The 130,987-nt window shown below is 35.3% G+C and overlaps 1 protein-coding gene across 1 annotated transcript; it reads left to right on the plus strand.

Annotated features, from left to right (window-relative positions):
- Window positions 1–8,357: 8,357 nt before the first annotated feature.
- Window positions 8,358–104,891, plus strand: LOC150092888 (neuferricin). Its single transcript, XM_090413706.1, has 4 exons — window positions 8,358–8,715; window positions 18,028–18,168; window positions 75,008–75,194; window positions 102,824–104,891. The coding sequence occupies exons 1-4, from the start codon at window positions 8,358–8,360 to the stop codon at window positions 103,029–103,031; spliced, it is 894 nt and encodes a 297-aa protein (XP_090269832.1). The 3' UTR covers window positions 103,032–104,891.
- The last annotated feature ends 26,096 nt before the right edge of the window (window positions 104,892–130,987 follow it).

The raw sequence follows: 130,987 nt of genomic DNA on the forward strand, positions 1-130,987 counted from the left end.
CAAGTCACTAAATAATATTTAATAGACCAATGAAGATTTATTATAAGGAAAAAAAATTTCAGTGATGCTGAACTTGAAGAATAGCAAAGACGGATTGTCTTGGAATTCTACTAAGAACTTGAGGCAGCTGCAAGGCCTATGGAAGAAACACTTCCACTAAATTTCTTGAATCTATATAATCCAAATAATAACTAGCAAAATTACTTAAATGATATGTAACATGAACTGAGAGATATTATTATTATTATTATTATGCCTGATACCCCCAAGGAGTCTGAAGACTAATCGCGGGAGGACACTTACAACTGTCACAACCACTACACCGAACCTCTACTACAAATCATCTCCATCAACGCCATCTACCGCCCACCTCCACCACAACTAATATTTTTTCTCTGTAAATTGCGCGTATTCTGAATGGCTGATTTGTCTGTATGTGGGATGAAAACCCGAGTTTCCGGGATTAAAAACTCCGCTACCTCCGTATGAGATCGGCTAACTCACCTTCGATTGAAATCGTCCAGATAAAGATTCCTCACGTCGCGATGAGAATCGAACTTAGGCCTATTCCAATCGAAAGGCGCAATGTAATATCACAGTAGAAAAAATGCAGAATATCAGAGAAAGACTGCAACTACTATTCCCCAAACCAAGCTGAAGACAAGATCTAGCTGCAATATTGAACAACATCAACTTGGCAATAGAAACAATTCCTGCAAAAACATTTGGAGAACCAAATTGGCTGATTTGGTTCTCTAATATATCTAGAGGACATCCTCTTTTCATCCATGCACTCTGAACCTTCATTTTGGGTTGGATATATATTGACGACATTTTAGCTGTGTGGCCTCACACTAAAGAAACTCTACCAACGTTTTTAGCTACTATGAATACTTTACATCCTCGTATCAAATTCTAGATAACGTCTAGAAAAGATAACAAATTATCTTTTCTAGACATTCTTCTCATCCAGGCACTGTGACATGATTTGACCACATCTCTTTATCGAAAGCCTACTAACATTGGACCATACGTTCTTCAACAATCTGCCCAACATCCTTCTCAAAAGACATGAATCATAAAGTATTTAATTCAGTGAGCTAAGACTAATTGTTCGACTCCTCATCAGTTACAGTAAGAACTATCAAATATCATACAGTATATGATATTAAAGAAAGGACTTCTCAGAAAGGACTACACATCATCAGTTTGACTCCTAAAAACCAAACTTAAACAACAAGGAACCATTACGTCGTCTTCCAATCCCATACATTTCTGGCGTTTCAGAACTGATTTGTAGAATTCTTCAGAAATATGATTTAGTAGCTACTTTTATACATATCAATAAACTATCAACGAATTTCCGCTCTTCAAATGATAAACGCTCTCCGATGTCTCTCCCAGGTGTATATCTCTCTCCTCGTGACTGCCTCTATACTACTTCGGGCAAACTGGACGATCAATAGAAAACAGATTACAAGAAAATCAGTCATATTTTTTCCATAAGAAATCCGATTAGTATGAATTGTCTCAGCACGGAGTAAACACAGATGATAACATTTTTCGGTCTGAAACAGGCCAACTACATCTCTGCTGATACAAATTTAAACGTTTAAGTAAGGAAAGTGTTAAAGCCTTGCTTCATAGCCAGAATTTGAATCAGAATGACTGCCTATGTTATCAAAATTACGGGAAAGTCTGATTAGAATACATACATACATACAACTTCAAGGCCCACCTTTCCTAATTGGGTTGTGGGGGCAACAGCTGCAAGAGGAATTTTCAATGGTCACGATCCGCTGCCACCAAGCTCAGGTGTCTGGTAGGATTCCCAAACGTGTTCACCCAAGGTTTTGGATATAATCTATCCAGCGAGTCCTTGGCCTTCCACGTGGCCTCCCACCCTCTGGCTTGGCAAAGAGGTCCTGCTGAGGGAGCCTCTGTTGTGGCATTCTCACCAGGTGCCCGTACCAACGTAACTGTGATCTCTCAACACGGAGAAGCAGCGGTTGAGTATTGAGGGTTTCCCGAATTGCAGAGCTTCTGATTCTGTCGAGTCTTGTCAGCCCCGCAATCTCTCGAAGGAACCTCATTTCAGCCGCATGGATTCGTGTCCGCATTCTTTCGGTCATTACCCAACTCTCATGACCAAAGGTGAGAATGAGAACATAGGCTGTAATGAAGATAGCCAGCTTTGCCTTCTGGCTTAACTCCCGCTTCACTATTACCGAACGGCCAAGCGCCCGCAATATTGAGCTTGCCAAGCCAATTCGAGTATCTAGCTCTAAGTCCCATTTTCCATCATTCGTGAATATGGACCCAAGGTATTTAAACTTCTCCACCTGCCTCATTGGGACTCCACTTACATGTAGAGTGCACTGGAATGGTTGTCTTGAAACCACAAATGTTTCAGTTTTGGCCACACTGATCTTCATTCCGGCGTCTGCACAAACAGCTGCAAACCTATCCAGGGTTCGCTGGAGGTCATCTGTGGAAGAGCTAAGCAGAACTAGGTCATCTGCAAAAAGTATACGTCCAGTGCTACATCTTCCAATTTTGACACCCTCACTGCCTCGGCTGTGACTATCAATCCAGTCCATAAATATTATGAAAAGGAGGGGTGACAGAATACACCCTTGGCGGAGGCCAATAGAGACTGTGAAAGGTTCTGATTTTGTGCTGTTTACCCTGACACAAAACTCTGGGCATTCATACAGGGACTTGATGGCAGCTAATAGTTGGCCATCCACTCCATACTCCTGTACTACTTGCCAGAGCTTATCCCGAGGAACCCGGTTATATGCCTTCTCCAAGTCCACAAAACATGTGTAGACATTCTTGGCATATTCCCAAGATTTCTCAAAGACTTGCCTTAAAGTGAAGATTTGGTCAGTTGTGCTTCTACCAGGACGAAAGCCACATTGTTCTTCCTGGAACTTTGACTCAACTATGCTCCTGCACCATCTGTCCAAGCACTTTCCCAGGCAGGTTGCGCAGAGAGATGCCACGATAGTTACTGCAATCCTTCTGGTCTCCTTTCTTGAAGACTGTTATTATTATGCCTGTCTGCAATTGCTTTGGTGATCGCCCAGATATCCAAGCAGCCTGACACACTGGAATCAGCCAGAAAACACCGTCTCGATTTAAAGCTTTTAGCATTTCTGGCCGAATTTCATCATCGCCAGCAGCCTTGCCTGATTTTAGCGATTTTATTGCTAAATGGACCTCTTCGGCTGTGATATTAGCCATTGCCCGGATCTGCACCTCTTAGATGTCCACTACTGCTGGGCCAATTGAGTTAAGAAGGCTCTCAAAGTATTCCCTCCATCTGTGGAGGATATCCTTCCGGGTTGTTAAAAGTGCACCATCAGAGGCCTTAATTGCACTTGCTGTGCACGATTTCCTCCCTCGAAGGGGGCGGGTTTTTCGGAATACTTTGTTCGCATTTGCATAGGATGAGTCTAATCTTTCTCCAAAGGATTCCCAAGCCTTCTGCTTTTCTGTCTTTACTGCCGCAGCAGCAGCTTTTCGTGCCACAGTAGGAAGGACTCCTTTTTTGCCCGGACAGTTTGTTGGACTTCTTGGTTTCACCAAGGTGTCCTTTTCTCACTGCCCGTTGCCACGCCGAGCCGCTTTCTGCCACACCATGAGAGTGCAGAGGCAGTAACAGCTGTTCTGAACAGCTTTCTCTCCTCCTCAACATCTGCAGTATGCTTGGGAATCTCTCTGAACCTGGAGGAAATGTCATCTGCAAAATTCTTCCTCACAGCCTCATTTTCGAATGTCTCCCATTTCACGCGGTATAGCTGCTTAGGCCTACCAACGTTGACGGTAGCATCTGGTTCTGAAGCTGTAGAGTGCACACAACAAGGTGATGGTCAGTTGACAGTTCTGTCCGTCCTCTCACACGAACGTCCAACACTGAGGAAAATAGGTCTGCTGAGACTATAAAAAAGTCAATCAGAGACCTTTGTTCTAGTGTATCCCTGTACCAGGTATACTTATGGACTTCTCGGTGCTGGAAGAAGGTACTCATTATGGACAAGCTGTTAGTACAGCAGAAGTCCAAAAATTTCAACTCATTCGCGTTAAGGTCAGGGGCGCCGTTCCCCCCAACCACACCCCTCCATATCTGGTCATCTGTTCCAACATATGCATTGAAGTCACCCATTAGCAGGACTGATTCCACGTCTGCCACCCTGTCAAAAGCAGCATTCACTTCCTCTAGGAAGGCAGAGTATTCTAACTTCAGATTAGGTGCATAGGCTTGCACCACAGCCAAATCATGGTTTTTCATCTGAAGCCTTAACACACATACCCGTCCCCAATGGGATCCACTCAGCAACACAGTCTGACAGCTGTGGGCTTGTGAATATTCCCACACCCGACTGAGCAGACATTGTCGGGCTCACACCTGAGTAGTAGAGCTTCAACCCCTTATTCAGGTCGACAGTTTCAGAGCCTCTCCTCTTGGTCGAAGAAAGCCCGACTAAGTCTAGCTGATAGCGCTTGGCTTCCTCGACCAGTTCCAACTCCTTCTTTGTCAGAGAGAAAATGTTCCATTTGCCTAAAGCCATAGTCTTGTGCCGTTGTCGTTGCCATTTCCATCCTTTTGCAGAACATTTCTTTGCGCTGCCCCAAAACACCTCCCCAAACGAGTTGCGGGCCCATTGATGGAGTTTACTCTAGCAGAGTGCTGAGTAGTGGTGTCTAAGGGAGACGGTAACATATTTTTCGAACGGGTCCCTCTGCCTAAAACCTGAACGCGTACCTTGGTAACCCGCGCGACGGGCGATTCGGTATGAACATTTTTTGATGGCCTGATCATGTTACAGTGTTTGATAATGTCCTGTTAGCGCAAGACGAAATGACACAGCAAAATAGGAAAGATTCCCCTCGAATACTCTAATAGCGTTCGGTGGAATGAGCAAGAAGAGAAGAAAGAAAGAAGCAAGGGAGGAAGAGGAGGGTCCAGTCTACAGATAATATAACAGATGTATATTACATGAAGTAACGCATGGTACAGCATCAGGTACCTCGGGTTTGCCACGCCCGTACTCACTAAAGTGAGCACCTGAGTTTTATCTCTCTACAACTCTGCTGATACAAATTTAAACGTTTAAGTAAGGAAAGTGCTAAAGCTTGCTTCATCGCCCGAATTTGAATCAGAATGACTGCCTATTGTTATCAAAAATACGGGAACGTCTGATTAGAATAACGTATCATTAATTTTTTAATACAGTTATAATTAACTTTCTCCTGAGTTAGAACATAACGTTACCGGAAATATAACATCATCAGTCTCACTCTACTTCAAATATATCCATTGTTTGTATTCTTCCTTGTATTAACTGTTTCTTTTTTTTTTTTTTTTGCCACTGAAGATGTTCTGTAATTTTTAGACTGAAATATATGGCCTTAAAATAAATTATTACCTTTACCTTGTGTTTACGGGTGAATAATTCATAAGTAAACAATCTTTGTAGATGAAATAACTTCATGGGCTACTTGTGTATAGAGGCTATTGACTTCATATGGATTTTCTTAAGAAATATTAAGACAATTATCATTATTCGCACATGCCACTAAGACTAAAGTCATTAGCATCTACATACGAGTAGCAAATGGTAAAGATACTTCACATGCAAACATTGTTTGCTCATACTTCAATAACGGACCAAACCAAAACTATACTTTCTTCGCATGTTTGGTATAGTATAACTATTGTGAAAATCAATATACAATGATTGGATGGAATTCAGTCTGCACACAAACATTCAGAACCGCGGGTAAGACAGGGATTTCCATGGTTGGATAGCAATATACAAGCAACACATTACCCTAAAAATAACGCAGCGTCGACTTCAGTAGCCCAAAGAACATGTACAGTGAGATGTGGAAGCTTGGAAAGATGTGTTATGTAGTGACGAATCACGCAATGAGATTGCTGCAATCATCGCAACAAAAGGAGGTCCTGCATCTTACTAAGGTAGATGCCATGGCTGTTGGTTCCTCATAATATGGTGTCCCTTAAATTCTTTCCATGCAGTGTATTAATCAACTACTTTCATAATGATTACCGTAAACATAGATACATAACGCATAATGGTATGATACCTACTCTGATCAACAATCTTTCACAGAGCTTAAATCACCTAACCAGTTATCGAACACTCAAATAAGAACTATGGATGGGTTTCAGTACAATTAGCACAAAACACACACACACACACAACCGAAAGGCCACATATGATCAGTTATCTAGGAAATAGACTTTAGGGTAAACACACGCACGCAATACATAAAACACTTACATTAATTAAGCAATAATCCCACTGTCTTCACAAAAGCTGCATCTAGCATCGAAGACGGTGGACTTACACTGCCGCATTATAACCTTAATGCCACAATTGACATCCAGATCTCATTACCTTAACTAATATCATTTATAGAATGTCATCACTGTACTTGACCCTTATTATATTAGTTATTACTCTTGTAAGAACGAGTCTCGTCTCTGCTTGAATATACTGTACAGTACTCTCTTTTCACATCTGATAATAGGTTTTGTCTTAGGTCTCATTTATAAGTATTCTTTAGAACTAATCTTATCTTTAGTATTTTTTAACACCTAAATTTTTCACTACATGTTAATTCATATAATAAATTAATACTTGTTCTACTTCTTTGCTGATAGTATGTATATTCATCAAAAGTGTATTTTATAATGTAGATTTTTAGTAAACAGAAAATACAATATGCGAATTATTATTATTAGCATCATCGCCGTCGTCGTCCTTTTTTTTAAAAAAAAAAAATAGCAATATTAAAAAAGTGGAACGAATTCATTTAGCATTTCCTACTGTTAATAAAAAAAAAGAAACTGTAAATATAAATTCTGAAATAAAATTAACTGCAAATTATTATTATTATTATTATTATTATTATTATTATTATTATTATTATTATTATCAACACTCGATCCCCATGGAGTCAGAGACTCATCGTGGGAGGTACTCACCATTGCATACAATGCTTATCCAACCTCGTCTTACACTGATTCAATGTGTTCACATTCATAACACACTCAGGCAATGCATTCCACTCACTAACCACCCTCCATGCAAAGAACCTGCTTCTCACTCCTTTGCTCACACTCTCCTTATACAGTTTCCAGCAATGGCCTCTTCTTCTACTTCCCTCTCCAATTCTATGAAAAATCTCTTCCATATCTATCTGATAACAACCCCTGAAAATGAATCAAAATATCGAAAATATAAAAGAGATCTCTCTTAGCACATTAAATGAATCATTATCAATATGTGTGTGAAAAATATGATATCAGGATTGTGGAATACTGATTATGAAACAGATTGAGAATTTGTAGACTGCAGATACTAGCAATGAGGATTGATATGATTCAGACTTACAAACTTCTGAAAGAATCGTGCAGGCTTTCAGTTGATGAGGAAAGGACAAGAGGCATCCTTGAGAACTGAGAATGAATGCTGATTAGAAGGGGTGAGGGCAAGATTTTTCTATCATAGCGTGGTGCGTGATTGGAATCGATTGCCATTGAATGTTGTTAGTGTAAACAGTGTGAATAACTTCAAGAATAAATATGATAGCTGGCGCGTGTAGTATGTAGTCTCCCTCGATGAGTTCCTGACTCCCTGTAGGTCTCTCTTAATAAAAAAAAAAATAATAATAATTGTCCTGAGTTATTCGATCTCTGGCAGGAGATTGAATAACTCAGGAATCAGTGGAAGAAAGGTTTAGATAAAGTTTCTGTAGTTGTAAATCTTATAATAATAATAATAATAATTTTTCTGTGGGGCTGGGTTAAAACACGAGTTTTCGGGAGGGAAAAAAAAGTAACTCTACATACTTTCGCCAAAGATAAACTAGAAAAGAGGCTAAAAGTATACCAAGAAAATGCTCCTTTATTCGGCGACTAGAATCGAAAACTTTGCAGCAGTCTGGAATTTTTGAACAAGAACCGTTTCCTTAAGGCTACACAGTCACTTAAGGCTAACTAAATCACTTTCCCTATGTTCCCTGGGCATCCACAGATGTCGTATGGTCACTCACTAAATCACTTTCAAGTTTAAATGACTCCCTATTTCGCCCACCTTTTATGGAATGATAAAATTGAAACTTTTTCAGAAAACCTCTCATATAGAAAAAAAATTTTTTTGGTATTTAATCCAACAATATGAAATTCTAAAGGGGTATATTTCAATATGAAAAACCAAAAGAGTTCATAGGTTTCCTTTTGTTATTGTTTTTCAGTCTTGTTTCGCCGGATAATTCAAATGATTTTGTTTTCGCTCGCCAGGTAGATTAGGAGAAGGAAGATGGGTGTCATGAAGTTGGTGTTTTTAGCCGTTGTTGTTGCTGGGTTTAGTGTTACTATTTTATATATCAATCCTGAAATATGGGATAAATATCAAATAATAGACAGATACTTAAGAGACCTGTTGCAAAATGTAGAGAAGGTAATCATCAAACAACAAAGTACGCTAGAAGAACCTTTAGATGATGCTGGTCAAAACCGTCCATTTGTCGAGCGTTTGTTTACAGTTGAGGAGTTACAACGATACGATGGAAGTGCCGCTAGTCCTGGTCTTTGTTTGGCAATATTAGGTAAAGTCTTTGATGTGCAGAAAGGAGCTCAGCATTATAGACCTGGAGGCGGATATTCATTTTTTGCAGGTATGTATATGGAGATTTCTTATGACTATTATACCCCAGAGTGCACAAAATAGCGTAGAGTATTCTGTGTATAATTAAAAATGAGCACTACTAGTTTCATCCTCCTAATGTTTTTGGAAGAACATCAAATTATGTTCTTCACAGTTTATTCAACATAAATTTATTGTACAAGTATATAAAAATAAGTACAATCTATATGATAATTTTAATAAAACTCATGTTTTTTTTTATATTTATGCAAATATATATTAAAAGTATATATTATTATTATGGGCGACTCCAAGGAGTCCTTAGACTCATCGAGGGAGGCCCTAAACATCATGTCCATCACAACTATTCAACATTCACACAGTATCTATCATACTTTGCCTTGAACTCATTCACTGTCACTGTCATTCAACAGACTGGCAGCTTATTCCACTCATTCACCACTCTAAAAGTAAAAAACCCAGCTATAACATCCTTACTAACCACACTCTTGCCCAGCTTCCATGGATGTCCCCTAGTCCTCCCACCACCAGTCCTGTTCTCAAAAATATCCTCTGAATTAATCCTATAGAAACCCATCAGCAATTTGAATGTCTCAATAATATCTCCCCTTTTCCACCTATCAACCAATTTCTGCAACCCACAAATCTTCAACCTGTTTTCATAAGGTTCATTCCATAGACCTGCTATCATCTTGGTCACTTGCCTCTGGATCCTCTCAACCTCCTTCCCATCAATAAGAAACCTAGGTGACCAGATCTTGGCACAGTAGTCGAGATGGGGTTTTATCAAGGCTCAATACAGAGGAACAATAACTTGCTTATCTCTGCTCGTCAAAGTATTCTTCAGCATCCAAGTGATTTGATGAGCTGATTTAGCCACTTGCAATGTGTCCGCTAAGCTTCATCTCCCTATCCACCAACACTCCCAAGTCCCTGGCCTCATCAATCTCCTGGAGTACAGTTCCACCAATATGATATACTGCTGCTAATCTTTTCACCCCAAAATGCATAACCTTACATTTTGCCACATTAAATTGACATCCATTCTCCTTAGCCCAGACCTCCAATCTATCCAAATCATCCTACAAAATTTTGACTTCTTCTGCATTCACTATTGCCCTACCCAACTTTGCATCATCAGCAAACAAATGAACCGTTCCTCTCAGATCCTTCCCTATATCGTTAATGAACAAATTAAACAGCAGTGGTCCAAGAACAGAACCCTGATGCACACCACTAGTCACAGGCCGTCTTTTGGACTCTACTCCTGAGTAAACTACTCTGATATCTCTCCATCAACCACCCTCCTATCTATCTCACCAACCCTATATCCATTCTCATATGTTGCAATTTATGGATTAGAATTACATGCGGTATCCTGTCAAAGGCCTTAGCCTGGTCCAGCAGTATCACTGTAAACCCATTACCCTTATCCAGTTCAGCCGTCAAATATATTAGCAATCGACATAGTGAAAAATGTAAATTTCATTAAAAAGTAAGCTTATTTGCATAAGAAGTAAATGTGTAAAAAATTACTGAATATTATGCATTTAACTATAACAATGAGGCTGCATTGTCCTATTGATTTATAGGAACATATTAAAAAATTGAAGGTCTTGGTCAAGTACATTTTTTTTTGTGTTGCAAGAGTAGGATTTTTCATAATTTGTCGAACACTTGTCTTTGGGGATAGTAAAGATTATATGGTATTCTGCTGGGTTGATGGAAAATGTGTATCATCACTAACTGCACATACCTTAGCATTTCTTGCAGCATAGTCAGTGGAAATGGCGAAGTCAGTTTGAGGCATTGTGAAGTCCTCCATGAGGATCATCTCATTGTTTGGGTATTTGGACTGCAAAAAATCAAGCTTCAGAAATAAGTAATCAAAATAGAGATATCAGAATTTGGAGTGGGATAAAGACAGCAGATAAATGCAACAAAGTGCAGTAAGGAATTGAGCCAGTGCAGACCAGTAAAGAAAGGATTCTAAGTTTGGTGTTCTCTGATAGGTGTTGTCAGATGATACACAAGCAGGATAGAAGGAATTATGCAGAGTATAGTTGAGGTGGAGGTGTTTATATATAACATTTGTATATAAGCACATCTGTAGTACAAGTTGGAAGAATGATCAGACATTGTGTCCTTTAAACTTAATTTTCATCATGAGAGGAATTGAAGACAAGTTATTCTGGTAATAAGGCTTATGTGCTGGTTATTCAAACAGTATTACTTAAGGAAATTAACAACATATACTATATATTAATTATAAAAAACTTAATATTTCCAGTATTATGGCAAAGTTAAATTGCCATCATCAGGAAACAGTGAACAAATTGATACTGCATGTCACCACTACATAGGGTCTGTATGACTGAAACAGAACAACACCACAGGTAAGTCTAAAGTCCTAAATAATGCCTCCTAATGGGGGGGGGGGTTCTTGGCTGGTTGGGCTGAAGTTCTCAGGATGAGTGCTTCCCATATTTGAGACAGTTTCGTATAACCAAATTTGTTTGAGGCTGAGGCAGATCCCATATAAAGTTTTTCATATTTAAATTTGCTCCTGTGTTTGATAGTTCTAATTTTAACTGTCCTGCCTGTTTTGCTATAGTAGGACAGCTTGTCTACCAGGTTCCATGCAATTGTAAGTTGTCATACTATGGCCAAACAGGCAGCACAGCCATCATCAGAATAGCCGAACACAAGGACTACATCCAGTTCCACCACTACAGCCAATCAGGGATTACCACCCATGCTTTGGACCCATCAAAAGATACAATGGAAAAAGGCCACCTTACTTCACAGGAACAAGTTTAAATATGAAAGTCTTTACCTGGAATCTACATCTGCCTTAATGAATGACCCAAACCTCAACAGATTTGATGTATGAAACTGCCTCAAATCTGTGAAATACTCATCTGGAGAATTTCAGCCCCAACAGCCAAGACACACCTATTCCAGCTAAACCCACTAGGATGCAATGTAAGAGGACTGAGAAAAGCAGTTTAGGTAGGTTAGCAGTTGAACTGTAAATGGATATTATACAGTTGCTGCTTATGTTATTATAGACTTAATGAAAATTGGAGGAATGATGGATGCTAGTTCAGTGGTTGGAGTAAGTCTTTGTGTGTGTGTGTGTGAGAAAGAGAAAAAGCACACTGGTTAGCTAAGCTACTCTTGGGTTCGAGGCTGTCATTGAAGTTCTGTAGGAAATAACAAGTTTCTAGTTTAGATGGCCTTAAGTGGTGGTGTACATCATTAAGGTTACTGTTAAGGTCATGAATGTTAGTGGATGTAGAAGTGTTTGGATTTTTGTTGTTTTCCATGATATTTTATTATTGTTTTTTGTGGAAGATTATTCCTGATGATTAATATTACTATGTTTATTTATGATGTCCTTCATGGCTGGTGATGGTAAAGAGTTGGGTCATCCACTATTCAGACAAAAGATGTATGATTCTATTTCCCACCCATGTGGGACTTTAGTGCCCACATACTGCTATAGATTCTCTCCAAGGGTCTGGCAGAGTAAGTGGCACCTAGTAGAATTATTCATTAACTAATTGGGATGTCTCTTGTTGTATTACCATCAGGTTTGGTCACGTGTGCTGCTATGTAGAAGCCAGTCTGCAGAGCATCTCTATAATGCAGCCACAAGGATTACAGAGCATTTGCCTTTGGAGTTACACAGATATGGGTTTGAATCCTTCTTTCGGATACAATCCATTATAAGGGACTAACTAAATGAAGGTAAGTTAGCTAGACTTATATGAGGTGACAGTTTCCTCTTCTGAAAATTTGGAATTTTCAATGGCCAAAGAACAGATGATGGCCTGTTTCTGATTAGTCTCTCCTCCTCATCCACTGCTCCCAAACTTTCCATGATGTCACATTCACAAGGATGAAGGACCTTTATGAACTGCCCATTCAGTATCTCACTACATAATTTTTTTTTCTTCACTAGTTACTGCTGCCAATACTGCAGTTGTGCTATCCTTACCAACTGAGTCACCTTCTTTTGCTGTTCTTTGTACTCCTCATGGAACCAGTTATTACTACTCATCTTATGTTGCTGAACATTATCCCACTTGGTTATACAATGAATTAAAGATGCCAAAAAATTATATTCTTGGTTTAATCCTTTATCCAAAGGTTGCATATGAAGTAACTTCATGACTGGGCAGCTTGTATATATAAGCTAATGATTTCACTTTACTTATCTTAGTATCGCATAATTCGCATAATGCAAAGCACATATCCTTACAATGTATAATGTATGCATTATGAGAAGGGCCACTACCCAGACCCAGATGTGAAACCAAAGTTGAAGTAATGCAGGAGTCATATTTCCATATAAAAATAACCGAAAGGTGTCACACCTTATTACTAAAATACCCGGGATTAGAGATAAATGTTGAAAATTTTTCCACTTGGTTATACTATAAATTAAAGATGCCAAGAAATTATATTCTTGGTTTAGAGTATTTTAGTAATACTCTGTGACACCTCTTGGTTACTTGTATGTATATGGAAATATGACTTCTGCATTACTTTTGAGTCTGGCTCCCATTGATGAGACCCCAATAAAGGTTGAAACCAATCTGGGTAGTGATCCTTCCCACAATGCATAGCATTATACATTGTCTGTAAGGATATGTGCTTTGCATTATGGGATACTAAGACAAGTGATGTGAAATCATTAGCCTCTATATACGAGTTGCCCAGTCGTGAAGTTATTTCACGTGCAAACTTTGTTTGCTTACACTTTGGATAAAGGATTAAACCAAGAATATTATTTCTTGGCATCTTTAATTTATACATCTTATGTTGCCTCCATAATGATTTCTTTCTCTGTACGACATGCCTAATCTCTTCATTCATCCATTCCACACCTACCTTATTTAACTCCTGGAATACATTTAGACATGACTTTGAATAGCATCCAAGCAGTATTGATTTCCTTTCCACTCAATTCCTCATTCCACACTACTGCTGCAAGCTGTCTCTGAGCTTCTCATAATCACCAGCCTTGTTCCAAATATATCCTTTCCTCTCATTGCTGGTGACTACCCAGGTAATTACTTCATGGTCACTCTCACCAAGTGGATGGAGATTTGACACCTTTTTTATTCATTGCTTCAATACTGAAACCAACCATGAAGCAAAATTTCAGCACCTGGTGCACAGTAAATTCAGTTTCAAGCATGGACATACTGTATGTGAAAATATGAAAACCCATAAAAAGGGTTTTCATATTTTCTAGTGACTACCCAGGTAATTACTTCATGGTCACTCTCACCAAGTGGATGGAGATTTGACACCTTTTTTATTCATTGCTTCAATACTGAAACCAACCATGAAGCAAAATTTCAGCACCTGGTGCACAGTAAATTCAGTTCCAAGCATGGACATACTGTATGTGAAAATATGAAAACCCATAAAAAGTTTATTTCATTATGTCTCCCTGTCATAAAACTAACATAACTGACATGCTGCTGGATTGCTGAGCAATCCACTGACATGGTTCTCTCCTCAATGCAGTTAGCAGAATGATCATGGGTAATAGTAGCACTTGAAAATAATATATTTGCCTATATTTTAAACTAATTACATTTTGCCAACAACATCCTTTCACTATTCATTGCATTTGATCCATTATCAAAAATTTTAATGCTCATACAACTCCTGGTCATGACTTCTAGTTCTCTCTCCCTCCATACTATGATTCCCAATAATCTGATAAAATATTCTCATCAAATTCCTGCTATGTACCCTCAAGGGTTGTACAGGATATGATAGTACTACATGAAAAATTTACATCATTGCTAACTTCCTATCTGCAATTTTCCTCCAAATCAGTCTATTATCTGTCAAGACTCCAACATTATCAGATCTTATATTTCTATCTTCTAAGATTCATGGTCACTCTCACCAACTGGATGGAGATTTGACACTTTTTTTATTCATTGCTTAAATACTGAAACCAACCACAACGCAAAATTTCAGCACCTGGTGGCACAGTAAATTCAGTTCCAGTAAATTCAGGGATGCTTAAGGGTCAAGGCTATGTAACTGCGAGGAAACTTCCACATAGCCTTTAAAGGAATGCGGAGAACTGACCAGGACTTCTGATCTAATGTCCAATCCTCACCTTCTCGTGGTGCACCCTGTTAGGTATCTACCTAGATACTGAATGAACGAGGATGGGCTGGCAATTTAGGATTTAGCCAACCAAATTGTATTCTTATTGGCTTAAACCAAAATATAAAATGATGGTACAACATGACAGAATATTTCAACATAAATGTTGCTATCATATCACTTCCCTCTACTTATCCAATAAGCTTTGTAGTTTATATTCTCTCAACCTTGCTTCATATTAAAATTCCATAAAATTACATGTACCACATCACTATAAATACTGGCAAACAAATTTGTGTGCAAAGGTGTGGTGCGATTATGGACTTACATAGTGGAACTAACTGTTTTTACTTGTCATCAATCTTCATATCATAATTGAAATAGTGGTCTTTACAACTCTTGCAATGTTGTCTAAAAATTATAAAGAACTAGTTATTCATTTTAGAATAGTTGATTGTTCACTGCACAAGGTGTTGTAAATCCACCAAATGATGCAGAATTATACTTGTGCACTTAGTGAAAAACCTTGTATTCACCAACGTTCTGCAGAAAACAACGAATATCCTCCTTCAAGCCATGTGTATTATTATTAGCTATGTGCATCACTTTGAAATAAGTTGAACAGCAGTGGCCCAAAAAGCATAACCTTTTGGCATGCCTCTAGTGTGTGTTGCTTCCCTACAAAAGGTTATTTGCTAACCTAAAGTATATTTTCGATGAGTTAACGATTTTTTTTCTACTTTTTATTAATTTTATATATATTTTTATATTTTAAAATTTAATTTTACATATTCTGGAAGCCCTGCTCTAGAGACCAAACATGGAACTTTTTCAAGCCACTTCAGGCTTCCAATAAGCAGGGCCGTGGTCTCATACCAGGCGATGAAATTCATCTCCCACCTAAAGATAATCGCAAACATCCATGTCCATGATGGGATTCAAACCCACAGCTTGCTGGAGAGCAGGTACACTAACCACTCAACCAACCAGATTGGCAGAAGGCAGTGTTCCTTCACATACAAGTTGTTAGAATTTATCAAGCAACCAATCTTCTATCACTTTCACTAATCTGTTATCTTATTCAAACTGTTCATCTACTTATCATGTGGCAATCTTGTCAAATGCTTTCCATTATATGACTGCATATCAGTCTCTCTTATACAGTACACTGTTGTCACATTATCAGAAAATTAACTGCTGAAGAAAGGACTTCCTTTCTGTAAACTCAATCTGATCACCATAGAGAACCATATCTTTCAATACAATCTTGTGCTCCTGTTCTCAGATGAATTTCATTGCCAGTGAAATGTTACTGCCTTGATTAACTGCTGAAGGCAGTTACATTGTTTTATCTCCAGAGCAGGATCTCTGGCTTCATAAAACTCTTCATTATTAAATGAATTAATTTCATTTTTATCTGGCCCATAGAGGACACCTTGTTACAGCATTAGTTCCTTTTAGTTAAAATTTGAGCTGTTTTTACCACTATTTAATTAAATTCTGTGTTTAACACATTTGCAATTTTGTGCTTTGAGGATGCTGGTTGAAACACAAGTGAAATATTAGTTAAATTGATTTATTTGTTTTCCTCTGGTGTTGCTTATACCGTGAAGCACTGCTATGAATAACAATCATCACCCAAGCCTATCTATATTGATCTCTGGTTTCTGTTATCCCCCTCCCTCCTTTTTACATGTAATATAAACCATCATCCTTTAAGGACAAGTCAGACATACTGTAGTGGGCCCAGAATTTTCCCACTTCAAAAGTGGTTTCGGTTTGACACATTAGTATACTAGATTTTGCAAAGGTTTGATAAATTACCACTTGATAAGTTGATAATCAAACTAGAGTAGATGGAATTGGAGATTGGCTATCTGATAGATATCAGCACGTTGTATATGGGAGAGCGATATCCAGGAAGAGGAAAGTCCCTGGTGGTGGTGTGCCTCAGTTTTAGGGTCATTTCTGTTTAACCTCAATTCAGTTGTTTGCAGATCATTGGTGCAAAGTTGGGAAGAACTATGAGGAGTAGAGTAGATGTTATGGCTTTACAAGAGGACTCGAATAGACTGGGTGGGGATGTCAGTTCAATGTTGCAAAATGTAAGGTTTTAAAATTTGGAAAACAAAGATAAAATGTAGAGTTTACACTTGATGGTGATATATTGTTGAAGGCGGAGGAAATAACTGATATTGGGGTAATGGTGAATAAGGATCTAAAATTTAGAGGACACATTGCTAAAATTGTGAACAATGAGTTCTGGCGATTGCAAACAACACAGTGAATTCTGGCAATGATGCAGAGGACACTGACTTGTAGAAATAAGGAGATTCTAATTCCATTGTATAAGGCCTTTTTTAGGGTACATATGGACTATTGTGCACAGATTTGGTCTTCTGGTTTTCAAAAAGATGAAAAAAGATTGGAAAGGGTCCAGAGATGATTCACTGAGGTCGTCTCTAGAATGTTAAATATGAAAAAGGTTCAGAAGATGCAATTTACAGAGTCTAGTGGATAGGATGAGGAGGAAAGGTGATATGATAGAGATGTACAAGTTGGTAAAAACCTCTTCAATATTAATCCTACAATAAGTAGGATTAATATTGAAGAGGTTTTTTTCATAAAATGGTGGGAGATAGGGGTAGAAGAAGAGGTCATCCCTGAAAGCTGTATAAGGGTATTAGCAAGGGAGTGAAAAGCAGGATTTTTGCATGGAGAATGGCGAATAATTGGAATGCGTTGCCTGAGACTATGGTGTCTGCAGAGAATTTGAATGTACTTAAGGCATGATATAATGAGCTGTGGGTATGACAAAGGGACCTCCCGTGATGAGTCTTTGATGAGTGAAGTTCCAAAGAAGTGGAAGGAAGGCAAGTTTGTATCTTGCCTTTCATACACTTTATTATAAACCATGTTACCTATCTATGTAATATGCAAGCCTAAGTGAGTGAGCACTGGAATTTTGCATGATGTGAGTAGAACCCCCCAGTAGGATATATCAATCGAAGTATTTTGATTGATATTATATTATATTATCAAAATTATATTTTGCTACATACCTTTCTGCAATGAAAAATGCTTGTATTAAAAATAGGGAAAAAGAATATTATAAAAATTTACATGACTATGATATGTTATTAGCATATTTAGTGTATACTTTCATTGTCCCATTTAGGTCGTGATGCAACAAGAGCATACGTTACTGGAGATTTCACAGATGATGGCTTAGTAGACAATGTGGATGGACTGGATGCTGATGATCTGTTAGGAATTGATGACTGGGTCAACTTTTATGAAAGTGAATATACATATTTAGGCAAGTGGTTACTAAATACAAACATGAGTATTTGGTTTGTTGTAAATGTTAAATTAAGATTTTTTTTTTTGTCTTTAAATGGGAAAAGATTTGAAAATTAGCATCACATTAAAATGTGAGATCACTTAAAGTAATTTATTGCATATATGATAGGACCATATCATATCATATCATATTCTAAGATTTTGCAGATCAGAAATGATGAATTCTATATATTTCGGGGTAGCATTTAAAAATGAAACTTATTTTTTCCCTGCACATCAATGTTCGTTAATATGAGCTTGGTTAAATATTGTTCACTGGTTGTGATTGCAGAGGGGGTGGAGGTGTATGTTGATCTGACCCTTAAAAGTTTGTAAGCCTGTTGTATATTTCAGTATCATGGATGAGTTATACTTTTTTGAGCTACTTCAGGCCTTTAATAAGCAGGTTAGTGGTTTCACAACAAAAATCACCACCCATGTTAACTACTAGATGATGATTAAAAAAAAAAAATGTAAACCATGCATTTTTTTTAAATGAATATAAACAACCAGAATTCCTGAACTTGTGTATTTTGCCCTATTTACATTAAAAAAAAATCAAAAAGACACTCAACTTTAAAAGTGTACTTATAAGTATTTTGTAAGTGGCACTTGGTGTCTCTTTTTTATATTTTCCCTGATATAGTTGCCCAATTATCAGGATGTCGTAGTGGAACTGATTACTTTTTTCATCACTCACTTCACTCAAGTTTTCAGAAAACCTTGGTACACTGATCTTATTTTCCCTTTCAGTCATTTCCGACCTAGGTGACTTTCTAGGCATTGCCTACAAAGTATTCCTGGTGAGATTTTTTTTTTTTACAGGGTAGTTCACCATTGCTTTCCCCAATCCCCCCCCCTTTTTTTTTTTTTCTTCCCAACTTCCTCAAATTTGCCTTTTCTGGGGAACGAAAAGCCCAAGTTTCCGGGTGAAAAAACCTTCTACACCTTCTACCTCCATGTGAGACCGACTAACTCACCTTTAGTCGAAAAATACCAGATAAAAGTTCCTCACATTACTGACAGGAATCGAATCCAGTTTTTTCTGACCAAAGCGCTTCGTCTATACTGACTGAGCTATGGAGACTCAGTGCACTGATCTGATTTTCTCTTGCAGTCGTTTCCAGCTGTAGGTGACTTTGTAGGCATTGCCCACAAAGTATTCCTGGTGAGATTTTTATTTTTATTTTTATTTTTTGAACAGTCAACTATTCTATGTTGAACAACTAGTTTATTTTTAATAATTTGTGGTCTCATAGCTGTTATGGTATTTCCCAAATTTGAGAAGAGAATTTACATTCTCAACAATTAAAATGATAACTTCAGCCAGGTATTCAATTAAAGTTACAGATAATTTTCTGCTTCCTCAACATTTTGGCACACCTTTTTATATATGTGATGTTGTTTTGTGATATATCAGTTATTTATTAATGAAGTGGGTAAAATGGTTGAAGAATAAATTGTCAGAATCATTTGAACATCACATAATTGTTGAAGATGAAATAGAATATAAAAGAATAAGAGCCATAGCTAAAAGAGAAGTCAGATAAAGACATAGAGAATCATGGAACAAATTTGTTTCTAATTTAGAACATGATTTATATAAAATAAGACCCAATGTATATAAGATTTTGAAACACTTAAATGCAGATACCATAGAAAACATAAAATTAAACACCGAATTGAAATTAGAAGAATTTCTAAATTACTACACAGAATTGTGGACAGACAAATATTTTAAAAAGGACAACTGGCAAACAATTAACGAAAATGAAAAGGAAATAACTAAAGAAGAATTAGAAATCAGCCTGAAAGAAACAAGAAATGGAAAATCACCTGGAGAAGATACGCTAGTTTCAGAATTATATAAATACGCAGCAACAAGATTCAAAGAAAGACTCTTATTATTTTTAAATAAAATTTATTCAACTGGTATCCCCCTCAATAGAATGGAAAAAAGCAATTGTGATTCCTATCTTTAAAAAAGGTAATAGAGATGACCCTAAAAACTATAGAGGTATCAGTATACTAAATTCCTGTTACAAAATATATAGCAGAATCTTAAATAGCAAACTAATGAAATATTCCGAAAACTTTATTTTAGAAGTACAGAATGGATTTAGAAAAGGACGATCATGTATAGACCCGGCCTTTTGCCTAAAATTAATAATAGAGAAAAGAAGAGAATACAATTTAGAAACACATATTGCATTTATTGACTTTGAAAAAGCATTTGACAAAGTTAAAAGAAACATATTATTTAACATATTAAAAGAAAGACAAACACCAAATAATATCCTAAAAGCTATCACAAGTATATATGAAAATAATCAAATACAAATAAGATTAAATCACGAGCTATCTTATACGAGAGATATAAACCAAGGGGTCCAACAGGGATGTCCCCTCTCAGCAACTCTTTTTAATATCTACTTAAATGAAATAATAATAAAATCGAATAAAAATTTACATCAAGGAATTAAACTTTCTCCTACAGTGAACTTACACACTCTCCTTTTTGCCGACGACCAACTAATAATTACAAATTCTGAAGATAACTTACAGAAAGCTATTTTAGATCTAAATGAAATAGCCAAAGATTATGGTATGATAATATCAACAGAAAAATCAAAAACTTTGGCCTTTAAAGGACAAGATCCAGCAAGAACTAAAATAGTAATAGATAACAAGATCTTAGAACAGATGAATTCATTTAACTACCTAGGATGTATGATCACATATGAAAATAAAAAAGATATAAACGTAAAAATTGCAAAATATTTAAAAATAACAGATGTAATTAACTTTATATTTAAACCAAACCTAGTTCAAAAACAAATCAGACTAAAAGTATACAATACATTAGCCCTGCCAGTCTTAATGTATGGAAGCAAAATCTGGACAATAAAAAAAAAGATAAACAAAGATTAATAACAGCAGAAATGAAGGTTATGAGAAAAACTGCAAAGTATATCCTATTTGATCACAAAAGAAACGAAGAAATTATGAAAGAATTAAACCAAGAACCACTAATAGAAAAAATTAAAAAATATAAACACAAATGGATAGAACACGTTCAAAGAATGAAAACAGAAAGATTACCAAAACAAGCCTTAAAAGTACATGGCATTAGGAAAAAGAAAACCAGGATGTCCTCTTAAACAATTCAACGATGACTTCTAAGGCGAACAGGCCATGCTAGGCCTAAATCCTTGAAATGCATGATGATGATGATAATTGTAGCAAAGTTTCTGGTATTTTTTTACTTTTATCTCCTTTATAAACCTGCCAACCTATTTTAGTCTACTGTGCAGAAATTGTACAGAGACCAACAATGTTATGTCTGAATTTCTCAGGAGAGAATCATAATGGGAATAAGGAATAGTCATAAAATTCCTGAGATTAACCTTCAAGACAGTACAGGACTATGATAGTACTACATAATAAGTTTACATTATTACTAATTTCCTATTAACAATTTTTTCAATATTAGTCTGTTATTTGTCAGGATCCCATATTTTGAGATCTTATACTTAAGTCTTCTAATGCATCTCTATTTGCATCAGCCCACCTGGATATTGATCTTCCTCTGACTTCCCTGCCATCCTATCATCAAACACCTGCTTTACTAACCTTCCTCCTCCTTTCTTATGTAGAGAGATTCCAGTTTTAGCATGTGCACTACTTTTTTTTAATTCAATTCCTATTGTTGTTCATTATTTTCAATTCCTATAGTTGTACTGATGATGTTTAATGATACATATGACAAAATATTTACATAATAAATGTGGCATGTGTGTTATTCTTTAGTTACTTCCTTTTCCTGTTCTGTTTAAGTGATTATACTCCACTTTAAATTGCCTTTGCTCACACATTCCTGAATGCTAACAGTATCAAGCTCTTTCCTAATATCTTCATTTTGAATATGCTATTCCATTGAAGCCATCTTCTCATTCCCCATTTCTCAGAATTCTCCTATCTGTTCTCTAGTCTTTGATAAACTGTTTTATTTCTAATCCAAATACATAAGTTAAAATTGGTTCAAACAGTACTGTATACTGTTTAAACTAAATATATTTGGTCGTTTTATAATTAAAATACAAACTTATTTATTACTGACCATTTACAAAATAAACTTACATTAGAGCCTACCAGTTTCACCAGCAAACTGTCTGGCTTTTTCAAGGCATTTATGGAACATAAAAACTAGTAAATGCAAATTGAAAGGAACATAAAAAATGTTGTAAACCAACTAGTAGCTAAGGTTACACGTTCGCGTGACAGAGAGGACTTATTGTTCTTATTCATTACCACGCATGCGTGTTTGTTGTAAACGTGTAATGTGATTACTGGCTAGCTGTAGTTCAGATTGATTTAGAGATAGGATCAGGTTTTTCCACGAACTGTTTAGGATTGCACCCTGATTTTTGTTGAGGTTTCCACTGGTTATTAACACTATTGTGGCTTCCTTGAATAAACGATGTCTGTAGTCGTCATCCATATATGGCATGGAGCTGTTTTGCCACTCTATCGTGTGGTTAGATGTATAGAAATGATGTGCTAAGCCGTAAGAGATACTTCTGTTGTAGTTTACATCACCAACATGTTCTTTTTGTCTGATTTCTGAACTCCGTGAAGTTTGTCCGATGTAGGCAAGACCACAGGAGCAAGGAATGTAATACACTCCTGGATATTTGTAGAAAGGCACCTTATCTTTTGAGGATCCTAAAACTTGTCTGATGCTGGTGGTTGGTTTGAAGACCACTCTGATGTTGCAGTCTCTTAGTATTCTGGCTATTTGATAAGAAATTGACTTGATGAAAGGGATCACTACAGCAGAAATGTGCTGAGAGCGTGATTCTTCTTGTCTGGGGTTGTCACCGTATAGATATTTTTTGATAATGTTTTGAGGCTATCCATTTTGTGATAATGCGTTGGCTATTAGTGAGAGTTCAGTCTGTGTATCCTCCTCTTCTGATATAAACTTTCTGGCCCTATATTTCAACATGTGGATAATGCTCAGTTTGTGTGTCTTGTGATGGTTTGAAGTATAATGAAGATATCTTCCAGTATCTGTGGGCTTTCTGTAAATAGATAATTTGAAACTATTTGATTGTTTCTTTATCGAGATGTCTAAAAAATGCAGTTGGTTTGTTTTCCACTTCCAGAGTGAATTTTATCTTGTTATGTATTGAGTTGATTTTATCCACAAACGATTTTAGGTTTTCTAAGCTGTCTTCCCATATAATGATCGTCAACATATCTCCACCATGTAGATGGTCTAGTGGAGATTGTGGAGAGAATTTCTTTTTCAAGTTTTTCCATGAAAAGGTCTGCACAAGATAGTGATAGTGGGCTTCCCATTGCTAGGCCTTCTAATTGTTGGTATATGGTGTTGTTAACCTTGAAGAAATTAGATTGAAGACAGTGTCTAAACATCTATGTGATGTCTAGAGGAAAGAGATCTTGGATGATGTTTATTACCTCTTCTATTGGTACATTGGTGAAAAGGGATACAACATCTAGACTAGCTAGCATGTCTGTTGGTGCAATCTTATTGGCTTGGAGTTTATTTACAAAGTGTTGACTATTCTTGATATAGGATTCTGTTGATCTTATTTTATTATTTAATAAGTTTGCAAGATGCTTTGCCAAAAGGTAGGTTGGTGATGATCTTCTATCAACAATTGGACAGAGAGGTATATCCTGTTTATGTATTTTAGGTGTCCCATATAGTCTTGGAGTGATAGGATGTGAGGATTTTAGTGTTCTCTTCACTTCTTCTGGCCAAATGTTACAATTTCTGATTAGTTGATTTGTTTCATTATGATTTTTTTATTGTGGGGTCTCTGTCTAGGATCTTATAAGTGGAGTTGTCTGATAGTAATACGTTTAACTTATCATAAAAATCTTCAGAGTTAAGGATAACTAGAATTTCCCTTATCAGCCTTTGTAATAATGATATGTTTGTTTTTCTTCAAGTTGAGAATTGCCTTTCTATCATAAGGAGACGTTGAGAATAGGTTGTTTGGCTTTGGCTAGGATTATCATACTTTTGAATCTAATAGTTGGCTATGTTTTGCGGTAGTGGATAGGCCTTTTTCAATTGCACACATGAAATCCATTTTAGGAATGTGTTTGGGCGTAATCGCAAAGTTAAAATCGGACACAAAACAACATCCCGGACAACAAAGTGATTTTTAATTTGTCAAATCATAGTCTCGCAAAAAAATGAATCTAACATTCTCAAAAAAGGTTTTAACTTTTCTTCGCTTTTCTTCCACAATTCTTCTGAACTGTTTCTCAAGTATACTTGCATAGATCTTGCCAGGAACACTCAGTAGGGAAATACCTCTGTAATTCTCACATTCAGTTTTATTTCCGTTTTTATATATGGGTACTATGAGAGCTCTACTCCAATCGTCGGGAATTCATCCCTCTTTCCAGGCTTTTTGAACTATGCAGACTTTTCATCTATTTTCATCTACTCCTACTGCCTTTCCACATTTCAAGCCTTTGATGGCTTTTTCTACTTCAAGTATGGATATGTATTCCTAACTGTATGCCTGTTGAGTGTTTTTTACCACTGTACTATCACTGCTTGTTTCGTATAGCAATTTTTCAAAGTAATTACTCCATACTTCAAGGATATCTGTTTTCATATCACCTTTATCATCTCTAACTCCTTTTACAGCACTCTTTCCTCCATTTCTGAGCTTTTTCAACAACCTCGAGAATATCTTGCCACCTTCTTGATATTTATTTTCTATGTTCTTGCCAAAGTCCTCCCATGACTTTTGTTTAGCTAGTTTTACACAGTGTTTAGCTTTCTTACATTTGTACATTACTAACCACCATGGAGTTCTGATTTTTCTATCCTTGCAGACAACCTCACCACATGCCCCTCTGGCTGAATCATTCGGGGATTTCTTCAAGGCTTGCCACTGAATCTCCAAGGTTTGGTTCCAGTTCTCAAACTCTTTCATTTTTTCTTCAATAATCTTTGTGTATTTTAGTTCACATCTGACAACTGCTCAACTTTTATTTGCTTTAAAACTTTCTTTCATGTTATTCTTTTCAATACGAAATTCAGTTTTATCCTGCTCAAGACTAAATAGTGATCGCTTCCAATTTCAAATCCTCTGTACACTCTGGTGTCCTGCACCAGGGAGAAAACATCACTATCAACAATAACATAGTCAATGAGACTTTTCTTATTCCTTGCCTCTTCTCTCCATGTGAATTTGTGCACATTTTTATGTTGGAACATGGTGTTAGTAATAACCAGTCCATGATCTGAGCAGAAATCCAACAGGTATTTGCCATTATTATTGGCTTTGCTCTTTTCTCCAAATTTTCCCAAAATATTTTTGTATGTCTGACAATCATTTCCTATTCTGCTATTTAGATCTCCAACAAGGACCAACTTTTCCTTTTTCGTTGTGTCAGTTGCTTTTTCTAAAGCATCAAAAAATTCCTCCACTTCTACCTTAGTAGAACCTTCTGTGGGACCATAGGCACAAATAAGTCTCATTGTCCAATTCCCCATTCTGATATTTGCCCACATCACTCTACTTGAGACTGCCTACCATTCAAGAGGATTAGCCTCGTATTTTGTGTTGAATACTATGGCTACTCCTTCTTTTCTTTGATTGTCATTTCCTGAATATAACATTTTGTATTTATTGTTCAGAAAGATCTCACCAGTTTTTGTCTTTTTTGTTTCAGTCACTCCTATTATGTCGATCTGGTACTTATCTAATTCCTCAGCTTGCTCCGTTTCTTTGCCATTCAGGCTTCTTATGTTGATGGTACCGATCTTTAACTCTGGTGATGTTGAGTTGGGGTGTGCTTTCAGATTTGTTCCAGTAGCTGACTTTTCGCTGTTCGCCCTGGTCCCCTGGCGAAAACAACGGGGCCTTGTTTAACTGGGCGACGCCCCAGCCAGCATGAAATTTTGTTATGTTGTACCATCATTTTCTATATTGGTTTAAGCCAATAAGAATACAGTTTGGTCGGCTAAATCCCAAATTGCCAGCCCCTCCTCGTTCGGTCAGTATCCAGGTAGATACCCAACAGGATGCACCACGAGAAGGTGAGGATTGGACATTAGGTCAGAAGCCCTGGTCAGTTCTCTGCATTGCTATAGAGGTCTCCTCTCAGTTATACAGCTTTGACCCTTAAGCACCCTGGGTTTTACTGTATATTCTATAAATTAAAGATGCCAAGAAATTATATTTTTGGTTTAATCCTTTATCCAAACAAAGTTTGTGCCTGAAGTGACTTCAGGACTGGGCAACTCATATATCCAAGTGGAAAGACTTTCAACATCTATCTCTGAGAATGTGAGTGTAAGAGTGACAATGTTATATAACTCTGTTAATGACAGGAATGGGCTTTGTCATGGAAATGTTGAGGAGGAGAGAATGATTTTGACTTTGTTTTTGTCCGGTTCAGACCCATCAAACATGTGCAAAGATGTCTACATGTACAAGGTGCTAGAGAAGAATAGAGATCTGCGAGTTGGTTGTCCAACTGTGTCATGCAAACTGCAGACAAGAGTTTACAAAAGAACATGCAGATAGATTATTATGTCTGTACATGAATGCTGGGAGCATCAGAAATAAAGGGGTGGAGTTTGCTGCCTTAGTCAACATGTTGGGACCTCGGTTTGTAGACGTTAGTGAGATCTAGCTAACAGAATTACACATACTAACTGGTATCGAGTGTCAAGGTTACGGTATTTTTTTTAGGAAGGATAGACGAGAAGTGGGGGGGGGAGTGCTGCTAATGGTATCAAATGCCTTGAAACCAGTTAGAGTTGAAAGCTATGACTGCAATACTAGTAACAATTTTTCATGTGGTAGTGAGTTTGAAGCCATCTGGTGTGAGGTGGAATTTAACGAAATCAATTACATGGTGAGCGTTGTTACAGACCTGGTGGATTGGTTGCTAGTGATGAAGAAATGCATCACCAAATAGAAAAGGCGAGCACAAGAGTAATCATAATGGGAGACTTTAATTATCCAGATATGGACTGGGTAGCAGTAGAATCTCATGAGAGGAATGAAAATGTATTTATTGAGCTGTTGTGAGACAACTTCCTCAAGCAGCATGTGACAGAAGGAACTTGAGGTCAAAGAGTGTTAGATTTGATTATAGTGTCAGAGGGCATTTCAGTTAAAGACGTAACTGTTCTGCCTCTGGTTGGCAAAGGTGATCATGCAGTACTCACTTGGGAAGTGACTAAGTTTATGAATGTTCCATTCAGAAAAGCAAAGTCTGAGTATGAAACAAAACTGGCTTTGTCTGCTAAAGACAATCCACAAGAATTCTGTCAGTATGCTGCAAGTAAAAGAAAGAATGAATATGAAAGAATAACTCTTCTAAATGCAGAAGAGGTTGTTCAACTAATGAGTGCCCATTTTGTTAAAAGCAATCAACCTAGCTTACGCAACATTGAGCTCACTGCTACCTCTTTACTGGATGAAGAATCTCAGGTGTATGAGAACGAGGTATTAGAGCTATTGCACAAACTGAATAAGAATTCAGCAATGTGGACTGATGGGATATCAGCACGTGTGCTAAAAGAGTGTTCAGCTGAACTGGCTATTTCTTTGACCAGGCTGTTTAATATGGGTCTCAGAACAGAGAAGATCCTGCAGGAATTGAAAGAATGTATGGTAATTCCATTGCACAGGGTAGTCCAAAGACTGATGTATCCAACTATTGACCAATTAGTATCTCAAGAGTGGTGAAGATTTCGGAAAAATTGGTTAGGGCTCGCATTCAGAAATAGGTTGACAGTGAATCTCTATTTTGCAATGAGCAGCATGGGTTTACTAAGGGAAGGTCATGTTTTAGCAACTTGCTCACATTTAATAACAATGTTACCATTAAACTAGATAAGGGAAATGGATACACCATGATACTTCGGGATTTTGCTAAGGCTTTTGACAGAATACTACATGGTAGACTGTTGCATAAATTGGAGAATATGAGTTTGTGTTATAGAATGTTAGCATGGATAAGAGGAAGAATGGCTGACTGCCAGATATCAAAAAGTATGTGGAATGTGAGTCTGCAAGATTTAAGGTAACCAGTGTTGTACCACAAGGATCAGTGCTTTAATATGTTATTCAATTTGTACATTAATGATATTGGGAAGGATTTGACAAGCGACATATAGCTATTTGCTGATGATGCGAAGATAGGTAGGGTAATCAAGAATGCTGCTGATATGCAGTACTTGCAGAATGATTTGAATAGGCTGGAATTGTGAGCATGGGAAAATGGATGTCAGTAAATGGAAAATCATTCGCTTTGGCGTAATTAGATATCCAATGTTGTATTATACTGGTGAGATTATGCTAGAAGAAACTGATGAGGCTAGGGATCTTGGAGTGTTAGTAGATAGGAGGTTGAAGTTCAGGAGCCATGTGCAAAGATCAAATACTGCTGAAACAAACATTTACATGTATAGATAAGGTTATCATTTTACGTCTTTACAAGACCTTGATTAAGACCTCACTTGGACTGTTGTGCGCAGAGTTTGGTCTCCTGATTTCCGTTGCGATTCTGATATATTGGAGAGAGAGAGAGTGCAAAGTAGAGTGTTTAAAAATGATATCAGGATTGTGGAATACTGATTATAAAGACATATTGAGAATTTGTAGACTGCAGACACTAGCAAACAGAAGAAAGAGGAGTGATATGATTGAGATTTACAAACTTCTGAAAGGATTGAGTATGGTTTATCATACAGGATTTCAATTGATGGAATTTTTCAATTTATGGAGGGTGGGAAAAGAACAATAGGGCATCCTTGGAAGCTAGAATGAATGCCGCTAAGAAGGGGATGAGGGCTAAATTTTTCTCTCATAGATTGGTGCATAATTGGAATGGATTGCCATTGGATGTGTGAGTGCAATCAGCATGAATAAATTCAAGAATAGGTGTGATAGCTGGTGTGTGGCCTCCCTCAGTGAGTTTCTGACACCCTGGAGATCTCTCTTAATAATAATAATCCCGAGTATTTTAGTAATAAGGTGTGACACATTTTGGCTACTTGTATATGGAAATATGACTTCAGCATTACTTCAACCTTGGTGTGACTTCTGGGTCTGGCACCTACTGATAAAGATTGAAACCGGTCTGGGTAGTAACCCTTCCCATAATGCATAGCATTATACATGTCTGAAAGGATGTATGCTTTACATAATGGGATACTAAGGCAAGTGATTTCAAGTCATTAGCTTCTGTATACAAGTTGCCCAGTCCTGAAGTTTCTTCAGGTGCAATCTTTGTTTGCTTACACTTGGATAAAGGATTAAACCAAGAATATAATTTCTTGGCATCTTTAATTTATAGTATAACCAAGTGGAAAAATTTTCAACTCATCAAATTGCAGAAACATTCTAAACAAATAAGCCTCTGCAACTTGCTGACATCGCATCAGTTAGCCCACATGGTGCAGGTTAAATGTATCTAATTAGAGTAGAGACATTTGGGACATTATTAAATAGAATAAGTGACAAGTATGGTTTATCATATAATTTATTTTTATAGTACATTCCAAAATTATTGATTGTAAATTAGAAATTCTGAAAGCAAAACTTTTGTAAGTGCAGTTACTAGGCATATGTGCTTCCTTTTTAACCAGTAAGTGCATGCACATACACAGCTTAGAGGGAACATTGGTTGTAAGCCTATAGTACATTAGTACTATGGTTGAGCTAAGGATTTTTTTATTCCATTTTTGTCTTGTCTGGAAACCTTGCTCCAGAGATCAAACATGGAACTTTTTAAGCCATTTCAGGCCTCCAGTAAGCAAGATGGTAGTCTCATACCTACCATGTAGGTGTGACTATGAAGACAGTCACATCCATCAGTGACTGTCTTTTTAGGAACGAGGCTAGCAGTTCCTCTTAAAATGAAAATCTGATCCTGACAACTCCTATTTTTCCTGAACTTTTTTCTTTTCCTAGTTTCTCTACCACAGTTGTCACATCCACTTTTATTTCACTTTTTTATAGAAGGGATCTATGAGAGGTTTATCCCTGTCATCCAGAATTTTCCAAGTAAGCAACCCCTTTTACATCCCCTTTGTTTTCTGATTAAGCTGAAATTCTCATGGGAACATAATCAAATAAGAAATCACAGTATTTGAGATGTAGTAAAAATTGGTTGAGCAATGCAATCCCATGAAGGTGTCTGCACAGAAAATCAACTCCCTTCATTTTAGCCAAGTGAAGCTGAGGGACCTTTTCAAGGGACCTTTAATAGTGTAAAAGAAGAAAGCAAGAAAGAAAATGTAGTCCGAATTTAGTCAGAATTGATTTTGAACACCTTGAGCAGTTTTTTTTTTTTTTTTTTTCATTATTTTCAAATGATCTTTTTATTTATTTGTATTTATTAGATTTCAGTATTTCAGATTTGGCAATGTTGTGTTTTGTTGGAAAAGTGGTAGATCAGCAATATCCAGCTTGTAACCATGACAATAGAACAAAATTTTGCCTTAACAAGAGTAGTCAGTGATAACTACCCTTAGCTTTGTGATACTTCTGTGACACTTATTCTTATTTCTTCCATTATCTTGGAGATGTTTTCAAGTTGCCTTAATATTTATTTTTTGCATGAGGATATTGAAGGCTTCTTTTAGCTGTTATTTAAAAAAAAAATCTTACAAATAAATAAAATTTAATAGGCTCTGAAATTGTTTTGTGTATGTTTTTAAAAGGACTATGGAGATGAATGAAATGAATCAGAGTATTAAGATGCATGTGAGAGGTGTTATGACAGACTGGAATCCTTGAAGAAAGAGAACATTGTGATAGAGGGTAAACAGAAAACACGTGGAAGTAATAATGAAAATGAAATGAGAACTACACAAGAGTTCGTGAATAAAGAGTGAAATGAAGCTTGTGAATGATGAGATTGAAACTGTTGGTGAACAAAAGTTTATTGATGTTTTGCATTCTACTACTTCCCATCTGGTAATTTTATATTCACATTTTCCTAGAATTGTGCCTGGAATATCATACTTAAAGCTTCCTGTGTGCAGAAAAGGTTTAGTAAGTAAATTTTCAATATATTCGATATGTACATTGTGCTATGAAAATTATTTTTTTTTTTTGTTCTTCTTTTCATAAGTTTGTTATTTCTGGAATTGCTTCTTTTTTTTGGTCTGGATTAGCTGCAGGATTGCAGCTAATCTACATATTTCAGTATATTTCTGAATAAATTGTAGTGTGGTTGAATGGAAAGATATCATTCTGTGGGAAGTTCAACAGGCAACACTTCAGTGGATGTAATGTATTCATCATATTTTATAGTGATGATGAAGGATTTATAGGTGGAAAGTAAATAGTAAAAGAATATGTTTAAGGTATTAACAGAGAGTGCCAGAAGCATGATCATTTTAGAAGTGAGATAATGTTTAGCTGTGAATGATGGATAGCATGTGTAAAAATGTGTTTAGAAGTATGTTGGTTGGAATGTCAGCAGTAGTGAATGAAGTTTTAATAACAGGCTTTTGATGACTTATTGTCAACAGGTAAAACAATTCAGTATAGGGTAACCACCAATTTATGTGATTTTTTTTCTCTCCACTGTATACACTTTTGTTAGCCACTGTCTATACTTCACTACACATTTGTGCACTTGTGCTGCAAGCGCAGCACATGTGCACAAATGTGTAGTGAAGTATAGACAGTGGCATTACCCAGAAGTTACAATTTTTATTCAAAATACAATTATTTTATGTGTTTTGAATAAAAATGATTTGTTTCAAAATATTTTGTACACTGCATTAATGTGAGAAAAGTAAAAACAATCAATGAAAACATTCAAAACATTCACATGGATTTCTTGGAACTCATCCCTGTTTAAAATGGGGCTTACCTGTATTATTTTCAACTAATACTTTTTGATTTTAAATGGAGGATGACAGTTTCTGAGATTTTTTTTTACATCCATATTTTTGTAGATAAGGTGTGTTCTGTAGAGCATAAGTAGATTTTCAGAATACCCTTAGTTTTGAAGAGAGGTCTTTTTTTTAGGATAATGGTTTTTTCTATCTACATGTAGGATGTCAAGAATATGGTCTACTAATTCACTTTTTCAATATTGGTTCATAATTGTATTATCATCATCATCAACCTCCATAGAGTTAGCTGATTCATCATGGAGGTTGATAATCACTCAACCAGCAACATATTTATCATATTGAACCTTACAATCCTTAATGCTCAGCATTTACTACACATTCTGGTAATGTGTTGCAACACATTCCACTCACCAACAATTCCCCACGTAAAAAAATCTGCTACTTACACCCTTCTTCACCACACTTTTACACGACTTCCTTTAAATTTAAATTTAAAGGAAGTCGAAATTTAAATTTAAAGGAAAATTAATTTAAAGAAATATCCTCTTTAACTAAAATATGTATATCATATCATATAATTTTTTTTCCGCCTGTTCACCAAACTCCACAATTTACATTCCTTTAACCTCTCTTCCTTAACTAGTACAATTCCAGAGTCCTACGACCTCTCTTCAAAACTAAGGGTATTCTGAGAATCTACTTATGTTCTACAGAACACACCTTATCTACAAAAATATGGATGTAAAAATATATCTCAGAGACTGTCATCCTCCATTTAAAATCAAAAAGTATTAGTTAAAAATAATACAGGTAAGCCCCATTTTAAACAGGGATGAGTTCCAAGAAATCCATGAAAAGTAAATTTTATATTAAAAAAGGGATAACATATTTTTCACATCTTTTGAATGTTTTCATTGATTGTTTTTTTCTTTTCTCACATTAATTTGTTTCAAAAATATTTTGAAACAAATCCTCTCCTACCTTCTACTCTTTTTATAATCCTACTGTATTAATCTAAAGAAATATCCTCTCTAACTAAAATATGTATATCATATCACTTCTTTTCCACCTGTTCACCAAACTCCTCAATTTACATTTCTTTAACCTCTCTTCTTAACTAGTACAATTCCACCATCCTGATATTGCATTGGTCACTTGTTTCTGGACTCTCTCCAATATTTCCGCATCACAGTGAAAACTAGGTAACTAAATGCATGCAATATTCAGCCCTTGCATGCAGTATGCTATGCTCATTAAACTTCAGTCCACTGTCAACCTCAGATCCTGAATCTCTTGCACTTCCTCAAGCACAGTTCCACCAGTACAGTACAGAGCTTTATATCTTTGCACTTAAAAGTGAAACACCTTGTACTTATTAAAACTGCAATCCCACTCATTTGTCCAAGCTAAAAGTCTATTCGAATCTTCCTGAAGGGAATTAACATCGACAGTGCTCCGTATAATTCTCCTCGACTTGACGTCTTAACTTTTCATATAATTTTAGTATTCATCTCTCCATTTTAACTGCAGATCTACAAGTCCATAATAAGAAAATTTATACTGGCAGTATATCCTGTCCATTTCTGGTACTGACAATGGGTGATTTTGTCTTTTGATGAAGTGATAAAGGAACTAAGTTTATAAGCCATTTGTAATTGGTATCTGAATATTTTTTTTAATTTATTTTTTATTTATTTATTTGAGACTTGTAATGTAAGGAAACTATTGCTGCTCGGAGTGATGTAATTGCTTTCTGTTATTTAGGTGCAGGTGTTATTTAATACGCTTTTATCTCCCCCAGGATTGTCATTAGGAGCGAAACTATAAAATATGCATTACAGTTCTTTTTGGAGTATGTTGTCATTTGAACATATAGCTCTGGCTCTGTTTTTATTTTGCTATATATTTGTGCAGGATGGTGATGTGATTTTTTCAGGATAACAATTTTTCAACTGTAATCCTAAACAGTGACTATCAAAGTGATAGGCTGTTCTGGAAATTTGTTTATGCACTGCAGAACACTCATAAAAATATGGGTGAAGACTTTCAAATATCTTAGAGACCGTTATTCCCTATTTAACAAAATAGGAAATAACAGTGAAAACAACCAGCAACTGTACCCAGAAAGCAAGTCAAAATATTATTATTATTATTTGACACCTCCATAGGGTCCAAAGACTCATCGAGGGAAGGCACCTGCTCTACAACTGTGTCCACAACTCAGCTGACCACAACTACACCAACACCATCTACCGCTGATCACCACTAGTATTTCCGAAGACAATCACAAACATCCATGCCTACGGCGGGATTCGAACCCGCAGCCTTTTGGCTGGAGGGCAGATACGCTAATCGCTCGGCCAGCCAGGCTGGCGATTATTTGAATAATTGCTTGAAATTCTGTATTTTCTTAATCAGTTTGCCTTGTTATCTTTATCCTTGAAAATTCCTCAATGACTGTAAGCAAAATATTGGATTAAAATTTATAGGTTATTAATAAACCATCAAAAGTCTTATTAACATGCATAAACAACACATAAATTTTAAATCAACACATTAATAAGTGAAGATGAATTAAATGTCAATGATTATGGAGTGAGGTTGGATAAAAGTTACATGAAAGAACCAGTGGCAGATGGCAAAGTAGCAATGAAATAGCTTGCCTGTGTGATGTCTTATGCTTGGCAAAACATGAGCCCAAGAGAAGACTGTAGAAACATGAGTAGTGCCATAAAGAAGAGAAGGAAAAAATATTCATGGAAAGAGATAAAGTATGAAAGAGTTTGAGAGGAAAAGAAGGGAATCAATATTGTATGGTGATTCCATGATTATGGGTGCACTTAATGAGGATGTTCTTAGAATGCAAAGAGGGAACATAAAAGAGTCAATAGTATTGTCAGATATCAATAATTTGAAAACAAGAATCAGATGAGAAAAAATATGAAAGTTATTGGGAGGAGCAAAAATGAAGAGTAACTGAGTAAAGATTGTAACCAAATATTCAGTTTTGCTTCAGTATTCAGCCAATTCAGCATTTATTTCAGATCTTCAGCTTTGGCCAAATCAGTAGAAAAATTCGGGATTTGTTCAGCCAAATCTTGAATAGTGGGGTCACCTGGGTAGTGGCCCTTCCCTTAATGCATAATTCAGTTTCCTTAATGCTTGATCCTTTATCCAATCCTTGGATAAAGATGACCTCTCCATTGCTTCTGCCTGGTATCTCCACTTCTGGGCCTGGCTCCCACTGAAGAGACCTCAACAAAGGTCGAAACTAGTCTGGGTAGTGGCCCTTTCCTTAATGCATAAATTATACATATCCGCAAGGAGATGTGTTTTGCGTTATGGAGATACTAAGATATGGGAGATACTTAGTTATGGGAGATACTAAGATAGGAGTGATGTTAGCTTGGTCCACCTTTGCTACGAGTTGCCTGGTGTTGTACTACCTTACCCCAGTCCTGAAGATATTTTCAGGTGCAAACTTTGTTTGCTCACACTTGGATAAAGGATTAAACTAAATTGATTATAGTCTAACCAAGTGAAAAATAAACTTTCAACATCTTTCTCTAGATCCAGAGTAATTTAATAAAAAGGTGGCACACCTTTTGGCAACTCCTATAGGTAAAGATGACCTCGCCATTGCTTCTGCCTGTTATCTCCACTTCTGGGCCTGGCTCCCACTGAAGAGACCTCAACAAAGGTCGAAACTAGTCTGGGTAGTGGCTTATTCAATACTGTTATTAAGCTAAGTCAGAAAGTCGTGATCTCTAGGTGAGTGCATAATAAACTGTAGAGCTGAGAAGCTTATATTTGTCTTACATATGATACTGTAATAGGCCATATTACAGAAACATCTATATTTTATAGCAAAAATGTGGAAGCAAACTAAAGTAAGAAATGTAGAAAATTTTTCTGACCTTCAAAAATTTACTAGAAATCTTATGAGAAAGTTATGTTTTTACCCGCTTTCTGGTAAATTTTAGAAACTTTTAAGTTTCTATATTTGGTTATAAAATATGGATGGAACCATAATATCCTCCATTTCAATATCTTACTTATTTCAAATTAGAACATCTTGACTCTATACTTAAAAATGATAGTTATTATATTAGGGAAAGCAAAATAAAATTTTGCTTTCCCTAATATTTCCTAAAATTTTTAGGAAATATTTCCTAATATTCCCTAAAATTTCCCTTACTTGGAGAGTTTTTGAATAAAAAAGAGAGAGTATGACAATACAATTCTCAGCATCAAAATTGCCTTTCAGAGTTTTCTTAAGGAGTGCATGAAATATGAATTTGATCTGTTTATTTTATATAATTCTGAAATGAATTATATAAAATAATTCATTTCAGAATTTCATTACTCTTATGCACCGACTGCTGTTCACTTATAAAAAATACAGTTCTCTGACACAGAATTGCTTTGGTATTGAACGAGGACTCTTGTCAGTTTCTGCCTGATCCAATAGTTCAAAACAGCTCTCAGGCCAGGGAAACTTTAATCAAAAGAACTAATAAAAAGCCAATATATAGATGCCTTGGCAATTCTCATGTCTTTTAAGTTGTGCAAGCTAAGGTAAATCCAGTGTCAAAGATTGTATTCTCATAAGCTCACCTGTCAGTTTTTGAAACTTTCAAAGTTTCTTTATACATTTATTTATTTATTTTCATTTGGTTACATGATTAGATGAGATGTTATTAGACATTTTTTAATCTTTCTTCATTCTACAATTTGAACAAAGTGCTAAATATATTTCGCTGAAGTATAATTAATTAAATTTTAAACATTGGGAATTAAATTTTATATACAAATGTTTTGAACAAAAAAAATATACACTCATTAAAATTTTTTTCCCAAAACAACATCATCAAATTCCTGATATATACCCTCAAGGAGTGTACAGGATATGATAGTACTACATGAAAAATTTACATCATTCCAACTTCCTATCTACAATTTTCCTCCAAATCAGTCTGTTAAATGTCAACACTCCAATATTATCAGGTCTTATATTTTTGTCTTCTAAGGCACTTTTTACTGTATCAAACCACCTATATCTTGGTCTTCCTCTGGGTCTCAACCTGGCAGAGAACACTTGTTTTACTAATCTTTACTCTCCCATTCTGCTTAAGTGACCATACTACCTGAGATAAGCTCTGCTAATGCATTCCTGGATGCTGACAATATCAAGTTCTTTCCTGATATCCTCATTTTTAATATGATATTGCCATTGATGCCATCTGTTCATGCCCCTAATCTTTCTCAGAACTCTCATATCTGCGGTCTCTAGTCTTTGGTCAAGTGTTTTACTTCTGACCCAGCTCTCATATCCATAAGTTAAAACTGGTTTGAACACTGTCTTGTATACAGCTAATTTAGTGTTCTGACTAATTTCTCTCTTATTCCATATGAATTTATTCATTTGACTTCCTACCATACCAGCTTTGTTGATTCTGTTGTCTATTTCCATATTTAATTTACCATCTTCACTAAAAATCGTGCCTAAGTAGCAGAAATGTTTCACTTGTTCCACAGGTTCTCCATTCACAACACAGTTGACATTTTCAATGATTCTGCGTATTTTCATTGTCTTCTTATTGCTGACCTTTATACCATATCTATTACAACTGTTATTCAATTTAGTCAGGAAATCTTGCAGACTTGTAGCAGATTTATTTAGAAGCATAACATCATCCACATAAAGCAAAGAGCTGAGATTAACACTTCCAATTTTGATATCAGGTTTAATACCACTTTCCTTCATAATGTGATCCATATAGATAATGAATAACAGAGGGGATAATGTACTTCCTTTTAATTCTAACTGCTGACTTACAACTCAAATAAAGACTAAGTATTGCTTGATATAATGCCCCATTAACACCATATAACTCTAGCGTATTGAATAGCTTCTCTCTTGGCACCTTGTCATATGCTTTTACAGATCGACAAAACTTAAATACAGATTTTTGTTATATTCCCATGCTTTCTCAATTTGTCTAAAGTGAAAATTGGATCCTGACAGCCTCTATTTGGCCTGAATCCAGCTTGTTCTTCACCAAGCTTCTCTTCCACAATCCTTCTCAACCATTTCTCAAGTATACTTGCATATATCTTACCAGGAACACTCAGTAATAAAATGCCTCTGTAATTATCACATTCAGTTTTATTTCCCTTTTTATATATGGGTACTATGAAGCTCTACTACTCCAGTCATCGGGAATTCGTCCCTCTGTCCAGGCCTTCTGAACTATGCAGTGCAGCCACTGTACGACTTTTATGCCTCCATACTTGAGCATTTCTGGTCGAATATCATCTACTCCTGCTGCCTTTCCACATTTCAGGCTTTTTCTACTTTAAGTATGGATATGTATTCCTGACTGCATGCCTGGTCAGTGTCTTTTACCACTGTGCTGTCATCACTGCTTGTTTCATTTAGCAGTTTTTCAAAGTAATTACTCCATACTTCAAGGATATCTTTTTCTCCTGTTTTCATGCCACCTTTATCATCTCTAACTCCTTTTACAGCACTCTTTCCTCCATTCCTAAGCTTCTTCAACAACCTCCAGAATATCTTACCACCTTCTTGATATTTATTTTCTATGTTCTTGCCAAAGTCCTCCCATGACTCTTGTTTAGCCAGTTTTACGCAGTGTTTAGCTTTCTTACATTTGTCTCTGTATTCTCTAAGAGCACAAGCTGGCTTATTTGCCAGTAACTTTTGATATGCTTTCTTCTTTAACTTCCTTTGTCCACCATGGAGTTCTGATTTTTCTATCCTTGCACACAATCTCATCACATGCGTCTCTGGCTGAATCAATCAGTGTTTTCTTCGGGGCTTGCCACTGAATCTCTAAAGTTTGGTTCCTGCTCTCAAACGCTTTCATTTTTTCTTCAATAATTGTGTATTTTAATCTACAGTACACATCTGAGAGCTGCTCAACTTTTATTCGCTTTAAAACTTTCTTACATGTTCTTCTTTTCAATATGAATTTCAATTTTATCCTACTCAAAACTAAATGATGATCACTTTCAATTTCAAATCCTCTGTACACTCTGGTGTCCTGCACCAGTGGGAAAACATTACTATCAACAATAACATAATGAGACTTTTCTTACTCCTTGCCTCTTCTCTCCATGTGAATTTGTGCACATTTTTATGTTGGAACATGGTGTTAGTAATAACCAGTCCATGTCCTGAGCAGAAATCCAACAGGTATTTGCCATTATTATTAGCTTTGCTCGTTTCTCCAAATTTTACCAAAACATTGTTGTATGTCTGACAATCGTTTCCTATTCTGCTATTTAGATCCCCAACAAGAACCAACTTTTCCTTTTCCCGAAATATTTGTTTATAAAATTTAATTCAGTATTCTTTGGCCATATATTCAGTGCTTCAGCCAAATCTGACTTTGGCACATCCCTAATTGTAAGTTTGTTACCTAATATGATAAAAGTGAATTGAGAAGGGCCATAATATCAAATGAAGTTTCAACAAATTTGAGAAAGGCCATAGTTTCCTTTTCAGTGCATAAATTGTGTAAGAAAAATGATCTGATCTTGTATAGATGAACTGATGTGTAATTTTTTTTAAATGTATGAAGTGAATTTGATGGATGAAAGGACTTATGCATGAATGGTGGCCTTATTTAAATGTATTTGGAGTTGAGAATCAGCACATTGCTTGTCAGAGAGAGATATATACTGCTTTAACCAACAAACGATGTGCAAAATCTAAGAAACTAAAGACTTTTAGGGGGAAAACAGGTGAGCCTGTGTACAAGTACCTTTATGGCAAGTGACTGTGTGATCAAAGATTATTGAATGGTATGACAAATCTCAAATATAAATGGGATAGTCATCAAAAGAGGCAAGGATATCAGTGGGCCAAGAGTATATTGCAATATGTGTATATATACATTAATGCTTATTCTTGATGATTCTGAGAGATTTTGGCATAAGTTTGTTTGACTTGACCTGAAAGTATAAACATTAATGAGACTTGCGTGATGGAGAAGGATATGGTTACAGAGATAGACTGTAAAGGATGTTGTATTTTCACCAAGGACAAAGTAGGATGGAGGAATGATATTGTTAATGATAGGAACAGAATTTATGACTCCTTCAGCAATAATGTGTGTTTCTATCATATACTTCTCTTCTGCCTAACGGTCAATTTTTTTTTTTTTAAATCGAGATCTTTATTCTGTCCTCAGAGGAATTGTTCCACAGCTGTGTTGTAGTTTATCTGCTTTAACCACCCTCCTGCTAAACTTCTACGTTTGTTGGTTAAAGCAGATAAACTACAACACAGCTGTGGAACAATTATGAGTTAATCTGGTGAGATAGAGGCCAACAGGACTATACATAATTAGTTGTTGATATTGACTTGGGAATGTAAAAAAAGATATAGATGGCATGCTCTTGCTAATAAGCTCATTAGGTACAGTGATTATTAGGAGATTGTTAACTGTGGGGATGTAGATTGGAAAGAGGAAATATAACAGAGGTTCCAAGATAGAAGTTATGAATTATAAACTGGTCAGTATTACTGGAAAGGGAAGTGAGAGAAATGAAATTTAATCAACTAATAAGAGAAATAATCTTGGATTCAATATCCACTTAATTTGAGCAACTAATAAGAGATAATTACCTAAAACACTGCATACTTGGGATTTGAATGTGCTGAATAAGGTGATAACATCAGAAAATTTGTCCATACTCAATAGCTTTCTCTGGACACAATGATTTAAAAGGCGACAAGTTCTCTTAGTCCAGTTACTTCTTTCTTGAGACATTGGAGTAAGAAAAGATTCAGCTAGGTTGGTAACCAGCCACTTGCATCCTAGTGGTGGGGCTGTCACCTTAAAGCTTCCAAACTTGCCCTAATTCTCCCTTCTCTCATTTGTACTTGATCAAGCTTCCCATTGGTGTTAGTACCCAATCTTCTACTTAGTTGCTTAGGTTCCAGGGTTCAATACATGAAGGTGAGAGTTGGGTTGGGGAGGATGAAATCTTAATGGAAAAACAATACGAATACAACATAGAAACATACATAGCATTTGTAGACTACCAGAAAGCCTTTGACAGAGTCTTAAGGAACAAACTGTGGACTATACTCAAGAATCTAACCATTCCAAATCAGCTGCTTGCTGCAGTAACTGATATGTATCAGAAAAAAACCAAATAGCTGTAAGAATCAATGAAAAAGTTATAGAATGGAAATCAATGAACAGAGGGGGGGGTCATCAAGGATGCCCAGTGTCACCACTCTTATTTAATATCTGTATAGATGACTTATGAGCATAATCTCTTTTTGAAAGAACATTTTGAATAATTCAGGGATAATTTTTCTTCATCCAGTCTAAAAAGAAACTTTAGTAAGGTTTTTCTATGGGGTGTTAGATCCTTAGAGCGAACTAGTAATTTATCCTGAAAACAATTTACTCCTTCACTTACTATGTCTGAAAGGACCATATTTGACAGGGATGAAGTTAGAATCAGCTTACTGAAGACCCTTGTTCCTTTAAAATTATTTACTGTTTCTTTAACCTTGCATGGAGAAAATTAATTTGTTACAGTTACCTCCTGCTTGTCTGGATTTGTACAGGCATTTCTGTAAGATCCTCAGAGAAGACATCAGGAAACAATTGGAATGCAGACTCAAAGAAGGTATTTATTAGTCTGTTTTCATCCACTGAATTTTCTAATTTTACGGCATTATCTACTATGTCTTCTTTCAGTTTTATCAAGTCTTCCTTCATTTATCGTTTCCTTTTCAAGAACCTTTTTCTGTTCTAACTTAGAGCATTTATTAGATTCCTGTAATATGTGATCAGAGCACTTATTTTGGTTATATTCTACTCCACAGAGAGTAATTGCCCTCCAAAAAGTTACAGGAAAACTGACATTTCCTTAGAAAATCCAAGCCAAAATTTACATGAATCATTTGGATTTGAGTTTTCGGGAGAATAATCAATTCCTGAGAAATTCAAAGAGAAGCATGGAATTCTGAGAGTAATACATTTATTTTCTTATGTACAAATATCAGACTCAGAGATGCCTGTCAATCTGATTGGATAATTTAAATTAACAATGTCATCACTTAGGTTCCTAAATTTATTGTAGAGTAACCACAACATTACTGAGACGTGCTCCTGTATCCAACTGAATCTCACAAGGTGCATTTTCAATCAGACCTTCTATGACTGTTAGAGAACTTTCATGCCATTTCAACACTGCTAAGTTGACTACATGAGTTGCATCAAATCTGCTAGTTTGATTATTCGGTAAGTTACTATCTACTAACACAGTATTTGAGTACTATAACAATACTTTACTCTCTATATGCCGTGTTTTGTTACAGCTGTAGCATTTAGGCGGAACTCTTTCTTTCATTACTTTCATACTTCTAGTTTCACTAGATGATTTATCTGATGTATTACAAGAGTGATTATTTAATTTGAGCTCCTCTGACATTTTGAATAGTCTCTCCTGCCCTTCTAGTATTAGTGTTTGTTGTTTCTCTACTTCTTTCCTAATGTACTCTTTTAGTGATTCTAGCTCTAGAAAATCTGCTGATTTAGTTTTAGTATTATCTAAATCAACATCTGTCACTCTCAAAATCTTCGACACTTTTCTTACGTTTCCTTCAATTTTAGTTGATTTACTTTTCTGAATCTCATTTTTAACTTTACAAGTTAAAAATGAGATGTTACTTGCAGTGACACTACTTTGTTTTAAAGCATGTACTCGTTTGGGAATTGAGGACTAATGGATATCTCCAAGTTCTTCCCCTTTTCTAACAAGTTGGTAACATTCATTTAGATTCCTAACCTTTTTCTTGTAGGCCACCTCTTTCAAATTATCCTTCAAGCCTACTCTGAATTGATAGAATATAGACCATTTTAAGTGTGACCTTTCATCTTTTGAGATACTTAACTTATTGGCTAACCTTAATAGTTGATTGTAGTAATCCAAAGTGGTTTCTTTATTGCCCTGAACACATGTATGCAATTTCTACAAATTCAGACTTACATCTCTTACTTCAGAATATTCTGCTATTAATGTACTTTTAAATTTAACATAATCTATCATATCTCACAAGAAAATATCGGAATTACAATTTAAGGGTTTATAGTTCTAAAGAACTCTATCTTCCTTTACATTAGTATCTGGCAAAGTATCGCAATTACCTTCTGTATCCATAATTGCTTAAGGCACAAGACCTTTTACACAACACACTGATACTGATGTCAAAACTATCCCAATTCAATATTAATCTTACTCTCTATCTTTATTGGACCTTATCCTGTCAACTGTGCCATTTTGTTATAATCATCTGTTATGTATTTCTACTACCCTGCTTTTTCTTTGCTCTTTCTTTAATCGTAAATTTGTTGTGAACTGTCGACTGCTGTCACTTATTTATTTCTACTAGATCTTATGTTCTCATGCTCTATAGTCTAAGAAATTTGTTTTACTACTGCACCAGTTAGATTATGTATTGAGTGAGAGATCACAAGATTTTTAACTGAAGACAAAGTAGATTTTGTTAGCATACCCACTTATGTTAATCCTTATCTTTAATTAGTCATGGCTTATTAAAATACTATAACTTGATCTTATGCAGGTTTGAAATTTTTAGGATAATGCATTGACAGAATCAGTCCAATATGTTGTTCACAAACCATTTAATTAAGTCAAAAAGTAATATTTACACATTTTGATTCATATTAACATATATATACAATTGCATTACAATGCTTTATTTTTTTGTTATTCTAATTTTCTTCCTTTAAAGCTAAATCACAATCTGTAATATCCTGCCAGTCATGTATACACAAACTGACAATAAAGCATACCTTGAGTAAGATTAATCTAATATCAATTTAGATTATCTTATTGTGCCCATAAACAGACACACTTGATGTATATTCTTGTTCAGAATTATCACATACATAAGTACTTATAGTTCTTGTTCAGCACTGCCTTTTACATGAATCTTTTGTTCACATGAAAGTGCATTTTTTTTTTTGTCCTTTCTTTTTTGCTGGCTCACTCTAGATTTCCCACCAAATTTCTTCTTTGTCCAAGTTGTTTATTATTCAGTGCCCTTTAGGATCCCTAATAAGGTGGCAATGTGCTGGTCTTTCTTAGCGAGATGTACTGACAATCAACACAGTATTTCTCGTGGCAGTGGACCCAGGTAGTAGATGATTGAGAACCCTTTGACCTATGACACTTCTCTTTTGATTACCGACAGCAGACCTCATGTAGTGGTGGACCCAAGTAAAAGAAGAATGAGAACCCTAAGACCCACGATGCTTCTCTTTCAAATACAGACAGCGGACCTCATGTGGTGGCGAAACCAGGTAAAGGAAGGTAAAATCCTCTTAAACAAAGTCTTTCTCAACATTTTGATTTACAAAGGCCTGGATTTCTGTTGTACGCATGTACACGTCTCTCAAAACTTCCATATCATGTATGGATATCCGAACATAATGATGTCATACTTTGCGCATCTTTCAAAATTGCCATACATGGAGACATGAGTTAACACGTTGACTGCCATATGAATCAAATACAATTCACACTATATTTTTTCAATGTATTGCATGAATCATATTTGATTCGCATAAAGATTTTTCTTTCAGGCCGCATAGTTCACCCGTGATTCATATCTAAATGAAATGCTTATGTGTAATGGAAATTTGGGGCCTGGTAAACAGGTTTATATAGTTAGCACAGTAGAATTTCAACTACATGTACAACAGGTGGCCTATTATAGAAGGAAAAAAAATTGTAAAACAAAGAGAAGTTGGCCTGGAAATCACATTACGGTGGTCAACGTGTTAATAGCATTACATAATATTGTCATGCACCACATTATTTTAACAAAGGCTCAGGGTTAAGTTATTACAAATACAAGATTATTACAGACAAAATTTGACATTTTTTAAAGTGCAATCTCCTTAGAAAAACATGTAAAAGTGAACAAGATAAGTTACATAGTTATATATCATGAGAGATTTTACAGTGCTGTGTATTGGCAGGGGATTAGAAAAAAAGAAAGGAATCTATTAATGTGATTCTTTGAAGAGCTTGGGGGAAAGGGAATATTAGAGCAAAGTTTTTGTATTTAATTTATGATGGTCTCTTTTCTTTTGCCTCCATCTGTGAATTCTTTCATGGAAAGCTTTGAAGAAAAAGTGCTGAACTCCTCACTAAAATCTCTCTCTCTCTCTCTCTTCAAGGCTGCTCCTATTAGTCAGAGATGTAGATTTACATCTCTGACTGATGATAATAAAAATAAATTAATTTTTATTTTTTTTCTAAATTTGATTTCAGTGAACAGAATACATACGAACTAAATGAACATTTTGTATGCAAGTATATGAAATAAATATTGAATTATTTTTATTTCAATAAACAAAACCAAATAAGTATGTATATTTTTTAATTGTATTTATTCTAGATTTGGGCATCCTTTAAGAATGGAGTTTGTTTTGATTGATTAAGATATTTAATGAATACCTTGCATACTAAAGTTTATACAAGTGCACAGCTTTGCCTAAACCAGTTCAACTTGTATATATAAATGAATATGTAAATATTTATGCAGTGAAGCATAATTTAATAGCAGTATCTGTATTATATTATATTAAAAATATTACAAACAAAATGTTCGTATTGGGTAATATTAATATATACTGAATGCCACTTTATTAGGAACGGCATTCAATAATGAGTGGGACCCTCTTTTGCCTTAAAAATGGCCTGTATTCTCTGCAGCATTGATTCAACTAGGTGTCTAAATTCCTGTAGGACAGGGTTGGGCAACCTTTTTTTAAATGTGCATGCCAAAATTTTGGGGAACATATTATCTGTTATCTTTTAAGTATTGGGAGAACCTTTTCAAATAATCAAAAATCACACTAGAGCAATAAAATCAAAGAATATTGTAAGAATGATTACTGTAAGTCATGTAAGATTGAATGAATGTAAAAATCATAGATTTTTTCAAGTTTCTCCAATATATTACGTGCACAATCTCATAATCATTTTGCTTTACTAAAGCACATTAAAAGAATATGAAAAGAAAGATATTCTTTTGTTCATTCTTTTAATCCCTTACAAGTAATACATAAAAATTACAGATAAAATAAAATGTTATTTTACCTACATAATATAATAAACAGTAGTTAATCTTTATCATTTTTTAGCAGAAAACATCAAATCAAAATGAAAGAAAGAAAAATAGTGGATGTTTTATTTATTTAGCATCAATGAGACTTCTGTTGCTGCATTACTGATGACAGATAATTTATATCAGGTTTATATTTTGTAACCTTTAGAGATATGCATGCGCTGCTAGTTTCTTCTGTAAGGCTATTCCTATTACGAGACTTAACAAAGTTCATCACTGAGAACAACGATTCACAAGAATATGTAGATGCAAAAATGGATAGTAATGCTATTTCAAGCGTTTTTAAACATACAAAAGTTTCTGGAATAGTATTCCAAGCCTTTAGTACCTACTTTTCCGCACTTCTCTCTCTGTTACTCCCGTCTCTAATCGCTCCTTTTCAATACTTTCCAAATCAACTCTGAAGTCAACAGATTTCTGCCTCCAAATTGAGCTACTTTGAAAATCAATCAACTGCATTTCAGAATCATCCATATTTATCTACGAAAACATCTACAAGTTTTATCATTTTCATCCAGTTTTATCGTGTCTGGAAACTTAATGGATTTTAGTCTTTTCTAATTCTCTGAACTTAACAAATCTTAGAGAGAACTGCTCAACGGTTGACATTTAAAAATAGATTTTGAAGACATTGGCAGTCTGTTTTGTCATCCTTTTGGAAATCGTTGATGTATTTCTTCAGGTTTGGAAATATCTAAATCTTTCACTGTCTACATCCCTCTTTAAAAACTCCTAGTCTCATTTGAAATGCCTTTGTCATCAAACATAACATCAAGAGTCTTACCAGAGCCCTGTAGTTTAAGGTTCAAGTCATTTAAATGTTCACAAAAATCTGCAAAAAACATCATTTTACAAACCCACATGATGTAATACATTTCTTTATAAGACATTTATTGATGAGTCAAAAAGAGATTTATCTCATCCAGGCATTCAACAAATCATTTCAGAAGAACAAAACCTCGACTAAGCCAATGAACATTGTTGTACATTATTAGTCCTTTGTACACCGAATCCACCACATTCAATAGATTCTGAAATTGACTTTTATTCAAAGCATGTGCAGAGATGTAACTAACAACCTTGGTTACTGATTGCATCACTTCTTGAAGTTCCTTTGGGCCAGCTTTCGCACATAAAGTCTCTTCATGTATGATGCAATGAAAACCTATCAGTGGATGACCAGCATGTTTTGCAAACAGATTTACAAATCCTGCTTCCTTACCAATTATGCTATGTGCATCATCCGTTGTGACAGATACCACTTAAGAAATATCAGTTTGCTGAATAGATAATTCGTTCATAACTGCTTTACATATTTCAACCCCAGTGGTACACTCAGGTGGTGTTACAAGGTTAATCTCGTCACATGCTTTGTCAACCCTACAAAACTGAGCAAAGATAGCCTAGCTGATGATGTAATGTCTGTGCTCTCATCAACACAAATAGAAAAGAACTTACATGAAGCTAAATCTTTTAATTGTTCTCCTTTATTCCTTTCCAACTTAAGTATCCTCTTCTTAACTATTTTTCTTAATAGTTAAGAAAGGTCAAAGCTGTATAACTGAGAGGAGCCCTCCACATAGCCTTTAAAGGAATGCGGAGAACTGACCAGGGCTTCTGACCTAATGACCAATCCTCACCTTTTCGTGGTGCATCCTGTTGGGTGCATCGAGGATGGGCTGGCAATTTGGGATTTAGCCAACCAAATTGTATTCTTATTGACTTAAACTAATATACAAAATGATGGTACAACATGACAAAATTTCATACCGGCTGGGGCATGGCCTGGTTAAACAATGCCTCGTTGTTTTTGCCAGGAAACCAGGGCGAACAGCGAAAAGTCAGCTACTGGAACAAATCTGAAAACACACCCCAACTCAACATCACCAGAGATAAAGATCGGTACTATCAACATACAAAGCCTGAATGGCAAAAAAATGGAGCTAACTGAGGAATTAGATAAGTACCAGATCGATATAATAGGGGTGACTGAAACAAAAAAGACAAAAACTGGTGAGATCTTTCTGAACAATAAATACAAAATGTTATATTCGGGAAATGATAATCAAGGAAAAGAAGGAGTAGCCATAGTATTCAACACAAAATACGAGGCTAAACTTCTTGAATGGCAGGCAATCTCAAGTAGATGTGGGCAAATATCAGAATGGGGAATTGGACAATGAGACTTATTTGTGCCTATGGTCCCACAGAAGGTTCTACTAAGGTAGAAGTGGAGGAATTTTTTGATGCTTTAGAAAAAGCAACTGACACAATGAAAAAGGAAAAGTTGGTCCTTGTTGGAGATCTAAATAGCAGAGTAGGAAACGATTGTCAGACATACAAAAATATTTTGGGAAAATTTGGAGAAAAGAGCAAAGCCAGTAATAATGGCAAATACCTGTTGGATTTCTGCTCAGGACATGGACTGGTTATTACTAACACCATGTTCCAACATAAAAATGTGCACAAATTCACATGGAGAGAAGAGGCAAGGAATAAGAAAAGTCTGATTGACTATGTTATTGTTGATAGTGATGTTTTCTCCCTGGTGCTGGACACCAGAGTGTACAGAGGATTTGAAATTGGAAGCAATCACTATTTAGTCTTGAGCAGGATAAAGTTGAATTTCCTACTGAAAAGAATAACATGTAAGAAAGTTTTAAAGCGAATAAAAGTTGAGCAGCTCTCAGATGTGAACTGTAGACTAAAATACACAAACATTATTGAAGAAAAAATGAAAGAGTTTGAGAACTGGAACCAAACCTTGGAGATTCAGTGGCAAGCCTTGAAGAAAACTGATTGATTCAGCCAGAGAGGCATGTGGTGAGGTTGTCTGCAAGGATAGAAAAATCAGAACTCCATGGTGGACACAGGAAATTAAAGAGGCAGTGAAGGAAAAGAAGAAAGCATATCAAAAGTTCCTGGCAAATAAGTCAGCTTGTGCTCTTAGAGAATACAGAGACAAATGTAAGAAAGCTAAACACTGTTTAAAACTAGCTAAACAAAAGTCATGGGATGACTTTGGCAAGAACATAGAAAATAAATATCTAGAAGGTGGTAAGATATTCTGGAGGTTGTTGAAAAAGTTTAGAAATGGAGGAAAGAGTGCTGTAAAAGGAGTTAGAGATGATAAAGGTGACATAAAAACAGGAGAAAAAGATATCCTTGAAGTAAGGAGTAATTACTTCGAAAAATTGTTAAATGAAACAAGCAGTGATAGCACAGTGGTAAAAAACACTCAACAGGCATACAGTTAGGAATACTTATCCATACTTGAAGTCAAAAATGGCATCAAAGGCTTGAAATGTGGAAAGGCAGCAGGAGTCGATGATATTTGAAGAAATGCTGAAGAAAAGGTATAAAAGTCTTACAATGGCTGCACTGCATAGTTCAGAAAGCCTGGACAGAGGGACGAATTCCCAATGATTGGATAAAAACTCTAATAGTAACCATATATAAAAAGGGAAATAAAACTAAATGTGATAATTACAGAGGTATTTCCCTACTGAGTGTTCCTGGCATGATCTATGCAAGCATACTTGAGAAACGGTTGAGAAGAATTGTGGAAGAAAAGCTTGGTGAAGAACAAGCTGGATTCAGGCCAAATAGAGACTGTCAGGATCAGATCTTCACTTTATGACAAATAATTGAGAAAGCATTGGAATATAACGAAGATCTGTAGTTAAGTTTAATCAATCTGGAAAAGGCATATGACAAGGTGCCAAGTGAGAAGCTATTCAATATGCTACAGTTATATGGTGTCAATGGGGCATTATATCGAGCAATACTTAGTCTTTATTTGAGTTGTAAGTCAGCAGTTAGAATTAAAGGAAGTGCAGGAAGATGGTTTTAATGTTAAATCTGGTGTGAGACAAGGATGTACATTAACCCCTCTGTTATTCATTATCTATATGGATCACATTGTGAAGGAAAGTGGTATTAAACATGATATCAGAATTGGAGATATTAATGTCAGCTCCTTGCTTTATGCGGACGATGTTATACTTCTAAATAAATCCACTACAAGTTTGCAAGAGTCCCTGACTAAATTGAATAAATGTTGTAATAGATATGGTATGAAGGTCAGCATTAAAAAGACAGAGACAATGAAAATAGGTAGAATTGTTGAAAATGTCAATTTTGTTGTGAACGAGGAACCTCTGGAACAAGTAAAACATTTCAACTACTTAGGCACGATTTTTACTGAAGATTGTAAAATAAATATGGAAATAGACAACAGAATCAACATAGCTGATATGGTAGGAAGTCAGTTGAATTAATTCATATGGAGTAAGAGAGAAATTAGTGGCAACACTAAATTAGCTCTATACAAAACAGTGTTCAAACCAGTTTTAACTTATGGATCTGAGAGCTGGGTCAGAAGTAAAACACTTGACCGAAGACTAGAGACCACAGATATGAGAGTCCTGAGAAAGATTAGAGGCGTGAACAGATGGCATCAATGTCAATATCATATTAAAAACGAGGATATTAGGAAAGAACTTGACATTGTCGACATCCAGGAATGCATTAGCAGAGCTAATCTCAGGTGGTATGGTCACTTAGGCAGAATGGACGAGGAAAGATTAGCAAAACAAGTGTTCTCTGCCAGGTTGGCAGGAAAAACACCCATAGGAAGACCAAGTATAGGTGGAATGATAAGGTACCATGTGCCTTAGATAATAGAACTATAAGATCTGATAATGATAATATTGTAGTCTTGACACGTAACAGACTGATTTGGAGGAAAATTGTAGATAGGAAGTTAGTAATTGTGTAAATTTTTCATGTAGTACTATCATATCCTGTACACCCCTCGAGAGTACAGGAATTTGATGATGATGATGATGATAATTTTTTTACTCACAAACAAATTTTTAATGTGCCAAATAATATTTAACTTTTCTGGAAGATTGTCAAAAAGGAAAGGAGCACATTCTAGCCATGCCTCTTCAATATATTCCCCATCACTGAGTGGTTTTCCATGTTTGGCAATAATTTTTGAAACCTCAAAACTAGCAGCTACTAAGTTGGAATTAGGCCTACCTGAAGTAAATTTCATCAAAGTATCGGACTTTTGTCTTGCTCAGTTCATGAGAAATTAATTCTTTGTTCTTGCTCACTTTTATTGCTTAAGCTCTTATGAACAGTTTCAAAATGTCTCTCTACTACAGAAGAAGTCATAGAAACAACCTATGCAGAACATAAAATGCATAATGCTTTATTATCTTTCTTAATCATATCAAATATTTTACTCCAGTATTCTTTAAATTCTCTATTATCCTTTTCATTTAAATGTCTGTTTCTTTGCTGGTGGCTGTGACATTCTGTACAATCTGTAAAGGACAGGAAGCAAATAAAAATACATGATAATGGTGTACAGCAATCCCTCGATTAGTGCACCTAATGCATTCTTTAAAACAGGTGCATTAATCGAAATTGCACTAATCGAATATAGTAACCTATGGGAAAAAGTATAATTCGTTCCTCAAATTTCTTTTTTGAACCTTAATTTTTTTATAAAAGAATTAGGGTGTGTCTCAGGGCCTAGTTAAAGTTAAACCATGAAGCTGAAAGACAATAAAACATATTCAGAATATAAATTTTATTATTCTACTTCTTAACAAAAAATTGAGCTAACGTATTTAGGCAAGCATTTCTTTTTTTCATACAACTGACGGTATGGCACTATTGCCTCTTCTACTCTTCTGTAAATTTTACTGCTTTTCTCTTCATCAGAGTCAGCCTCTAAGCATTGTTGCTTAAAAACTTAGATTGTATGAAAAATATTTTCAAATTGTTTCTGTGAAATCTCTTTTGGCTGACTATCAGTGGTTAAATTTTCTTCATATTCTTCGGAATCTTCCCGCTGTGCATCTAAATTTAGCAGGTTGGAATCACTCAATTGTTCAGAATGAGATTTAATTAAATCTTGAACGTTATCATTGAAGGGGAGAACGAAATGAAGGACATATGAATTGGTCGCCAACAAGCGAAATCACATGCTTTATAGATAAAAATTTCCCAACTGTTATACAAGCAAAACAGTTACCACTTTAAAAACTACAATGATCATAAAAGAGGAGTTAATTTCCCGACGTGAAATAATAAACAACTCATCCCGGAAGATGGATTGATTACCCTATTATCGTAATGGATTCTCCTTTTTGTGACATGTGCAGAAGTGTCGAAGGGTCTTGAATCTGTGGGCATACAGTAGCAGACGACAAGAATTTTGGTGGTAAAAATTTGGAACATAGTATACATAGTGTACATGGAAGTAATGTAGTATGCATTAAAAATAACTTTGTAAAATGTTTTAAATGGGTAACTAAATTATTTCATTCTGGTGAATAATTTTTTAAAATAGTTAGCCATAAAAATGTACAGATAGAAAATTTTTAAAATCTGTAACATTTATTTTTAAGATGTATATAGGCCCACTAATCGAATTTGGGTATCGAAAAAAAATGACACACTAATTGAAAAAGCACTAATAGAGGGATTACTGTATATTTATATATATATATGGCACAAATATGAGTCGAAAAAAGGAGGAAGAAAGAAAGGAAATCAATAAGGAATAAAGCAAAAGAAAAAAAGTAAATTACAACTGAATGACCAAAGTTGTACAACCACAAGATACATACAAAAAATAATTGCTTTCTTTATTCAGCTTCCAACTTTAATGAAAATCAGATCATGGGGTGTAAAATGAATGTATGGACACTGACAAAAATTATAATTTGGACTCAGAAAATCTCATCATAATCACTCTCTGCATACACCTACCAAGTTTAAGCAAACTAAAAATTAGTACAATTATAAATCTGCACACATGTAAATGAACAAGAAGGGTACACATGCCATCTAATCACGTGCAGATAACACTCCATAATCCTGAATATTGTAATACGTTTCAGATAACTTTAACAGTAATTTATGTTTATGGCAATGTAAAGAAAATTTGCATCTAATAAATTAAACATATTAATTCACTATGATTTAATTAAATCCAAATCCAGATATATACTTCAGAAAACCGATAAATTCTTTACAAAACACAATAAAAAAATATAAAATGATGGTAAAGGAGTCATGCCACATCTCGCTTCTTGGCAAATGATGCCACAACAACTGAACAAATCAAACTTCTACGTCAGTATATCGCAGAGATAGATGGCTTGGAAATAGGATGTTTGTTTCATTTTCTTATTACTTATTATTACTAAAACAGTTGATAGTATTTGTTTCTTTATTGCATTTTTATTTGGTATTGCTTTACTTAATAAAATTGTATTTTATTAAGTTAAAATATACAACTCAACAAAGATGTTGGATATGTATTTATTTAATTATTTTTTAAGGTGAGCCCTAAGTTGCTTGTCGGAAAAAAGTCGTAGGCATGCCACGTTTGGCACACATGCCAAGAGTTCCCCACCCCTGCTCTCGGATGTTTGTCCACAGGGGTGATGATGTTGCTGCCAGATACGGCATGATAGGATATAAACCAGGGCCCATCAGACTAGGCAACATTTTCCATCTTCAGCTGGCCAGTGTTGGTGATCACATGCGTACTGAAGCCACATCTTCCTGTTCTTAGCTGACAGCATTGGGACCCTGGATTGCCTGTGCTTGTATCCTATCCATAACAGCATACAACAAACTTAGAGAAAGCTTAGAGATGACTTTCTGACCACTACTGGTTTTGGTTCTCCTGTTATGTTTCACAGTCCTTGCCATTCTTCTCTAACCTCATGCATTAATGAGCTGTTTCCATCCATAGGACTGCTGTTGGCTTGATGATGTCTGGTTATTACACCACTCCCTGGTACACATTAAACACTATTGTGTGTGATAAGCCCAGAAAAGTAAACATTTGTGAGATACTAACACTAGCACTTCTTGCACAAACAATCACGCCACACTCAAAGTCACTTAAGTCATGCATTTTACCCATTCTGATGCATCAAACACAAAAACAGAACCATTGGATGTCTGTCTATCTGATTTATATAGGAAACTTCTGCACATGACTCTACATCTTCAGGAATGGTCTTTTCCTAAATTGGGAAATGTACAAGTGGCTACTCAGTGTGTATGTAATATGTAAATATTATTAAACTTACCAAATTTTAGTAATAACAGAAATAAAACAAAAACATACTTGAATTATGAACACACGTAGTGAGAAATGCACATCTGCATCAAATGTTAAAACAGAATTAGTGATTGATAGCTCTTCATTAGCTCACTTTATTACTTCACAGATGGTTGAGTTGAGTGAGAGGATCCAGTTCAGGTCAGCCAGTCATGCAGTGTTACAGTTTCAGTTGCACAATTCTGATTTAAACATTTAAAAACATGAATCAAGTTTAACCAACATTTCTTGAAAACATACAAACAAAAAATATGCCAGAATCAGAGAAACTGAAAGCCAGAGACTACAGCTCAAAAGTGGCAACCCTAGTTTTGTATTTGGCTGCAGGATGCAGCTCTTCAGATACATTTTTATTCTTGTAGATAAACTTATACGTTGGTTATACGTAGCTTTTAATTTTTCATGAAATGACTATGTATACTAGAATATTAATTAAAAACTTTAATCAATACCTTCCTATATTTCAGCAATGTTACATTGCCATCTTCAAGGATCACAAAACAATGATATATGCACACAGGCACTAACACTAAGCAAGGCCCTAAAGGTGCTACCAGTTTAAATTCGGTTGTCTTGGCTGTTGGGCTGATGTTCTTAGAATGCAGGTTTCCCAAATTTGGGACAGTCTCATGCACCCAAATTTGTTGAGGTTTGAGAAGTTTTTCAGAACTGAGGCTGATTCAAAGAATAATCTTTCATATTTGTACTTGGCTGTGGTGTAATAAAGTAGCCTTCTTCCTGCGTATTCTGTGGTGAGTGCATGGTCAACAAGTCCTGAGTGGCTGTATTGGTGAAGCTAGATGCAGTCATTGTGTTCAGATATCCTGATATTGGCTGCCCTGCATGTTTGGCCATAGTAGAACAGTTTGCAATAAGGGACCTGGTATACTCCAGGTAGGTCTAGGGAAAATGGCTGGTCTTTCGTGAAGTCGATAAGAGATGCCAATTTCTTATGTGGCTTGTAACTGGTTGTGGGGTTACATTTTCTTAGGATTTTTGTTCATTTTTTGGATGTACCCCAGATATAAGGAATGGTGATAGATTTAAAGTAATCTCTGTTATGGAGGTGCGAGGGGGGATCGCAGTTAACTGATTTTAATATTTTGTGGATTTTTTTGAGGGTTGTAGCTGTTGGCTTGAAAATAACCATTTTTTTCTCCCCTCTGTTTTGGGAGTTTAGTTAACAGACTTCCAGATGGTTATATTTCTTTTACTATCCATAAAAATCTCACACGTTAACTGTTATCTATGTTACTTCGTATACTACTATCCTCATGTATTTATGGCATAATAAAAACATTAGCCCACAGAGACAGAAACTATATTTGCTCAAATTATATTTTACTTCAAAAATAATTAGAATCCATTTTCATTGAATTCATTAATAATGGTTACAATTCTAAAAAAATAAACAGATTATTATACCCCCACATGTAATATGACAGAAACTAATAAAAAGCCATTAGATCACTCTAAAACTATAGTAGTATCTCATATCAAAGAATTATTTAAAAAGATTAAAAAAGCATTTCAGTAAATAGCAATTGTAAACTTCCTTTTTTAAAACTAGCTACCATATTTTTCACCTTATAAGATGTCGCTGTATTGGATGCATCACATATTTCATGTCGATTTTTTTGGGGAAAAAAATATATTCTTCGCAGTGTAAGACTCATGAATTATGCATCAGATTTTTCATGTAAATATTAATTTTTTTATTTTGCATTTTAATACATGTATTATCTGTTTATTACATTAAAAAAATGAAGTCATTAAAAATTGCACATATAATAATAATATGTATACACACTTCGGTCTCTTTTTATGTGGATTTGAAGTTATCCGGTAAATAACTTCAAAACTTATGTACTGTTGTACATAATGAACAGCGTGTTTCAGTGCATTCTGGTGTAACGTGTAAGCGTGTGAGTGCCCGTGAAGTTTAATTTCACATGTGAGTAAGTTTGTCTTTTCATTATCGAAAGTCTAAATTTTGCTAATTTTTATTTTAAAGATTTAATTTGGCCCAATGGAGGAGAAAAAACCACCAAAGAAAAGCAATTTCTTTGGAAATGAAAATTGCAATTTTAGGTCGCTTAGCAAAAGGAGAGGGATCTACAGTGATTGGCAAACATTTTAATTTAGGTGAATCTACTATAAGAGCAATTAAAAAGAATGAAATTCTTTTTCATTGCTCTTCTAGTCATCAGATTTTTGCAATAGGAAAATCTGTCATTTCTGGCACAAAAGTAAGTGCCAAATTATCATCGTACTCAAGAGATGCTTTATTAGAAAAAACTGAACGAGCGCTCGTAATTTTGATTGAAGAATTAACTCAAAAAAGAATTCCTATAAGTGATTATTCAATTAAACAAAAAGCTCTTCGGTTTTATGAACAGATGAAGCAATTGGAGCCCTCTGCTTCTGCTTCCCGGGCTGATAAAGAATTTTGGCTAGCAAAGGATGGTTAACCCAGTTTTTAAAAAGGAATGCACTTCATAACGTGAAGATTACAGGCGAGGTTGCAGCAGCAGATGAAGAAGCAGCCAAAAATTATCAAGAGAAGTTAGCCAAAATTAGTGAAGATGGTGGATGTTGCCCCGATCAAGTGTTTAACGCTGACGAAACAGGATTGTTTGGGAAGAAAATGCCTAGTCAAATTTACATCACAAAGTCTGAGAAAAAAACAAGTGGGTTTAAAGCTAGCAAAGATCGAGTAACTTTGTTGTGTAGCAATGCATCAGGAAATCGAATGTTGAGACCCCTCCTAGTAAATCGATCTCTAAGACCACGTGCTCTTAAAGGCAAAGATCTAAAACAGCTACCGTTACATTGGATGGTTAATACAAAGGCCTGGGTAACAACTGCTGTATTTACTGAATGGCTCAATAACTGCTTTGTACCATAAGTGGAAATATATATGAAGGAAAAAGCTCTCGATTTTAAAGTTTTGTTAATTGTTGACAATGCACCAAGTCATCTGCATTTAGAACATCCAAATGTGCAGGTAGTGTTTTTTCCACCCAATACAACAAGCATTATTCAACCATTAGATCAAGGCATAATTGCTACTTTTGAAAAATATTACATGAAGCACATTTTTCAATTTATATTGGATAAACTAGAAAATGAATCATTAATAGTAACTGATGTTTGGAAAAAATTTTCTATTTTGGACTGCTTAAATCATGTTGCATCTGCAATTGCTGAAATAAAACCACAAACTTGAAATGCCTGCTGGAAAGCAGCTTGGCCTGGATGTGTTGCAAACAGTGCAACCATTCAAACATTATCAGCTGAAATCATTACTTTGGCACATGAAATTGGTGGAGAAGTTTTAATACATTCAGCCAGAATGATATAGATGGAGTGCTTGTAGATAATGCCTTAAGTGACGATGATATTATTGGATATTGATTAACTTTAGATATCGTCGAAGATCCAGAAAGCGATAATGAAACGGAAGAAAAACCTGTCTTCCTCAATGCAAATATAATTCGAGAAGGTCTTGAATTGTGCAATAAATTGGAAAATCGTTTTCTTCTTAATGACACAAATTCTGAACGAGCCTTTAAATTCCAACGTGAGCTGAAGAACTGTATGTCTGGATATTGCGAGCTGTATAAAAAATTAGTAAAATCATCATCGCAAAGTATAATCACCGATTACGTTGTCAGAAGAAAAAAATCATCATGGAACGAGGGTGAAGCTAATTCTGTTTGTGAAGAACCATTGTCTTTACCATACAGATCTGATTCGCTGATTATCTCTTCTTGTGATGAAAGTGATTTCACACCAGTTCGCAAATGTTGCCAAATATCACGGATAATAATAATAAAATATTGTCTAATAGCGACGATAAAAACTCTGATGACCAAATGTAAAAAAAATTGTTACTTTTCAATAAAATTAAATGAATAAAGCTTTAAAGCAAACTTAGGCATTCTTATTTTCCTGAATTTTTATAAACTTTTTTATGCGATTTTAGGTTTATTTTAATTCATTGCTTCGGTTTTATGCGGTTTCAGAAAAGTATGGGACGTATCCCTAATTTTTCAACGTAAGTTATGTCTTTTTTGTGCAATTTTTTATATGTGGTTTGCTGTGGAATGTATCTACTGCATGAAAAGACGTCTGTGTGTGTGTTCGTTCTTTTCAAATCTCTATTCATCTTCACTCTCAAAATTTTCTGAACTTGATTCTTCATCAGAAACAGTCATCACTGTATTGAAATAAGTCATCCTCCATGCTGTCAAGAGAATTACTAATGCCAGACTTTTGAAAAGATTTTATAATAATTTTGGATTTCACTTCATTCCATGAGCTCTTTACCCATTCAACACCTGCAAAATTGTGGCCTTTTTTCTCCTATCTGTAGAGTTTCCTCACAGTATCCAAATTGTGAGGAAACTCTCCTATCTGTAGAGTTTCCTCACAATTTGGATACTGCATCCAATTAATCCGTTTTTCCCTCATTAATCCTTTAAATCTTTAAATGGTTTGTTTATTGATATATCTAAATTTGATAATAAGAATGAACTTCGCAAAATTATAAAATTTCTGAAGTTCATTCTTAACAGCTTTGGTTTTATGGCATCTTAACTTATCCCATAACAAAACAGGTTTCTGACTTAAACCTCCGGGATGTCCAGACCACACATTCTTCATCCATAACTTCACCCCTTCCTCATCCATCCATCCATCCTTTTGCATGAATATGAATGTAAATTCCTATAGAAAGTTTTTCTTTTGGCATTGTTTTTCTTTTAAAAATTAAAAAGATGGCAATTTTGTTCCAACTGCACATCATGACAAAACAACAGTATAGTGGTTTTTTTCATGACCAGAAGTTTTGACAATTGTTTTTTACCTTTTCAAGGGCACATCAAAAGTCAGAGGCACTTCATCCATATTAACTATCTGTGAAAGTTGAAAATTGTCTTGTTTTCTAGTATTTATGATGAATCTGTGAAACTCAATTTTATTATCAAATTCGTCTGGAATTTTTTGTGATATTTTGGTTTTTGCACACATGCATAAATCATTTATCTTCATAAAATTTAAAGCACCAAGATGGCGATCATGTAAAATCAATGATATTTCTTTCTGTGGTCAATCATTTTTTATGTTGAATAATCATTTTTGTAGATATGCAGCAGTCCAATCTTCTTTGATCCAGTATCCAAGTTTTTAATTCATTTTCAATATTTGGCCATTCTACCTGTTTTCTGCAGGTTTTTTTAGAATTTGCTTCTGTTAATTGCAGCTCTTGTTTCCTCCAAGTTCATACCATTTTTTTTATAGGTGGAGGCTCAGAGTGCCATCTGGGTCTTCTCCTTTACTTTGTATTGTGCCCTTTTTTTTTTTTTTTGCATACTCAATTACACTATGCTTTAATGCAGTCGTATAGCTATGTTCGAGCTTCGTAGAATCCATGGGTTATAAAAAAAATGTAAATATAATAATGTATTGATTGCTAGTTTAAATGCATGACTGTTAACGGCTGTGCAACTATTCAAACTGATCACATTACCCAACAAGCAATGACGCACTGTAACTGCTCATACATAAAAAACACATCAGTGTATAAGATTCTACACCAGTTTATAAGACTCATTCAGTTTATAGGATGCATCCTAATTTTCAGATAAATTTTATATACAAAAAAGCACCTCTTCTAAGGCAAAAAATACGGTAACTTGATTCATTCTCCTAAACCTTGAAGTACGTAGAATATATTATGTATAGTCCGCAGATCTACAGGTAAAAGGGGAGAACACCAGAATTATATAGTTACGAACCAGTATGGACAGAGTGGATTAACAGACCACATGCCCAATGCCCCCCTACATCCAGTTGGATGAAAAAGTACTGTTACTTCAAAAAAAGACCACAATTCAAAAGTAACAATTATTCTTGTGATATGCATATGCTTTGCAGAATACCCCCTAAACTAAATAATTATGGTTGTAAAAAACTTCTAGACATCTGGGAGATTGTAATTCTGTGTTTAAGTGAACAAAAAAACCAGTCACTTTAACTGTGCCCAGAGGGCATAGTCAAAATAATTGCTTATTTGATCTGTGTTCTTGTTCAGTTTACTTTGTCTACTATTTATCTTTATCTTGACAATCCTTCAGTTACTGTTAGGCAAAATATTGGAATAAAATTATTAATTTTTTTTTTTAATTGAGTTTTTTAAAATTTTGTATTTAACTTATGTTTACTTCATTTACAACCCTGAGGAAACACCCATTCATTGTGGCAACGATTTGGTATTTTGTATTTTTCACTCTCAATGATTATTAAAAAAGTTATTTTTATCCCTGCAAATTATATTTAACAAAAAATTATATTCTTGTTTTAATTCTTTATCTACATTTGATCAAATAAAAGTTTACACATAAAATAGCTTTACGTTTAGAGCCCTCACATCAGATTGCCTCAGTATTCCTTAATACATTTGAAAGGGTGAGAGGGCACTATGCATTATATTATACTGAGGCAGTTTATGTTGAATCAAACATCCTTTAGTATGATTTACTGATTACTGTAATTATTATTATTATTTGACACCTCCAGGGAGTCAAAAGACTCATCGAGGGAGGGCACCTGCGCTACAACTCTGTCTCCACCACTCAATCCACCAACTGACTGCACCAACGCAATTGACTGCCGACCACCACTACTATTTCCACAGACAATCACAAACATCCATGCCCACGGTGGGATTCGAACCTGCAGCCCTTTGGCTGGAGAGAGCAGATACGCTAACCAATGTGGAAGAAAATTGTTGATAAGAAACTAATAATAAAGTAAATTCAGTTATGTGGGTTGGCAAATGAGTTCGTTTGGTTTATGCATTAGTACAAGTTTACACCACTTCGCCTGTCGCTATTGTTGTTGCGCTACCATGCAATGTTATTGCACAGTTGAAAGGAGACATTTCACATAACCTTTCAGTGAATTTTCATTCGGCCTACTTCAGTTGCATGTGTGTGTAACATATTTTTAGAAATGGAAGGAAATAACATACATTACCAGCATATTTTGCTTTTTTATTTCAATAAAGGATAACGAGCTGCAGAGACCCATAAAAAAATATGCAGCGTATAAAGGGATGGTGCCTTAACAGAACAAGTATGCCAAAAGTGGTTTGCCAAATTCCATTCAGGAGATTTCGACGTCAGTGATATGCCTGTCGCCCGATTGAGGTTGATTCGAGTGTTGTGAAGGATATCGTCAACAAAAATCCGTCACAAACAGTGCGGGAGATTGCTGCAGTACTGAACATATCCCATACAAGTGTTGAAAGCCATTTCCATAAGTTGGGATATGTTTCAAAACTCAGTGTTTGGGTGCCGCATGAATTAACTGAGGCCAGTATGACTGCTCGATTATCTATTTGTCATTCACTGCGGCGTCACCAATAAAACGACCCATTTTTGAATCGGATGATTATGGGCAGAACCGGCGCTAGGTTCTTTGCCCCCCCCCATGCAATTTCTATCTAAACGCCACTGCAATGATCTGGGCGTGTGTGGTTCTTTTATGATAATAATATTATTTGAAATTTCTTAAATAAATTTTGATAGAACAGCCACACGTTGGTTCGCTAAATATAACGAACCGGGGGTGTTGACTAGGCAGGATAATCTTTAAAAACCTAAATATTCAAAAATTCTCAAAAGTTAAAGCAAATTTTGATAAAGCCACTTCACTTAAATATAATGATACAGGGATTATAGCCTTCTCACCGACCCGAATAGCTAACAAAATTAAAATGAATTTTAATTAAAGTTAAAATTTATTTGAACTAAAGTTTAAAAAATTCTTGCATTTTACAAGTTATTAAATTCTTAGTAACTTGTAAAAAAATTTTTAATAATTTTTATAAGTGGAACTATCTTTTAGGAAAATAAAAGAAACTCAAGATAGATGAGAAAATAAGAAAAGAATTCAGAAATAATTAGAACATTTAATATAAATATTCAAAAAATAACATCTTTACAGAATAACAGAAAATAAATTAAATTACATAAATATACTTGAAATTTTTTTATTAAAATTTAATGTTTTTGATTTCATATTCACAAAATTAGAAATAATGGTCTTAACTTCTAATTCCGCACATATATCATTTTCAATAGCTATTAAAGCTAAACTAGCAAGCCTTTTTTTGTGACATACTTGTTCTTAAGTAGGTTTTAATCAATTTCAACTTGGAAAAGGAACGTTCACCGCTCGCTACACTAACAGGTAAGGTTAATAGTATTCTTAAAGCAATTGAAAACTTAGGGAAAGATAAATTATTGGACATAATAAAATTAAGAATATTGAAAGGGTTTTGAATATTTAAATTATCCCTACGAAAAATATCCCAAAAAGCACATAACTCGTCATATAGTTCTATTGCACTTACGTCTTTATTGTCGCCGTCCTTCAAGAGAATCTCTAAATCGTCATAATTTTTTCTTAAATCTTTGTTATTAATTTGTAATAATCTATACAAGAAATTGAAATTATCATGATGATGTTTTTAGTTGTTCAAAATTCTATTAACGAACACATTGCAATATCTATAAGTATATAAAACACGTTCACTCTAACTTTATCTTCTGGCAATTGGGCTGTTTCGTCATGATGCTCGTTATCAAATTGTTGTGTCTTTCGTCGTCGAACTTCCGTACAAGTTTTAAATTCTTGTTCTCCATCCACCTCTTCACTCAGTTCTTTTGCCGTTTTTAGAACTTCATTAAAATTTGTATCTGATCGATACTCTTGTAAGAATATTTTTAAGTTTTTGACAGATTCTAAAGCTAGTGTAATGTTCATATTTTTGTCTTGAAGCATTTTACTCACAGGGTTTATTCTGTTAAGTAAATCATGCAAAGTTATAAAGAGCAAATAAATTTGTAGTCCTTTATTTTAGCACATAATGTTTGTGCTTCATGCTGAGTTTCTTTATTAAAATTTTCATTATCTAAAATTTCAAAACATGCATCGTAAATTTCTCCTAACTGATATTGTAGAGGGCGAATTGCATTAATTTTACTTTCCCATCGCATTTCTGATGGCTGTTTAAATATTAATTTTTTTACAAACTTTAAAAGGATTGCCCAACATCTGTAAGAGAATGAAAAGAAATTGTATATTTCTTGAATAATTGCAAAGAAACTAATTGTATCTGCATTCACTTTGGCTGCATTGTTAATGATTAAATTTAGAGTATGAGCAGCACATGGCACTTAAAAAGCCAGAGGATTTTTGTTCAAAAAAATTTGGAGCCCATATTTTTTCCCTTTCATATTTGCCCCATTGTCATACCCGTGACCTTGCATGTCTTCAATGGTAATGTTCCATTTTTCCAGTTGTTCCATTATTGTTGCACATAAACCACGTCCTGTGGAATCTGATATGTCTGCAAAACCTAAAAGGTTTCCCTGCTCTTGACAATTCCATTGTCACAGGAAAGAAAGCGAATAATAATGGTCATTTGTTCTGTTTTACTTGAATCAGGCGTGCAGTCTAAAATTATGGAATAATATTTAGATTTTCGAATTGATAATAAAATTGTATCCCTGATTGCATTACTTAAAGTTTCGAATATTTCATTTTGACTGTCTTTACTCAAATAGTGTACTCTATTATTTCGTTGTAGGGCCCTTTCAATATGATTTTCCATAATGGAATCAAACTTCGCAAACAGTTTGACTGATTTTAAAAAATTGCCGTTATTCCTTTCATATAATTTATCAGATGATCCATGAAAAGCTGAATTTTGGCTACCAAGGAATTTTATAATTTCAATCAAGCGTTCTAAAACACTCTTCCAATGTTTCTTTTCCATTTCATACATGATTTCACTCTGGCAATCAATAGTAGTTTTGTGTTTTAAATTTTTATGACGTTCCTTCCATTTTAAGAAATTTTTCATGTGAGTTAAACTAGTCTTATGTCTATGCAAAGTTGTACTTCCATTTCTCCAATCATTATAACCTTCTACAAGACTACTTGATTCAGTAGGTGCGAAAAGTTTGCAACAAAAGCAAAATACAGAATTTAAAGTTTCGGAATAAATGAGCCATGTTCTTGGCCCAAGCTCCCTGTTTTCCATTTTTCTATTATAATACGACCATATGTATCTCTGGGATATATTATATTTTTCTTTTGAATAGGCCCCATTTCAATTAAAACAACTCATAAATTTCCATCAATATTTCCCCATTCACCTGGATCTTCTTAATTTACAGAGACTAACAATGTGTTAGTTTCATGGTCAACTACAACCAAATCTTCTAACTGTTTTTCGCTTAAATCATGCGTCTTGTTATCTTGTTCAATAGTTGCAACAATACTTTCATGCAAATTGGATGATGTGCGCAGTTCAGTCAACTCTGATTTCTGATGTATCGAGTTGGTTACAATCTGCATCAGAATATTTTAACAAATTTATTTATTAAGAGCCCCAGTTTGTTTCTTAATAACTACTTCTTTCGCAGCATGACGCTTATGATTTTGTGTACCTGATAACTTTTTTTTAATTTTTGATTCCATTTCTATTTTATACCCACAAGAAATTATTACACAACACGACACAGAGATGAAATAATAGTCCACACTGTGCTACTGTCAGTAGCCTACTGAGATGCGTACCATATGACTGGTATGCATAAAAACCGTTCACCGTTTTACTTTAGATAGACTGCAGTAGACAACATTCTGCAGGCAAGCATTTAGCCTGCCCTCGCTGCAAAATTGTAAAGAGGCGGCAATATACAATTTTTTTTTTATTTTATTCGGTGTATCCGGCCTTATTTATTTTAATATTAATCATTATAAGAAGTTTTTGTTTTTATGATAAAAATTTTGTTTCTTAAAAATGAGCTTATGAACCATGCCCCGGTGGCTGCGCCCCCTTCGTAACGGCACCTGCATCCGCCAACCCTGATTACGGGAGATGAAAAATTTACGTCGTTTACGATAACGTGGTACGTTAAAAATCATGGGGCACAAGAGCGAACCGTCGCAAACAACCTCAAAATTGGGATTGCACCCAAAGAAGATCATGCTCTCTGTGTTTTGGGATTATAAAGGTGTCCACTACGAAGTGTTACTGTCAGGCAGAACGATTGATTCAACTGTCTATTGCTCACAGTTAACGCGACTGGCCTTTGCAATTAGCACAAAATGTCCTGAATTGGCAAATCAGAAAGTTGTCTTTCACCATGACAACACCAGACCTTACACATCGTTAACAACCCGGAGTAATTTGTTACATCTTGGCTGGGATGTTTCGCCGCATCTTCTGTATTCCCCGGGCCTGGCACCTTCCAATTACCACTTATTCTGATCGTTGCAGAATTCTCTGAACGGGAAAACCTTCGCTAATGAGGAGGCTGTCAAAAGACACCTGGATCAGTTTTTCACCAGTAAACCTCAGGAGTTTTATGAACGTGGCATAATGAAGTTGGTGGACAGATGGCAAGAGGTCATTGATAAGGAGGGTCAATATATAACTGACTAGTATGTATTATATATATTAAATAAAATCTGTTTCATTCCACTCTGAAAAACCGAACGAACTTATTTGCCAACCCAATAATACTGTCATAATATCCATCACAGGATTGGTGACTGGCTGTCTGATAGGTATCAACAAGTTGATGGGGGAGCGATATCCAGGAAAAGGAAAGTCACTAGTGGAGTGCCTCAGGGGTCTGTTTTAGGGCCATTACTGTTTAACTTGTATATTAATGATATTGGTGAAGATTTGGATGGAGATATTCAGTTGTTTGCAGATGATGCAAAGTTGGGACAACCATGAAGAGTAGAGACGATGTTGTGGCCTTACAAGAAGACTTGAATAAATTGAGTGATTGGGAATGGGAATGTGAGTTCAAGTTACAAAATGTAAGGTTTTAAAATTTGGAAAACAAAGATGGGATGCAGTATTTATGCTTGGTGAGGATATATTGTCAGAGGTGGAGGAAATAAGAGATCTGGGGGTGATAGTGGATAAGGATCTGAAATTTAGGGGACATAGCCAAAATTGTAAAGACAACACAAAGGCTTCTGGGAATGATGCAGAGGACACTGACTTGTAGAAGTAGGGAGATTCTTGTTCCATTGTATAAGGCTTTGATTAGGCCACACGTGGACTATTGTGCCCAGATTTGGTTGCCTGGTTTTCAGAAGGACAAAGAGATGTTGGAAAGGGTCCAGAGGTGACTGACTAATTTAGTTTCTAACCTTTGTAATGTCGAGTATTAGGAAAGATTGAGAAGATACAATTTGCAGAGTCTGGTGGACAGGAGGAAGAGGGGAGATATGATAGAGACCTGCAAGTTAGTAAGGGGATTGTTATAGGATCAGTGCTGGAGAGTTCTACAGAAAATAGTGGGAGTTCAGGGGAGAACCAGAGGTCATCCCTGGATACTGTATAAAGAGGGTGTGAGTAGGGGAGTGAGAAGCAGGTTTTTTCATGCAGAGTTGTGAATGATTGGAATGCCTTGCCTGAGTGTGGTGTCTGCAGAGAATTTGAGTGTGTTTAAATCATGGTACGATGAGCTCTGTGTATGATAAAAGGACCTCCCAGATGAGTCTTTGACTCCATGGGGTCTTGGGAATGCCTTGCCTGAGTGTGGTGTCTGCAGAGAATTTGAGTGTGTTTAAATCATGGTACGATGAGCTATGTGTATGATAAAAGGACCTCCCAGATGAGTCTTTGACTCCATGGGGTCTTGGGTAATATTAATGTACAAGGCATATATTTGAAAATGATGATGAGCAATCAAAGAGGAGAAATTCATACATTGATTTTTCTTGATAATGCCAAAACATTTGACAACCATTCCCCAGTCAAATTGATATTTAAATTGAAATGAATGGATTTTGATATCAGGTTTGTGGATTAGTTTTTCAGTTGACTATGTGATAGAAGTTAAAGGAAGTTTCTTTCACTTGGTTAAAAAGTTTCTTATACTTGCCAAGAAATTATATTCTTGTTTAATCCATTACCCAAATGTAAGCAAACAAAGTTTGTACGTGAAATATCTTCATTACTAGGCTACTTGTATATAAAGGCTTTTGACATCACATCAGTTGTCAGTATCCCATAATGCAAAGCAGACTTCCTTTGGAACATGTATATTACTATGCATTATGGGAATGATCTTGACTTCAATAATCCTTTCTTTTAGTATTACACGGTGATCAGTATTCATTTTTGAAATTATGGATTCTACAACCGTGTTAAAATAAATCTTTTTATTATCCTGACGTTTCGATCTTCATATCAAGATCATCATCTGGAGTATACATAAATATACATGACAAGCTGTATTTCATTTCAAACCATAAGCTAGAGAAACAATGATTTGATCGCATGCTACTCACTGGCATGACCTCTAGTGAAAAAAAAATAAAAAAATAATTACATCAAGCTAGATTTCATTTATGATTACATGAATAAACATTATTGCTTACAGATGGTTTTCCTTCCAGTAACAGTGATGTCCTAGTTCTATTATTACAATTGTTATTTTTGATTTAAAAAAAAAAATTATTTATAAATTACAACATGAATAAACATTCTTTCGTATAATTTTTTCTTTAACAGTGATGTCCTATTTTTTTAGTATTAAAGTTGTTATTTTAGATTTAGGATCCTGGATTTTCTACAGTCCTGTTTATAGTTGTTCTTAGAGAGGAAGGATTCGTGGGACGAATATATGCCTTCCATATGTATGGGATTTTTAGACCATCATTATTGTTTAGATTGGGGTGGCTGATAATGATCTCATAAGCTTCCTTAAATTTGCGTTCACACCATGTTTTGGTGTGATGTAGACAACTAGTGCTTTTCCAGTCAATGTGTGTGATGGAGCAGTTTCTCAAAAAAGGAGGATTACCAGTGGCATTCCCCATGGTTCTGTTGGGTCCCTGTTGTTTAACTTGTTTCTAAATGATATATCAGGTGGACTGACCAAGGATCTGCAATTGTTTACTTATGATACAAAGTTTATAAGTAAAGGGAAGATTATAAGTAGCACCACTGATATTAATTCCCTTCAGGAAGATTTGAATAGACTTTTGATTTAGACGGAGGAGTGGGATTGTAGTTTTAATATTAATAAATGCAAGGTAGTGCAGAAATATAAGGCTGTATATTATATTGACAGTGCTGTACTCAGTAAGTGTATGTGATTTGGAAGTGATGGTTGACAGTAGGCTGAAGTTTAGAGGGCATTTTGCAAGTGTTGCGAAGATTATTGTAATGCTACTATGATACAAAGTACTCTAACATGTAGGAATAAGGAGGAGGTTGTGCCACTGTATAAAGCACTGGTCAGACCACACTTGGACTATTGCTCAGATTTGGTGACCTGGTTTTCAGTGTGATTTGGAAACATTGGAGAGGATCCAGAGAAGAGTGACCAAGACATTATCAGGACTCTGGAATGCTGGCTGTGGAGAGAGGTTGAAGAAATATGGATTGCAGAGTTTGATTGATAGGAGGAAAAGAGGTGATATGAAGGAGACGTTTAAGTTAGTGGGGGAATTTTATTGGATTAATCCAGAAGGGATTATAAAAAGAGTAGAAGGCGAGATGGGAAGAACCAGAAACAATCCCTGGAAGTTGTGCAAGAATGTGGTGAAAAGAGGGTGTGAAGAGTAAATTTTTTACATGGAATGGAATGAATTACTGGAATATGTTGTTAATCATATCTGGACAATTCATTGTGGGGAAAATTCTTTGCAAGAAAATTTGAAATTCCATTTCATGTCATTTCCATATATAAAAAAAATGTATTATTTATTATTTTGATCATATTTAACATTCTGGAATTTTTTATTCCGTATAAAGTTATTAATATTCTTTCTTACTTAGTACAGACTCTTTAGATGGAATATTAATTTTACAAAACTGGGATAGGGTGATTAGGGAGAAAGGACACCATATTTAAGAATATTTAGGGATAATAGTTATTTCCAACTAATATTTATGGACATATTCCTATTAACTATTCTATTAATAGTTAGAATAGTTTAAATTATACATGTTTTTGGTCATAAAATGTTACAAAATATAAGACTTATTGTTAAACTGACCATAGATTTTTAATTCGTACGTATGTTCGTACAATATTGCCTACCGGTTTCGCTAGTAACTGACTAGCTTTCTCAAGGCTTGCATAGTATGCAAAAAAGGTTTAAGAATACAAAAAAAAGTTAGTACATGTTAGGTAGCTAAGGTAACACGTTCGTGTGACATTTCTACTCAGTATCATGAACACTCGTTACATGCAAACGCGTAATATGATTGTTCGCGTACTGTAGTTCTATTGAACTGAGGGAATTAATTAGATTTTTCCAAGTATCGTTCAGTATGGCCCCTTGATTTCTGTTTAGGTTGCGGCCTGTATGTAGCACTACTGCTGCTGCTGCTTCTTTAAATAATCGATGTCTGTAATCTTCGTCTACATAGGGCATAGAGCTGTTATTTCAGTCTATAGTGTGGTTCGAAGTTGAAAAGTGATGTGCTAACCCGAAGGTGGTCGTTCTGTTGTGATTTACATCACCAACATGTTCTTTCTGTCTTATTTCCAGGCTTCTTGAAGTTTGTCCAATGTAGGAAAGACCACACTTGCATGGAATATTATACACACCTGGATATTTATAAAATGGAACACTGTCTTTAGGAGATCTTAGAACCTGCCTGATGCTTGGTTTAAATACAACCCTGATGTTATGGGCCTTTAACAATCTCGCAATTTTGGTGGAAATTGAACCCATAAAGGGGATGACTGCTGTTGAAATATGCTGGGAGACTTCTTTCTTGTTGATTATCTTTGTTTAGAAATTTGTTGATGATGTTTCAAGGATAACCATTTTATGATAGTGTTATAGCGATTTGAGACAGTTCTGTTTGAACTTCTTCATCGGCAGAGATAAAGTTTCTAGCTCGATTTCTCAACATGTGGATGATGATCTGTTTATGTGACCTATGATAGTTTGAAGAGTAATGTATATATTGTCCAGTGTCCATAGGTTTTTTGTAAATTGACAGTTTGATATTGTTACCTTGTCTTTTAACTAGTATATCCAAGAAGTGTAGCTGTTCGTCGTTTTCTACTTCTAGAGTAAATTTGATTTTATTGTGGAGTGCATTGATTCTATTGACAAACATATGTAGGTTTTCCATGTTGTCTTGCCATATGATGAAGATATCGTCTACATATCTCCACCATATTGAAGGTTTAGGAGTAATGCTGGTGAAGATTTCATTTTAATTTCTCCATGAAAAGATCTGCACATGGTGATGACAGAGGGCTGCCCATGGCTAGGCCTTCTAATTGTTTGTATACCTTGTTAACTTTGAAGAAATTTGATTGTAGGCAATGCTTGAACATCTTTGTAATATCAGCAGAAAAGAGATCTTTGATAATGTTCATGACTTCTTCTACTGGTACATTCGTGAACAAGGATACTACGTCTAGACTGGCCATTATGTCTGATTGTATTATCTTCAAGTTTTTCAGTTTGTCAACAAAGTGTTGAGAAATTTTTATGTAGGATTCTGTTTGTCTAATTGTTCCCTTAAGTAAGTTCGCTAGGTGCTTAGCCAATAGGTAAGTAGGGGAGGACCTGCCATCCACAATCGGATGAAGTGGTACTTCTTCCTTATGCACTTTAGGCGCCCCATACAGTCTAGGAGTAATGGAATGTGAGGATTTAAGTTTTCGTTTTAGTTCTTCAGGCCAAGTATTCATGTTACGGATCAGGAAGTTTGTCTCATTATGGTTCTTCATGGTAGGATCTCTGTTGAGGATTTTGTATGTGGAACTGTGAGATAGTAAGTCGTTTATCTTCTTGAAATGGTCTTTTGAGTTTAGGATGACGGTGGCATTCCCCTTGTCTGCTTTCATTATTATTATTTCTTTGTTCTTCCTCAAGTTCCAAATAGCTTTCCTATCATATGGAGTAGTATTCAGTTTTGGTTGTTTTGCTGTTGCTAGGATGATCGTGCTTTGGAATCTAATATCGTTGGCTACAACTTGTGGTAGTGGGTAGAGACTTGTTTCAATTCCACACATATATATCCTTGTTCACAAATGTACCAGTAGAAGAAGTCATGAAGAAGTATAGATGAAGATTACAGACATCGATTATTTAAAGAAACAGCAGTAGTGCTACGTACGGGCAGCAACCTAAACAGAAATCAAGGGGCCATACTGAATGATACTTGGAAAAATCTAATTAATTCGCTCAGTTCAACAGAACTACAGTACGCGAATAATCATATTACGCATTTGCATGTAACATGTGTTCATGATACTGAGTAGAAATGTCACGCGAATGTGTTACCTTAGCTACCTAACAGGTACTAACGTTTTTTTTTGTATTCTTAAATCTTTTTTTGCATTTACCATTTTTTTGTACTGTGCAAGCCTTGAGAAAGCTAGTCAGTTACTAGCGAAACCGGTAGGCAATATTGTACGAACATCGTACAAATTAAAAATCTATATTCAGTTTAACAATAAGTCTTATATTTAGTTAGAATAGTCATTATGGAGAATAAAATATTTAAGAATACTTATTCTTCTAACTGTTCACTATTTTTCTGCTCTGTGCATTTAGACATCCATCCAGGTGTGATATGTTTATTATCTGAGCCAATTCAGAAGGCGAGATGTTTCAGTTGTTGAATGCATGTGTATTTTGAAAATCACTCCACTTTTCCTGCATAATAAAGACATTTTGTACACTGCTATCGTTTGCAGAGCTAGTTTAAGATCATAGGTGAAATTCTGAGTAATTATATTAAAGAAAATTATAATAAAATTATGTAAATACTATCATAATGCTGTAAATCACCATAAGCTAAATTGCCATCTGCAGCTTCATACTAGTCTTTACCTTTTCCTCCAATACCAGTATTTTATGATGCTAAGAAATTTAAAATTTTATATTTAGCCTTCTTTACAGGGGAGGGGGGGGGTTGTGTGTGTACACACACACACACACACACACACACAGCGCATAACCACTAGGCTAATCGCGTGGACGGAAGACCAAGAAAAAGATGGGATCAGACTGGAACAGGCCACCTGGCCTAAAATCCATGTTAAATTCTTCTTCCATTAGGAAAAAGAAGATATGATGTCAGTTGAATGAACCTCCCACAATGATTCTGCTGACTTGATGGAGGGTGTAATAATAATAATTTAATAGAAGTTCAAAGTGGCTATGGTTATGTGAGCAAGCATTATGAAGGTGGAACAGGATTACAAATGAGGATTAACAGGGATAAGTATTGGGACAATAAATATTCAACCTTGATATCAACAATACTGTAAATGAATTGCTTGGATATATCCATTTGTTTACCAGCAACCAGTTCCACTCATTTGCTGTACTCTTTGACAACTTGGGATGACCTTTTGTTCTCATCAGTCTTATAAAATCCCTTTAGTAACTTTTATGTTTTTATCATATTCCTCTTTTCTACCTATTAGAAATTTTGTAACCCACAAACTTTCAATCTACCTTCATGAATATTCCACAGATATGTCAAAATCTTGATCTCACCTCTGGATTCTTTGTTCCACTCATCCCCAAGAAACCCGAGTAACTAAATCAGTTCAGATATGGCGATATTAATGGCTTATTATGGATAGAGAGATAATTAATTTTGTCAGCATGTTCTTTATCATTGTAATTCTTTGTTCTATACAACTTTTGTATTATGTCCTCTGAACTTTAGCTGCTTGTCCATCTAGATCCCTAGTGTCATCAGTTTCCTGCATTCCAGTTCTATGTAATATGCAGTTAATTTTTCATACTAAAGTGCATAACTTTACTTTTTGTCACACTGAACTAGCAGCCATTATCCTTTGCTCTCTTGAAATCATCCTATAGGATTTCTAATACATCACCTTTATTAACTATTTGCCTTCCTAATTTTCATGAACAAACTATAGAATATTAACCCCTCAGATCATTCCCATATCATTAATGAAAAAGCTTAAAGCAGCATTCCAAGTGTAGAGCCCATGGCCTACCACTGGTCACCTTTCCTCTTAGATTCAATTCCACCATATACTATTTCATGCCTCTCCAGTCCAGTTTCATTTTATCTAATTTATCTAAGAGAGTTCTATGCATTATCCTGACAAATGTCTTTGCATTGTCCAGAAAATATCATGGTGTAGCTGTTCACTTTTATTCAGCTCAACTATCACTGTTCTATAGAATGTGAGTAAATTACAATAGCATGATACAAAGTATGTTCCCAGAATATATTTCCAATCACCTGCTCCTAAATTATTTCCTTAACCAACTTTTCTGATATGTTAATCACCACTTGAAATGCTGATTGGTCTATAATTTGCTACCTCTGTGATGTATTTTATCTAACAGAACTGTTTTGTCCTCTTTTCTTATCCTCAGGATCCTACCAGAACTTGATATTTGAACAGTCTGATCAGTGACACTGTAATTTTCTTGCACTTTCTCATGACGCTCAAGCCAATACTCATCTAATCCCATGGCTGTATTCACACTGAAATTTTGTAATTTTCTATGCACCCTCAGTTCATCAACTGTTGTTCTCACATCAGTTAATGTCACATCTGTCATCACTGCATTATCTCCACCTAGATGACACGGACTTGCAAAGTGATCACTCATTAATTCAACAATTTCTCTTTGTTTTGTCACCTTACTATCATCTGTGGTCATTACCGTTATCTAATTAACTACCTTTATATAATTATGAGGGTTGTCTGAAAAGTTCTTGGCCTAACAATGAAAAAACGAATTTATAATTTCAAAATTATTTTTATTTTTCAACATAATCTCACTTAAGACTAATACATTTATTCCAGCACCATTAACCTGTCCCTGTAGTTCTCAGTATGATCTGCAAATTACAGCTCTACAGCTGCAATCACCTCTTGATTTGAAGAAAAAATGTTGACCAGCGAGGAAAAGTTTTAGTTTGGGAAGAGATACAAGTCAGAGGGAGCCAAATCTGGGGAATAGGGTAGATGTTCCAACAATTCATAGTGCAGATCCCTTAATTTTCCCATTGCCAAAACACCTTTGTGGGTAGGTGCATTGTCCTGATGAAAGATGATTTTTTTCTTCTGCAAAAAGGGTCTTTTCTCAGGAATTTTTTCATCTAGTCTGGTTAAATGATCGGAATAACATTCCCTGGTTATTGTTTTACCCTTTTCAAGACAATTAATAAACAAAATGCCTTTAGCATCCCAAAACACCAATGCCATGACCGTTCCTGCTGGTGGAACCGACTTCTTTAGTACTGAAACCAGCTTCTGTCCAAAATGATGCTAATAATAGAGTTTGCAATAGTGTTAAAAGGAATAGCCTAGCTTCCTTCTAAGAGTATCATAATCACTTGCTCTGTAGGTTCTCATATATCCCTTCTTAACCAAAAATTTCACTTGAACTAATGAATGTTGTGTGTGTATGTAAAATATTTACTTTTTCATATTTTTCCAGCTAGATTGAGGTATTATTTTTTCCAGGTAAGCTTGCTGGAAAGTATTATGATAGAAATGGCAACCCTACAAAAGAGCTAAGGAAAGCATTGGATGCAATAGAACATGCTAGAACAAATAAATGGACTGAAGCTTTAGAGAAAGAGGTATTTCCTCCATGTAATACAGAATGGAGTAAAGAGAAAGGAAGCCGTGTTTGGTGCACTAACAAAAGGTAAGTGTTGGATTTATGAAAATGAGGGTAAAATTTTTATTATGCTACTTTATTCTATGTGTATGAAAAAGATAGATAAAAAGCTGTATTTCTCATTGTCTTTGTATTAACAGACAAGTATGTGCCTTTAGTTCCAAGTTTCTGATTGAACAGTTTTATGAGGATAATTTTTATGGCTAATGCTTTAAAAATTACATAAACAAATGAAACATGATAATTACTCATTTTGGCAAGATTTTTCAGATATGTGTTTTTATGAGCAGAATATCATGTGACCATATCTGAAGTTTATAGTTAAGGGCCCATTTAATAAATGAGTTACAGTTTAATCTCATGTAGAGTAAAAAAAATAATAAAAATCACATAAAAGAGAGTAAATATACAAAGTCGGTGATATTAACTAAAAATGATAGTAGATAGTAAAAATGATAATGGTACAAAGACTGATGTGCCTAGTATTGATCTGTCATTATTTTTGAAGTGGTTGTAAAAATTTTAGAGAAGGTGGTAAAAATACTTTCTTTGAATGCTTAATACTTTAGTGAACATGTTGTGGCTTAAAATTGTTCACATTAACGAAGCCTGGCTCTCAGAATCAGATGAGTAACTGGAATCGAGTGTAAAGAATATAGTATTTTTAGTTCTTTAAGTACACCCCTTGAGGGTACATGGCAGGAATTTGATGATGATGATGATAGTTCTTTAAGAGATACTTGTGTCGTAAGGTTTTTCGAGTCACATGGAAAACACAAGGAAATAAGTGAATAATATTTATTCAAAGGCCACATATTTCAGCCTGAAATAGCCCATTTTCAGTTGTTGTTGTTGTTTTTTAAATCATGGTGATCTTATGATTCCGATATGATAAAAGGACAAGTAATAACGAAGCTGTTTGTTTTAATTTAATTACAGAAGCATTGTCGCTAAAGATTTAAATATATCACGTGATGAAGGTCAGCCACCGATCACATAAATAATGTTGATAATTAAATTATTCATTTTATAAATAATATGAGCAATTATAAATTATAACGAATAGTCAGGATTTAATTATAAATATCAATCTAATTTTTTCCTGAAAAAACTTTAGTTTCCGAAAATCCTCTCATGTATCTCGCACCACGATTTTATAACTTTAATTTTGAAGGAAAAAGTGAGAGTTATAATTCAAGTAAATACGATATGTTCTGGTGATAGTCTTGTCGAAACATCATGTTGCAATGCCCAAAACTACTGCAAGCTACATATGTGGGAAGGGAGAGAATACCAATTATGGTAACACCTCATAAAACAACCAACAATTCTAGAAGCATGATATCAGAATGAGATCTTGATGTTCTAGATGAGGAAATGTTCAGAGCTCAAAGATCAATTAGTGAAAAGTATGAAATGAATCCTGATACATAGGGATGATTGTCTGGTTCTGACCAGGAATATCATCCTTACTTTTGACATATTCAAACTTCTAACATCAGTAAAAAGCAAGATAACTCTGCTGTCCAATTAGGCTTTACATCCCAAATCTGCTAAGATGCTTTAAATATCAGATTTAAAATCAATGCCTAAACTACGCCTTGTGGCTCTACTATCTATCCCTGGATTGGTAGTAAAGAGCGTGATAATAAATCTTGCTCTGCAAAGGAATCTAAATGTGTCAACTGTGATGGAGACCATCTAGCCTTCTCCCATGCATGCCAAACTGAACAGAACATTGTATCAGGCAAAGATGAAGCTAACTACCACACCTGTCTTGAAATCCTCTTGTACTGAAAAGGGGACAATTAAGAAAAATCAAAAGAGACAAACCCATATGTTCAGCCTGCCAACCAATAATTTCAGCATACCTGAACTCTATGATCATGAATGCTTCTTTTTTATAGCGTGTTTATCATCCAAATTATTATGATCTCACTGCTAAAATAATACCTGAAATGATCCTGCTGAATGAGAACAACTTGTCAATAAAATTATGGCATGGGCATCGCTGAATGATAAACTACCAGACACCACTACAGAAAAAAAAAGGATTCTTCTGCTTGTAGATGTAAATTAAACACAAAGAACTTACCCTAACATGTATTAACTATCACTTTTTAGGGAAAGACAACGTATACTGTTATATTAATTAAAAAAACTTTAATTAATACTTCCTATATTTCACGGTAATGTTCCATTACCATCTTCAGGTAACATAAAATTAATGATATGTGCAAGCAGGCACTAACACTGAAGACAACAACTGAAGTAGGTCCTAGAGTCCTAAAAGGTACCACCTAGTTGGCTAAATTGGGAATACTCTTGAATGTTATTCTAAGAATGCAAACTATTTGGGGCAGTCTCATGCATCCAGATTTGTTAAGGTTTGGGAGTTTTTTAGAGCTGAGGCTGATTCCAGGAATAATCTCTCATATTTATACTTGCTGCGGTGTAGTAAGGTATCTTTCTTCCTGCGTATTTTGTGGCGGGTGTCCAAAGCGTGGTCAGAAGTTCTGAGTGGCTGTATTGGTGTAAATGGATATAATCCTTATGTTCAGATATCCTGATATTAGCTGCCCTCCTGTTTGGCCATAGTAAGACAGTTTGCAACTACAAGGGACCTGGTATACTCCAGGTAGGTCTAGGGGAAATGGCTGGTCCTTTGGGGAGCAGATAAGAGATGCCAATTTTTTATATGGTTTATAACAAATTGTCAAGTCATATTTTTTTAGGATTTTTGTTAGCTTTTCAGAAGTACCCCAAATATGAGGAATGGTGATAGATTTAGAGTAGTCCCTGTTATGGAGGGTGGGGGTTGAGGTTAATTGGTTTTAATGTTTTTTGGATTTTATAGGGTTTGTAGCTATTGGCTACAAAGGTATTAAGAATATGGTTAAGTTCAGTGGAGGGCATTGTTATCTGAACTGATTAATTTTGCCCTGTTATATATGGTTTTTATAATCCCATATTGCTGGTGAATGTATCTACCTGTGTGTGTAGGTTTTCCAGAGAAAGCCAGGGATCGATCAGGCTGGTATGTAATCAGAGTGTCTAGGAAAGGGAGGTTGTTATTGTTTTCTTTTTCCAAGGTAAACTGGATCCTGGGGTGTTGATTGTTTAAGTGTGATAAGAAGTTGTGGAGTGTGTCCAAGCCATTTGGCTAAGTAGCGAACACATCATCTATATAGCGTAGCCAAACAGTAGGTTTAAGTGGAGCCGAGTTTAAGGCTTTTTCTTCAAAGGTCTCCATAAAGAAGTTGGCCAGAGGTGGAGAGCCCATGACTCTCCCCTCTATTTGTTTATAGAATTTTCCCTTCCAAACAAAATAGCCTGAGTTCATGGTAAACTGAAACAGGGCTGAGATATCGGGAAGAAATTTGGCTTGGATGAGGTCCAAAGTATCTTTGAGTGGAACATTGGTGAATAAGGAGACATCAAAACTGACCGTTATGTCAGTGTGGAGTGAAAGGTTTTCTAGACGGGCTTTAAAGTGGGCTGAATTTTTTGTGTGAAGGTGTGTTTCCAGTATATTGTGTGAGCACTTTGGCTAATTTGTATGTGGGAGAATCAATGCCATCCACAATGGGACATAATGGCACATTCTGTTTATGGATTTTTGGAGAGTGTTCTGATTTGGGAGCTGGTGGGATCATATTCTATAGTAAGCAGACCGATCTAATAGTAAAGAGGAAAGCTTACTTGTGTAGTCAGTTTTGTTTAGAACTACATTTCCCTTATCCGCTTTAGTAATTATTATTTTACTGTTATTTTTTATTTCCTGTAGAGCTTTGAATTCTTCTTTAGATAGGTTGCTTTTTTGTAGGTTTAGCTTGGGTAAGAACACCGGCTACGTCTAGTCTGATATTGTTGGGAAGGTTGCCAATACCACCACGTTCTACCTGAATCATTATTTTTTCAGAAGGGATTTTTTTCGGTGCTACAGCGAAGTTGTGGCCTAGCGAGAGTGCGCTGATTGATTCAGTCTTCAAGGTAAGGGATGACAGGTTTATTACTGTGTTGAGAGGTAGTTGAGGTTTGCAAACTGAGTTCTTTTTTTTAAACTTTTGAATTTTTTGATGTGCCGACATCATACTTTTTGGAATTCCTTTTCTGCTGAACAATTAGTGACGTCAGAGAGGATTGTCCAAAGGTCATCGTTTGGCATGGCAGCAAGCTCTTCTTCTAGCCATGAATGGCCTTGTTAGTGTCGGCCAAGAGAACGCAGGTAGCGGCAATTTGCTCTAGTAACAGAGCGAAGCTAGTGTGTCTGTATATGCAGAAAGCTTTAGGTGAAATGAATCAGTGCTTTAATTTTACACAATTAGGGATCACATTATTATCCCGGCAGCATTTTAAAAGGCTAATCAATCCAGTTGTCTAGAGATCTTCAGTTTTAGCTTGCCGTATTGACGGGCCTTGTGTGCAATGGAATCTCTGTGAATTATTGTAATTCTTGTAGATAAACTTATATGTTGGTGATACATAAAATCTCAATTTTTAGGGAAAGACAACATATACTATTATATTAATTAAAAAACTTTAATTAATACTTCCTATATTTCAGTAATGTTACATTACCATCTTCTGGGAACATAAAATTAATGATATGTGCATGCAGGCACTAACACTGAACAAATATGGCTGAAGACAACAACTGAAATCTGTCCTAGAGTCCTAAAAGGTGCCATCTAGTGGACTAAATTGAGTAGTAGTCTTGGCTCTTGGGCTGATGTTCTACACCCTCTGTCCAAAAAGAAACCGAACTTTTGATAGAAAATAAAACACAGGCCAATTATAATTTTTCAAGTCATTTATTTCAATCAATATACTCTCCCTCACTTCGATACAGCATTTGGCACAGTCAACTAATTCGTTAAATGAGTTTTTTTATATTGGTTTTTGGGATACTATTGAGGGTCATGGTTGCTGCCGCTTGAACGTTTTCATTGATGTGGTATCGCTTCCCGATCACGGTGAGTGATCCAACACACAAACTTGGTTTTTGCTCAAAAACTGTCTCTCAGTGTTCGAACCATGAGATCGTGCAAAAGTGACCAGCTGCCTGCAGCATGATATTCATGCCATATGCGACGAATTCTCGCTATCAATTGCGTCGAGATAAAACTCACCATTGACCGTTTGGCCAGGCGGAATGAATTCTTTGTGGATAATGTCCTTGGAATCGTAGAAACAAATCAGCATTGTCTTTACTTTTGACTTCTCCAAGCGACTTTTTTTTGGATGCCCCTCTTCACTCAGCACTCTGGTGGCACTTTGTTTCAGACTCATACTCAAAACACCACATTTCGTCACTAGTGACGATCATTTCAAGGAAGTTTGAGTCCTTACGAGTAGTTTTAATGAGGTCCTTGCAGTCGATACATTTTTTGGTCTTTCTTCAGACCAACTTGTGGGGAACAAATCGTGAATTAATTTATGAAGGCCCAAATTCTCGGTCAAAATGTTGTGCATAGTTGATTTTGGAATCCCCAATTCATCTTCAGTCAATCTTGTGGACGATTTCAGATTTTCTTTGATGAAATCATTCACTTTTTGGATGTTAACTTCATTCAGTCCAGTTTTTGGACGGCCTGGCTTTTTTCGTCCTCAAGCGTCTCACGACCACTTTGAAATAGCTTAAGCCACTCGTAAACTTGAGTATGGGATAAACATTCATCCTGTATGCTTTTTGAAGCATTTGATGCATTTCAATAAAACTTTTACCAAGTTTAACACAAAAGTCAATCGCAGCTCTCTGTTTGAAACTCATTTTCCGACCGTTTGTCAAAACACACTATCACTCTTGGCATTATAACTTGGCTTCTAATGAAATAAATTTCATAAAGATTGCCACTTTCGACAATGAAAAGATACACCAGGTGGTGCCACTAGCTTCTTCTATTTTCGAAAAGTACGGTTTCTTTTTGGACAAAGGACGTAAGAATGCAAGCGTCCCATATTCGGGGAAATCTTGTGCATCTAAATTTGTTGAGGTTTGGGGAGTTTTTTTTTAGAGCTGAGGCTGATTCCAGGAATAATCTCTCATATTTATACTTACTGTGGTGTGGTAAGGTAGCTTTCTTCTAACGTATTTTGTGGCAGGTGTCCAAAGCATGGTCAGCAAGTCCTGAGTGGCTGTATTGGTGGAAACGGATATAATCCTTATGTTCAGATATCCTGATATTAGCTGTCCTGTCTGTTTGGCCATAGTAAGACAGTTTAGATGTATATTAAACACAAAGAACTTACCCTAACGGTTATGAGGTGATGTATTAAACATTTTTTCCGAAGAAGAGATGCCCACTGACCATCCATACTTCCCAAAATCACTTGACAAACATGAGTCAGACAGAGGTAAGTGTTTAACCTCTTAGAAAACTGATATCTACAAAAGCCAAAGGAATGGAAAAATTCTTACAGTGGAACTGTTGTGAATTCCACCAAGAATATGAAGAATCTTGTGCAGAAGACATTTAAAGCCCGTTGGAGGATTCAACCTTAAAGCATTTCCTATTATTTGTAGGAATAGTGGAATATCCTTGTGGGCAACTAAAATCCTTTTCAGAATATCCAGCTTAGCACTGCTCTGGGATCTTCTCTTACTATATAACAGAATACTTTCTGAGGAAGAGTTTTCATATTTGTGGGCACAATCAATTGTCATTGCTTTCCCCATACCAGGAAAAGATCAAACGCAAGCAAACAGTTACTGACCTATAATAAATTTAGTTTAATCCTTTATCCAAGTGTAAGCAAACAAAGTTTGTGTCTGAAGTATCTTCAGGACTGAGGCAACTCGTGGTAAAGGTGGAATAAGCTCTGATCACTATTCTTAGTATTTCCCATAATGCAAAGCACATCTCCTTGCAGACATGTATAATACTATGCATTAAGGGAAGGGCCACTACCCAGACCGGTTTCGACCTTTATTGAGGTCTCTTCAGTGGGAGCCAGATCCAGAGGCTCTCATCACTCCTTATCTTAGTATCTCCTATAATGCAAAGCACATCTCCTTGTGGACATGTATAATGCTATGCATTAAGGGAAGGGCCACTAACCAGACCGGTTTCGGCCTTTATTGAGGTCTCTTCAGTGGGAGCCAGACCCAGAGGCTCTCATCACTCCTTGTCTTAGTATCTCCTATAATGCAAAGCACATCTCCTTGTGGACATGTATAATGCTATGCATTAAGGGAAGGGCCACTACCCAGACCGGTTTCGGCCTTTATTGAGGTCTCTTCAGTTTGAGCCAGACCCAGAGGTGGTGATACCAAGGTGGAAGCAGTGGAGAAGTCATCTTTCCCTGTATGAGTTCCCAAAAGGTGTCTCACCTTATTATTAAATTACTCTGGATTTAGAGAAAGATGCTGGAAGTTTTTTTTCACTTGGTTAGACTGTAATAAATTTAGTTTAATCCTTTAAAGGATTAAACTAAATTTATTATAGTCTAATCAAGTGAAAAAAAAAAAGTTACTGACCAACTCTTTGTAAGATATTGGAGAAAATAGTTAATGCCAGACTTTTGTGGTATTTAGAAAGTAAGTCTCTTTTCTTCAATACACAGTGCAGCTTTCATAGACCCATTTGATATCAGACCATCTGTTACGTATAAAAACATCTAGCATTTGCATTCCTGAATCGTGAACATCTGGTTTCAGTTTTTTAATGAAAAAAGCTTACGACACAGCTTGAAGATGTGACATATTACTGAAATTAGAACAAATTGAGATGTTGAAAGTTTATTTTTTCACTTGGTTAGAGTATAATAAAATTAGTTTAATCCTTTATCCAAGTGTGAGCAAACAAAGTTTGCGCCTGAAGTATCTTCAGGACTAGGGTAAAGTGATACAACACCAGGGCAACTCGTTGCAAAGGTGGAGAAGGCTACCAACACTCCTAACTCAGTATCTCCTATATAATGCAAAACACATCTCCTTGCGGATATGTCTAATGTTATGCATTAAAGGAAGGGCCACTACCCAGACTAGTTTTGACCTTTATTGAGGTCTCTTCAGTGGGAGCCAGGCCCTAGTGGAAATACCAGGCAGAAGCATTAGCAGGTCATCTCCACCTATAGGAGTTGCCAAATGGTGTGCCACCCTTTTTTAATAAATTACTCTGGATTTAGAGAAAGATGTTGAAAGTTTATTTTTTCACTTGGTTAGAGTATAATAAAATTAGTTTAATCCTTTATCCAAGTGTGAGCAAACAAAGTTTGCGCCTGAAGTATCTTCAGGACTAGGGTAAAGTGATACAACACCAGGGCAACTCGTTGCAAAGGTGGAGAAGGCTACCAACACTCCTAACTCAGTATCTCCTATATAATGCAAAACACATCTCCTTGCGGATATGTCTAATGTTAAACTAATTTTATTATACTCTAACCAAGTGAAAAAATAAACTTTCAACATCTTTCTCTAAATCCAGAGTAATTTATTAAAAAAGGGTGGCACACCATTTGGCAACTCCTATAGGTGGAGATGACCTGCTAATGCTTCTGCCTGGTATTTCCACTAGGGCCTGGCTCCCACTGAAGAGACCTCAATAAAGGTCGAAACTAGTCTGGGTAGTGGCCCTTCCTTTAATGCATAACATTAGACATATCCGCAAGGAGATGTGTTTTGCATTATATAGGAGATACTGAGTTAGGAGTGTTGGTAGCCTTCTCCACCTTTGCAACGAGTTGCCCTGGTGTTGTATCACTTTACCCTAGTCCTGAAGATACTTCAGGCGCAAACTTTGTTTGCTCACACTTGGATAAAGGATTAAACTAATTTTATTAAATTGAGATGGATGTGAAGGTGGTAACATGGATATGAGAATAGCTGATAGACAGATAGCAAAAAAAAAATAATAGGTGCAGAATCCAGGAGAAAGCAGGTGACTGGTGGTGTTGCTCACAAGGATTTGTGCTTAGACCACTACTGTTTAATTTGTACAGAAAGATATAGGAAATGATTTGAAGGGAAATATTCAGTTGTTTACTGATAACACAAAATTGAGCAGGAAGTGCTAGAGCTTTCAAGATTATCTCAATAGGCTGATGGTATGGATGAAAGATAATGGATAAGAGTTTAATGTGGAAAAGTGTGAAGTTATGCATTTTGGGATGAAAACATTACAAGTTGTGCACCACATTCAGTACTGTTGACAGGGTGTAGCATAGAGGCAGCCTGCCTTATGGCAAGGCTTAATAAGGTCATTCGTTCAGCCATATTGCATAGGTGCCGCAGCTATGCTAACAAGAACAAGTGCGAAAAGGAGTTTTTCCAAGCTTAAACTGATTAAAAATTATTTGCGAACAGCAATGACCCAAGAAAGATTGGTTGGTCTAGCAATTATATCGATAGAGGCAGACATAGCTTATAATTTAAATTTAGAAGAGCTTATAAACAGTTTTATTGTGTGATATGCCCTTAGAGTAAACATTTAATTAATATTATTATGTAATCATTTTGCATTAATGTTTCTCTTGTATTAAAAACAAAGTAGCAATCGGAGATTTTCTTATATTTTTATCTTATAATCCATCGGGGCGATATTTAATTGTTTGCCTCAGGGCACGATCTAATTGGTTGGTCTAGTAATCCAGGAAATTGAATCTAGGGATTTAGGGATGGTGATAGATTGAGAATTGAAGTTCAGAGGGCCTACTGCTAAGGTTGCCAAAGCAACTCCTAAGATTACTTGTTATTGTTCCATTCAGTATAAAACCTTGATATATCCACATCTTGATTACTTAGCTCAAGATAGATACTTAGATTTTTGAGAGAGAAGAAAATAGGAGTGAATCCAGGTGCAAGTGACCAAGACGGTAACAATATGACAGTAGATTGAGGATTTGTGGGTTGCAAAATTTGGTTGATAGGTGAAGAGGAGTGGATATAATAGAAACATATAAGTTACTAAAAGAGCTTTATGGGATTGGTATAGAGGAAGTATTTCAGCACTTGAGGAAGGGTGTGAGGACTAGATATTTCACTTGAAGAGTGATGAATAAGTGGAATGGGTTGCCAGTCATTTGCAAGTGCTTTGTCTGTCAGTGAGTTCCAAGAGAAAGATACTATAGAGATGCCCATGCAATAATAATAACTACTCCCTAAAAAATAGCCATTGTCTAAGCATCCCCCATAGACTAGTATTTTTTCACCACATTGAGAAATTTGATATTACACACTTCTGACCGCATTTGCCCATTTTCTGTACATGTAAAAGATTATGCAAGCTGTTGGAATGAATTGTTGACAATATTATGCTTGGCATGATAGTATTTCTCTATAGGAGGTCTGCACTCCATCATCATCATCATCAGTCTCCACACAGCTGTTTAATGCACACAGAGTACTTTGATTTTGTATCTCTCTCTCTGTGTTGATGAGTCGAGACCTCTGTTGGTTGTGTTACTGTTTTTCCTGACTGCATTGTATCCAGCAGTCAGATTCCACATGAATGTGGTAACTATACTGCTGAGCCGCATGCTTATTCAGCTTGCACTTGTAACATGTAAAAGAAAAGCATAAAAAATATGATTTATACAGATTCGTTGGGTTCTGTTCTTTACAAGCTGTCTCCGTTGCTGTCTATAATTTACATCTGGTGCTTAACTAATATTCTATAATTATTGTGTAAAATGAAGGCGCTCAGTTTTGATTTTCAGTTGTGCTGGATTCTCTGCCATATTGGTATCAAGAAAAATGAGACTGCAGATGCAATTGCTAGGTCAACTCTTACTTTCTCCATCAGGTACTGTGTGTGTCAATCCCTCCTCCCATACACACTGTAGAGGGGCAATAAGAGCAAAGTTAATTAGTGGCACTCATAACAGGAAGCATTTAACAAATAAATTGCACAAGAAATTGTGCCTGAAATAAAGCACTCACAGTAAAATTTATGTAGAAACAGAGGATGGGGTTTTACTTGCTAGGCACTTCATAGGTCACAGTCATATTGCACATTCTTATTTATTGAGGGCTGATGACCTGCTTATGTGTGAACATTGTAACATTTGTCTTACCCTAAGTAATTTTTTTGATGGAGTGCCAGCACTTCACTCATGAAAGCAATGCAATTTTTACTAATCTGGATTAGCCATAAACTCAGCCAGATCTTGTCTGACTCAGACAAAATTGTGTGACATTTTAAACTTTTTTTTAAAAGAATTAACTTATAGAAACATATTTGACCATTAATGTAATTTGCATGTAGATGCAGCATTGCTCAAACTTTTTAAAATTTGTTTTTTTGTACATAATCGAAGGTGAGTTAGCCGATCTCAGACGGAGGTAGCAGGGTTTTTTCCTCCTGGAAACTCAGGTTTCATCCCGCATACAGGCAAATCGGCCCTTCAGAACACACGTAATTTACAGACATAGAATACCAGTTATGATGGAAGTGGGTGGTAGATGGCGTTGATTCGTAGTAGAGGTTCGGTGTAGTGGTTGAGGCAGTTGTAGGTGTCCTCCCGCAATGAGTCTTCGGACTCCTTGGCGGTGTCAGGAATAATAATAATAATAATTTGTTTACTTATTTAACTATTTTTTTTTTTTTTATCATTGTGAGCACAATTATAATCTTTGTAATGGTGCAGTATGATCTTTGCTGACCTTGTGCCAGTAAACTAGAAATCACAACCACACTAATAACATATAGGTGGGTTGTCCTCTTTTTTCTTCTTTACCATGATATCTTCCCTTTTAATATACAGGGTGATTCTAAATTATTGTTGGGGTTTTTGTGGCCTATAATTTCAACTGGAAATAACAAAATAAAATTGCTTACAGAATATGAAAGTGCAACTCAAAAAGTTTTATTTGGCAACACTGTACTCACCCCAACAATGTCTGGGAGACAATATGACGTTGTACTTCCAAATGGTGACTGTTCAAGAGAAAGCGATGTGCGTACTTTGGTTTTTCAAACCAAAGTCCATTATCACAACGCAACATCATTACAGAACTCAATATGGAAAACATCCACCTTCAGATTAATACTATCCGACGTTGGTTAAAGCGATTTCAGTAGACTGATAGTGTTCATCCTCAAGCCATTCAAGTATTCGAAAGAGATATTCCAAAGGTGAGTGTGTGATGTGTTTTGTCATGTTCGAAAGTTTTGGAGCTCTTTTTCTTTGCAGAAAAAACAATGACAGCAGGGAAATATATCTGGACATACTACGGCTGTATCTGTTACCTCAGTTGGTAACAGATCATTAGCCAAATGTGGTATTCCAGCAAGATGGAGCACTACTACATTGGACTCTTATTGTCTGAGAATTTCATGACATGCATTTTCCTTGGCTGGGTTGGTGGAACAATTCCGTGGCCTCTGCGCTCACTCGATATTACACCACTTGGTGTCTTCCTGTGGGGATACATGAAGGACATTGTTTACCAGACCCCCTGTGACCTCCCTCAATGATCAGAATTGTTTCTGCGATATAAATACAGGTAACCCTTGTATAACGCAGATGTTAGGTTCCACAAAAATGCCGCGTTATATAAACCGCATTATGCGAGACTCAGATCACATAGAAAAAGTAGGGTTAGGTTATAAAATCTTTCTTTTTTTTTTTAAGATTATATAAACAATGACATATCCAACAAAAATATATTTTTATTTAATTCATGTAAGTTAAGAAAACATATAAACATGAAACAAATACGTAGGTAGAAAATTATAAAAAAATTATAAATTGTACGTAAACTTCATTGCACAAAATACATAAATATCTTAGGTAAAATAAAATAAAGTGTATATTTTAATCGTCATCTCTCTTCGAAAGTAACATTTCGTAGATTCTTTATTTACAAGTGGCCGGACGTCGTCATCACTTGAAATCTCTTGGACATCATCAATATAATTCTCATTGCATACTTGGCTGGTTTAGTTATCAAGAAGTCAGTAATAAGACCTCATTTACCACTATGCTGCAATTTTTTATTAAGTTCATAATATGGAGCTAAACAAATATCCAATTGCCTCGTGAATTTTCCAAATGGCTCCATTGAGAGATCATTATCCATAAAATAACTTTCTTGTGAAGTCCAATCCTTCTGCTAATTTTTAAACTGAATTCTGTAACGGATTCATCACAGTAAGAATCTTCGGCAGAACTTTCCCTGCCATTTGGTTCGACGTCATCTATTAATTGTACCAGTTCCTCCTCATTTAAATCTATTTTCCCATCAATTAATTCACTATTGAAGAGATTGGAGCACTTATGAAGAAGTTCGCAAAGGTTGAGTCTCGTGCTGATCTAAATTGAATGTATCTTCAGTCTTGTTCAATTGTTACCTTGGCAATTTACAGCGGATGGGTTTATTCCTACAAATGTGTATGTCGCTCTAAGTGGCCATTACTATAAAAAAAAAATTTTTTTTACATAAAAAAAGCATTCGTATTGTATGTAACTCACCAAAAAATAAAGTGCTCAGATTGAGATTAACACGCTTATGATTTTTAATGCGCTTTCCTGGCAGAAAACGAAGACAATTTTCAACAATAAGTACTTTATATGATAAACAATTGACGTACATGCATGCTAAAGGGTATTTCTCCTAATATAAATCCGCTACTTATAACTATATGCGTGATATGGGCAGAAGAAAATTTAACGAAGATAAAATTTGATTTTTAAGTCACACGTTGAAAAATATATGAAAAGATAAAGGGTTATTACAGTTTGTAGACCGTCTTACATCGAAACCGCGTTCTACAAGGGTTACTACAATTTGTAGACCACGTATACGAGGGTTACCTGTAGTTATACCGCAAATGATGGCGAACACTTGAAGGGAAATTGACTATCTGGACATCTTACATGCCACGAAAGATGCGCATGTTGAAGTTGTTTAGCATTCTGCATTATTGATTCTCTAGGTAATAAAACTTTTTGAGTTACACTTTCATATTCTGTAAACAGTTTTATTTTGTTGTTTCTGGTTTGAAAATTATAGGCCACGGAAACCCTGACAATAATTTAGAATCACCCTATATTTGCAATACATTTTTTATGTCTCCATCTCCAGTGGCAGCTCGTAAGAATTTGTAGTGGTGGGGCTGTATCAGTAAAAGTAAAAAAAAAAAAAAAAAAAACCAATATGGATTACAGAAATTATATCATTAATAAAACTAAACTATAACAGAATTTAACAATATTTAACAGAATTTTTAAATATTGTTAAATATTTAACAATATTAATCTCTTCGTTCATTTTTACAAAGATATAAATTAAATGCTAGAATTAAATTGAAAAAAGAAAAACCACACAGTATTTACCTATGATAACAACAACAACTATGTTAATTTGTGTTGTTTGTGCTCATGTAGTAGCAATGTATCTTGAGCTGCAATGCTACCAGCCCAATCTGCACATAAATCACGTGTTATCCTTCGCTACGTTATCCCTACTAGGTAGCGGTCTGGTGCAGTCTGCACTGAATGCTGCTCCAGCGTTGAGCATATTAGCCAGTGCTGATACTAGTCCTAGCCTGCACAGCACATTGGCTATTGCAAAATACAACTATTGCTACAAAATGAATTATATAAAATACTGTCGAGTGGTATTGTATTACAAACAAGAAAATAATGGTTTTTAGATAAATATATAAATATTTAAGAGCAGCAATAATAAAATAGGAACTTTCATTTTATACTAGAGGAAGGGGGTGAGCCCTTATGGATGAGCTGCCACTGGTCTCCATCCATGTCCCAGGAATTGCCTCTTCTTTCTGTGATTGTCTTCTTCAATATTCTGTTTTCTAATTATATGAAGAGCCAAAGGCTTCAATTCGGCAACATGAACTTTAAGTTAAGGGATATTACATCCCATATTGTTTCTTAGCCAAATAAGAGACTCAAAGAGTTTCATGCCGAATATAGAAACTATATAAAGTTTGGCGATTCCAAGCGTAAGCATATACCTAGATAGTGTAACACCTGACCCATTTGGTAGTGCAAACTGAGGCAACTCATAGTAAGGGTGGAGCAAGCTCTGATCACTATTCTTGGTATTTACCCATAATGTGAACTTTTAATTTAATTACTGCTCTCCAACAATACATTTCAAATGCTTCAATTCTTTTCCAGCCTTCTGTAAAATAATGAGTTTTTATAAATCTTTTTTCATATATCTTATCTTGTAATAAATGATCTCTTTTCTTATATTAAGTCCATAATGAAATACAACATCTTCTATCCTAAATAATATGAATTTTTTAAGTCCTGCTTGTTCTCAGCTAATATGGCTAGATATATCATCAGCAAAGTATATGATATGTATCCACACTTCACTTATAGTTAGCCCCTCCCCATTCCTTCTTGCATTGCATTCACTGTATCCTAATCCTAATCCTTTGGCCTCCTCTCTTTGAGAGGGTTGCAACTAATTACTGGGTAGATATGAAGCAGGGTGGTTTCCCATTTCCTTCCTTGCCATAAGTATTTATGACTGTAGCCGTGTATGTTCACAGGGCTTGTTTGCCTGTTCTGGGTGACGAAAAAGCCACGTTTCCAGGTGAAAAAACCTTTACCTCCATATGAGACTGACTAACTCAGTTTTCGTTGAAAGAGACCAGATAAAGGTTCTTCACATCACTGACGAGAATCGGACCCAGGTCTTTTCGACCAAATGGCTGTTTCTATATTGACTGAGCTATGGAGGTTCATTCACTGTGTGTGTGTGTGTGTGTGTGTGTGTGTGTGTGTGTGTGTGTGTGTGTGTGTGTGTGTGTGTGTGTGTTAAAGATACCAAGCTATTTTATATGTATATAAATATAAACTTGCTTTTAATCCATTTCCCAAGTAAGCAAACAGACGAGTAAGTCAAGTTTGCGCCTGCAAATAGTGCAAGTCTTAGACAACTCATGGTAAAGGTGGAATAAGCGCTGATCACTATTCTTAGTATTTACCCTTAATGCAAAACACATCTCCTTGAGGAGATGTATGATGCTATGCATTAAAGGCAGGGGCCACTACCCAGACCGGTTTTGACCTTTATTGAGGTCTCATCAGTGGGAGCCAGGCTTAGAAATACCATGCTTTGACCTTATTAAATAAAAATCTCAGGATGAGAGATAGATGTAGAAAGTTATTTTACCTTGGGTATAATATACGTTAAAGATACCAAGCTATTTTATATGTAGAAAGTTATTTTACCTTGGGTATAATATACGTTAAAGATACCAAGCTATTTTATATGTATATAATATTATACCCAAGGTAAAAAAACTTTCTACATCTATCTCTCATCCTGAGATTTTTATTTAATAAGGTCAAAGCACTTAATGGTAACTTGTTTTGGTAAAATATTTATAAGCTCTGTATTACTTAAACCTTATTAAACCTAATTCTTTTGTTATTTCTATATTTAATTTGCCATCTTCACTAAAAATTGTGCCTAAATAGTTAAAATGCTTTACTTGTTCTGTAGGTTTCTCATTCAGGATGCAGTTGATATGAAAACTGATAGGAACATTAAACATATCATCTCTTACAGCTGTCTTTCCACACTTTCAAGCTTTGATAGTGTGGAAAGTCTCTATCTCGGGTATTGATATGTACTCCCATTGGACTATTCTTGAATATTTTCTGCTGCTGTTTTGTCACTTTTTTGTTTGATGTAACAGTCTTTGAAATAATTACTCCAAACATCCAGAATATCTTCACTTTCATATCACTATTATCATCTCTGATTCATTTTACAATACTTTTTCTTCTATTTCAATAGCCTCTGGAACATTATGGCATCTTCCTGGTATTTATCTTCTGTATTCTTACCAGTCTTCTCCTAACTAGTTAATTTTACACACATCTTAGCTCCTAATTTTTCCCTGTATTTTCTTAGGACATCTGCTGACTTACTTCTTAGGTGCTAGGAACTTTCAGTTTTTTTTCTTCTTTTCCATAGGATTTTGATTTTTCTATCCATGCAGACAATTTAACCACCACTTGCCTCCCCAACTGAATCGTTATTTTTTTCAGAGTTTATCACTGGGACTTCAAATCCTAGTTTTTAATCTCTCATTTTCAATCTCTCCCATGCAGACAATTTAACCACCACTTGCCTCCCCAACTGAATCGTTGTTGTTGTTTTTTTTCAGAGTTTATCACTGGGACTTCAAATCCTAGTTTTCAATCTCTCATTTTTTCTTGAATAATATTTGTATAGTTAAGTCTACAGTTTACCTGTAAAAGAGGCTCAACTTTAATTCTTTTATAAAACTTTCTTACATATTTTTTCTTTTCAACATGATATTTAGTTTCATCTTGCTTAAAACTAGGTGACACCAGTTTCAGATCCCCTCTATACTCTTGTATTCTAAACCAGTTTGAAGATATCAATCAAAGACTTATTTTTCCCCTTGTGTCTTCTATCTTTCCATGCAATGTGCACATCTTTATATAAACACAGTATTACTGATGACTACTCCATGTCCTGAACAGAAATCCAGCAGGCTCTTACTATTATTATTAACTCTCTCACAAAAAAATTCCTCCACTTCTTCCTTAGGAGAACCTTCTGTGGAACTGTAAGCACAAATAAGGTTTGTTGTCCAATTTGCCCACATAACTCCACTTAAAATTTTCTGCCAATCAAGTTTATCTTTGTGTTTGATATTGAATACTATCACTACTCCATCCTTTCTCTGATCACTGATGTCCGAATATAACAGCCTTTATTATTTTGTAGTCTTTCACTTTGTCTCATCAATACCAATTATGTTTGCATTTTAACCCAGTCATCGTGAAATTTCATTATGTTGTACCCTCATGTTTGTTTCAGATTTATGCCAATACAGAATATAATTTGGTTGGCTAAGTCCAAAATTTTGAGTACATCCTGATTCCATCAATATCCAGATTACCTACTGACAGGGTGCACCACATGAAGGTGAGGATTGGACATTAGATCAGAAGCATTAGTGGGTTTTCCACATTCCTTATATATTATGCAGAGATCTCCTCCCAGTTATGGGAATTTCTTCTTCATTTCCAGTCATTATGGATTTCTCCAGAAGTCAAGACTTGATTGAATAACTGAACTAAATAATCCTTTTATGTTTTTTTTTTCCTCCATGAATTCCAAAAGCTTCATTACATGAGGATAAAAATAAACTTCTCATCAATTTTCTTAGAATTTTAGTAACCTTAATTTTCATTGTCATATGAAAAAATGTAGCTTGTTTTTCACGTGTCTTCCATCCAAGAAAGGTTGTAAACACATAGTACATCAGTACTGTGAGTGGAGTAAGGAATTTTTTATCATTTATTATTTTTTATTTATTTTTTCCACAATCCAAGAAACCCTGCTTCAGAGATCACACATGGAAGTTTTTCAGGCCACTTAAGGACTTCAATAAGTGGAGTAGTGATCGCACAATAGGAAATTATAGTAACAAAATAACATTATCTCCCAGCTAAATAAAATCACAAACATCCATGCCCAAGGCACGATTTGAACTCCACAGCCTTTATCCACTTGCTAACCATGCTGGTAATTGTAAAAGAATGAGATGTAAAATTCACCAGAATTCTATGATCTTTCATTTAACAAGAAAGTGGAATTGTAACAGAAATAAGTTAATATTTTTATAAATCCAAAGCCAAAAAAAGAAATCTGAGGTTGCAAAAATACAGGATATCAAACACCTTAATTTTATCTATAATGAAAGCAAGGAATTTGATAGCATTAATTTATTCATTTGAGCCTTCAAAAAGCAGTATGCAATTCAGATTTCAGCAGTGTTACTGTAGCCAAAGCTTGGAATATTACTACTGAAAAATTCACTCCACTACAAAACTGAAAAACTTTAACAGAAATGTTGGTAAAATTTTAGCAACTGATAAAATCAGTTTCTGTATAGTTAGTTATTCACATCTGACATCATTTTCATGCCATATGGTTTGGCTGGAGAGTGGATATACTAACCACTCAGACAACCAGGGGTTGCATTTCTGTATATGCAATTAATTTTTTATGATTCAGTAATTGTACATTTCTAATAACAAAAAATTAATTTTATATATATATATATATATACTAGGTGGGCTATGCCCCCCCCTGTGTTCCAGACTGGTAGGCTGGTTCTCTTGGAATTCTGATGACTCAACTCGACACTCAGGGTAGCTCCTGAGTTTCAAAACGTTTAAAAAAACGTGACATAAAAAGGCTTATCATTTTATATGTATATGGTAGATATATATATATATAGCAACTCCACCCCACCCATGAAAGACTGCAAAAACCTACATATACCAGCCAGCAAATTAGAAACCTTTATGCAGATGTATGTAAACATCATTTATTCGGCATATATGCAAAATACTTGGTCATGTGCATCACCACATGTTCTGGGCTACTATTTAAGAATGCTGCTGCTGGTCAGTAATCATCAATAGCATTGATCACAATAGGAAAAACAAAGGATCTTTTGGAGTTTGATAAAGAGTTTATTGTGGGTAGGGTACTCTTATAGCTGGAGCAATAATTTTTAAAACAGTAGAGCTGACTTGTTCCTCAAAAGGTGAGATATATCCTGGGTGTTTAATTGGTGGAAAAATAACCTACATTACTTGTCTAAGAAGTGTAACTGTGGTCCAAAAACAGTCTTTCAGGAACGAGATCGAGAAGGCATGTTTCCTGTATGTAGCAATTGACCAAAGTATTTAATGAAGGCTGTTCCCGACTCATCATATCTCACGAAACTATGCACAGAGAATTGAAGAGGATTGGTATCAGCAGTCTCAAATCTGTACGGAAACCACTGTTTTCTGCAAAGAACCAGAAAGTTCAACTACAGTGGTGTCAAGAACATTATGATTGGACACTGGAAGACTGGGGAAAAGTCACGTGGTCCGACAAGTCATGGTACATCTTGTTCTATACTGACAGTAGGTAAAGAGTTTGGTGGGAGCCCCAGTGACAGGCAAAGAACTTACCACAGAGCAGATTCATCATACTCCCTAGAAAATAAGCCTACCATCAATAGGAGCTAGACCAAGAAGAGATGCCCAAGTTATGACACAATGGATTGATTGGACCTGGGTTCTCATATTCCTTTGGATTTGCAACAAAATTGCTGGATTAAGGGTTATTATTGAGCACTTGACTCTTCCATTGTGCACTATTCACTACTAGTATTTTTTTAAAAAAACTACTTATTTATTATGTTTTTTTTTTAGTTTTTTTTTTCTGCAATAGGTAGTAAATCGTAATAGATTTGGAACAATATTGAGCATTTGGCTTGCCCATTTTGGATTTTTGGCAGTGGTTTAAAAAGCTTATCTGCTCAATATGATTTTGAGACAGTAGGAGTTGTCAGGATCAGATTTTCACTTATTGGAACCTGCAACATAATAATTGCAAGTGGTACACACATTAGACATAGCACTTTATCGAAATTTAATACATATTTTGTACTAAAATTAACAGTACATCATTATTGCAGAACAAACAAACAATTCAGAGAGAGAGAGAGAGAATGCAAGCCAAATGCAACAATCAGTTAACCTATAACAGTATATGACACTTCTGCAAGAAAGATTATATCAAATAAATAATAATCATTTCTGATATTTATATATATAGGATGAGAATCTCCCAAACTTTCAAGATAAGAGGCAATCATTTGGATTTAAATTCCTCTGGTCTTTTGAAATGACATTCATATTTAAAGCTACTTCTATGGAGAAGGCAGTTATTGTCCATGAGGATACTGGTTTGGTCTTCAGTTGATATTTGAGGCTTAAGGTATTCACCATAGTTGTTCACTAATCTTTTTTTGTCACAGAACAGCCTGTGTGTGTGTGTGTGTGTCCAAAATATGTTACACCCATAAGGAATCTGGTAAACACCAGATAGAGGCAGAAGTTTATCTTTTGTAGTCAGTAAGAGATTTGAAATTTTGTTGATTGGAAAATGTGTTAGTGTCAGGTGAAAATGAACTAACCATGTTCCTACATCAAATTAACAGTTCATATCCATTCATATATTCAATTCACTATGGAAAAGGAGAGTTGTAAGATTTTAACCTTTTTGGCATCCTACTCACCCTTACAACATCTGGTACATAAGTCAGCATATCATAATAAATAATTATTTTACAGAATCACTTGGGTGAAATGTTTTATTTAGCATAATTTTACAGAATCACTTGGGTGAAATGTTTTATTTAGCATAAAATTTTCACCCTGATCTAGGGAACATCTTCAGTATGACTGAAATTCAAGTAGCATAGATAATCAGAAAACGCAACAACATATCATGATGGAATGGCACAGTCAAAAGTACAATAAGGTTAACTGCATAATTTTTTTTGGGGGGGGGGGGGGGACGTATTGACCACAGTATGTGTAGAAAAGAACTGTTTTCAGTTGGAGAAATAGCTCAGACGGTCATTTCTGTTCAGATTGGATGGTGAAACAAGGTTTTATGACTTTCTTTGAATAAATGTTATATGAAATAATTGCTTTTGCAAAGGACCTTAATCTTTTTCCAAAGGATGCAATGTGTTAGTGGAGATACCATGATTCTTATAGTCCAGACTGTTCCAGCTTATGGAATTTTGACACAATTTGGCACCATTAAAACTTGTGTATTAGGCTCACTCTGTGTATTCTACTGATGCTCTGCTGTCTAAAGAAATTAATTACATTAAGTCCACCTTTATTGCTAATGGCTTCAGCCAGGTCATATGTCAACAGTCGTTAACAGCTATAGGCTTCCTTGTCATCTCTGGAGTCTATCAGATACTGTGCCAAAATGGATTTATCATAGCTTGGCCAGACAGGTATATCAGTGGTTGTTCATCATGATGAACATATTGATTACATTAAATTCCATGAGCTGGAAGAGTGAATTAGAATAGCATTACATCCCCAAACATCACAACCTTTAGAAAAATATTACAGTTCTTCACAAAGTCAATTATCTCATGGAACATTTATACAAATAAAGTTGGGAAACTTTACTTCACCTGAAAACTGAACAGAAATTATGGCATTAAGTTATCTCTCCTACTGGAAATAGTTCTTCTTTGCGCATTCCATAGTTAATAGGGTTTTTTAGTCATTTACTTCTTGTTTCAATTTATGTAGTTAGAGCCATAGTGTATTTTAGACCACAGCATTTGATATCATGTCATGTATGTATTGCTCACATGTTTTCATTGTATAATCTTTGATTATCTATTCTGCTTGTTTAATCTGAAAGTCACAGTGAAAATGCTCTTGATCAGGGACCCATGAGCCACATATGACCCCTGGAGCAATTCAGTGCAGCCTTGGTCTCCCAGAAAATCGATCTCTTTCAAATTTTTATGTACATTTGACAGCATCAACTTTTAGTAACCCTGTGCAAATAAAGGATCACTAAAAGCATCTGTATTAATTAAATTTTTCTCAAATTCCTCACAGCTATGGACATAGACTGTTGGTCGCTGATGTCATTTAAAGGAAACAAATGGTGGCATTTCAGTATCAGTTTTCACCCAACTTTTATAGAGATCAGAGGTGGTAAAGAACTATGAGAAACAACCATGTCGAGACCTCCCAAATGAATCTGAGCATAAGCACAAATTCATCTGAATTAGTAGTACCCTATTCCTACTGCTTTTAGTCAGTACCCATTGAGACATATGCCAGATAAGTTTTGCAAAGTGTTCTTCCCTGGTATCTTGTGTCTGGTGTGTAGGTGATTTGTTGTTTATGTTACTTTTATCATTTAATTCTGAAGTGTATCTGGTGATAAAGTGATTTTAGACTGTGGTAATCAGGATTCAATATTTTAAGAGTCCAACCCAAAGTGAGTATTATTCTGCATGCAAATGAGATAGTTCAAGAAATAACAGATGTCTATGATATATCAGATTCTATGAAATTCTCAGTCAGTATATTCAGCACTATCTGATATATTTGTGAATCTAAAGAGATTTGCAGCAGTGTTCTTCATTTTTGATAGCATATATATGTGTGAATCAACATTTTCAAAAAATGAAAACAGTCAAATCAAAGTGTAGAACAAGACTTTCAAACGATCATTTGCATATTTTGAGATTGTGTGTCACGAACCTTGAAGTAAATATTAATTATTTTTCTGATAATTTGCAGCCTCAAATATTCACATTGAATGTATATTTTCTGATAAATAAATGTATTGATTTCATAAGTTTAATTTTATCTTTTGACTAGGACAGTTTTTGTTATTTTTTTGTTTTGTATATCTATTGAGCATCGTAATCTTTCAATGGCTGCGATATATCCATTTTCCTTAAATTTTACTGTTTACTAGTACATTTCAAGTATTTTGTTCTACCTCCATCTCTGATGCTGAGAGTGTAATTTGACTAATTCACTCTCTTAAAAAAAAAAAAAAAGTCAATAGAGTTTTGTCCATGGCCCACAAAATCTTCCCAGTAGCAGATGTAGCCATAGGAGGTGAAAAGTTGAAGACTACTGCACTAGGTTGAAACTTTCATGCTAAACAAAATATTTTGTTTAGAATGATTATTTATTCCATAATTAATTATTTATTTCATTCATCCAGTATATGCTGGAAACATCCTTCACTGGTCAAAGTTTTGTACATCATGCCTTCCAGAAAATCAGACTTATCAAATCCCTAGAGTACGTAATATTTATACCAGGAAATTCACATGATGAAAGCATTAATTGAATTGAATGTATATAGTCCTCATCACCTTCAATAGGTAATAGACTTATAATTCTACATATACCCAAGAATAGTATGGGATCAGAACCCTGCATTCTGTTGCATGGTTCTGAATTATCAGCAGAATCCTGAAAGTTTTGCCTTATATCCACATTTTTCATTCGACAGAATTTCTAATGTCTTACCAACTACAAAAGCTAGAATTTTGCCTCTATCTCTAGAAGTGTTTACCAGAATAACATATTTCCAAATGTCATGTCTCCTTTGGAAATATATTACAGTCCTTCACAAAATCAATTATCTCATGAAACACGTATACAAAGGATATTGTGAAATTTTGCTTCACTTCCAAATATGAACAGAAATGATGGTGTGAAGTTTTCTCTCCTATTGGAATTCCTTGTGAGTGTAGTCTAACATACTTTGGACCAACAGGCCATTTGGAAAATAAGGATTAGTGAACATCAGTATTGTGGGGTAAGCTCAAAAGTCAAGTCTCACATAACACTTTATTGAGACCAAACACAGTATCTTCTTGAATGATAATTTCCTTTTCCTGGTTAGACCCATTGGCTTATAGCTGAGTGGCTTGGCTTTTTATAAACCTGATCTTTTGTGCTGATATGGCAGTTAATTTTGTTGCTGGGAACTGCTGTATTTGTTTGTGTTTTCTGCCTGGTTTTTCACTGTCCTAGATTGGAGATCTTTTCTTGGACTTAGTCGTTATCACCAGCTTCCTAGGTAGTGATAATGTAAATAAAAACTGATATATAGCAATTTTTCCAAACATATGTAAGAATATGTTAAATTTAAAAAGATAAAATATAAATAAAGATTAATATTTCTAAGAATTGGCTTACTTTCAAGATTCCAAAGGATTTTTGAGGTGAATAGTATGACAGAAAAATTTTATTTCATAGTGATACCATAAATAAATCCTTTTTTTTTTTACATATTTGTAATGTATAGTTCACATTTGATTGATTAAAAAATCATTCAAAATTCATTTTTGTTTCCTGAACTGTGAAATGAATTCTCTATAAACAGTAAACTCTTATTTTGGCTAAATTATGATAGATACATCACCATAACGGGACTAGCAATAAATGTAATGCTGTTATATAATGTTCGAGGAGTATATTCAAATAGATGACAATTTTAATTTTTGGGCTTGGCATCAAATTAGTTCCATGTGCCATACAGAGCCTGTCATAATAGTATGCATCCATTATATCCAGTATTGCAACCATAATGTGGTAAGTTAATCTTCATGTTTGTGTACATTTCCAAAAGTGGAAAGTCAGAATGATTATTTTTATTCCAATATTAAAGTGTATTCTAAGTACAAAGAAGGCATGTATTTTGTCTGTTTAATATTATACTGTATATCTATGAAGAAGAGCCTCTGTTGGTATAGAAGAGTCCTTTGATTGCAAAGATCCAGGTTCGAATCCTGTCTACAACATAAGAAACCCTTATCATGTCTTTTCAATCAGATGGTGAGTTAGCCGTTCTCATATAAAGGTAGAGGGTTTATTCTTTCAGAAACTTGGGTTTTTTGACCCTCAGAACAGCCAAACTGACTCCGTGACCACAGTTCTAGACATGAAATACTTATCCCTGGAGGAATGGTGAGCCAGCGGCATTGAATTGCCTGAAGTCTCTTATCAGAGGACTCAATCTGTCTTGGATATCTGAAAAATCTTATAAACCTAACAAATTGAACATGAAAAACAATGTTAGGATAAAGCGTTATCTGTAAAATGCAGGTCATTATCATAACCTCCAGCTCTTCAAAAAACATTAACAGATTCTTTTCTTCTCTCTGATCATTTGTCCACACAACACACACACAGCATTGTTGTTATAGGTCTTGAGACTTTTCTTGTGTGTGTGTGTGTGCATACACGCACACACACTTATATTTTTATATATTGGTATGATTAATGATTCTTTCTGTTGTGAAGATATCTCTTCATTTCCCATATTGAATTTAGCAGTTTAGTATTTCTGTAGTTGATTCATTACTACCATTTTGTCAGTACCTGATACTTAGTTGTCTTTGAGTTGCTTTATACTTTCTTCTACTTTAGCTAGTGATGGTTTCAATATTTCTGGATGACAGGCATGATAAGTTTTCTGTTCAAAGGTCATAGCAGATACTTTAATGAACTTCTAAACTGCAATGAATCTGCTATTTCATTTTTAGTAGCTAGATTACAGTTGTTGATTATGGTTATCTTCAAATGTAAACCTGTTTTTTGATTTCTAATTTCATAGAAAACTTTTTTGTGGTTATTTAATATAAATTGTTTCTGAATTTTTTCAATTAGTCTAGTCATGTAAAAATTTCTTTTGTTGTCTGATTATTTTACTGGCTTCCTTGCTGCTCTCTTTGTATCTCTGAGCAACATGAATATCAGATGGATTATTACTTCTTTTTTTTTCTTTGCTGGCCATTCGCATTCTTCATCAAAACATTTTTTTCACTGAATTTTACTTTGAATTCCAATTGAGTTTTATGCTATCCAGCAATTTGCAAGATTTTTATTCTTTTTCAACTGCTTATTTTTCAGTTTTTGTTTTAATTCAGTATCATAATTTCTTCTCTCCTGTTTTATCTAATTTGTAATGATGTATCTCAGATGATTCACATGTGCTGAAAAATATTTGCTGTTTATTTTGACCTTAAGAATAGTATCAATTAGAAAATGCTCATTATCACATTCAGCTCCTCTGTGACTCTGAATGCAATTCCTATCTCTTTTACCAATTATGATATAGTTCATTTGATTAAATGTATATCCATCAGAGCTTTCAATGTTTGTGTATATTCTTTCTCAAACATAGTGCTGCTTATTATTTAAATTTGTAGTGTGGCCAGATTAATCACTTTCTCCATTAATTATATATATATATATATATATTTCTTATTTTCTGATATTTTCATTAAAATGTAATATGATAATTATAAATCTTTTGATGATTTATTCCAGTTTTCATAGAATTCATCTTTTATTTCCTCTTCTGCAGCTTCTTGTACATATACATTAATAAATCTTATCTTGAACCATTGTGTTTTTAATCTTAGCTTGTTTATTCTTTATTAAAAGCTTCAAATTCAGTCACAGATAACAATAATTTTTTCCCCATAACGAAACCTGTTCCAAATTCATGTTTATCTGCGTTGTTTCTAAGATAAAGTAGTGAAAGGTTGTCTTTCTTCAAATTACCTTCACCTGTCCATCTTGTCTCTTGTATTACTATTACTACTATATCCATATAATTCATGTGTAACTTCCTGAAATGATCTGATTCCAACAAGTGCTAAATGTATTCCAGTGAATACATTTGGCACTTGTTTCATGACCAGTAGATGGTGTTGTCGGACCCCATGCTAAACCCCCAATCTGGAGGACCATAGTGACTCTCTTCATCTTAATAACTACAAAATATTACTTATTTCATTTATACCTTAAATATCTGGAGGACCATAGTGACTTTCTTCATCTTAATAACTACAAAATATTACTTATTTCATTTATACCTTAAATAATATATACAATAATCTTATAATGGATTTTTACTTTAGCAAATGCTTTTTTTTTTTCATAGTCTGTGAATAAAAGGTGAGTTCTAAATTAAATTTTCTTTTTTTTTTCTATAAGTAATTTTAAGTAAAATGCAGCATCTTTTTCTGAAACACTACATCAAAGAAAAACTGTTTTGAACTGTTAGGACATTCTAATAAGTGCTACATGTAGGCAAACACTAAATAAGAATTTCACTGGAATAGAATTAATAATTCAAGTTCCATTGAATGAATTTGGAATTAAAAGTATCTGTAATAATAAATTAAAAGAAAATTAATTTTAAACTTATTTTTGTTTTACTAATATTAAACTTAATATAAATGATTATTTAAAGTTCAATATTTAATAAAAGTGGCATTTATTTTTTTCTATTTTTTTTCCTATATGTATAGTGGAGGCATAGATAGAGACTGGATAGGAGTACCAAGGAAATTTTATAAGCCAGGTCAGTCGGAGAAATGTGTTTGTGTAAGAGACAGTGGGCCACCTTCTGACAATTCCCAGTCAGGAAGCAACAGGGGAGATCTAGATCATCCCAACCTGAAGGAATTCTCAAATTGCTTGCCAACAGCAGATTCTTGTGGCATCGAAGTACAATAACTCTTCTGTGCAGTATGTATACACATGCATATGCACACATTTACTGTTTGTATATAATCATCATGCAGGTGATGAATAAGCTAATTTAATAAAACTGTAAAGATTTAGAATATTTTATTAACATTTGTTATTGTATTATGTCATGTAATCTATTTAAGGTTTGGTCAGAAATTATCCAGATTAATGGAAATATACAACAAATGAGACAGTATTTCAAGCTCACTTTCCTTCAATGTAAGGCTCTTTTGTAGCAATATACTGTTTGCCTATCATTTCTGCCATTGTTGGAATCAATTATCAAAATGTGTGTAGTGTAGCCATGTTGCAGCGCCATCATTTGCCCATCTATTAGAAAGACCTGGATTCAAATCCAGGTTTTTTAGGATACAAATTATAGGACGCAGGAAACCTTTATATGAAGAATTTTCAACTAGAGGTGTTGGCCAGTCTCATGTGGTGTCAATTTTGTTTTTCCCAGAAACTTCAGTTTCTAATCCTGCAAAATAGACACACACAATTAACAGGTATAAAATATATAAAATATAAAATAGTGCTTCATAGTTACTTCAACCATAATTTCAACCAACCCAATCCAGCTCAACTGAAAATTCGTTTTCTATGTCCAAAAGTGTCTTCAAATTTTGTTTAATGAGGCCTTGACATTGTTAAACCTGTGACCTTTCATAATTTAAAATTTGGGGAGGGGAGGTGAAAGGAACCAAATTTAGTGAATATGGAGGATGCTATATGTGGTTTATTTCAGCACTTGGCTAGAGGGGGAAAAACAAGAGGTTTTCCTTGGAAGTTGGGTAAGAGTGTGGTTAGTAAGGGCATGAAGATTATTAGATTTTTCACTTGGAGAATGCCTTGTCTGTTAACAGTTTCAAGGAAAGATACAGTATTGCATTAATAGTGTCTCCCACAATGAGTCTTAGAACTCCATGGAGGTTCATTTAGCATTTTATGTTAGATGAACATATGAGCAAGAATGTCATTGTGATGAATCATTTACTTTGGAATCTTCCATTTCTTTTGATGTTTCTTATAAACTGTTTCATATTAACATCTCAAAATTCATTGTTGAAGCAGTCATCAAAACTGCTTCGGCTTCTTGGCTCATATTCATAATCAACAACAGCTTCATATTCAAGTTTTATTGTCACATCAACTAACAGTTTTCTTGACTGCTTTTTACACATCAGTCACATCTCGAGTTAAAATTGAATTAGCTCTTTGGTAATTCCAGTGTCTTCTGCTATCTTATATATTGATTATTTTAAATTATACACTTATCATATGGTTTCATCATTTCTAGATGCTGTTAGTTATTTAAAGCATAGATCATTTTCATTGAAATTTATAAGTATTAAACCACTTAGACTTGTGCACATCCTGTAGCAACATCTGTGATCTAGTGTTTAGATCACAGATACACTAAGTCATATTTGAATTAGCTGTTTTGCAATTTTTAAAGCAAAATTTAATTCAAATACATTGCTCTGTATTTTTAGACACTGTAATATCATTGTATATCCATAGAAGATTAGAGTGTGATGTGTTCTTTTGTTGGAATGGCTTTGGCTTGAATCTCATCTAGGACACAAGAAACTTTAAGGGCTTTTTACTTGAAAGTGAATTAGCTGGTCTCATAGATAGTAGGTCCTTCTCCTTGAAGAGAAACTCTGGTTTTTTAAACTTTTATAGAACAGAATGTGATTTACCCTGTTAGTTAGATAGATGGTTAGCATTCTTGTGTAGAGGCTTAAGTGCTGTGAGGACATTATGTTGAAGGTTTAATGGATTTTTTACAACACTCAGAAAGAATTAAATTAGAATTTAATACTCCTATATTTCGTCCTAGTCACTAGGACATCTATGGGGATTACAAAAACAATTAATGTAACATGCACACAAAAACTTACAATACTAAGCCCAACCACGTGGGTGACACTAAAGTCCTATCTAGGTGGAGCGCCCTCTATGGGCGGTAGTAGGTGGCCTGGAATGTAAGGTGGAACCTCTGGTGATGAGTGTTTCCCAAATCTTCGGAAGCTTAATGCAACCGTATTTGTTAAGATTTGGTTGGTTTCTGAGAGCTGCTGCTGCTTCTAAGAAAAGTCTCTCTTTCTTGAATTTGCTGTGGTGGAGCATGGTGGTTTTCTTCCATGATACTCTGTGGGTGGTGTCCAAAACATGGTCAGCCAAGCCTGAATGGCCATAGTTGTGTTTAACGATGTACGACTTGTGTTCCTCCAGGCGGATGGATGCTGATCTGCCTGTCTGTCCAAAGTACGCAAGCTTACAGGAACAGGGTACTTTGTAAACTCCAGGTAGAGAGAGAGGGGGGAGCTGATCTTTCGTAGAACGGATAAGGGTAGCAAGTTTGCAGTAGGGCTTGTATGCTGTGTGTAGGTTATACTTTTTTAGTATCTTGGCTATTTTTTCCGAAGTGCCTCTGATGTAGGGTATGGTGATGGCATTTTTAAATTCTTGTTGATGAGAGGGACGGGGAATGGGGAGGAATTAATTATTTTTTTGATAGTGTGTTCACTGTAGCCATTGGAGAGGAAAGTTCTGTGTATGTGGTTAAGCTCAGTAGTGAGGGCAGATTGTGGGCTGTCTTCGTAAGGGTTTTAATGATGCCATATTGTTGTGAGGGGTGGTGGTGGGAGAGTTTGTGAATGTATCTGCCTGTGTGTGTGGGTTTTCTGTATACAGTGAAGGCAAGTGTATCATTGGGCAGGCACGTGACTAAGGTGTCTAGGAAGGGTAAACAATTGTTCCTTTCCTTTTCCATAGTAAACTGGATTCTTGGATGTAGGCTATTGAGATGACAGAGGAAGGAGTCTAAAGTGTCTGGGCCATGAGGCCAAATGGAGAACACATCATCTACTGCCCATAGAGGGCGCTCCACCTAGATAGGACTTTAGTGTCACCCACGTGGTTGGGCTTAGTATTGTAAGTTTTTGTGTGCATGTTACATTAATTGTTTTTGTAATCCCCGTAGATGTCCTAGTGACTAGGACGAAATATAGGAGTATTAAATTCTAATTTAATTCTTTCCGAGTGTTGTAAAAAATCCATTAAACCTCCAACATAAATAGATGGTTAGCATTTCTACTTTTTATCCAAAAGACTGTGAATTTGAATACAGGAAAAGTGGTAGTTGATTTTCATCATCCACTGTGAGACTTAATGTCCTGTAACCCTTAGCCAACCTGCAGTACTAATGTACCATAGGCTTACAAATTTTTGTAGCTGTGATTTACATAAAAACAGAAATCAACAGACTCAGCATACTGGCATTATAATCTTTATTGGCTTACACACAAGACTGATGCTACATAGCAGTTTAATTTTACTTGCACTGGCATGGAATTATATACCTAATCTGGTTGTTTTTTGAACAGATTTGTATGTTGGTTATTGAGGCCAAATTCAGACTACTAACATTGGAATTATTTGTCTGAACTGCATGTGACGGCAATTCATCATAATGAAGGTGGAATTTCTTGGTTTAAATTATTTATTGTGATGAACATTTTGTAAAGAAAGAATCAACTTTAATTATAAATGTGGATATTTTATCTACTTTAAAGTTCAGCAGTAGATACAGTAAGTTAGATGATGCTGATGTTCTGATATTACAGCCTTTTAATTAGGCATAGTCAGACCCTTGATGTTGTGACTATAGTTGCAGTCACTGGCATAAGTTATCACAACTGTATTTTGATAGCCACTTTAAGATTTTCAAATATCATTCAGGGATAACGTCATTATGGTGATCAAGTATTATACATGTTATTTTTTCTCAGTTTGTTAAAACATTTTGATTTCTAATTCTCTATAAAAATAAAATAAATAAATAAATAAATAGGAATGCAAATGAATTCCCACTCACAAAATTTTGAAGTATAATAATCTGCAAGATTCAGATTATTATTGCAGACCGATCTGTAAATATTGTTAAATTTACCCACACATTTGCCAACTTTCAAAGCTGAAAGACTGGGTCATTACTCTTGTTAGTTTTTGTTTGTTTGTTTTTTACCCATCAAATCCTTACTAATTTTTCTGACACATTCATTACCAGAAATTTTATTTATGAATCACTAAGTTAGAAATGTATAGTTTGTGAGCAATCAATTCAAAAGGACAAGTTTTTCAGAGACATATGGCTAGCAACCTTTCAGAAGTAGTGTTCAAGATACTGTTATGCACAACAGTACCTTTAGCACATCAGGATACATCACTCAAAACCATTCCTCTTGCATCACAAGTCACAGCACCAAGAAAAATGTTTAGCATAGATGTACAAAGAAAGGTGAAGGAAAGGATGAAATTATCTGTATATTTGTCAATAGCTATCCCTGAAATAAGAGAAAAATAAGAAGTTAACAAAAAAGCATCAAATTTCTTCCATATAATAATAATATCAGATTGAGTACAGAAAAGACAATACTCTGCAGTTTGTAACAATAAAAGAGACACATCCAGAAAAATGCTCCTTGAATCTACACCCTTTGGCCATGTAACCTAAACCATTGACTTCAGTGAAAGGATCACAAATATCATTGTGTAAGATGAAAAGGCCAGGAGAGAATGCACGATACTGCATATGAATTGTAATTCAAAAATTAAAACTCATATTTGACATTGATGCAGTAGGCCTTGCTATGTCCTTAAGGTAGAAATAACACGAAGAGGAAAAAATAATGGAGACTAGAAATATTGATGCTTGTCATAACTCACTAAAATGAATACAGTATTTACAAGCACATAACTGTCAGAAAAGCATTGCTTACCCTAATGAAAAATTATAACAAGAGCTTTCAGAGCTAAATACATAATGGCTTCTTCTCCAGAGGTCATAGGTATTTCAAAATCTGCATGCCTTGAAAATATCTAGTCTTTGACTCACAGTAGCAGTTTACCTTATTTAATATAAATGAAGTTCCTCTGCCTGCTCTGTTGCATATGATGGGATAGAAGACCTTTTCATAATATGTGTGCAATTGAAAAGATGGCACATTGGATACCAATTTCTGTAGAATAATAAAGATAGTTATGAATAACTTAATTTCTATGCTACATTCTACAAAACAAGATAATGACACAATATTTCAATTCCCTGCACACACGCGCCCAAGCCACATGATTTTCAGTAAGTTGACACTTCTTCACTCCCTTATGTAATGCTGCCAAATAGCAAAATCTTCAACATTTTTGTTAAAAATTTGGTCACTGATTTGAATGAAAACTGTTTGGAAAAGTTTCCAAACATATGCCTCTTTGTCCTTATCATTTTGCTAGACTTAAAAAAAATGCATGGTTCTCTGTGAATGCTTACATCACAACAAGAACTAATGAACCTGCTGTTAATTAACACTATACAGAGGAAAATATAATCATTAAAAGCAAACTAATGGAAATGTTATCTACAAATACATTACAGTGAAACTTGTATATTTAGCCGCTCACAATGTAAATTATCCTTTATTGTCAAAAGCAGTACTTGCATAGCTGGAAAGTGCTGCTTTGTATTTGTGCAGAATTATAATTGCACATGCCCTGCTTAGAGAGCTACAGCTTGTGGATCACATAATTTTTTTTACCAAAAAATTAATGTATTAATTAATGTTGCTAGCTCTCAAAAGCTAGAGCATTAATTAATAAGAGTTAAGGAAATGAATTTGCATACAATTGAATGACTGTTTCAGTTCAGTGAAATTCTTTAGCATTACACTGATTTCTTTTAATATTATGTCATCAGATTAAGTAGTTTGGAATAGATTGTTTAGTGTTACAGACAGTGATAAAATATAAGCATATTTTAAAGTCAACTCGCTACATTTTAAAGTCAACTCACTACAGCAAATGCCAGTGTACGTAATGAACTCACCCTCTATACAAACCATTTTAAGGTCCTGTATATTACCAGTATTGTTCTAAAGGAAATAAGAGAAATTATTCCTTTGGTTCTCAAAAATTTTGTAATGGTGACTATAAATTTTGTTATCATCTGGGTTATTGAGTTCTTCAGGATATGAGCTACTGTAAATTGTATCTTATCACGTTTAAGGCATTTTAGTGTTGTACTTAAAATGCAAGTGCCTTTCATATTTATTAAAATCAAATGTTAAGTTGTTAAAAATTTTATAAACATGTTTGTTGATAAAAAAAATAAATTATTTAAATATTGATAATGATTTTGAAGTGATATTATTTTAGATGCTGACTACAAAGGCCTATTTTTAAAGTGAAGTATTTTTTTATTTTTATTTTTTTATTGTCTTCCTTAGGCAGTTAACAGTCCTACAAAAAAAAAAAAAAAAAAAAAAGAAGAAGAAAATTGGGAAGAAAGCAACACAAAATACTATTTCTTCTAGTTGATAGAGACAATGGGATTAAATGACATTAATCAATACAATAAGCAATACACTTGCCATAAGCAATGTCCAAATTTTGGTATAAAGAGGAAAGCTACTTTTGACCAGCGTATCTTATCGCAAATAACTTTGGTGGTGAAAGCTGGAATCGAACTAAAGATATGGTTCAAAAATGGAGGAGTTATATTTTGGTGTGATGCATAGATAAAATACCTTCTCATATGACTTATCAAGAACAGGTATACAAAACATTCATTATATCATATATTCAAAGTGGGACAGCAGTCTTCTCTCCAGAAATTTTTACTAGCCGGGTGGAATGAAGCATTAGCCAGGCGTACAAAAATTTTGAATGAGTTAAGAAAGACCCTTTTCATAACAAATGAAAATAGTAATTTTATTAGAAATTACTTAAAACAAGAATAATATTTTATATAGTAATTATAATAAACAAGACTAGGATTTTTCTTATTTTCTCATTAAGTAATGAAAAACCTTGTAATGCTCACAGCTTAAAATTCTATACATTAATTCTTCTCTTCTTAGAAGCCAAGTTGTCAGCAACTTTTTCACAATTAAAATCTGTTGGATTCCTCATACAGGTTTTTATCCTTTTTAATGCAGAGAAACCCCTTTCACATTCAGGTGTGCTCACAGGTAAGGCCAGTCCAACAGCAGCTAGTTTTGCTAAATTTGGAAAAGACTCTTTGAGCTCAGATGTTGTTGCTAATTTCACCAGTATTTGTCTTGGATCTAGATTTTTGTATGACTGTCCATTAATCATTTTTGATGCAACTGCCCATTCTAGTTTAGTATTTTCATAGTTTAAAACTGCAGGACTTCCATTTCTAGAATAATAATCAAAAAGAATCTCAGAGGCCTAATGTTGATCATGACTTTCTGCATTGAAAAGCAGGAAATGATTGGCATACCTGGAAATCTTGCTTCTATGTATTTATCATATATATTGTAGTCTTAAACATAATAACATTAGAATCTGAATCAATGTGAAGGTCTGACCATTCACCTGAAAGATGCTGATGAAGATTTTGAAAATGAATGCCAGGAGTATCTTTTAATTCCATGATGGATAGTCTTCTGGCTTCTAAGACTGGCTCTATTTAAGATAAGTCAACATCTTGCCTTTGCCATGATCTAGACAAGTTAGATAAATGCAGTAACACATCTGAAAGCATCATTAGTGAAGCTATGAAATTGTATGTTCTGATATGTTTACTTAAACCTTCAGCTTGGATATCATTTTGTGCGGTGGCCTTTCTTTCCAATGCAGCTATAACACTCACCATGCATTCTCTTAGGGACTGTATTGCAGAATCATGAGACAGCCATCTAGTGTCACTAGCCATTTTAAGTTTAATCTGAGGACTGTTCAGTATATTTTGGATTTGGGTTAAACCAGCCATCCTGACTGAGGAATTTTGGAAGAAGAAAAACAATTGCCTTGAGATGTCATTAAACATGACTAAATAAGGCACTTCAGCAGCTGCTTGGGCACTAGCAAGAGCCAGTCGGTGGTTTACACAATGACGGTTGACCATGAGTCCATCTGTTTTATCTTTGAGCAGTTTTGCAACTCCCTTTTGTTTTCCAATCATGACAGCTGCTCTATCAAATCCTAGGCCCACCAAATTACAAGTTTTTAAGCCTAGACTTTGCCATCAATGATATTGCAAGTTGATACAAAACTAACCCTGACCTATTTTCTAAGTCGACAAACATATTTAATGTGTACAATCAGCTGTTTTACAACTGAGATGTCTGTAGTTTCATCACATAAAATACTGAAATAATCTGCAAAATGTATGTTTTTCAGTATTTCTGATGCTAAAATATCAATCAACTCTTACATTATTCTTTCTGAGGTATAATGTGCATTTTTTACTAACATTAAGATATTCTAAGTAGGAACAGCCCATAGCCTTGCAATGCTCGAGCAATTTTTCAAATAATGTAGTATGTGGTAACTCATTTTTCGCTAACAAATACATAGATCTTAAAGCTCCCAGAAAAGCATCTCTCTGCAAGTTATTCAAAATTGAAATTGATTTTTCAATTTGCCCTATTCCGGTTTCTTCTAGTATACGTTTTTCGATTATATCTGAACAAGAATCAGCGTGTAACTTGCTTTGTTCATGGTCAACCAAGCTTCTTTTTCAAAGTCTTGTGCATGGCATAGTTACCCAAATCACTTCCTTGTTTGTGGGTCATCTCTTTCCATATTTCATACATGTGGAACACATTATTCCATTATCTTTCACCACTAATCACTGGAATTTTTTAAACCACTCACTATTAATACCCGATAAGTGGTGTTTAGATGCACACTTTGTTTGAAAGAGATCGCAGAAATCGATGATTCTGTTGTTGGTTTGGTGTCTTCGCTATTATATTTATTGGTTTCATCTTTCTTAAAATAACTTAAGACTGTGGTTTTCTGACTTGACTTTTTGCTCATTATGGGGTAATTTAATAAATTCAAAATATCATTGTTATTATAATTGGAACAAATCACTGAATTGTACACTGACAGTAATACCCGAGACACATAATGCGTGTTATGTCGCAGTTTTATTATTTATAAATATTAATTACTAGGAATGGGAACTGGTATCACTCGAGACTGACATTCTCGAGAGTTTTGAGAATTCCCCGAGATCACAACTATATTTGATGCTCAGGCCTATTTTCTTTTATAAAATAAAATATTTGACTCATGATCTTCAGACAAAAACCATTATTAAGAAAAATAAATGTAGATTTTTTAACATTGATTTTTGCCTTCGATTTGATTTCGCTCAATTTTCATAATTTCTTTCTTTCAAACATCAAAATCGTGTCTCTTTCTTAAAAGATCTTCTTTGCAACCGATACTGTTGTATTTGAGATCCCGATTTTTGTCTTCTTCCGCTTAAGGATTGGTGTGCATCAAAGTGAATATCTGAAGCTCTCGAGATTGCCTTACACTGCAAGAAATTGAGTCGGCCTCACGAGTAATCGAGACTCTCCGGTTTCAATTAATTAAAAAATGTCTTAAATTATTTTTCCATTCTTGCTCATTATTTAGCCATGTCAATTCGCATCATTAATTAGCCGGGTGGTCAGTAAAACCAGCTGGGTGGTTTTCCCATTCAAAAGGTCTTGGGGAGAACATGGAACAGGTAGGACATATAAAATAACATAAGATGATCTAAAATCTTAACAAAATAGCGACCAATGAATAGCAGTATGCAGAACTAAGACATAAAAAGAGATGACAAAATGCTGTGTTTCATTAAGCATGAGCTACAAAAAAATAAATTGTTTTGGAGGGTATATATAAGAAGAAAAGTGACCAGCCAGCTCATGAACAGTACAGGGATCAAGGTGACCATCATGGTAAGGAAGGCAAAATCATATTACAAGAACAAACTAGCCAAGGAAGCCAAAGGAAATCCCAAAGAGTTCTTTTTTTACATGGTAAGAGGACAAATAACTATGGAAGAATAACTTTAATGAGTGCTGATTGTGAAGTGACAGAAGCAGATAAAATTGTTTATATACTGAGTGACCACTTGCAGTTATCCAAGTGAGATTAATGCTGTGACATATGTAACAGAGACTGATATGGGAACAGAGGTGGATGAATTGGAAGTTCTTAGAATATTGTAGAATCTCAATGTAAATACAGCTATGGGATTAGATGGAATATCAGCTCCCATTTTGGGAAAATGTGCAAGGGAACTTTGCAGTGCCTCTGATTAGGCTCTTTAATTTAAGTCTTGGTTCTGGCAGAGTGCCAAGGGATTGGAAAGAGGGCAAAATAATTCCTTTGTATAAAGGAGGTTCTAAGATTGCAGTAGCAAATTATAGACTAATCAGTATCTCAGGAGTGGTGGTGGTGGAAAAGTTGGTCAATAAAAGAATTCAAGAATGGATGGATAAGAATATAATATTCTGAGGGGCAACATGGCTTTGTTGAAGGGTCAGTCCTTAGTAATTTGCTAGCGTTTTATAACAAATTGACAACTTAGTTGAGTTGGATAAAGGAAAATGGCTACATGATGAATCTGCTGGATTTTGCAATGACATTTGACAAAATACCACATGGAACTGTTATGCAAATTAGAACAAATAGGGTTGGATAATGACACTGGTTATGTGGTAAGAGAGTGGCTGCTGGACAAGATATCAAGTAGTAGTATATGGAGGAGCAGCATCCAGGTGAAAGCAGGTGATTAGTGTGCCACAGCGTTCTGCTAGGACCACTACTGTTTAATTTGTGCATAAATGATATAGGAAATATTCAGTTGTTTGCTGATGATGCAAAATTACATAGAGTAATAGCTATCAGTATGGGCAAAAGATAACGGATGTCAGTTTATTGTGGAGAGATGTAAAGGGATGCATTTTGAGATGAAATGATTACAAGCTGTGTACCACATTGATGGAACTGTACTCTAGGAATTTAGGGGTAGTGGTAGACAGAGCGTTGAAGTTTAGAGGGCATTATTGCTAAGGTAGCTAATAAAATTACTTCACTATTGAAGAACATACTAGCAAGTAGAGATAAGTTATTCCTTTTTATAAGGCCTTGATGCATCTACATTTGGATTCTTTTGCTCAGGTCAGGTCTCCTGGTGATGAAGTGGTGGAGAGATTCAGATAACAACCGAGATGGTGAGTGGAATCTATGAGGATAGATTAAGTTTGTGTGGATTGCAGAAGTTGGTTGATAGGTGAAAAAGAGGGGATATGATAGAAACATTTAAGTTGCTTAAAGGGTTTTATAGGATAGATGCAGGGGAAATGTTTCAGCACTTGGCTAGAGGGACCAGAACAAGAGGTCATCCCTGGAAGTTGAGTAAAGGCATGGTTAGTAGTGGTATGAGGACTAGATTTTTCCTTAGAGACTGGTGAATACATGGAATGAATTGCCAGTGTAAGTTGTGAGTGCTTTGTCTGTTAATGGTTTCAAGGAGAGGTATTATAGATTGTGTGGTTAGTTTGGGTCTCCTGCGATGAGTCTCAGACTCCAATGAGGTGCCTGTAGAATAATAATGAGATTCTGAGGATTTCTGGAGCGTATTAGTTCCAAATAGATGAATGGAGAAAATTCAGTTCATTGTTCAACAGTAGACTGGAAAATAGTGCATAGTTATTGGTGGAATTGACATAGTTCTGAGGAAATTCAAAAATCTAAATTTTAAGCAATTTCAACATTTCAATATAACCAAACCTTTAGCTACTTAGTACTCTGAGTAACTAAACCGCTTCTTGTCTTCATATACAATACTAGTAAAATTATATTATTTTGTCTATCCACATAAAGGCTAGTTGTGTAGATATATGAAGTATATATCTACTATCTACTAGCTGCTTGCATAATAAAGCAATGACTTCACTATAAGTTCCCCTGGGTATGATGCAAAGTACTACGATGGGGTTGTTCATAGGTCAGTTAGATAATTAAGAGAATGATCTAAGCAGTAAAGAATGTTGAAAACTGACTGAAGCTTTTAACCCAGTATCAAATCTTCATCTTTACATGCTTGTAAAGATGAAGATTATTAGATATCTGACTGGCTGAATGATAATGGGCTGGCTATTTGGCACTTAGCTGAACCAACCTCTTCACTATTAATTTAAACTAAATACAAATATGATTATACAGCATGATCAAATATCATGCTAGCAGTGACTACATCCAGTTAAAAGAAGCTACTGGAAACAACCTCAGGCTTTAAAAGAATAGAAATTAGGCACAAACAACTTAAGAAGCATCAGTGAAAAAGGTGGAGCCAGCAAAGGAATTCCAAAAATTCAATGTGAAGGTATATGATATCAAATAATTATAAGATGTTATATAAGGGCAGTAATGATCAGAGAAAGAAAGGAGCAGCTATGATATTTAACACCAACTGCAAAAATAAATTTCTTGAATAGTAGATGATTTCAACAAATTGCAGAAGGAGAATATATAGATATGTATGCTTAGTTGTCATTCATAACTTCATGGTATAAGCAATACCAGAGGAAATTAATTATTAATTAATAAATAATTTATTGTACTAATATTTCACTTAATTTCCAACCATCAGAGCACAAATTATATAGATATGTATGCTTAGTTGTCATTCATAACTTCATGGTATAAGCAACACCAGAGGAAATTAATTATTAATTAATAAATAATTTATTGTACTAATATTTCACTTAATTTCCAACCATCAGAGCACAAATTATAAATGTGGTACAGAGCATTTAATTAGATAGTTGTAGAAACAGTTCAAATTGTAACTTAAAAGGGAACTAATGTTCTAGAGTCCCTTACTTTAGAGTGAAGATTAAACAAAGTTTTGGTTTTTAAAAAAAAATCAGACTAAGTGTAGTCTTAGAATGACGATCTTATTAAATTAATAAGGGTAAATTAATCCACCTATATTTGTTGAGAGTAGCTGATGCTGATTCTAAAAATAGTCTCCCAGACCTATAATGACTCCTGTGCAGCATAGTTTTCTTCCAAATAACCTTTCATGGGTGGGACCAACATAACAATAATAAATTTAATCCTATGTGATGGAATGTTTACAGCACTTTCCACCAGTTCTAATTTGCCATACTGGTGATCTTGAATGTGGTTCTTATGTTCTTAAAACAGCTGTATACCAGGCTGTTTCAAAATAGGCAGTTGCAGCCACAAGGAGCTTTATACATTCCATGATGTGCAACAAGATAAAGTTGCTTGTATCATAACTTTGGGAACTGACTGATAAATGTGTTAAAAACTGCATTGGAGATTATCTGTATGGCAGGTTAGAACTGGCTCACTCTGCTTGATATTCCTTTACATAGGATTAACTGAAAGAAGACAGCTGTGTAGCACAGAAGTTATAAGTCTGAGAGACTATAGAGGAATCATGTCATTAAGATTGAAACAACATCTACCCACAAACAGAAATCACATTCATCAAGGAGCATATAAGTGCTGCTACCAGGTTTCAGTTATCTCAAGTTGATAGGGCAGACATACTTTCTCCACTCTAATTGGTTAGCGATCTTCTTACCTACAGAACTGTGGAAATCTATAAAATTCTTCAAACCAAGTTTATTCAGTAACTTATTAGCTGAAAAAGAGTGGTAGATCAAACACTTAGCTTACAACAAGGTCTTGATCAATACATCTTCACATGCTTGCAAATACTGAACTTAACATCTTGTCAAGTTTCAATTTTGTCTTATTTCAATCTAATTATACTCAAGGTTGACATCATTGCTAATGTGGAGAAGTGAATAAAGAAATTATTACCAAAAGATCATGATCATCATCATCATCAAATTCCTGACATGTACCCACAAAGGGTGTACAGGATATGATAGTGCTACATGAAAAATTTACATCATTACTAACTTCCTATCTACAATTTTCCTTCAAATCAGTCTGTCACTTGTCAAGACTCTGATATTATCATTATCAGATCTTATATTTCTATCATCTAAGGCACACTGTACCTTATCAATCCACCTATATCTTGGTCTTCTTCTGGGTCATTTCCTGCCAACCTGGCAGAGAACACTTGTTTTGCTAATCTTTCCTCACCCATTCTGTTTAAGTGACCATACCACCTGAGATTAACTCTGCTAATGCATTCCTGGATGCCGACAATGTCAAGTTCTTTCCTAATATCCTCATTTTAATATGATATTGCCATTGATGCCGTCTGTTAATGCCTCTAATCTTTCTCAGAACTTTCATATCTGCGGTCTCTAGTCTTTGGTCAAGTGTTTTACTTCTGACGCAGCTTTCAGATCCATAAGTTAAAACTGGTTTGAACTGCCTTGTATACAACTAATTTAGTGTTCCGACTAATTTCTCTCTTATTCCACATGAATTTATTCAATTGACTTCCTACCATACCAGCTTTGTCGATTCTGTTGTCTATTTCCATATTTAATTTACCATCTTCACTAAAAATCATGCCTAAGTAGCTGAAATGTTTTACTTGTTCCACAGGTTCCCCTTTCACAACACAGTTGACATTTTCAACAATTCTACCTGTTTTCATTGTCTTTGTCTTTTTAATGCTCACCTTCATACCACAGTTATTCAATTTAGTCAGGGAATCTTGCAAACTTGTAGCAGATTTATTTAGAAGTATAACATCGTCCACATAAAGCAAAGAGCTCACATTAACATCTCCAATTCTGATATCATGTTTAATACCACTTTCCCTCATAATGTGATCCATATAGATAATGAATAATAGAGGGGATAATGTACATCCTTGTCTCACACCAGATTTAACATTAAACCATCTTCCTGTACTTCAATTCTAACTGCTGACTTGCAACTCAAATAAAGACTAAGTATTACTTAATATAATGCCCGACTGACACCATATAACTGTAGTGTATCGAATAACTTCTCTCTTGGCACCTTGTCGTTATGCCTTTTCCAGATCGACAAAACTTAAATACAGATCTTTGTTATATTCCCATGCTTTCTGAACTATTTGTCGTAAAGTGAAGATCTGATCCTGACAGCCTGTGTTTGGCTTGAATCCAGCTTGTTCTTCACCAAGCTTTTCTTCCACAATTCTTCTCAACCGTTTCTCAAGTATGCTTGCATAGATCTTGCAAGGAACACTCAGTAGGTAAATACCTCTGTAATTCTCACATTCAGTTTAATTTCCCTTTTTATATATGGGTACTATTAGAGTTCTACTCCAATCATCGGGAATTCGTCCCTCTGTCCAGGCTTTCTGAACTATGCAGTGCAGTCACTGTAAGACTTTTATACCACCATATTTCAGCATTTCTTCAAATATCTACTCCTGCTGCCTTTCCACATTTCAAGCCTTTGATGGCTTTTTCTACTTCAAGTATGGATATGTATTCCTGACTGTATGCCTGTTGTGTGTTTTTTGCCACTGTGCTATCACTGCTTGTTTCATTTAGCAATTTTTTGAAGTAATTACTCCATACTTCAAGGATATCTTTTTCTCCTGTTTTCATGTAACCTTTATCATCTCTAACTCCTTTTACAGCACTCTTTCCTCCATTTCTAAGCTTCTTCAACAACTTCCAGAATATCTTACCACCTTCTTGATATTTATTTTCTATGTTCTTGCGAAAGTCCTCCCATGACTTTTGTTTAGCTAGTTTTACACAGTGTTTAGCTTTCTTACATTTCTCTCTGTATTCTCTAAGAGCACAAGACCACTTTTGATATGCTTTCTTCTTTTCCCTCACTGCCTCTTTAACTTCCTGTGTCCACCATGGAGTTCTGACTTTTCTATCCTTGCTGACAACCTCACCACATGCCTCTCTGGCTGAATCAATCAGGGTTTTCTTCAAGGCTTGCCACTGAATCTCCAAGGTTTGGTTCCTGTTCTCAAACTCTTTCATTTTTTCTTCAATAATCTTTGTGTATTTTAGTCTACAGTTCACATCTGAGAGCTGCTCAACTTTTATTCGCTTTAAAACTTTCTTACATGTTATTCTTTTCAATACGAAATTCAATTTTATCCTACTCAGGACTAAATAGTGATCACTTCCAATTTCAAATCCTCTGTACACTCTGGTGTCCTGCACCAGGGAGAAAACATCACTATCAACAATAACATAGTCAATGAGACTTTTCTTATTCCTTGCCTCTTCTCTCCATGGGAATTTGTGCACATTTTTATGTTGGAACATGGTGTTAGTAATAACCAGTCCATGACCTGAGCAGAAATCCAACAACAGGTATTTGCCATTATTATTGGCTTTGCTCTTTTCTCCAAATTTTCCCAAAATATTTTTGTATGTCTGACAATCATTTCCTACTCTGCTATTTAGATCCCCAACAAGGACCAACTTTTCCTTTTTCATTTGTGTCAGTTGCTTTTTCTAAAGCATCAAAAAATTCTTCCACTTCTACCTTAGTAGAACCTTCTGTGGGACCATAGGCACAAATAAGTCTCATTGTCCAATTCCCCATTCTGATATTTGCCCACATCACTCTACTTGAGACTGCCTGCCATTCAAGAAGATTAGCCTCGTATTTTGTGTAGAATTCTATGGCTATCCCTTCTTTTCTTTGATTGTCATTTCCTGAATATAACATTTTGTATTTATTGTTCAGAAAGATCTCACCAGTTTTTGTCTTGTTTGTTTCAGTCACTCCTATTATGTCGATCTGGTACTTATCTAATTCCTCAGCTAGCTCCATTTCTTTGCCATTCAGGCTTCTTATGTTGATATTACCGATCTTTAACTCTGGTGATGTTGAGTTGGGGTGTGCTTTCAGATTTGTTCCAGTAGCTGACTTTTCGCTGTTCGCACTGGTTCCCTGGCAAAAACAACGGGGGCCTTGTTTAATCAGCAACGCCCCAGCCGGCATGAAATTTTGTCATATTATACCATCATTTTCTATATTGGTTTAAGCCAATAAGAATACAATTTGGTCTGCTAAATCCCAAATTGCCAGCCCATCCTCGTTCGTTCAGTATCCAGGTAGATACCCAACAGGGTGCACCACGAGAGGGTGAGGGTTGGACATTAGGTCAGAAGCCCTGGTCAGTTCTCCGCATTCCTTTAAAGGCTATTTGGAGGTCTCCTCTCAGTTATACAGCTTTGACCCTTAAGCACCCCAAATTACCAAAAGATGCCAAGATTTAATCAGCAGCCATTCAGAAATATCCCAAAACTGGAATGGTTAGCACTCAACAAAAAGATAACATAACATGACAAACATAGTATTAAAAACAAACATCAGTAATGCCATAGTAGTTATGAACATGGAGGAATATATTGAAAAAATGTGAAACTTACTCAGTGATGCTAGCATCACTGAGTAAGTTTACTTGACACATCCGTCTACTTGACACATCCACAACATGACAGAATCTCTAATTAAATTGCTGGTCAAGTGGCCTGAAGATACCAAGAAGACATCTTACATCCAGACATGCCACTGCAGCCCATAGCATAAGCTAGATCAGTGGTCGATAGAAAAATATAAGACATCATTGTATGCGTAATATTTAATTCGGTTAACTTGGATTATCTCCATCCTGAATGACAACGCAATTAAGAGTGAATCGTGGGAACAGTGACATGAATAGGACTTGTAAGATGGAGCAAGGTCATGAAAATAGTTACGGAGGCCAATCAGGTATGCCAAAATGACGTATTTACCAATAAACGGATGTCGGTGGTTCCTGGCCGGCACGTACATGGTTGAAGCTGCTTTCAGTCACGTTAATTCCATTTTAACAAAACAAAGAAATAAGCTAGATATAGAATTCCATGGCGATTTAATGCTGAAACTTACTAATTTTGAACTCAACATTTCTAATCTTGTCAAAAGTCACGAAGCACACCCTTCACATTGACAACGTTAGTAAATTGTATACTTAGTTAATAAAAGTCTTATTTTCATTATTTAAATGAAGGGGATATTAAATCCCACATTATTTCAAAGATCAGAATCAAAGAGTTTCATGCCGAATCTGGGATTTAATATCCCCTTCATTTAAATAATGTTACATCGCCGACGTGAAGCCCATTGGATCTTTTATTTAAGTCTTATTTTCATATATATAAGGAAGATTGTATTATTGTTATTTTGTTATCTAAATTAAATTTTATATATTATTTATCCCTCCTATCAAATATGTAATGTTAAGAAGGACATCAAAAACAAAAACGTATCCCTTTGACGTTAAGCCAATGTAATAATATATACCATATTATACATACAATAAACACTGTAACTATAAAATAATCTAAAAACTCACATAAGCATCTTTTTTGCTTGTCCTATTATAATTACGTAATAGTAAAATAGAGGGAGTCGATGAAAAGTCAAGAAACTCTTGAAGGGGTCGACGGTCAAAGAAGTTTGGCAACCCCTGAGCTAGATATTCACTCATCTCTTTCCTCCAAATATATTACACAGCTGATAGTCCTACTTATAGCCAGGACAGGCACCTTCATCAGAAACAGAGTACTTTTTGGAGGATGGGAGAATGAAGCATTTTAAAAGTGCCTATGGGTCTTTTTTGTGTTTATGGCATGTTGGATGCTATCGGTTTCATTTTCTTGGAAATCGATAATGGTGGGCTCAAGTTGAAGTGAGTATTGTTTTAATTGTCTTGCATGTAAGGATATCTCTGGTGGAATTTTTGTTTTTGCTGGTATGTTTTTTCCTTTGTGGCGGAAAGTAAGTAATTAATCTAGTATTGGAATATTACAATCTTGATAATGTTCAATTAAGTGAGACTTTATAGAATGAATATTAGATCCAACATAATAGGATGTGCCAGATATTTGGATTTTTGCTTTGAGATTCAGTGTTTTTTTTAGATATTCAGCTTTGGCCAAATCAAAGATTTGGTATTCATCAGCCAAAACAGAAAAATTGCAGTTACATGCACCATAACAAATGCAGCCAATTGGGAAATGCCTCCCCTTGTCTTGCATGACTGTTCAAATAGAAGAGGTTCCAAGGCTAATGAGTAAATTAATTCTGAGTACAGTTTCTCAGAAAATTTCTTTTGTTACTAGTTACCATTGTAGTCCTTGGAAGAGTTTTTTTTTTTTTTTAAGTAGTTGGAAATATTTATGAAAAAACCATATGTATGCTACTCCAAAAATGCTGAAAACTTCATTTTCCCACATAATTTATTATGAGTTCATTTTGATTATTAAATCCATAATTATTCTATTTCACAATTTAAAATAAGTTCTCTCAATATGTTTGCTATTTGAAGAAATAAGTGCAGTATTTTTTCTAATTTTAATGCTGTATGGCTTTTTAATCAAATGATAGATCCAGAATATCCCCCATTTTGATATAATAAAACTATATTTTATAGTGAAATGTAGAAAGAAAGTGAAGTTTCAAAAACTTACCAGCAAGCTTATAAGAACAGGACTAGAATCAGTCTGTAACTAAGCTATGTCAGAAAGTTAAATTTGTCATAAATGATCATTTAATAAAAGATTAAACTAGAGAGTTGAAAAGCTTATATTTGTTTCACATAGATACTAATGTAGATAATATTACAGATTCTTCTATATTTTATAGTAAAGTGTGGAAAAAAGTGAAAGTAAGAGATGTAGAAAAATGTTTTATTTCAAAATTTTACTTGAAAGCTTAAGTTCTTACAACCTCCAGTAAATTTTTGAAAGATTTTATTTTTTTCTACATCTTTCTTTTGCTATAAAATTTTGCTATAAAATATGGATGCCTCCATAATATTCTTCATTACAATATCTCACTTACTTCAAATTGAAGCATCTCAGCCTTATACTTAAAAATTTGACAGTCATATTTAGAGAAAGCAAAATTTTATTTTTCCATTTTATCAAAGATGATCCAAAAAATCTTCGTTTCGGCAATGTTAAATAAAATAAAAAAGAAAGAAATATATATTTGTGTGTATATATGTATATGTGTGTATATATGTGCTGAATATATATGTGTGTGTATGTAAACTTGGAGAGTTTCGAATAAAGAAGGGAACTTACGAGAATGCAATCCTTGGCATTGAGTTGCCTTAGATTGCACTATTTAAAAATTTTCCAAGTTTTTCTAGTGCATGAAATATGGATTGATCTGTTTATGTTAGAATGCCGAAAAGAATATTAAGGTTCTATGATAAGTACTCTTAAGAACTGAGTGCTATTCACTTATGAAAAATACAATTTTCTGAAACAGAATTAATTTGGTATTGAATAAGAATTCTCATTTTAAGATTTCTGCCTGATCAAAACAACTGTCAGGCGAGTGAAACCTAATTGAAAGAATTACTAAAAAGCGGATATATATAGATTCCTCGACAGCTCTTGTGTCTTAACTAGTGCAAGCTAAGGCAAATCTAATGTCAAAGATTATATTTTACTAAGCTCCTGGTTAGTTTTGGAAAATTTTCTATATTTATTTATTTCCATGTGGTCATATGATTAGGTGAAGTATTATTACATGTTTTTTAATCTTTCTTCATTCTGCAATTTGGCCAAAGCATAATTGATTAAATTTTAAATATTGAAATTAAATTTTACAAACAAATGTTTTGAACAAAAAATATACATGTTAAAAATTAAAACTTTATCAATTTTTAATGAGTATTTTTTTTATTCAAAACATTTAAAATTTAATTCAGTATGCTTAAGTTGAATATGCAGTGCTTTAGCATATCCTTACAATATAACAGGTATTACATCCTGACTGGCATATGAACTTTATGGCATAGTAACATGTCAATCTGAGATATTGCAGTTTTATAGTTTGTTACTGGTGGTGAAGAAAATTCTATAATTTGAATATTTGTCAAATTATGTTGCTCTGACCCTCTAGCAATAAGAACCAACCACCCAATGTGCCATAAATACAAAAGGCCCTATTTACTGTCTCTTTCCTAGCAATTAAACAAGCTAAATACTCTTCTCTACTCTCAAACCAACCAAACACCTCTTTTAATACATATTTCATAACCACACTGCAAGCTTAGTTTTATTATTATTACTTAACACCTCCAGGGAATCCAATGACTCATTGAGAGAGGGCACCTGCTCTACAACGCTCCATCTTCACCACTCCACAAACCGCAACTACATTCATCATCAATGGCATCTATTGCCGACCACCACCACTAGCATTTTCACAGACAATCACAAACATCCATGCCCATTGGGGGATCGAACCCACAGCCTTTTGGCTGGAGAGCGGATACGCTAACCAGGATGGCTATATATCATGATATTTTGCTGCTTAACTTCTCCCCCTCCTTTTAAGCCACTTCCATTGTAACATACTGAAATGCAAGATGGAAAACCATTCAAACAGACTTTTCTATAGTTCACAGGAAACCATATCTGTGATACTGAATGAGATTCCCTTTTAAACAGTGGAGTTGTTTTGCTGCCTTTTGTACAACTCCTGCTGTGGTAGGTTTAAAAAGTTGTTACAGCATCTCAGAAAAAAAGGTAAGGTCTGAAACATTAACTTTTCTGGAAAATAAGATGCCTTGATATCTGGTAAACACTGCTTTATTATTATGGCTTTATTTTGTATTAGAAAACTACAAATTTCTTACAAGATCCAAATGAATTTTAAAACCTTTTTCAGTGATACTGAATTACTAACCATTTTAGCTTCATTATGTTGTTGATTGTAAATGTGCTTTTAAGCAGCATAGCATAGAAAAAAAAATGCTTGGGAGTACATGGAAGGTTAGACAGCACTGTGAGGGCATTAAATAGTTGTGTAATAACAGTAACCGTTTTTCTTTTTTGAAAGGTGCTAAACATTCAGTTTACTGGCTATTTTTAATTTTTCAGTCTCCTTGGCTTATTTCCTGTCTGAATTCAAAAAATACAATTTAATAAATATAATAAAACATGCTATAGATGAGAGTTATAACATTGAATTTTTTTGGAGCAAAAATTAAAAATATAACGCAAGTAATTCAAAAACAGAAAAGTAAACGAAATCGTAGTTGTAGTAGGTACAAACAATTTAACTGGCAATAAGTTCAGTATGAGAGAGGACATGAAAGGGTTGCTGGAAGAGGTGAGAGCGAGAAAGTGAAAATCGTTAGTATTTTACCTCGCTATGATAAAAATGAATTAAAAAGGGCTATGGTGGCAAATGGTTCGATGCGTAGGCTATGTAGTAGGAATGGATGCGAGTTTTTGGATGTGTGGAGTGAGTTTGAGAGAAGATTGGATTTGTATAAGAGGGATGGCATCCACCTGAATGTGCTTGGTATCAGGAATATGGAAAAACTAATACCTGGTATGAGACCTAACAGAGAGAGTCAGGGAAACTAAATTATAAAGGGAAGAATGGTGTGAATGCGAGTGTAACAGCAACAATGGTATATAACTGTATTAATGATGGGAATGGGCTTTGCCATGGAAATGTTGACGAGGCAAGAACGATTTCGGGTTTGTGTTCGTCCAGTTTGGACCCATGTGTGCAAAGATGTATACATGTGTAAGGCATTAGAGAAGAATAGAGATCTGCAAGTTGTCCAACTGTGTCAGGCAGACTGCAAACAAGAGTATACAAAAGAACATGCAGGTAGATAATAATCTACCAATTGCTAGGAGTATCAGAAACAAAGGGGGTAGAGTTTGTTGCCTTAGTCAATATGTTGCAACCTCAGATTATAGGAATTAGTGAGACATGGCTATCAGAATCAGACCTCCTAACTTGTATCGAGCGTCATGGATACAGTATTTTTAGGAAGGATATAGTGGATAGGAGAGGAGGGGTCATGCTGCTAATGATATTGGATGACTTAAATCCAGTTAGAGACCTATGAATGTAGTAATACTACTAACAATATTTCATATGGCAGTGAGTTTGAAGCCATCTGGTGTGAGGTGGAATCTAGTAGACAAATTACATAGTGGGGTGTTGTTACAGACCTGGTGGATCGGTTGCTGGTGATGAAGAAATGAATCACCAAATAGAAAAAGGTGAGCGCAAAAAGAGTAATCATAATGGGAGACTTTAATTATCCAAATATTGATTGGGTGGTAGTAATAGTAGAATCTCATGAGAAGAATGAAAATGCATTATTGAGCTGTTGCAGGACAACTTCCTCAAGCAGCATGTGACAGAAGGAACTCGAGGTCAAAGAGTGTTAGATTTGATTATAGTGTCAGGGAGCGTTTCACATAACGATTCTGCCACCAGTTGGTGACTCACTTGGGAAGTGACTAAGTTTATGAATGGTCCATTCAGAAAGGGTTACATGCTGAACTACAAAGCAGGAAATTATGACCGACTGAGGTGCATACCGAGTTCAGTGGAATGGGATCGGTTGCTGGATGAAAAGAATATCGACAGTTCATGGGAAGTATTTAAACAATACTTAAATGATGCAATATCAGAATGTGTCCCGAGAGTTCGAAGAATAAATAGATTAGGAGTCAAATGGATGTGTAATCTTATTAAACAAGAGATTCATAAGAAAAGGACAATGTGGAAGGATTACGTCCATTATAAGCAGCAGGCTAGAATAGTCAACTGTTGTACAGAAAGCAAAGTCTGATTACGAAAAGAAACAGGCTCTGCATGCTTAAGACAACCCACAAGAATTCTATCGATATGCTGCAAGTAAAAAAGAATGAATATGAAAGAATAACTTCTAAATCCAGAAGGCATAAGGGTTACAGATGCAGAAGAGGTTGTTCATTTAATGAGTACCCATTTTGTTAAAAGCTATCAACCTGGTGAACACAACATTGAGCTCACTATTACCTCTTCACTAGATGAGAAACGCAGGTGTGTGAGGCTGAGGTATTAGAGCTGTTGCACACAAACTGAATAAGAATTCAGCAATAGGCACTGATGGAATATCAGCACGTGTGCTAAGAGTATTCAGCTGAACTGGCCCTTCCTTTGACCAGGATGTTTAATATGAGTCTCAGAACAGGGAAGATTCCACAGGAATGGAAGGAATCTATGGTAATTCCATTGCACAAGGGTGGTGCAAAGACCGATGTATCCAACTATCGACCAATTAGAGTGGTGGTAAACATTTTGGAAAAATTGATTAGGGCCTGCATTCAGAAATGGATTGACAGTGAATCTCTACTTTGCAATGAACAACATAGGTTTACTAAGGGAAGGTCATGTTTTAGCAACTTGCTCACATTCTATAACAATGTTACCATTGAACTAGACAAGGGGGATGGATACATCATTATACTTTTGGATTTTGCCAAGGCTTTTCACAGAATACACCATGGCAGACTGCTGCATAAAATTGGAGAAAATTGGTTTGGGTTATACAACATTAGCATGGATAAGAGGATGGCTGACTGACATATCTAAAAGTAGTATACGGCAGACCTGAGTCTGCAAGGTTTAAGGTGTTGCCATTAAGGTCTTTGGATGCCATCAAGTGTCATAGATAGAAAGCCAGTTAAAAAGCCTTAGTTCAAGAATTGGCAGCCCATCTGCCACAGGTAGAGACAGGTAATATCTCCTGTCCCTGCCTCTCCATCTCCCAGCCACCATCCTGCTGTTGAAGAAGGCTTTGATTCTCAGACTGACATCATCTCCAGATGATCCTCCTCTTCTGGAATATAACCATCAAATTCTTAAATCTCTCACCCAGATTCACGGTCTGGGAATGGATATCACAAATCAGTTAAATGACTACCTCCATGCTGAATTCTTTGAACACTTGATGCCTCATCATCAGCCTACATCTTATTCTACAATGACTTTGTCAAATAGGAAGCAGAGGAAGAGGTCCTATGCAAGCCCTCTATAAAAAGAATAGAGGGCAATGTGCCAAAACCATCCTTGACAATGCTTCTCCTTTACCTCTAGTAGAATTACATGATGATTTTGTTAGATTCTGGAGTACAGTCTTTTCTGCTCCACCTCCACACTTTCCTGATGATGACCATCCTATGATATTGAGGTCCATTCCTGCCCTTCAAATATACCAGCCTGTCTCCATCCAATTTTTCTGCCTCTGGAACTGATGGCTTTCCTGTGTCTAGGCTTTGGAAGGTGCCGCTGAAGATTCTTCAAGCTTATTGGACATTCTCCTTTCCAGTAAAGCAATACCACCATACCTATGTGCTTCAAGAACTATCTTCATTTTCCGAAGAAAGAAACTTTAAGCTGTGCATCAGACTTTAGACCTATTACCATCTCCTCTGTGATACTTAGACTCTATCATAAAATCTTCGTTAAACAACTTCAGCAATATACACAGCATGATTTGGTGTGCTGAGACTGGAAAAAGTTTTGCTGAATGAAGTGAAAATGGATGTGCAGAACCAGGGAAACTAGAACTACCAAGGAAGGGGGGGGGGAGTGGATATGCAGGCATCAGTGAGACAGTTGAGTGTAACAATGTATATAATGTACCCGAGCCAATACTAAAGACAAGTAATCGGAATGGGATAGTTAGAATAACGTCAAGATAGGGGTGGGACAAAGTAGGGGGTTAAATGGATGAATAACACCATTAAGCTTGAGCTGCAAAAAAAGAAACAACTGTGGAGGGAATTTAAAGAGAAAGGTGACCTGCAGGTACACGAACAGTATACAGCGCAGGCAAGAAGGGTAACGAGTGTGGTAAGAAAAGCAAAAGCGGATTATGAAAGGAAACTAGCTATGCAAGCTAAAGAGAATCCCAAAGAGTTCTTTAAATATGCTGTGAGCAAAAAAAAAAAAAAAAACTGTACACTGCAGAATGATTTTAAGGAATGCTGATGGTAAGGAGGTCACTGAATCAGTCGATATAGTGGAATTACTGAGTGAGCACTTTGCAAGAGTATAATATCCAGGTGGTGACACTGAAAGAATGAAGGAACCGTTAGTTTATACACGAATTGTGATGAATGAAGTGGAGGTGAATAGTCTATTACAGAACCTTAATGTGAATACATCTGTAGGATTGGATAGTATACCGGCACGGGTCTTACGTGAAGCAGCTAAAGAATTATCAGTGCCCTTGACCATGTTGTTTAATCTGAGTCTCATTTAGTCCCGAAGGCATGGAAAGAGGGGAAAATAGTTCCACTGCGTACAGGAAGATCTAAAACTACTGTTGCAAATTACCAACCGATCAGCATATCAGGAGCATTGTCAAGGTCTTGGAGAACGTACTCGAGGGAAAAATACAGGAATGGATTGATGAAAATGAGATACTGTATGGGGGCTTTGTGAAGGGTAGATCATGCCTCAGTAACTTGCTCAAGTTTTATAAAACAGTGATGGCTGAACTGAACCACATGGAATTTTAATCCATAAACTGCAACATATGGGAATGGATATAGGGTTGGTGAGATGGAGAGATATCAGAGTAGTTTACTCAGGAGTAGAGTCCAAAAGACGGCCTGAGATGATTCTGGACAGCCTGCAGCTGTCCAGAATCGCGAAATTAGAACTATCTTATTCCCCTATCTGCAGAGAGGCTTTCTATAGCCCATTAATACAAGAAGACTTTAGGCAGGCAAAAGGCTGGTCCCATTATCACGGTACCTTAATTGAGTCAGCACCTGCAGAACACAAGAGATCGGCATCTCTGCTGCACTCTTCTGTAGATTTTGCTCCTTTAAAAGAGTCATATCTGCTGCCTCCCCATGATTGGGTAAGGGATGGCACCAGACTCCTTCCTGGGTTCGAGTATATTGACCTTTTCAGGACGAGGATCAATGCTCGAGCCCGCACAGCTCGATGGGGTAGTGACGACTCAAACTGTAGGGCTGGCTGCCACTACAGTGAGACATTGTCTCATATAGCCCAGTATTGCTTCCACACCCATGACACCGTGGTCTCCATTCTGAACAACCACTTTAAGAACAAAGGTTGGGAGACCGTGGTGGAACCACATTATAGGATCTCTGCGGGTTTGCATAAGCCAGATTTAGTGATTAAAAGAGATGGTGATGTTTGGGTAGTTGATGCCCAGGTGGTGGGAACAGGGTGCCCACTAGCCTATAGCCATAATAATAAGGTAAACTATTATAAGAATAACCAAGATCTAGTTAGTAAGATACGGGAAGAGCATGGGGTAACTCTTAAAGTTTACCAGCGCCACCCTCTCTTTACATGGCATATAGAGCACAGATATTTATAAAGACTTAAAACAGCTTGGGCTTATGCAGAAGAATATAAAAGTTCTTTCCTTGAGGGCCCTACAGGGCACACTAGTGGCATGCCGTTGCCACCAGAGAATGGCTACAATGATAACTAGAACAGGCATAAGGTAAAACACTTGTAAAGGCTTAGGCCTATATCAAGTCTGGACGTGATGTAAGGGTAGTATTGCCCATAACTAGTACAAAGATTAATAAAAATATAAATAACAAGTGTTGTGCCTCAAGGATCAGTGCTTGGTCCACTGTTATTCAATCTGTACATTACTGATATTGGGAAGGATTTCACAAGTGACATACAGTTATTTGCTGATGATGCAAAGATAGGTAGGATAATCAGGAATACTGCTAATATGCAATCTTTGCGGAATGATTTGAATAGGCTGGAATTGTGGGCATGGGAAAATGGGTGTCAGTTCAATGTCAGTAAATGTAAAGTCATTCACTTTAGCATGATTAGATATCCAATGCCGTATTATATTGGTGGGAATAGGCTAGAAGAAACTGATAAGGCTAGGGATCTTGGAATGTTAATAGATAGGAAGTTGAAGTTTATGGGCCATGTGGCAAAGATTGCAAATACAACTCAAAAGATAATTGAAATGCTGAAATGAATGTTCACGTGTAAAGATATGGATATTATTTTGCCTCTTTACAAAGCCTTGATATGACCACACTTGGACTATTGTGCACAGGTCTAGTTTCCGTTGTGATTCTGATATATTGGAGAGAGTACAAAGGAGAGTGTTAAAAATGATACCAGGATTGTGGAATACTGATTATGAAGACAGATTGAGAATTTGTAGACAGCAAACAGGAGAAAGAGGAGTGATATGATTGAGACTTACAAACTGATTGAGACTTACCTTCATACAGGATTTCAATTTATGGAGGGTGGGGAAAGGACGAGAGGGCATCCTTGGAAGCTGAGGATGAAGGGTG

This window comes from Typopeltis vanoorti, chromosome 24, assembly GCF_054136105.1.
Source record: "Typopeltis vanoorti isolate ZY-2024b chromosome 24, IOZ_Tvanoo_1.0, whole genome shotgun sequence".
Taxonomy (NCBI): Eukaryota; Metazoa; Arthropoda; class Arachnida; order Uropygi; family Thelyphonidae; genus Typopeltis; species Typopeltis vanoorti.

Bases quoted from the DNA above. Each gene is read 5' to 3' on its own strand.
- LOC150092888 (XM_090413706.1), top strand. From the start codon at position 8,358: ATGGGTGTCATGAAGTTGGTGTTTTTAGCCGTTGTTGTTGCTGGGTTT. The intron at 18,169-75,007 runs GCAAGTGGTTAC...TATTTTTTCCAG, and splicing joins AAGTGAATATACATATTTAG to GTAAGCTTGCTGGAAAGTAT. The intron at 75,195-102,823 runs GTAAGTGTTGGA...CTATATGTATAG, and splicing joins GTTTGGTGCACTAACAAAAG to TGGAGGCATAGATAGAGACT.